The sequence below is a fragment of the Neodiprion virginianus genome, chromosome 5 (assembly GCF_021901495.1).
Source record: "Neodiprion virginianus isolate iyNeoVirg1 chromosome 5, iyNeoVirg1.1, whole genome shotgun sequence".
NCBI classification, from domain to species: domain Eukaryota; kingdom Metazoa; phylum Arthropoda; class Insecta; order Hymenoptera; family Diprionidae; genus Neodiprion; species Neodiprion virginianus.
The window spans coordinates 5018600-5157778 of NC_060881.1; the positions used below are offsets into that span (position 1 = coordinate 5018600).

Sequence of the window (139179 nt, forward strand, 5' to 3'; positions counted from 1 at the left end):
TAGAATACGCATCGGAAAGTCAGTGTCGACGTGGCTTTCTTCGCGGATAGTGCTCTCGGAGGATTAATTGTTACGGATCGAAATCGAGTCGACATCTTCGATCAGGACTACCTCGTTGCTCCTGACAGGATCGAAGCTGCATCCGAAGGTGGAAAAGGATCTAAAATAGAAAACGGACAGTTTCATCCTTGAATACGATAAGGTGAGTGAATCGTAGTACGCACTGTTTTATCTTTGTTGAGGACGGGGAGGGGGGAGGGGGGGGGGGGCGTTAATTCGGTGAATAATAGACACTTTTTCAAACATTTTTTTTTACGAGATACAGGTAATGTATTTTAAATTAACCGATTATATATTTTCTGAAAATTTCAGTGGAAAATATTAAAAACCAAACCGTTGCCAGAAAATCTCCGGAGACGTCTGGACAAAAGAGTTGTTTTGCGGTGACGGTTGTAACTCATCAGTGGATCATCTAAAATCAAAAAATCAAATTTTTCAAAACAACTTTTTTGTCGAGACGTCTCCGGAGATTTGCTTGCAACGGTTTGGTTTTTCATATTTTGCACTAAAATTTTCAGAAAATATTCTTGACATGTTACTCTACAATACTCTAATCGGTTAATTTAAAATACATTGGCTGTATCTTGTAAAAAAATTGTTTAAAAAAATGTCTTTTTTTCACCGAATTAGGGATACCTCCCCCCCCCCCCCTTACGATTAGTTCGTCAAAGTCAACAGCTGACATCGATTTCGTACTACAGACGCGTTTATCATACCATCCGACATTAGATATAACGTAATCGGTGGAGGAGATGCAGCGAATCGCGCACTGCACCCGATTATTAAACCGACCATGACCCAAATGATGGGTCACGTTCACGCTGCAATTTATTTACACGCCTGGAATATGAGAGGGGGAATAAATACTTGGGTAAGACTCTGGATCTGATTGCAACGAGTGAAAGTCCAGGCGTCTTGATGCAGTGCCGTTTCTACTCGATATACGCGCCGAGCTAGGCCAACATGTTGGATAGGCGAGCTAGACTCGCGTCCGCACTGAGAAGAATTCCATTTGTTACAGTAACTAGAAAAATTGAGTAAAACAGGTATCGTTGAAAAGACTGTTTGAATATTGTTGGAATTAGGAAAAACGAGGTACCCGTAACCATTTTGCACTATCGTCGATCCTTTTTTGCTAATTGCGACGCAAAATCAGTTTGTGAGGTTTACTCTACTTTTTTAGTTAAACAAGGCTTTAACGTCAATTTATCGTTGCACGAGCGTTAAATTTTTGCAACAGTTGCAGGAAAATCTAGCAACAGTGATCGTAATGAGAAAGAATAGTAACGGATACCAGACTTTCCGGTAACGGCTAGAAAACTGATTTTCATTTTCTACCCGGAACTATATTTTTCGATTGTGGTAAAAAATGAAAATAGTTATGGACTGAGCGATAACCGGAAATAACAATTTCTCTCAGTGTGTATTGGCTAAAGTTAACAAGATAGTCACGTCGCGGCCAGAAGACTCCTGGCTGTGGGTAATAACAGAGGCTGATCGAGACGCCGAGTTTTTCATTTTTTATTAACATTGTGCTGGACAAACCGCGCACTGCACGCAGATCCGTTAGTGAAACGCCCGTTTCGATTAACATTCGATTTCCATGACTCGGGTGGATTTAATTGGAGTGAAAATAAACCTCGGACGATGCGAAAAACGCCGGTTGAACCGATAACGTGTCATTTAGTCGTTTCTTACCAACGACGCGAGGTCTCTGAACCGTAATGAAAATAAAAAAACTAGTGAACTAGAACTAGTGTGTACGATGATGAAGAGAAAAAAGAACACACTTATCGTCTTAAATTACTTACAGACTTGAATTTTTGTGTTTTTGATTTTCTGATAGAAATTTCAAGGAGAAGAAAACGGTGCGTAGTGTATTTATGCTCCTTGTTGAAGTTCATTTTTTTTACACGCGTGAAAAGGTTGTGAAGAATTCTAACTCGGGGTAGCGCAAAAGTTATATGCAATTATAGATTGAAGAAGATAAAAATCTAGAATTAATCAAAAACCCTAAAAATTGATAAATTTTTTAATTCGTATAATTGTATGAAGTTACCGGTGAATAATGACCTTAAATTTTATTCAAACATCGCACTAATTCTCACAATGAGATCTAATGAGATAAGAGATGGCCGGTTAATTGATGTTATGAAGTTAAAGTTCACGCCTCGTTTACATCGCATAGTTATTATATCACTCAATTACGTTACGGCTAGAAAAAGAGTAAAATCTAACAGTTTGAATACCAAGATGATGCCGACAAGTATTGAATGTATACCTTAACATTACCTAGCAGAATACTAGAATTGCCGTAAACTTAAACTTTCCGTTTTCGATTCAATATCAAGAAATTTTCTTGATCGATCATTTTAGAAGTCGATGTAATTCAAGTTTGTCAACACTTTCATTGGTATTTCATTTACTTCTTTGATAAGAAACGTTTCGACTTTCCGATAAACAATCCATTGCAACATATATTTTTACCATTCAAATCATTCGTCAAGTTACGAAAAAATTACATGTCCGGTTAATTTGAGTTCAGCCCAATTCAACACCAATTCAGAAAAAAAGGCAATTTTTCCACCTCCACATCTTTTTCCCAAATGTACAGTTTCCGAGTCGCTGAAGATCAGATACAAAATACCTACTCCTAAGCGGCAGGTGAAAAAAATCTAGAAAAACTAGAAAATGTATATTAGTTGGAACAAAAGTAGGAAATAAATCGGCTACCAATTCGTTGGGAATCGGGGTCAAATCTTATTCAAATTAATTTGGACTACCTCACAAATAATGCGATAAGAATAACTTTGGCACAAGGTATAAAGATTATTTCAATTTTATATTTTCGGCTAAAACGTTTTAAGTTACGATTTTATTAGGTCTATAAATACGCGATGTGATAAGGTAAAATAATTGATTCAAAAAAAAAATAAAAGATATACCGATACTTGGCCCAACAACATAATTGCAACTGAATCGCAACGATTGAAACGAAACACGCACGTATTTCGATTCACGGAGTTTTACATAACGTTTTCAATAATGAAGTTGATGCCTGCAGCTCAACCTGCCAGTTGGTCAATGTCCCGCCAATTATTACCGCCGCGTAATTGCCTTTCTTGACTTTCAACAGCGTTGATACTCGTAACGAGGGTGTGAATCACGCCACGGTGAGCTTTACGCTAATTGTGCAACATGCGCTTACACGATAGCCAAAACCGTTTGCCAGGTTATTCCTGATGTTCATTGCCCAATTATCCACCCGCCGATTCGATCTGTAGAAATTGTTGTACTCCGTGATTTTTCGAAAGTGCATGTGAAAAATTGAAGGAAATTTTAATCTCGTCAATCGTAAAATTTTTTATTTTACCCCGAATTGCGGAAAAGCTATGAAAACGGGATGTCTTGATAAGTTTTGTCAAATTTTTATCGTAAAAGAAGATTTGGTTTAAAGAATAAATTCGAATGAAAAAAACAAATTTAACGAGAATCTTTATCTTCGTTGCAATTTTTAACGAATCTTCGTTAAACTCGGTATTCAACATTGTCTTCACCCGTTACATGATTATCCTTATAATTTCTTCAGTGTAATTTATTTTTTAGCACGTATTTTATTTTTCTTTAATCCCTGAGTGTTAGAAAATTATCAAAGAAGATTGAAGCAGGGTTAAATTATAATCACCACGAGTGAAATTATTCGAGAATTCGAATTTTCAACGACGACGAGATGACACACGTGCAATCAAACTATAAACCGTGAAATGTTTATTTGAAATGAATTCGAAGCGATTCTTTGGCCCGAGGTGTTCACACAATTCGTCGAATTTCTCGTCAAGCTTAGCGATGCGGTAACGAAGTCGATTCAGACTATTTGCAATTCTGCTTCGTTTTATTTGATACTATTTTCTTGTCGAAAGGACGTCAAAGCTTGCATCATAGGCGAGCGCGTACGTAACGCACATAACATGCTGTGCGTCGAAACCCCATCGCGTATATATAACAGTGTTTACATAAAAAAAAAAAGATATGTTAATAATCGGTGGGTAACTGACAGCGTGGCGAGCCGCCTGCTCCCAACCGATCACGATCAAAACTGGTTTTGTAATCAGCTTAGATTTTATTTAACCAGATGAATATACGCTGCAGCCGCGTGCGGCATGCACGGCAGTGTCAAAACGCTCCGCGTTGCATAACTCAGCTTGTGTTACTTGGATTGAACGAAAAGGATGGCGGTAAAAACTAGAGAAAAAACAAACGACCGATAAAAAAAAAAACAAATTCAATTTCAATTTCAACTACAATCTACCGTAAATCAATTCCATATAACGAGATTGCAAAAAGTATCCTCGATCGGTGTACACATGTATTATAAGTTTTAATTAACTCGGAACGTTTCGTCCATGCGACACTTTACAGAACGCGAGATACGCGATAGTGAAAAGATATTTCTGAGAGTAAAAATAAAATCTGCAGTTCGCACGAATTTTACACGGATTTAACATTATTACGAATTCGGGAAGTCGGTGTTTTACCGCTAATATGGGTGAAATTTATACCAGCGGGCAAATTTCTACGGGGTGCGCAAAACAGGCAGTTCTTGTACAACGGTGTTGAAAAATTTACAATTGTCCTTGGTATTATCCCCAGCTTTGGAAACAATGAATAATACGATAAGAATCGCTCGTAAAGCTCGTAAACTCGATTAAATTCAGCGCGTTGTCTGCCTTCGGCGTACGAATTGCCTATACATATACATATATGTAGAAAGTGGCAGGAGATTGGGAAAGTATATTAGAGGCATGGGAGTCCGAAGCTTATTAATAACTACGCCGCACGCTTTATGCAACATGTACCGATGTGTAGATAATCTGGAGTAGGAATATTTATCGGTATGCAATTCCTTAGGGATATTCTGTCAGGGGAATTTTGACCCTTTCCTCTGCGTGAGTCCAGGTATTTATTAACGTTATGGGTATAATTGTACTAAAATTCGCTAATGATCAAGGCTTGCAGAGTGTGTGAGTGCGTATAACTTGTACCTGGTTACACGCGTGTAATGTCGTAAATCAGTTAGGCTTCTGATTTCACTAGGTTAATTACCTACCTATCTCGCGGTTGTTTTGTTCAAAATTTCCTGCGGTGAATACAGGTACATTCACAACCGCTGCTGCTTGACCGAATTATACAGGTGCGTCGTTCTACAGGAGTTGAAAAAATTTTCACCTCACACGCGTCACTGACGCATTGACATCTGCAACTGGAATTTCCGTAGAGGTTTGGGCCCGAATGAAATTCTGCAAACTATGAAAATGAGGTATACATAATGGTGTTGCATTTTCAAAATTTTATACAAGTCATTAAAATTTATTCGGGTTTAATTTGTATCAATAATTGTGTGACTGAATGCTTGAAGGAAATTCAGAATTGGAATTTATGATCAAGCTCCAAATTTTTTTTTCACACGTCACATAGTCGTGAGTGTACTTAAAACCTTAGATATAATGATAACGTATACGGATGTACAGAGACCTGAAATTCATGAATCATCGCCGAATGTTCGATCCGGTTTTCCACGTACCAAAATACAGCTACTGTGAATTATCCAAAAATTGCAATCGCACAATAATCCGAATACACAAAGTGAGCAGCGGTAGCTTCTTTAGCCAGTCACGTCATCGTGTCGTAATCGCATCGTAACGTCAATTCCAATTTTAACCGATGACGAGGAAACAAAAAAAAAAAAAAAAAAAAAACCAAACCAATTCGTCGAACCGTTTTGTCACTTAGTATATAACGAGTACGATGTAAAAATTTCGAAGCTATAAAAGTTGCGCGATAATTCAACTGATCCACTTTCCTACGTAGATCCGAATTTTTGTTCTCCGCCTTTCATTTTCTTCCTACTCTATTTGATTCCTTTTTTTCTTTTCTTTTTTTTTTTCGGTTCTCTTTCCTTTACGCAACGGAATTTATTCATGCTAATTAATACTCCGTCAGTCACTTTCACGCGGCTTCATCTCGCGATAGATTCAACTGTAATAAAGCAACCGGTGACCCATAACCAGCAATGGGACCGCTTGTCTGTCAAACCTCTCAGTGACCACGCGCCCCGGCGAATCGACTACCAGTTCCATTCCTTGATTATACAAAAGAAAAAGGATCCTCTGTCCCGGCTGCCTAGTGTCTCGAGCCATTGTGTCGAGTTTTGAATGGCTCGCGATAACGATCCAAGAATTGTCATGGAACTGCAGGTTGCTGGCCGCGGATCGTCGAATCTGTTTCGCACTATTGGTGATCAAGGTTACTCAACGGATTATTATTGTCGTTGCGTAATATCAGCGACGCGTGACCGCGACTTCTGATCGTGAAATTCGAAAAAAGAAAGAAAACAAAAAAAAACATTCCAGAAGTAGAAAGAGGAAAAAATAATTCAATCCAGATAAATATTATCGAAACAAACCCCTCGATTCCGATCATACTTTTCCAAAGGATATGCAAGCACCGTTGCAAATGTGCAGTTACCATTTTTGAACCTTCACTCAGTCCACTGACCTCCAAAGCTTCATCTGGGTAGGTACGATATCCATGTGCGCTAAGACTGCAGGACAATGACTAGACGACCTTTACCGCAGAAATTCATCAGAGGTGCAGATCAGGTTCTCTGAAAACCAATACTGGAGAACGGTTAAAACGAAGCGTAATATATAGGCTCCCAGATGAATTGGCAAAATGGAATTGGGCCTGATGATATATCTCGAGTATAACGAACTGTTGGTTGATAAAACGATGAAACGGCGGCGAGGACAGTGTCACTTGAAATCTATGAAAACCCTGCGAATCATTCAAAATCTGATGGCTGTGTGAATAATGATTTGAAATATTTCGATCTCTCGAATATAAGCACTTTGTCCGAAAATTGCAGGATTGGTTTCATGACCCAATCATGCTGTAGGTACCTCCATTGTATACGAGTCTATTTCCCGTGGTCAGCAGTGATTCGTATCAGTCTGCGGGGGAAGGAGAAGTCGGGTCAATGAATCCGGGAGCTGATAGGAGATAAAAAACGTCCTCGAGAGCCGAGATCCGTGTACGAACAATGATTATACCTTTGGAGAACCGAAGTCCAGACGCGTCGCTTCGGCAGCGTCGTTTCGGTGTTCCGCATAATTCGGCCTTCCAATTCTTGGGGGTAGAGTGACTCGGCTGTGATACGTTGAGTAACGAGCTCTTCCGTCCGTCTCGAGCTGCTGACAAAACGCGAAGTTCTGGGCGACGTCTTTTAACGAGAGGGCGGGTCGAACGAACCTTGAGATTGTTATCGATCGCGAAACTGAACCGCGTCTTCCGCATTCAGCTTCTGCGAGGTGCTACCGATCGAGCGATCGGACACACTGCGCATCGACGACTTGAAACCGTTGCCGAAGTTTCCAGACATCCCTCGACGTTCCAGATTTTCGAACCACTTGAGGTCACAAGTTATCGTTTCCAAACGTTTGCGAAATCCGCTTAGGAATCGGTAACGAAATATCGGACCAACGCCGGCCAGCCCAAATAAGTTAGTCCAAGGTTCCTCGAGATAAATGACCAATTAAACTAGCCGTATCTACCTTTTTATCTTTCGTACAAGTAATTATTCTGCCCGGTATAAGCATTACCGACTCATTGCGCACCCGACGTAATCCGCTCACCGACACCGATCTTAATCGGAGGTATTGGTCACTTGGCGAAATACGATGTTGGTACAAGATATCACCGCCCAGGAAAGTCGCCCGTACGCCAAATCGGATTTGGACAGTCCTTGCAATTGGCGTGGTCTACATTCTTCCGCGATTATTATAGCCGTTATTAAATTTGTCCGACAGGAAATTTTCTGCCACGTTGTTGCGTCTTGATAATTTTTCAAGTCCCGTTCACCACCAGCTCGGAGAGAACCTTAGAGGATCTTTACTCTCTTGGATCCCGGTAGAAATTCCTGCACCTTTGTCTCCGGAGGTGAATTGTTTTTTGGTATTTGCAGCCGAGAAGAAGAAAGGAATCTTTTCGAATCTGATGCTGCACGACGATTGAAATCTCCCCTCGATTATCTCAACCCATTATTAACGAAGGAACGGCTCGTTAGGCTCTCGAAAAAAATGCCGTGCAGTTGATGAATGCACAATGGACGATATACCCACGTGCGTCTCTTTATCGAACAAAGCAGACAACCGTTCACGTAACGCAGCTGTATGCTTGCAGGTTGATTAACTGCCGTGATCAGAGTATTGTGAACTCTCTCGTAAGAGATATCCGAACCGCGCCTGCATTTCACTGCACCATTTGCAGCAAAAAATTGGCACGATATATCGACCGAACGCGGAAGCGCGTTGGTTTAAATTAAAACTAGCATAGGTAAAACCTGAGAGACAATTTCGCGATCAGGCGCGTAGGCGCACACCGGCATGTTGATGGTCCAAGAGAAAGAAGAAGAAGAAAAAAAGTCGCCATTTCGAGTACCTACTACGCTATGGTATCGATTCAGGAAAATTAGCAAGGCAGCGCGCGATCTCTTGGAAAGTAACGGATCAACCGACATATCCGTTCTGCCTCGATTTACATCGGTTTCGCTCGCTGCTCCAACAAATTCCCTTTCGATTTCTAACCGTGCAGGGGATTCCTCGAGCGTGGGTGCATGCCTCTCAACGATTGCATGCACTTAAGCTTCTCAAGCTGCACACGGACAGAGGCTGACTCCGAGATTAGAATGCGAGGCGTGGAGCTGGTCGCGTTTCTAAGTCGCAAGCGCACCTTGTATACACCTGGAAAGTCAATCACTGTGACAACGGACTGCTACAATTTCCCAGACATCGTTTCAAGCGCGGTTAACATCGACAAGGTCACGTTCCGATCCGGCGTGTCAAACACCATGGGACATTAGGCGCGGTAGGAGGAGTGGGCGAAAGCTTGTTGCATCTGGACGTTGAAGAGCGAGCGCGAAGACGTCGTGGAAATCGAAAGGAAAGGAAAATGGGTTCCCATTGTCAACGTCAAGGCGATAGTCGAAGGGTGTGGTCTTGGTAATCGCTGAAACGGGATCCCGTGGTTTTCCGCATCGCGTTACGGACGGCTGTTGCACGGCTCTAGGAAAAGGAAAGGTACCGTGCGATTGGTCGTGTAGCAAGTAGACTTTTAGTCCGGGTCTTGTCCCGGGGTCCGAGTCGCCGATGGCGCCCCACCTCCTGGTCTATCGTGGCCGAGCGGAGCTCCCTTCACCTTCGGAGGAAGTCCACCTCGGAATTCCTCATCGCGACTGCAACCTTAGCCCGAGCAAGAGACACGGGAGGCCCGGTCCTAGGCGAGCGTCCACCACCTCCACCGACTCCGCACCACCTTCGCAGGATAAACGGTACCACCACTTCCTCTTCTACCATCACCACCATACCGCCTCGAGAGCAACCACCACAAGCAAGGCTGCGGCATAGGCGAGTCAAAGCGCCAAACTCTCCTTGGGAACGGTTGCGGCCGTTCTTCTCCGTATCTCTCGAAAGGAGGTGAACGCGTGCGAATTTTACCATTGGCAGGGGGTATCGAGGGTAGGAGCCAATCTGGCGACAGCGGAGGTGGAGCGATAGGTATTAAATAGGCGAGCGACGGTTGGAGTTCGGGTAAACGCGCCGTACGTAATGGGTTGTTGGTATTTCGGATAGTGGTCCGTTTGTGGTGGCTCTTCGAGTTGTCGGTACCGTCGTAAATCGCGATAATTCCTCTCGTCGGCGAGGTTCGAAGGATCATCCGGTGCAGTGTCGCGGCTGCGAGTGACAACGAGTCCCGCGAATACCACCGAGAGCTAGTAAACTCAGTTACCGGTTTGCCAGTGCCGGAGTCAGTCACCAAGACGAAGTGCCCCAGGTATAAACCGAGAAAGCCATGCCGTCTACAAACGGCTGTCACCGCTTTGTCTGGGTCCTCGTCATCCTGGGATCCCTTTTCCTCGAGGATGTAGCGCCGGTTCGCATCAGGACGAACACCGTCAAACGGAAGAAGGGTGAGTGGTACCCCAGCATTCCCAAAACTCATCATCCGTCCCGTTCCTCGTTACAAAGTGCGCGCCGTGCCGTTCTTGCCACTTACAACAGAGAGAGAGAGCAAGAAACAAAAACCACAAAAAAAAAATAAATAAAAAAAACAACGAACCAACGAACGAAGCGTTCGGCGAACCCTTCCGAATCCGTATGCCTGTGCGTATATCCAGTATATACTCGATGATGCGAACGTGCATCGGACGCTTCTTAAGCGAGCTTGTTATAACGGGTCCAGGATGACGGAAGACTGTTACTACTAGAGTGTTGGTCAAGCTCGGCGTGAAATGCCGTAGCTACCAGAAACCTAGACACGGAACGGTCTGCCTACCTGCCTACCTTCCTGGTCAGTTGTTAACCTGCTCACCTACATGTCGCCTTCGTCGGTCATTGTCTCGTGCCATCTAGTCGAGGCATTCCGAAAACCAGTTTGTCCGATACGCGGACGCGTGTATTAACGGTTTCAGAGGGGCAGAAAACTTGTTTAATACAGTTTTGCAACCGCGCATGCAGCGTCAACGAACCCATCGCGTTGATTCCGTGCCTACTCGGGCGCCTGCGATTTGAATCGAAGAATTCGAACGAAGTTCAGTGTCAAAACTGTGCATTGGCCAACGCCAATGCGCTTCGAGTACGATTACCGGACCATTACTGGTCAAACAACACTCGCCGATGTGTTCCAATTCACGAGTAGTCGCTCTCGATGTGTTTTTTCAACAATTAAAAACCAGTCTGTGATGATACGTCACCGATTGCTGTAAAACACGCACTCGACGATCAGCGCAGGCCGAATGAACGTGAATGAACGATGAATCAGACTTCTTTTCATTTCTAATAATCATGACCACCGATCGGAGATCCCTTATCGATCATCAATTGACTTGTTTCATCGGCAGCGGTGCACGTCGTTATTGTCATTCTACATTACACCGTGTCCGATAGAATCTATTCGAATTAGAATTGACGTTGAAAACGTTTCGTGTTTCTTCTTGCTTTCTTCGATCCACGTTCCACACAGGATGAGAGAACGAATCCACAAGATTGTAGAAGGTTGACGAATAATTGGTCAGAGAATGTGACGAGATTCTGTGTCATTTTTTCAAGGTTGCCTAGCGGCCGTAAGAAAAGATGAGGAGCAAAAAGACTAGGAGATTAGAGAAAAAAAAACTATTGGATAATTCAAACCTACTACGTCGAGATATCTCGAAGGATAATTACCTAAGCAGTAGAATCGTGTTCACCGTTATATTGTGAAAGTTCGGATGATCGAACCGCGTTGAAAAGTTCCAAAATTCCAATATTTTTAGTTCGCTTCATCTTATCATCTTCCAGATCTTCTTTCTCCCCCTTCTATCTCCTCCTTCCCTCCTCCTCCCACTCTTTCTCTCTCTCTTTCTCTCTCTCTCTCTCTCTCTCCATGTCAGTTATTCGTATCTACGTCGCTTCTTCTTCGTTAAAATACCCGAGACGCTATCCGCACCGTGGCTGCAACGCGCGAGTAACGGTTTTGGGAGAAAGTCCTGATGATGGTGACTATAAGCGGATTCTGCGTGCTCTTCATTCGTTTCGGTTCGCTCAGCGTTGCTGCCGGTTTACAGTTTTACCATAATTCGTTGGTTTTCACGAACATTTTTCTCGTCTTCTCCGCTTCTTTTCTCTGGTATTCCCAACCTTGTAAAAATCACGCTTCATTCCAAGTTGGAAGAAAATCACTGATCGAAATTGATTGTAGTAATCAAGGTTATCAAATTCACTCGAAGCTTGCTGCAGGCGGATGAATTGAAAGGACGAAGCAATTCAAATCACTTTTTGCTCAAGAGGAACGGGAACGCGATCGATTATTGCAAGTCCGACAATTGAAAGATGAATTGGAAAGCGAGCTGCTTCCACCTAGGGCACTTCCAGATGACTACACGCTACTTTAAACCCGCCTAATTACTTCTAATCTTCTAATGCTCTCGTGCCCGGAGTATCTTTAGACCAAAGCCGATGTTCCAGGTAGGCTCAACACCTTGTCTGCGATTCGTTGGCACGATTTTATAACAGACATCTGTGTGTGGGTAGATCCTCTCCTTTCATTCATCCATTCCCCATGGCTTCGCTGCGGTAGACCCACGGTAATAAAGTGGCAGTGTTGAACGCGAAGAGTCAGCCGATTTCTGAAAAATTGAGGAAATTACCGCACACTAAGTCTCCAGGCTGTGGTTATTTGTTATGGATAATTGTACCGCTCTTAGGATACCGGCGTAAAATATTGGAAAAATTAGGTTGTGAATAAACTTCCAGAAAACAATTTTATTTATGTTTGTTTATAATTGCACAACTGTGTAATTATTTGTCATCCTGTTATTTAGCAATGTTTCCAAAACCTTCCGCGTAACGCTTTTTCGGTAATACGGCGAAAGTCGAACGCAATTTTAGATCCTTCGTTCCTCCGACCTGGATACAGTGCCCTGAAATTATTTATCCCACGTTGAGACAAATTTTGTTTTCCCGTTTTTTACTCCCAGATCGATTACCGCAAAATCCTGTATATCGTTAAAAATGCGTGACGTGTTACGCGTTTTTCAAAACAACGCGAGGCGAGAGGATTTACTTTGACTACGGTAACTCATCGTCAACAGAATGGTGAACATAGCGAAGAGGCTCCAACGAGTGTATAATGCCGCGATGTTTTTATTGAAACGAACACACGTATAATTGGGACGCATTGACCATTCAGCCCATCTTTATTCATTAAATTTTCTACCCAACGTGGCTACAGACTCGTATAATTAGAGGTGATATTTTATCGGACCAAATCGTCGACGCTATCGCTCTGCAGCCGCACTCTGTAAGTTACGAACTTGCTTCCTGCCATGCTGGATACGTCATGATTAGAGGTGTGAAAGGCTTTATTAACCGTATCATTTTCTGGGAATGAAAAATTCGTAGCACGCCTGTACCACTTAATTCGCCCATGACTCGGGGGAAATTAATTCGCTAGAGAGTCCAAAGCTGGAACCCAAGAACATCGTTCTAGGAGAAATACCGGTTTGTCGAAAGGACGCAATTTCCCTCCTGTCGAACAATGATAAAACAGCAACGCAACAACCATCCAACGAGGAACGTGGACATTATCTTATTCCTTCCTGCGTTACACTGTTTTGCAAACGTTCAAATCCCTCCCGAGTTTAATTAGCGGCATGTAATGAGCCATGGCAATCGAGGCTGGGAACGTTCGCGATTCTTGGCTAAAGTTACGTTACATGCCAGGGCATGGTACTTGCCTCATTTCCTGGCCTGAACGGGATATTGCTCGATGGTTGCAGCATTCGCATTTACTGCTCGGATTGTTGCGGTTTCTTTGGAACCGGCAAGAGGCGTCTGCATCCCAACGTCCGTCTTCCATTCACGCCGCGGCTCTTCCACCTGACCTTGTCTCGCTGCCTTAACAATCGGTCTGCACTCCGAGTACAGTTACCCTGCAAAACGGTTGGATTCTGACGAGGATGTAAACCAGGCTACCCGTACCAAACAAAAGTGAAATGGCACGTATCTTACATTCCGTCATTTCGCTTAACGTCGAGTGAAAAATTACCCGTCGTATCTCTCCTAGAGGGGTAATTTTGCCGATTTGAAACGGTACATGACGCGAGATCGAGCCGTTTCATTTTCGATTCCTCCACGGTGTAATTTAACTTGCGATGAAGTTATCAACGTGTGAATATACGCGCTTGGGTGCGTGATTTACAATGATAAAACCTCCTTTCATATGCATTTCTTCGCCGCATTAAAATCTTCAAGGGAACAACGACGGCTTTCACGTGTATAATGTTGCACATTGACTTTGTAGCCTATGATGATGGTTGGACGGTTGTTAACAATTCGTTTCCAATCGTTTCAAAGAAGAAAGTGATCCCGATGAAGCGATGTGATCAATTTTTGACGCTGACTACCCCCAATGATTGAGAAATGATTTATCGATAAAAGTTTTGGATCTGTCGACCTCGATCCAGCAGCTTGTGTGCGTATCACGTAAAAGAACCGACCAAGTCGAGAGGGCAGAAGGTCACTCTTCTGGCTATGCATAATCAGGCCCAAATCGGAGCGAGTCCTCGATTAGTTAGGTAATAACTGCGGATCGACGATCGTAATTCGTTGGGCTAAAGCGAAACGGGCTGCATTAAGGCACGATACGATCACGTGCACGACGTGACACGGCGCTCACTTTCCAACCAGCTACACCGTCGTTTCTCATTACACGTCCATTTCGCTGACCTAAGAAGAGTGGGCCTACCTCAACTGGTCAATGTTTGGCCACCGCGCATGATGCAGCACGCAGTAATTGAAAGAGGGCCGACTCGAGTTATTCAACTAGGAAATTATACGGACATGTGTCGCTGCTGCGTTACCATTTTTGGAAATATCCCGTCGTGTCTTAAGTCGACAGCGTCTTTCGTCCGGGCAGGACATTAAGACGACGAATTAATTACAGCGAGTACGGAATAATTTGCCAGACTGAGAAGGATTTCATTTGTTACAGTAACCAGAAAAATACCGTAAAACAGGTATCGTTGAAATAAACTGTTTGAATACTGTTTGGAATTAGGAAAAACGAGGTACGCCTAACCATTTTGCGCTATCGTCGATCCTTTTTCGGTGATCGCAACGCAAAATCAGTTTGTGAGGTTTAATCTACCTTTTTAGTTAAACAAGGCTTTAACCGATCGCAATGAGAAAGAATAGTAACGGATACTAGACTTTCCTAGATTTGCAAGGATACTAGACTAGATTTGCAAGGAATGTCTGGCGCAAAATGAACGGGATACGAAAAAGGTTGACCGAGCCTCGTGCGATTAACGTAAACTTCTTTGCGCGATCTTTATCAGGAATTAGCCGCAACGTTTATCGGTGCGATAGAATTTGTTTGGAAAGGAATTTAAATTATCACGTTCGAACGCGTGTATCTGGTGTGGAAAGTATCGGTGTCGGGTTTTCTTAACCTTATGAAGTTAGAGATCGACTGCAATAACGCGAACAAGTCCCATTAGAAAACGGCGCTGATAATCCGACGAGATTGAGGTATCCGGTTTCCCGCGATGTCCTACGTGCACCATTCCCGACTCTCGCTTGTACGATGCTCCCATGTTTAAGATTCGATCGCAGGATACATCGAAGGATCGGAAATGCGTCTCCGAATCGCTGGAATTTCTTCATCCGAGCCGTGATCTGGGATATCGTATAAATAGAAGGAAAGATGCAAGAAGCGATTTATTAGGTGTGCATGTATACATTATGCATGGATGCGGAGTTATTTGAAACGATATATATGAACAATTATATTTTTCGCTCGAGTATGAATTTCGTGGCTGTCACGGTCATGCCGCAAAGTTTGGCAAGCGAAACGGCGATTTTCCGGTCTCAATTGTTGTATCGTACTGCCTGTTGTTGTTATTATTATTATACCCATATTTGCGTGCTGCTCAACAGAGATAAAATCGATTCGCTGCACCGTGGATCAAGCTGTTGTGTGATCTAGTTTAGCCTAATTAAAGCAACGCGTGGTTATGTTTGTAATTTTTATCGTGCAATCGTTCTGCAGAAATTTGTCGGCTGATTTAAAATTCAACACCTTGATTTTCTAACCCGATATGGTACGATTCAATTTTTGCGTCGGATGTCATTGGAATTTATGTTAAGTCTATGTTTATTTACGGAGCCGGGTTGAAGTTCGGAATTTTAACAGTTCCGAAAGCGCCTAATTCTGAATTATTTAGTGGAGAAACTTGAAGTAAAAAAATCAAATTTTGGAGATACAACAAAGTATCGAATGGGAGGAAACTCGATGGATCAAAGTTCCGAAACGCAAGATTCCGAAAATTCAAGTTACGATTGAGCAAAGTTACGAAAAATAAATTTCGATTTTTCGGATTTTTTCGGAACTTTGAGCTTCGTGTTTCGGACCATTAGAAACATTGATGTTTCTTTAAATTTTTATTTCCTTACTTCAAGTTTCGCTACCAAAATATTCGGAATTTGGCTCTTTCGGAACTTTTCAAATTCGGAATATCAACCCTGTCCCAGATGTAACATGATATCGCGAACGCGGATGTTGCTGCAGCAACATTCGGCGATATCGCTGATTCGGTTCCGGCTCGTAGTCGCGTGTCGTAAACGCGAACGAATTAACCGTGAATAATGTTTATAAGCCGTAAAGAAAGGATGCTAGAAAGTGAACACGCCTAGACCGCCTACTATTCCGCACTATGAGTGGACTATATTTTACTACGTTTCGATCGAAATCACAACAACTTTTTTTCCAACGTCTTTTTTTTTATCACGCAAAATATCACACGGCGAATAATTTATTCTCATTCTACCGTCAGATTTTACAATTAGTAACGATTCATCCGACACCTTAGGTACAGTTGAAAAATCAATTTTTATTTTCCTTACCAATTATATATCACCCTCGAAAAACTGAACAAAATTTCAACATACATTCATCCCGCAAACGGAAAAAAAACACACACACACACACATGCATTCCGAAAGCGATTTCAGAGAATCAAGTGAGGCAGGAAATAAATTGAGATCGAGGAAAGGGAGGTGGCGATAAAAAGTAAAAATCGAAACGTAATAAAAAAAGAGTTTACCCGTCCGTGATACTGTAAAGTTATTATAAATACGCGGCGTAGCCTGGCTCGGTAAAATTTTCTCAAGACTTTCATCCGAATAATTATCACGCTTGAGATTTCTGTCGTTAAACCATTCGGTGGATTATCGTCTGATTTCCCAGGTGCAATTTTTCGAACCTTTTATTGTTAAATCCCAGCAAAGTGCACGTCGGCCGTCCGAACGAATTCTGCGAAGTTAATTAACGTCGTACTTTGGCAAGCGTTATTGCCTTCGTTAAATAATTACCTTCCGCGTCGCATAAATAATTTTACATTCTCGTGCGCATATATACGTGTGTTAACGGTCGTATCTCAGATTTTGGAGAAAGTTTCCCCCTCGATTATAATGCATACCTACGCATAATGGCTTATCTCTCTCTCTTGAAGGCAACGATGTCGATCAGCGCACACCGCGGTGAAGTTCCGCTAAATTAATGGCCACGACTGTCATCGCGTGATGAAAAAAAAACCGCCTGTCAACGCCGAGATTGGTCAATAAATGGAACCATTAGATGCTTACGCGCAGAGTTCGTACCCCGATAATCTCTAGTAGCCTGCGCCAGTTTCTAATACATTACCGCATAAACATTTGCATAAACAAAATACGGAGCAGGCGATACACGCGCAGGACCAGTCAGCTAATTCAGGAGTCAATCAACTGATCGCAGAATTGATTAGCCCGTAGGATTTGACCGCTCGTTGTAGGTTTCTACGCATTTCTACGCATACGACTTGGATCTTTTACTTTTTTTTTTTTTTGTTTTGTTTTCTTCCTTCATTATTATTATTTCGAACCCGTCCGATTACGCCGTCACGTCTCCGCACGCTAGGATGATCCGTGAGATAAATGGTGCGTGAACGGTGATGCTGTGGCCGTTATGAGTCCTACACTGAGAGAAATTGTTAATTCCGGTTACCGCTCGGTCCTTAACTATTTTCATTTTTTTACCACAATCGAAAAATATGGTTCCAGGTAAACGAAAATGGTTAGGCGTACCTCGTTTTTCGTAATACCAAAAATATTCAAACGGTTTTTTTAACGATACCTGTTTTACGGAATTTTTCTGGTTACTGTAACAAATGAAATTCTTCTCAATTCACGTAGAGGTATGTGAAAAATGAAAGCCATGTACGCGATTCGAACGTGTTAATAACAACATCACACGGTATACGATCGCAAAGAGAGACGGGATGTGAACGCGGCTCAAAAAACATCGTTCTCCACTTTTAAACAAACAACCTTATCTCGATGCTCGGACCGATTAGTAGTTTGTACGAAATTTGCAATAGAATATTGATATGTTAATCGGGCGTTATAACGATTTGAACGAAAAATTGTTTCTCGCCTTCGCTTCGTAGAGAGATGATAAAAAATAACAACAACAGCGACAACTCGTTTTTTCATGGGAATAGTTTTTTTTTTTTTTTTTTTTTTTTTTTTTTTTATCAAGATCAATAACGATATACCTGTAAACAAATTATTGGATACCAGTTTTCTACAAATATTTATCAATTCGAGAAAGAGTTTCTAATGACGGTTTCAATATTTTTCAAGTACCCACGTGATCCGCATCTTCAATTCGAATCTGCATATATCCAGCAGTTAAAGGCCTCTCGAGCTGACGCGAGGACCGATTCTTGAATTATGCTCAAACTTTTCGTGTCACTCAAAACGAGCCCAAGAATCTTGATGTCGATTTTATTCCGCGCCGCGTCTACGGAAAAAGTCGATTTCACCGGTCACACATCTTTATACGTACACAAGCACTCCGTCTGTATTATAATCTCGCACGTTTCTTCCGAGCTGGGACGGACGGATTCTGTAAAAGCGTACGAGGGCTTTGCAAGTGCGTGAATTGAGGCGCCGGGCAAAATGACGAGCAGCATTAGAAAACTTCGTTTCTCCTGATCGTGAGCATTTGAAATGTACACACAATGCGTAAATGTATATCCATCTTCTTCTCAGTTTCTCGCTCCATTTTGTTTCCCCTCAAATTGCACCGCTCGTGATTTTTTTTATCGCGTTACGCTGCCCCGCGTTATTTCCCTCCGTTCTAATCACGGTGAAATTTTTACAATGGGATTTACACTTTCGTGTATTCACGGATTCGAATATCGAAGAAGATCCGGTGTACGCGGTAGCAGCGATGATTAACATTGAAATTATAACGAACGCGATTTTATACGCACAATACGTTTTTAATATATATATGTACTCGTTTCTCAAGGCTGTATTATTGTTGTGACGTACGAGCAAAAATTCACACAGGATATCACAAGTCTGATCTGTTAAACGGATGTAAAACAATAAGAAAAAAGTTTAGGATAGAATGCAAATTAACGGAATTGGAAGGAATAAAAATAGAACAAAAAACAGAAAAGTATGAAACTAAATATCTCCTCGGTGTATTAATTTTCAGGACAGTGAAAAGAAAGAAAACAACGCCCTCGAGGTAATGGAAAAGAAAAAAAAAAAAAAAACTAATCAAACAAATTGATCATATTTGACATCGATAATGTTACAGAGCGCTTCAGACGTTCTCCAGTTTCTTTTTATTCTCTCATAGCTTTTATTTTATTTTTTTCTTATTCAACAATATTCTCAACTCTCGGGCAAATTTTCTCCTCCTTACGAATGTGGGTTAAAACGAGCCTCAGGCGTGTTCGTCCGGTACAAAAGCCAGCGATAAATTTTAAATCCGATTTAGCATCTCGCTAAAATAATTAATATAATTCAACTTCACCCGCACATGTAGATAAAAAAAAATTTTCAATCAGGTCCGCCGAAAGTCGCGTCCAGTATTTTTCATTTTTACTCTCCAATTTATTCCAACTTTTTTTCTAGCAACAAAGAGAAAAAATGTACAGATTGTCCCCTGGGATACAAGAAATCGAGTTTTGCCTTCTTTTTTTTTATGCTCATGTCTCGAGCGAAATACGACTACCGTACTTACTTTTCATCCGCATCTCGCATCTGATTATCGAGGTTCGGATACAGAATATTTACGAATTTGTATTCGGACCGTGTTCGTTGTCCGAACGGCAGGCACGCCACATGTTAGGCGGTAGCCGAAATTGTTGTCGATTAAAGTAAGTGACTAAACGCAACGCATATCAATCGTCGCGTCGGGACTTATGGGTAACAACCTTTTGAATTGAACTTAAATGTCTATAAAGCACCGAGTCACGTAAGGCTGCGGTTAATCTTCTTGTTAACTCGACTTTAACGAAACGTTGTTTCCTCTCTTTTTCTCATACGCATAATCATTGTGCCGGTGTAAAACGGGGTTTAAATTTAGTCGTGTCTTGTCCGATTATTATTATAATCACGTGTCGCACATTTGTGCGAATCAGTTCTCAAATCAATCACGGAAAAACGATTTTATACCCCAGACATTTTATACAGTAAATCTTGAGGGGTTATTCGTCCCCCGATAAAGTGACGAACGATTTAAATGTGGCTTGAAACTAATTTCAAAAACTTTTAACACTGATTCGAAACGGTTTCAAACTGACTTCAACGAGTTTCATGCGACTTCTCAGCGATCGTATCCAAAAGTGATTTGCGATTTTTATGAAAAAACTGCCAATCGCGAAATCAAATTTCTTATTCAGCTGCTGAGTATGCAACGATAATTTCAATGTACAGGATATTCGATACGGTTTAATATCTGTGCAACAATCGTATCCGCGACGTATTCATAAGTTTATGTTATATATTTGTAACGATTACAAATTTGATCGTCAATAGCTGAATCGATGATCGAAACGTCCGTTTCACTATTTTACAACGTGACAAATTGTTCTCGAAAATAAGCTCGAAACGTTAATTCAACGACTTTTACAAACGGCAGAGATTTGAAAACGCTAAATGAACGTTTGACGCGCTTCTGTTTCAGGCTCGTTGAAATTCTTTCCTCAATTTTAGGCCAAGCTTTTATTCCTACGGATACGCCCGCGTTCTTTGTTGGATCCACATGTGATCAGTATTCAGATAAACTAAGTGATTATAAGAGCGCGTTAGCATGAGAAACTGAGAATCGCGTGGACCTTTCACGTGGCCCCAATCGGAGTCGCGTTCTTCTTCCACAAAGTTTCTTATGTAGATTTTCATTCCTGATCACCGCAGAAATTCTTCGGAATAACAGTTTTCCTTTCCTTTTACTTCAATTTAATTAACAACGATTTCTTTCCACGGAATTTCATTTATTTCCGCTAGTATAAATACGGAGGAGCATCCTTTTGCACTTGTCGCGTATACTTGCAATAAAAATGTATCGCGCTGCAGTCTAGAAAGTTTCCACCGCGTTTATGCACTCGGACGCGTTTATAAGCGAGTTAGATTATAATAGGCAAGGAACTTTGACCCGCGGACAAATAGAGAGGAAAAAAAAAAACACTTTTACATCGATCAAACGCGTAACAGTGTAAATTCGGTGGAATTAGAAAAAATTCGACAAAAAGTCGTCGAGCGGTCGTCGTTTTTACGATAGAATATAGGAGCGTGAAATCGCAAGTTCCGTTGTATTATTGAAGAGGCACGTGGTCAAAACGAGTTTCGATTTGACCGGTAAATCGGTAATTACGATCAAGCTATCGATTTCATTTGCATTTAATAATATAACGGTCGCGATTCGGATTCGATTTTGCATGTGTGAGAGCATTGATGCTGATCGCGTTCTGTGACACAGATTTAATAGATTTTGCTTACGGGGATGCGGAATAGAGAGCGACCCGTCTGTCTTCTTCTTCTTCTTCTCTTCTTCTTCTCTTCTTCTTGTTCTTCTTTTTCTTCTCCTTCTTCTATTTCTACTTCATTCAACTCGTTCGACTGGTTGACGTTCGAGTAAAACGATGAGTTTTCTGCATTTACTCGCCGGCTCTCACTGCTCGACGACCAAAAAGAGAGAGCAAAAAGAGCAGAGTTCGAAGAAGCTGACTCAAAGTTGTCTGCTTAAGGACGAATATGACGGACCATCCGGATCAAGAACTGAAAAAAGAGGCAAGAACAGTAATTAATGACTGTATAACAGAAATGATTCGGAGAAAACTTGAACGACGAAAGCAAGAATATCGATTTGAGAAATGATTTTATAATAAGAACGTTCAAAATGATCGGACACTGGTTATTTTTGTACGTTATTAATTTTTTTTTCCATTCCGGGTATTATTTTCTTTATGATACAGATGCACAGAAATCTCGTCATCAAAATTTATCGAACAATTATCATTCTTGACGCTTGAGTGGTTGGAGTGTAGAAAATTTTCAAAACTCTCCGAACTTTTCGTTCTTCTACACCTAATCTTCTGCTTCTGTATTCTTCTTTCACCCCCAAAGTTCTCCACGCACCTTTTCCACCCTTATTCTATTTCAAGCTTCTATTATTATTACTACCCGAATATCATTGCTGTATTTTTTCCAAAGAGCCCCATGATCGATCTTATAAAACTTCTGATTCTGATTCCGATCACGCCTCTGTCCGTTTATATTTTTCAGCCGTCTAATTTTATCTGGAATATTTATTCCTCCACTGAGAAAAATTTATTTTGTTATGGTAATTAGAAAAATTATCGTTAAAAAAAACTGTTTTAATATCGTTGGAATTACGAAAAACGAGGTACACCTGACCATTTTGCGCTATCGTTGATCCTTTTTTTGTAATTGCAACTCAAAATCAGTTTGTTCGGTTGACTCGACTTTTTTAGTTAAACAAGGCTTTAACGTCAATTTATCGTTGCACGAGCATTAAATTTTCGCAAAAGTTGCAAGAAAATCTAGCAACAGTGATCGTAATGAGAAAGAATAGTAACGGATACCGGACTTTCCGGTAACAGCTATAAAACTAATTTTCATTTTCTACCTAGAACCATACTTTCCGATTGTGATAAAAAATGAAAATACTTAACGACCGAGCGGTAACCGGAATTAAAAATTTCTCTCAGTGTCGAGGATCGATGATTGATGTCAAATGTACAGGGATCACACCGTCATTTGTCTGTATATGTATCACGCATGATTGCAAACGAGTGGATCGAAGCTCCTCGTATTATCTGCCAGTGATCGGTTGGTGCACATGGTGGATGAGCTTATGCCGAGCTATAATATTCCGATCTTTCCATGAGTCACGGTATGTTATACGGTGTAAATAAATTATCCGCTTCTCCCGTCAACTCTCTCTCTCTCTCTCTCTCTCTCTCTCTCTCTCTCTCTCTCTCTCTCTCTCTCTCTCTCTCTCTCTCTCTCTCTCTCTCTCTCTCTCTCCTTCACGCTCGTGTCTGACATGCGTCCGTCCAGTTTCTCTGGATTCATTATTGGCTCGTCATACAGCGATATTGACGTCCAACGGCTTATCGAAAATTATCGGGATAATGATCAGGGTTTCCGTGTAGTTTCTTTATTTTTTCCTTTCCTATATTCTTTTCTCTTTTCTCCTCTCGTGTTTTTCACTTTGCCGTCAATTTGAACGAACTTACATTCGCTTTTTCACGCGCAGCTATCACGGCATCGTGCTAAACAGCTTTCAGCGGTAAACGACTGCAATTCGCGCCGCCTTGTTTAATCCCGATGCAAATAACCGGGTAACACGTCTTCGTAATTCTCTGTATCCTTATACATAAATGCCTGCGTGACGGATAAATACACGTCTCTAGAAACTCGTAATTAACGTATCCAGATAAATCATACGTTGTTAAATGATACGAGGGGAAAATTTTATTCATCTATTTTATATTATATTGATATACATTTTGTATACATTCATACATATGTATACGTATACACGCGCTTATATATGTAAAATTTGTGCACGATAACCGTTGAAGAAAATAACAAACGAGAGATTATATTTTACAATTCTCGCAAAGTCGGTATTTGTAGTATTTAAGTATTTCATTTCATTTCGGTTTCCAAGATAAAAGGACTGTGATTATTTCAAATCAATAACAAATTCAAAAACTTGAATGTAAAAATATGATTCTTTCATTCTTCATTCAAGTTGCATTTTTTCCTTACCTTACAATTCAGCGCGTTCAGGTTTCTTCGAGAAATCTTGATTGCAGTTTCGATTGAATTCCTTACCAATCCCCTCGCAGATGAATAAACTATGTTCTTTTCAAACGTAGAAATTGTTCACTCCGCAAGGTAGTCAAAGTTGTGGTGGACACGCGCTTCTACGATTCGATGGGTAATTCGTATGATAATCGAGAATTTCGAGTAATAGGGGAGAGAGGAAATATTAATAATGCAGAGGATAATTGGTTTGATTGGTAAATATATAATCTAATTATGAACAATTCTGTAAACATTAAAAGCTGACTGTAGTAAAGTGGCCAATGTCAAGAGCAGGTTCGGGTGAAATTGCGCCAGTATATTACCCAACTCGTGCCTACTGCATGCGATCTGTTATTTTAAGTTCACCTGCGTTATTATACAATGCTGAATAAATTCCGACGGACAAGTCGAGCGATTAAACCGCGCGATTATCGAATGCCAACAGCGTTTTTCCTCCCGAAACAAAAAAAATAAAAATAAACTAAAATAAAAGCGATAAAACAAGCGTACTTCTTACAGCCGTTTTAAAAAACGACGCAGCTTCGACGTCCTTCGAGAAATTTAATAATCGAACGCGTGCAACGACAATGCTGACTAGTTTTCTTTTATATCCAGTTCCATGAACGCTGTGGGTACGTAAAATCATGCTATCAAGGATTTATTTCACGTACAGAAATAAAAACTAACGGTTACCACAACGCGAAGGCGTGTTTTATATTAGATAAATTTCATAGACGTAATTATTATTATCATTGTCATATTGTCTACGTGGCAAATTATCCACGCATGCATACACGCATTGATCGATGGTGGAGAAAATATTTATTGTTAGAGAATAGACAGAGAGAGATGCCAATAAAAATAATAACTAATCTCGCTCACGTTATTACATCTATTAAGATTCTAAATTGTTACCTACCGACCTAGCGGCAAATGGAAATATAATTAATCTGGGCATGTGGTAATTAAGCATCTAATGCTTGGAGCCTCTCGACAAGTTGCTAAGTTCCACACTGAAATATACACGATGGGATGTTCTCGCAGTGTGATCAATTATAACTACAGTCTGTGTTTAACGATGAAGAAGACAAACAGCAATTAACGACAAATTATGATCGACGTAGTCTAATGATCCAGGGAAATATATATCAGAAAATAGGAATACAATTTTGAGTAATTTTATTGTCATCGTCAAAAGATAAAGGTCGAAATTTTATTCCGTTTATCGAATTTCACTCAATGATTCTGCAATTCCTATTTTTTCTTATTTTTTTATTTTTTTTTTTTGCTCCCTTTCGTAGCTGGAACGAAACTTCTTTCCCAACTCTACACGAGCATCGTGCGTTAATCGCGTTTACAAATAGCGCGTATCGCATTAAAAAATAAATTTATTATCACATTTGTTTGACTTGTGTTCACGAAACGGTTTATAAATCACGTCTCGCGTGCAGGTTGGCATGATTTTAAAAGAGCGCTTGTTTAGGCCGGTCTATGTAATTAATGTTACGCTGCTGAGAGCCGGCTTGGAGAAAGTGAGCCACAAAGTTCCAAGGTTAAGGGGAAGGGACCTACTCTGATCATTGGTTCAAAAATAGACGCCAGGGAAAATACGCCTATCGGTTAAACATTATTTAAGATCATATTATACCGGTCTCTACGGTGTAACGTATGCGTAATACAATAATTAGAGAGTGAAAAAAAAAAAGAAAAAAAAAACAACCCACCGCAAATTATACACCAAGAAACCTGCAACAGCTGGGAGCGGATGAACGTTATTTTCTTTCTTTTCCTATTTTGTAATTTCATTCCATATTTCACCAGAGTCGGTTCAATTATGTTCACACGCGGTTTCAGACTGCAGGTAGAGACGCTTTACAAAAAAGGACAATTATTCATTAATCTTATAGTGGACTATTTTTGTTCTTCGTTTATCTATTTCTATCGTCGATCTTTTCGTAGTAAAATGTAGAGGCGCGTTCTTTTAAAGTTCTCCCTGAGATTACATTACGTGTTGGCGATAATTATTCTATTGCGTTCGGAATAGTGCGAAGGCGTGAAAAATAAGAAACCGTGGCCGTCGCTGCGTTTCAATTTACACGTTTGCGAAATTTTCAACCTGTTACCGCGTCGCGACGCTCTCGAATATTTTTATCGCAAAAGCGCGTGTAATAATTGCTGCACAATGTTGATCTATACGTTTGTGTTATTTTTTATTTATTTTTTTTGTTTTTAATTTTTATGTCTATTACAGATGTATACGCACGATAATAACACGTTGATTATTGAAACGAAGCGTACAATTCAGAGAGGAGAGAAATTCATTTACCTACCTAGCAACGTCGAGTTCTTTTCTCAACTCCTTGCTTATTTTATATACATAGCTGCGAGATCTTAATTAAGAGTCTTAGGTATGCGATAATTGACACGCGAGGTGAAAATTGAAATCACGGTTATAAAATATTATGATAATTCCAAGCCCCGACGAAAGCACCTGTCTCTAATGAAATTTTAATCCCTAGTCCCGACTGCGGTGTAGTAATTTAATGCAAATCGAATAAATAACGGAACGGAAATTTCGTTCACACAAATTCATTATTGTGTATTTTTTTTTTTTTTTTTTTTTTACGAAGTACGGCACTCGAGTTACTATTAATTCTATTTACACCTCGGGCGGTAATAATATTTTATTTCTCACCTCCTCGTTGATTAATGCGAGATAGTGTAAAAAAAAAAACGTATTTCTATGTGTGTATATGTAACAGTAACGTACATTTTATACGAATAAAATTTCGCCGTGACTGAACGGACAATATGATGAACGTCGATTTATTATTTCAGTAAATCAAAACTCAGCGTTTCACTCCTTCTAGTCCCTGTGTATAAAAAAAAAAAAATTCATATGCATATGTATATATAATAACAATCGAAGTATTAAAAATCCCACGCAGTGAAATTGCACTCGAATATTCTCCAGCATCTTGAATTTTATACCGCACTATATTGTCCCGGAGAATGGAAGAAAGTAAAAAACTGACGCATCTCTGTAATAAGCGATTTATTGTGTGTCTGTGCGTGTAATATATTGCATCCGGGATAAATGAAACAAGTAACGTGAGTTTTTGACGTGAATCAGCGTCCGGCAGTGAAGAAAAAAAAAAAGTGTGATTTCTAAACTGACCAACACGCCCAGATGCAGTCACGCGTGTGGGCAACGTTAAATCAAGATTGAGAATTTTATCGGCTCGTTAAAATGGCAAAGTCACGGTCAGCCACCGGCTATGACCCAGTTAGCTTGAGTTTTGAGCAATAATTTAAGCCGCCGGCACGCGGGCCGAGTTAAATAAATGGGCGGGTGGAAATTAAATGGCACTTTGTCTTCGATACGATTTACGCATGCTGCAGGCACTGTTATAACGGAGGAATTGAGCGATTTCGTTTATATCGAGTTTAACAGTGTGAATATTTAGTTCCTTGTTTCAGCCTCGATCTTCGTCCCGGCTCGAAGACTGAGAATTATTTTTTTTTTTTCCACCCAGGTGGAATTTGGATTTGCTTTCTCTGCTTAGTTGTCACGTAAACAGCCGATTCGAAACTATGGAATACGCCATTTCATAGACCCGGAGACAATTCGTCATTGGTCCAATTTATGGGAAACTATCTCTTCAACGAAATTTACGCGAAGCTTTGTTTGTGGTCATAGATAAACCCCGTTACTAGACAAAGATTGCGAAGTGACGACAATGGCATTAAGCGACACACTGTTATAGTTATATGTTCTGTTCTGTGAGTACGCCTACTTTTCTCGGTGTTGCACATTCATACCCGTGGGAAAGCCTGCGGCCTCACGTTTTGCCTATCGCGATCACGGATTTGCCAACCGAGTAGATACGACCTACAGCTTTCAATTATAAATCCTTAGAACGGTCCTTGAGATGTCACTGGAAATGTCACGAAATTGTTAAGGGGTTATAACTGGTGCAGGATTTTTCTAAAATCGATTTTCTTTTCACTTTCGTAATGTGCGTATATTCAAGTATGTACACGGAAAATTTTATGTCGATCTGACAAATTTTCTCCGAGATCAGATAATACCTCGTATTAACTAAATCTTTTTTGTCTTTTCATTTCGGATGATCCAGTCCAGAGATATCTTGCTCACGACAAGACGCCTTTTTTTAAGATAGCAGATTTACAAATCATTATTTTTACAAAAATAAAAATATCAGAACGAAGTTCAATGTCACCCCAATATGTATATAAACTTCTATATTAATAAATTGAAACGTCTCTTCGTGACAAATTCTTGAAAAATCGCTTTTTCCAGTCTCCCGACCACGTCTAACCCCTTAAATTTAACGCAGGTGAAAATCGTTTCCATTTGAATTTTATGCTCTTATTAGTAGTCGTTCCTCCTACGATTGGTGCACTTCGAGTTTACTCAGCTGTGAATGATTTCAAGCTGGATGAGGATCCTTGAGCGTGCTGAAATATAGGGTAAAGACCAGGTACGCAATTTCCGCTACTCACTCTCAGACGGTCTAATGATCCGTGACGCGATGATAGCTGCGGAAGATATCGCCGATCGTCCACAGGGATGTAGTTATCACGTGGCGAGATCGGTTCACAGCGGATTCATTCTACCGGATCATCACACCCAGAGGATGCTGCGATTCGATATTCTCCTCCTGTTCCGACGGTAGGAGAACAAGGCGCGTCGGCACAGCGTGATAAATCACTTCTGCGCTTTTAAAGCTGGTCTAGAAACGCAGGAACAACGTTCCGACTGTCCGTTTTCCGCTTCACACAATGTCCGCTTGATGATCGGAGAGTGAACAGGCGTGTCAGGTGATCGTTGGAGATTCGATCGTTACCGTTAAGAGCAGATCGGGAAGTCTCTTTGACGTTTTCCAAGATCGGATGGACTGGGAAGGATTTATCCCAGTCTGCATAACACTGTTGATCTGTAAAACTCAGCATCGATGGAGTTTTACTCAATCGGGAAATTAAGAGCAGATCGGAAAGTCTATTTGACGTTTTCCAAGATCGGATGCACTGGAAACGATTTATCCCAGTCTGCATAACATTGTCGATCTATAAAACTCGATGTCGATGGAGTTCAACTGCGACAGGAATGCCGATTCCATTGAAACTACCAAAGTGGGAAAGTTCCAACTGTAACGCTGCATTTGCACGTTTGACAACAAAAAGCCAGAATCGCGTCCTGCGCATAACGAATACTTTTATAGGTACAGACTACAGATATTATAACGTTAAATTTACGGTAGTATGGCTGGTATGAAATTATGTCTCGAGGGCGAATTGAGTCATGGGCCGAAAATAATAGTGACGGTTTTTTTTTTTATCCCGAAGAAGTACGACAACGGTCGGTTATGGCGTGACGTGCACAGGATATACCTTACAGTCTTGCAACACGTTGTTCAACCGAATTCGATCAAGTCTCACTGATGGATTCGTAAATATTGCCAACTTTTAAATGCGGACCGAAGCGTTGAACTCGACGTTAGATATACTTACTGCGTCAAAAGCGAAACTAGCGAACGCCCATTGCCCTCGGGTTTTATGAGAAAGATTTCATTACCTCGGGCTGTCTTTAATTGGAGAACATGGAATCGTTATGTTCATCGTTAAATATAAGGTATACCGAAGGTTCGTCTCGGTGTATTTTGCCTCTTCAAACGAACGTTAGACCACCATGAGTGAGGAGTAGGAATGAAATTGGAACAAGGAAAGAGGGAGAAAAAGGACCGGAAGTGTGCAAGAAGGCGGACAACTGCAATGGATGAGCAAGCGGAAACCGCCTGGTCAAAAACGTCGGAATTTTGTTGTTGCGGCATTTGGAGTACCTGCTACAATTCGAAATGGTCGCTTCTAGACTGACTCCCGAGTAATGACGTAACTTGGCATTAAATTGATATTGCACGATGTCCTGCTGGGCGAAATGGGTTAATACACAGTATGAAGAAAAGCACTTTACGTTACGGAATGCGGATTGAAGAAGGTGACCAGCACGACTTCCGGTGGTTTAGTTTCGCGACCACCTACCGTGTCCACGCAACGACGTCGTGCCTAGTTGGTTTTTCTTCTTCTATTTCTTCTTCTTCTTCTTCTTCTTCTAGTAGTAGCGACGAAACTCTTCATTGTCCTGTCAAGGACTCGAGTCGTTTTTACTGGCGTCTAATAGCCGCACTGGCCGATGATGCGATTGTATGAAACTTGGTAAGGAACCGATGAATATCTTCTTTTTCTTTTTCTTTTTGCGCGTTTTGCAAGAATGCTGATCGACTCGGCTCACGCCCAGCGTGATGATGACTCGGCAAGATGCGACAAGGCCAAGGCTAATGCTCTCTTTAACTTGCGTATCGCAGCCAACACTTTCTATCGGCAATGGAGCGGAGAACCGTGGCGCATCGCACTGCGGAGGTTTTCGAGTTTAACGCTGAACGTCCGAGTGACATGTGGATTGGCAAAAAGTTACCCACCTACTTTACATATACACGATCCATCTAAGCTTGGACGTTTTTACGTGAAGAAATAGAATACAAACATATATAACAGTCCACCTAAATGTATACCTGTGCTATTCGTCAAGAATATGTTGGTGTTCCGCTCTTCCCAATCCTCGACACGTTTCTTATTTGACAACCTATTGTTGCTTTCTAAACAATCCTGACAGCACGTAGTGGAAATTCGTTGGTTATTTGTCACGTTTTTTACTCATTACTCCAAAGCTTGTTGGGATATGATAAGGAAGAAAAATGATAACTACACCATGGTCGATAGACCGTAACTTGGAATCTACTCGAACCTGATTTTCAGTATAAAACCTCTTTTGCCAATCTAGTCGAAATTACCGGAGGCGAAGGAAAATTGTGAGAAAAATTTTGTGTCGTTATCGAGAGGAGAAAACTTTCGTTACCATTTGTTCGAACTGTCCGATTCGCCCTCTCTGGGTTCCTCGCTAAACAACCGATCAGATATGTTCACTATCCGAGTATCTTTCTGCCCGGCTTGGCGTGTATATAATGTACAAGTACAGAGTTTGGTCGTTGACTCGTGTACAAGATGTTAATCGCACATCGCCAACAGTAGCCGTGTTTGAAACGGTGCAGTGCCGTTCACGTAACAGCGACGATGTATCTCCGGAGTGGTTAGACTATACATATGGGCGACATACGGCTTGTTGAATATGCGATTCTGAAAATGTTCCGCTTGTCTGATTCGGAGGTCTATTGTAGGTAGGTTGTTAGGTACTTTCTCCGTTTCTCCGCGTGCTTGTTACAACGAGATAAGTTCAAAGTACACACGCACGTCGTCTCGCAATTAGAGGTGCATCGTCTCGTGCACGATGCACGTAGGTACGTACAAGCCGCAGGCCGAAGACGTGCCTGAGGTTCGGAGCAGCTGAGTGAACGAAGATTGAATTTTCAAAAGCCGGTGACGTTGATTGATGCTGGTATAACGAATTCGTTACCGGGACAGAAGCCACGGCTGCTAGTACCAACATCGACGACGTACGAGCGAGGAAACCAGTTTGGTCTTGGAGTATCTCTGGCATCGCTCCTTCCGACTTCCAAGTTCCGAATTCCTCAAATTCTTGGGCTAATTTAACCACCGTCGTGATTCACTTTCCACCTCTCGAAACCCTTTCTACGACTCGACTCCGCCGCTTATGGAAGCTGACGTCCCTGGTATCCAGGAAACTCCGAATACGTTATGTCGTTTGCTCATTCCCCTTGCTTTGCGCATGCTGGATCTACGCGTATATGTGTACGCATCTCATCCAATAACGGATGTTTCCGGTCTCGGTTTTGTATCGTCCCAGATAAAACCAGTCGGAAACCAGCTCGTCTTCCACGACAGTCGACCGACTAGTTTGCTGACACAGTTTCGATCCTAGAACTGACATGCAGCTACACGGACGCTGTGCTCTTCTTCTTCCTTCTTTTTCTTCTTATTCATCTTGATAATTTTTTTTCTCCTCAACAAGGGGCATTGAGTTACCCACATTCACGTTTCGTTTACCTTACAAGATGAGGATACATGCATGCTACAATGCGCTCATTTAACGTGTTATTCTTAATCTTTTTCTCATGCTCAACACCAATTTGCTTAATCGGTCACGCGATGAAAGTCAGCGAGCAAGTCTTCCACACTACTCGCGGCACTTTGTTTTTAACAGCATACCATATCGTAATCACCATTCCGGCTGTTCAAAAATACCCTGAACAGAATCTTGTTCCAATTATTTCTCGGTAGAATTATTTTTGAAATAGGATTTGAAAAAACGCTAGATGTCCGCGTGCCTTTTCGCATTGTTTACATCTTGGCGATCGATGCAATGCAAAGTGTCTTTGGGACCTAATATCGGTTTCTGGTTTCAGTCATGCCGTTTGCGCTTTCTACCCAGTAAAAAGACCGCTGAACGACTCGCTCCGATGCAATTCGATGTTTTTCTACGTTGCGGACCTGTTCAGGGTTTGTGAAATAGACGCTTTAGAGTGCTGCGTTGCCACAGTTGAAACTGAAGCCTGGACAAAACCTCTCTGCACAATGATTCGGCACAGTTCTAGATATCCTCTTTCTACATTCGATGTATTTTCCACATTTGAGTACGAAGCCGATCGGGCTTTACCGCAGTTAGTAATTTTCACCGATTTCGATCGGTCCATGGCTGTTAAAACTTTTGCACAATGCGATAAGCGTTACACAAATTATCGAAGGTATATACATTTGCCGGAACAATTAATTGTGGCCGGTGACCGAGATCGATTTCCAAACGAGGCTTTTTTACGTTCGTATCACGCTGAAATTGTAGCCCAACCCGAATTCCTCTAAACCAATACAACAGGATATTACCTACCTGTAAAGAGTCGATGCGATTCGTTTTACGTCGTCGCGCGAGTTTTTCTTTTCTCTTGCACAGGTAAAATCGTGAAAGAGCGTTAATTATTGCGGGGACAAGATCAGCCCTGACCCAAAATACAGTTATACGGGAAAGCACACAGTGTACATACCATAAAAGTGATTCGAAAATTAAATTTCCTTGTGCAAATGTTTACACGATACGAGTTTGTCAACGTTTTACAATTGTCGTGAAAAATAAACATAGATTGTAACATTTCAACGCCTCTTATCATTTGACGGATAACCGTTACAGTGGAAGTACAAAAGTCTAATTAAACTCTTCCCGAAACCCGGTGTTTTTTCGACCAATGAAAGGGCTGTACAGTTATGTCAACGGATTGTCCAGCCAACCGCGGCGTTATGACCGACTGAATACGGGATAAACCAGCCCGAGACTATCATAATGGATCAATCGTAATAATAATGAGACGACTGAAAGCCGTAGTAGAAAGTAGACACGCGTTACGTTTTTCTGTACAAATATGTATACTTATATATATATATATATATATATATATATATATATATATATATAACCGTACAATTTGCAGCCACTAAAGAATCAGCCCAGTCATTCATTTGGAATTAATTTCTTGCCAGGTATTGTTAATAGGAATTTTACTTTTTTATGCATCATGGATGTAAGACGCACGGATTCGATAATGGCCGGCCAGTCGAAGCTGTTTAGCAATTATTTCGGAATTGAATTGAATTTAATGCAACCAGTGAAATCTATCCCATGGTTTTTATCGATATGTATATATCAGCCTAGCACGCGTTCCGTTTTGCCCCCGATATCATTGTTCCGCTGGCGACAAAAGAATCACCAACCGAATGGTCGAATGCTCCAATTCCCGCTCCCCCATTGTCACGAGTATGATGAATCACCGTGTTCACACTTTCCTTCAAATTTACCGGCAGGATATCAAGTGCCGTTAATATTGTATCGAATTCGACGGCGGACCGCGTGACGAAATTTAAATCGAGTGAAACCGCGGTGATTTCCAATTAGTCGGGGAGAAACACAACGACCTCATCGAAACTTCTTATTGGCACGAGAACGTCGCGATTTGTCCGGAAATTCCGGTTCGTTCATCCGGAACCTCTGATCCCTAGTTTCCGAGTCGCTGCAACCATGCCAAAAGGTTTGAGAATTTACGTAAGAACGTCGGTTGTTTTCAACGACCTTCAGGGTTGTTGAAGAATCGTGTCATCGGCACGTCAAGAGTCTGCGATCTAGTGAAATTAAACGTAATGATATACCAAGGGGAAAAAAATGGTGTGAAAAACGTTTGCGCCGATGTTGTTTGTGTCGTGCTGTTTTATTCGCGACGTGACTTTCGGACTCTCTCTCATTTCGTTGCTCAGCTGCACCTATAATTGCCCGAAATAACAAGAAGTTGCAAATCTCGCGAATATGCGTAATCGGCTTCCATTAATTGGTCTCCGATATACCTACTACCATACCGTTGCGAAGTGCCGATCATTAGGCTAGACGACCTTAACTGGTCCGAGAACCGCTGATCATCGGACAAACCAGAGCACTAATCTATCAATCAGCTTTTAACTGGGTTCGGCCAATTCACAGAGACTACAAAGTGGGCATGGCGGTGGGCCCAACGTCCAGATGTGGATCTCGTTTGTGCAACAGTCTCATGCTTGTTGTCCCCTTTATCAGCCTGTCACTCGTTAGCAGGATCCAGCTTCACGCTGGAGGCAAAGGAGACTTGAAAAGTTCGAAATCGCGTAAAGGCAAGTAAACGTGCGGCGCGAAATGAATGTTCCAGCGGAGGAATTTACGCACGTAGATTCAGTGACGCGAGACGAAAGCAGCGGAGCCAATCTTTAATGCATACGTACCACGGACAAATGCTTCAGCTGAGGGTTACAGACTCTAAGGTCGGTGGCGAAATCGTTCGCCTAGTTTAGCTGGTCCCAGTCGCGACTCGCACGCACCGAGTCCGTAATTGTATCCATAAATTTCGACGTGGTATTTGAAATTTACAGAAATACGCGAAACTTGCACAACGCGCGATACGGTTACTCAAGAGTTTTATCACCGTTGGTTTCTCATTGCCAATGCTACCTTCTGGTCCATGTTCACCTGGCGCTGTAACGAATATCTTTGATACACGGTGGAGTGGGAATAATTCTAGACCGTATAAACGGCCGACTAAAACACCTGTACAAACGTCCAGGTAATTATTATGAAACTATAACGCGTTATGAGAGCAGGTAACAGGTCAGGTTGAAACGAACACTCTAATTGCCTAGGCGTTATGCGGCGAAATGTATGTTACACAACGACTAGGCGGCCCAAAAAGATGACGACGCTTTTGGTCAACGTGCCTGCTCAGTTTGGTCCACTTTCTTCCGACGCTGACCCGCGGAAAGAAACTCGCCTACGTAGGTGAAGAATCTGGCTTATTAGGATCAGCAAGGGCGTTATTGGCTCCGGCTTTCCTTCATTGACTCATCCGATTAACCGGGTCTACGCTTTCTTCGAACAACTGTCGACAAGCTTTTACGCCAGTCAAAGATCACGGAGATAATTACAGGGAAGTTGCAGCAGCATCAACTATGGGTGTAATCATGTTGCGTTCGTGTTAAAAGGTGACGCAACGCGGACCGCGAAAAGATGATCGTTTCACTTCTTTCTACTCGATCGTCGATTCTCGGTCTCGTCTGCGGTTCGCTGAGATTAGTAATATCGCACGCATCGCATGTAGACTTTCATATAAGTAAGTAAAAATCCATTGGCGAACGCGACGTCGGTCAATAATTGACCTCACGATCGGTCTCGAACAACCTAGTAGCACTGCTACAACATTACGCGAGGTCAGGTTGTAGGGAGATCACGGAATGTAGCAATTCCGTGTGCTTAATTGACCGCTGGCAATTAATTTTACCATCTGTTGCCGTGATGCAAAAAGGAGCTTTTTCTTACCCCCGTTTATCCAATTACAACAACTACATACACTCGTGAAAATTTATACTCAACTGACAACCTCAAAGGCGGCGACGCGTTCACTCCTGGCCCTCGAGGCATCGAGAAAACACGAGACTACTGCGTGTTACCCGAGTGAAATAACTCCTCGTGTCCCATGCTATTTATCGAATGCCGCGTTAATACTCGGCTGACAATGCTAAGTGGTTAATTAATCGTTCGCTGCAATGATATTAACGAGCCTTCGAAGAAACATAATATTGAAGAAAGCACTTCCTTCACCTCAAGTTCCCCTCCTCGTCAATGGCACTTCGGCACATGCATTCCGTGCACGCTCTCTCAGTTCAGTAAATAACGTTCCATTGCTTGTTCAAATTTTCAGAAGCTCTCGGCGATGCCATTGACCAATCGACAGCATCGTCTTTCTGGAGTCCAGCCATCAAGACCGGAAATGTGTTCCAGACTCCGGACGATTCCTCCAACTTCTTCTCTTCGACCCACGGTATACTGCAAACTCACCCATTGGGCACCTCCTTCCAAAGCGGATTCGGAGGCATCGACAACCTTGGTAGCAGAGGTTCCACCGTGAGGCCACCCAGGACTCGACCACTCGACTACAGCGAGCGGGCCACCGCCGAACTGAGACGTAATCCATCCCTCTCGGCACCCGATGAGTGTGCTCGGGCATGTCGCGAGGGCGACCCTCCAAGGATTTGCTACTACCACTTCACGTTGGAATTCTACACGGTCCTTGGAGCGTGAGTCCTTTTCTCAATTGCCCCGAGTGATCACAGTGTGACCCGACCTGCGAACCGGATCTAACACTTAATCGATTCCATTTCGTCCAACAGGGCCTGCCAAGTCTGCACTCCGAACGCCACGAACACGGTGTGGAGTCATTGCCAGTGCGTTTTGGCAGACGGTGTGGAGAGAGGAATCCTCACTGCCAACCGAATGGTGCCTGGACCAAGCATCCAGGTCTGCGAAAATGACAAGGTCGTTATAGACGTCGAGAACCACTTGGAAGGAATGGAGGTTACGCTGCATTGGCACGGGATTTGGCAGAAGGGGTCGCAGTACTACGACGGTGTGCCTTTCGTAACTCAGTGCCCGATTCAGCAGGGAACTACATTCAGGTATGTCAGGATAACTTCTTGTCCCGCCCCAGTGACGGCAGCCTTTCTTTATTCTATTACGGATAATTTGTGTGAATTTGGCTCGTGCCACGCGTCAGGAACAGGAAGCACGCTTATGCTCAGGCTGAATCGAGAAACCTGTTTCTTCAGGGACGGTGCAGCGGCGCAATTGTTCCAAGAGAGCGTCGACACATTCGTTGAGCGTAATTGAACATAATTGAATCGAAGATGAAGGAGCTTCGCTCGATTCGGATCAACTGTAGGCGAATGAATTATTACTTTCCCCCTAATAGTCTCCACGTTTACGTAACCAGGCAACTTACGTGTCCGCAGTCACGTTTCCCAGACTCAAATTTCGATAGCCCGGTACAAATAGACTTAACGCTGCTGTTCTCTTCGTCATGACTGGACGTAATGGTTTTGTTTTCTTTTTTTTTTCTATATAATCTGTGAACGAGCGTACCGAACGAACTTCTGCTTGTATTCTTTTCACAACCGTATTTATAAACTGATGATCATTCCGAAGGTATCAATGGACCGCCGACAATGCCGGTACTCACTTCTGGCACGCTCATACCGGTTTGCAAAAAATGGACGGTCTTTACGGAAGCATAGTGGTCCGCCAGCCACCCAACAAAGAGCCTAACAGCAACCTGTACGATTTCGATCTGACAACGCACGTGATACTGATCAGCGACTGGATGCACGAAGATGCCGCTGAACGATTCCCGGGACGTTTGGCCGTCAACACTGGTCAGGATCCGGAAACTGCCCTGATCAACGGAAAAGGACAATTCCGGGTACTTTGATGCTTCGCTCGGTTGGACACGGCGATTGTACGTCTTGCCTCAATGGTATAACTTCATCTCGGTTTCTCTGATTCGCAGGACCCCAATACCGGTTTCATGACCAACACACCGCTCGAAGTATTCACCATCACGCCAGGCCGCAGATATAGGTTCAGGATGATAAACTCCTTCGGTTCCGTTTGCCCGGCTCAAATAACGTTCCAAGGACACACGCTGACCCTGATCGCTACAGACGGAGAACCAGTTCATCCCGTAAACGTCAATACGGTTATTTCATTCTCAGGTAAGGGGGTAAAGGCTCAATCAAGTATAATACGCTCTGCTGGATACCGTAGTATTTTACTCGATTGTGGTATTTTAACTTTCTCGGATGTTATATTGGTAGTTAATGTTGCGAGGTGTAGAGTTTATGACCACTCTGCAAAAATGAACCAGACGCTTCATCAAACTTCGAACGCTTCTTCGAGTGCCAGCGAATGGACAAATTAAGAGCTCTTACCAACCGATTTTACTACAGGTGAACGATATGACTACGTAATAAACGCTGACCAGCCTCCGGGCGCCTACTGGATACAGCTTCGTGGTCTTGGAGAGTGCGGAATAAAGCGAGTTCAGCAACTGGCTATCCTTCGTTACGCAAGAGGACCTCATCAGCCGAGTTCCGACCCACCGACCTACGATGTCGGGCTTCCCCAAGGAGTGGTAAGGGTCACGAGCTGAGCAGAGAAACCCTTGGAGAATCCTCCGATGGTTCTATCCGGTCGCAATCTTACGCCACGGTAATTTCAGGTCCTCAATCCGTTGGACGCCATTTGTAACAGACCGCGTGATGACGCAGTTTGCATAAACCAGCTGAAAAACGCCCGCCACATCGATGAGGGAATCCTGCAAGAAAGACCAGACGTCAAGATATTCTTACCGTTCCGTTTCCTTTTCTACAGACCCGAGGAGGTCTTCCAACCAAACACGTACAATCGATACTTGGGTAAGCCTGCGGTCGTTTTACCGTTGTCTTTGCAACCAGTTAGGAAATGGACTCTTCGTAATGGTGTTGTAAAAAAAACAAAAAATGTTTCTTCCAGTCGCGCCAACCGGCGATCACGTTATTTCACTGGTCGACGAGATATCGTTCACTTTCCCACCGTCGCCGCCGCTTTCCCAGATCGACGATATCCCGCCGGAACAATTCTGCAACGGTGACAATCGTCCGGCCGATTGCGGTGCGAATTGCATGTGCACTCACAAAGTTGACATCCCGCTTAACGCCGTAGTTGAAGTCGTCCTGGTCGACGAAGGTAGGAGACGCGTAACTTGACTCGTTTTACATACGACGCCAATCTCCGGATTACAATGATCCAAGAGTATCGGTTTACCGTACGTTTCTTTCTTTTTCCCCACTCGTCAGTCCAACAGCCGAATTTATCCCATCCGTTCCACTTGCACGGATACGCCTTCAACGTGATCGGCATGGGCAGATCCCCCGACAAGAATGTGAAGAAGATCAACTTGAAGCATGCCCTTGATCTCGACAGGCGAGGTCTTCTCAACAGACAGTTCAATCTTCCGCCGTCGAAGGATACAATTGCTGTGCCAAACAACGGTTACGTCGTATTCAGATTCCGGGCCGATAACCCTGGTCAGTACACAACAACCCCGTGAATGGCGCTTACGTCGCAGCTCGCCACTCTAGTATTCACTCCTTTGAAAATGTGTTTTCAACCTTTCCTAACAGGTTACTGGCTCTTCCACTGTCACTTCTTATTCCACATAGTGATCGGAATGAACCTCGTTCTCCACGTTGGAACTCACGGAGATCTTCCACCTGTACCGCCAAACTTCCCAACGTGCGGAGATCACCTACCACCAATAACGCCGCCGCTTTCGATCGGAAGCTCGATTTACCACTGACCCTAAATCACATAATACCACCACCACCAGTAGCACTACTCTCTACTACCACTCTCAATGAAGCTCAGACGCTGAGACACGCTGGTCCAAAGCACTTTATACTTGTGGTATGAATTACGAAGGCAAGGTGTACAAATGCATGCTGCTGATCTTTGCATCCACACTCAAGGTATATGCTTACTGGTAACTTTTGTCTCAGCGACGAATTACTTCGTCGCGTGCTTTCCTTAGACTGCCACGTCACCGTACCGAACGCACCTTCGTACCATTCTGAAGAAAGTATGAGAAAAAATCTTTTGTCACCGAGATAAAAGTCACCAATGAGCATCTACCTTTAAGGATACTTTTCTCTACACGGAGAGAAAAATCTGAGAAAAATTACCCTGCTGTTACTAATCGTGATGTAAAAGACACCTAATGCAGTTTTTATTGATGCATGTTACAAAAATTATGGGTTTTTATGAAAAAAATTACTACCTTGCTTAGAAACTATGTATTTCGGCAGCACAAGATTTAAAATGTGACTACGCATTTTTCTGATGCAGCACGGTAAAAACTGCATTAGGTGTCTTTTACATCACGATTATAGTAACAGCAGGGTAATTTTTCTCAGATTTTTCTCTCCGTGTAGAGTTGGACAAGGAATCGGGGCGTTTTTGCATCGCTTCTGTATCATTCTCTTATTCCTCATTTTCACCCTTACCCCACTCTCTTCGTCCTAACTGAACTGAAAAAACTGCTCCAAACCCATTGTACGAGCACAACTTTTGCACGATATCAAGTACTTAAAGTGCTTGCTATACCGGTCATCGACCGTGTCGATATTTTCTCCCTGTCCCTCCCTCACAAACTCCTTACTTCATCTTATTTTATTTCAATTCACCTTTTTAATGTTATACACAAGTCGGAAGATCCTGAGAGAGACCTTGACAATGACAATGGGATCGAAGATATTTATTTAAACTCGCGGTATTTCGCGCGATTTATTTATTTTTTACTACGTCATTTATTTTCAATTCTCTTTTCTTCTTCTTCTTTTTCTTCTCCGCTCTGGTGCTTCATCATATTCTCACGATTGATTATTCTTCGCAGAATATGTATACCGGTTTACGAATAGGTGTACGTATATCGAATCAGAGATGAGTAAAATGGGAGGAAAGGTATGCGAAGAATATCACGACGGCGCTATTTCCTTCTGTTTTTAATATATATATATATATAATATATTCATGTTGCAGCTCGTACTCATACGGTATATCCATGTGTGCATGCCGACGAATAGATCGTTAATGTACCCATGCATGTACGTGTACGTACGGAAGTATGTGTGTGTGTATGTGTGTATTTGCACGCGTGTGAATGATTTTATTTAAATGAAAAGTTACTTGAAAATACAGCGACGATCTACGAGAGAAAGAATACGAACGCAAGAAGGTAAGAAAGGAGAAAAGAATGAAAGAAAGAAGGATTAGAATAAATAAAATAAAGCAACAATGTGTGAATGTGTGAACTAACATAATTCTGTATATAATGTAGTGGTAGAAAAATAAAATTTAAATCTATATTAAATTTATTATAATATTATATTATTATATTATTAACGAGGGTGGAACTGGGATAATAGTCTGGAGACACGTCTTGAGGCGAATTCCGCGTGAATTGAAACAAATCGTCACGGAGTTCAGCTCATACGTTCTCACTTCGACGACTCTGGTCTGGTGTTACATTCGATATTTTCACCTTTGATATTTCAACCGGCACAAAACGCTAAGGATTTCGATATTTTGATACGCTTGCTTCGCTTCGTCTTTCCACAATTCACGCAATATTTCTCACCCCATTCGCGCTCTTTACGTATTTCATCATCCCTTTCTACGTCTTCGTTTGAATATTCAACCACCTGTCCCTTTCACCTTTATATACTATCCTCGACTCGACTCGACTCGACTCGACTTGACTCTCTTAATCTTTACACTCACGCATCACGCTCCCTCTTCTTCTCTATTTTTTATAGTAATCTCACCTCATGGACCAAAGCAATGCCAATATCGTGCCTATTGTCATATACTCGTATTGTGTAAAAAGCAGCTGTTACATATTTACTCAGGTAGATCGTGGAACGAGACCCGAGTCGACAACTGTTATTAGTTCGATATACACAATTAATCGCGCACCAAGTAGTCACGTGGTGCGATTGTCAGGGGACTTGTTTGCCATACCGTCTCCGTCTGTCCAAATCACGATTTCTATCTTTTTTTTTCTCTCTCTCTTTTGTAATTCTTCTCTCATCTTATTTTCAGTTTCGTTATTTATTATTATTACTATTATTACTATTATTACAATTATTACAATTATTATTATTTTTATTTTTATTATTATTATTATTATTATTATTATTATTATTATTATCATCATTATTATCATCATTATTATTATTATTGTTGTTGTATTACTATTATAGTCGAATTGAACGTTTGTTGTTTTTCTATCACGTTTCTTTTTTTTTTTTACTTATCTCTATGTCGGGGTCTAAAATTACCAGGCTACTTGGTACTCCACAATTTGTATTCAATTCCCCGGTCTTGATACGAATCGGGGTTGGATTTTTTTCCTACGCGTTTATGTACCGTAACTGCTGATTAGACCTGAGTGTTGACCTGCATCACCAATGCGACTTCGATGATTTCGAATATCAGATACGCGATGAACCTTTGCGGGCTTTTATATGGTTTTATGGGCGATTAATTATCGGAATCCCCGTAGCGTCCGAATAAGTATAAATACGGGACGGGGGGGTGATTGACCACCGGACAGAAAAACGGGCAGTCGATCAATCAGACCAATTTTTCACCGGAAGGATTAACAGGGCTATAATTGAAGTAACACGATGTATAACGTTATGTATATTGCGATACGTTTTTGTAATAAGAATATAATGATATTGTATAGAATTTGAAGAACGGGCGATATATCGCGAGCTGCTGGTCGGTCTGTCGACCAATGCGGTTCTATAACGCACGATCTGACAATTATTCGTTAGGATAAAAGAGATATGTATTTTTAGTAATAAAGTTGTTTTGAAAACTGTTATTGAGCATTTTCATATACGTGTATCAGCGTTTTACTTGGTAAAGAATATTGCCCGCTATTATTATATTTGCCAAAGATTTATACGTAGATAATTAGGAATACTTTATGTAGCTGAAATAGAAAAGTGATCCATGCTATAGATATCTTGAAGATTTGAGCAGTGTCCCAATGACGATAACTTTGGCTCTAATTTTATGCGATGTTTCTATTGCATAAGAATATGAATACTCGTTTGACTTTTTTTACGTTCCAGATGTCACGTCGTCGATGGAAACGGTAAAAATTTGGTATAATAACGAAATACAGTAAAAAGTATGAGAGACGTTTTAGTTATTCTACTTTAAAGCTTTGTAGCCGGCGAAGCTGGAGTGAAATGAAAGACAGAAATTTAGCATTTATACATTCATGTTGCACACTGCGTATGCTGTTAGTTGCTGAGCCATTTCGGCCGGGCCTCATATATCGGATCGTGAATTTTGTTTGCACACGGCACTTCGATCCACACCGAAACAACTAAACGCGTTTTTCCCCCGCCTTTACTGATTCCACTTCTCTTGAGCATCAAACGCTTCTAAAACTACAACTGTAATATCATTGTGGCAAACATCAAACGCTTGAAACTTGTGACAATATAACGTCATCATTGTTCCTAGGAAGAATAACGAGAGTGTTGTTGACATGGGAAGTTTATTCAGAAAATGAGAGCGAAAACTCTTCTCTGATAAACAGAATAAAATGAATCTGAAAATTCTATACGAAACTTGAGGCGAACGTTAGGGGAAAATGTCGAAATAAAGTAATCGTACATGCGTGTACTATTAAAGTACATATGTGTGTGTGTGTGTGTATATATGTATAATATATATATACATGTATACATAGTCACGTGAGTTTGCTATCCCTCGTATTCGTAATAAGTCAGTCCAACATAGCTTTCCGCCTTCGATACTTTTCCTAGACTTTGGCCTAGCTGACAGGCTTGAAAAAATATTATGAAAACGACGATAGGTGAAGCGATGAATGACTGGGATTGACGTACGATTGCACCTATTCGAACAACATGTTATCCCTGGAGAGCAACGAAAGACGTAAATTTTCAAAGACCTTTTGCTGTCGGTCATTCGTTATTGTTATACAACTCAGGATAATTGACCATTACCTGAGTGGAATCAAAATAAGCAACCCCCACCCCAGTTTTAGGATGGAACATTAACTAGAATTGAAAACTGTACTGCTACCGCAAACTACGAAATCGAAAATGTGAAAATAGCACCTATGCCTACAAGTTTATCTTGGGTTCTTAGGAACTTATGCCTTCGGTACGAAGGAATAAAATAATCTTAACATATAGGTGTCACGAAACGAAGAAAAATATTTTTGCTGGGTATCAGTTTACGTTGTAGTTCAATCAACATAAAGTCAGGTATCATGCGTATAGTGGATGTATCTGAAATATTTTGTTGACCTGTGTTAACTTTTTATGTTGACGACTATGTTTACTTCAGTTTCAAGTACATGCAGAATCCCCAGTATTTAAACGGTTCATCCGACAGTAGGAAACGTCGTGGATTATCATCCGGTACTTCGCAAACCCAAGTGCCCGGAGGCATTCTTTTCATTACAAAATTATTCAAAATTGTTGATCGACACCACGAATAGTGAGTGATGGCTTCGCCCGGACGGAACCATGCGGTAACTGATTTAAGTAGAATCAATCGACTCGTCATACTGATGACAACTTGCTGTTTCTTGAGTGATCTTGCAAGCGCGAAAATGCATCAAATCCTTCGCCATAAGTTAGGTATGTGTCTAATTTCGGGGATATTGCGATAAACGAGTTTTTTGTTTATTCTATTTTTTTCTCGTACTTCTCCGACTCATATCCGATGACCAGTGCGGTTTACATTATAACAAAGCGGATTGGAATGGTAAAATCTAGTTAAATTATTAAATTTTGATCCATTTCAGCTCCGATCGACTTCTCGAGAGGCGATGTCTCGTTATCAACGCCAATGGAGTGTCTGCGACCGTGTCGGGAGAACGAACCGCCTAAGATTTGCTATTATCACTTCACCCTGGAGATCTATAGTGCCCAAGGATTGTGAGTAGAAACTTGACCAAATGTTCTTTTCATAACTTCGAGTATTCTTCGGTCAAAACATGTGCTGATTTTGCTGGAGACTGGAACAGCATACTTGATTTCACAAATTATGTAAATCAACCAGGGCTTGCAGCCTGTGTACTCCCAACATGACCAATGACCTGGATGACACTTGTCAATGCGTCACTGCTGACGGCGTAGAAAGAACCCTTCTAGCCGTGAACAGAATGTTACCTGGACCCTCGATTCAGGTTTGTCAAGGTGACAAGATCGTCGTTGACGTTGAGAATTTAATGCAAGGCATGGAAACCACCATTCATTGGCATGGAATATATCAGACAGGAACACCTTACCAAGATGGGGTACCTTTCGTGACTCAATGCCCTATTGCGACCGGACTGACGCACAGGTGAAACATGAGTGATTATGAGCCTAACTGAGTCTGGGTGAATTTCACCCCAGACGTTTTTCAAACTCTTCGTAGAGTCCCTTAGTCGTGAAAATGGGCCTCATGGCGACATTCTTCATGCGAAATGAAGGTTATTTTTCAGTGACTTTTTAATATCACGAAATTTTGTATTTGCATCATCTTTCCTGCTCTTAGATATCAGTTTATGGCCACAAATCAAGGCACACACTTTTGGCACTCTCATGATGCTCTACAAAAAATGGATGGATTATACGGTTCCTTGATCGTTCGTGAACCACCCCAATCGGATCCCAACAGCCATCTCTACGACTACGATACACCGTCGACAGTCATGGTTATTAGCGACTGGTTGCACCAAGAGGCTACTGAACATTATCCAGGACTTCTGGATACCCCGGGTCAGATCGCGGAGGCAGTATTGATACATGGAAGAGGACAGTGGATGGTAAGTAAGAATGTTCGTTAGTCGACGAACGCTCGCTCGTGTCGTTAGTTTCACTTTCATCTAAATTTCTGGTCCTTGCAGAATCAGACTAGCAAGGTTACAACCACTTCGCCACTGGCGGTGTATACAGTGAAACAGGGTAAAAGATACCGATTTAGAATGATCAATGCTTTCTGCACGGTTTGTCCTGCTGAATTAAGTTTCCAGAATCATGACATGACCGTCATCGCATCAGACGGAGAACATTTGCAGCCCGTTAGTGCTTCCGTCCTAACATCGTACGCAGGTAAGAAAAAGTTGATCATCGGCTGAAAGTCTCTCACTTACTTGGCAAAGCTGCACTGCATCGTTTGAAAAAAAGTTTTTCTAATAGGTGTTTTCTTGCACAAACCGTACTTCAAATTATGAATTCTCCAGTTCCTTATTTTACGGTGAGTCATCGTGTTCGTTGACTTGACCAGTCCTTCCATTTTCCATCGTAGCAAACTTGTACGTAGGAGAAACTGCTATTTCTATAAGTCGTGCTTCCTATGATTCCAAAAAACGTCTCCAAACCGAAAACTGTTGGAACAGTTTCTCAAGTGTTTCACACAGAAGAATGTCCAGCAGATGAAAATAATTCCCTCCAACTACAAAAATCTAACAAACAAACGAATGTGCAGGCAATAAATTGGCAATTCTTTGAAATAATAAACCGTTACCATCGTTCCGTAGGAGAACGATACGATTTTATAATAGACGCCAGTCAATCGGTGGGTACCTATTGGATTCGAGTACGTGCTGTCGGGGAATGCAGTGGTCCAGCTGTTCAGCAATACGGTATTCTTCGCTACGAAGGTGGGCCTGATCTCCCCACTTCTGAACAACCACTGTACAGTCAAAGCTTTGTCCAGGGACTCGTAAGAAAATTTCCAATTGTGTTCACGAATTCGGATACATATTACAAAGCACCAACCTCACATAATTTAACATATTTCTCAATCAAAGATCCTCAATTCGGCGAACTCAAACGTCTGTTCCACCTCGACGCAACCAATTGACGGTAATTTGTGCGCAAGCGGATTTAGAAGTGCTCTTCCTGTGGACAAGGAGATTCTTAAATCGGTCCCAGACTTCAAATTCTACCTGCCATCAGGTTTCGTGACATTCCCAAATACGGAAATATTCACACCGAACACTTACCTACAATATTTCGGTAGGTTCTGTAACTCGACGTGATATTCGAAAGGGATTATTGCATTTGGCCACGTGGGGCGGGGTTGAAACTTCGAATTTGAAAAGTACCGAAAGTGGCAACTTCCGAATTTTTTTCATGCTGAAACTTGATACAAACTTGTTTCGTTAAAGTTTAATTTCTTAACATCAAGTTTTCTCACCGAATAATTTACAAATCGGCGTTTCCGTAACTTTGACCCCGCCTGGTCTCTCAATTAAATCACTTCGTGAAAATCCGAATACTCGAGAGCTCCCCTTACAAAACGTATTTTTCGCAGTTCCCCCATCACGTGCTGCCTTCGCATCAGTTATTAACAACATCTCGTTCGTTTCTCCGCCCGCACCACTGATTTCCCAGCGTAACGACATTCCCTTGGAATTAATCTGCAATGGAGAAAATCTCCCCAAAAATTGTGATGGGTCTTATTGCGCCTGCACACATGTCCTGAGCGTACCCTTGAATGCCGTTGTCGAAATCGTCTTCTGTGACGCAGGTATCGAATCGAATTCGATTTATTTTACCCTAAGGGTGCAACGACCAGCTAGTTTTCACTTATTATTTTCACGTTTGAACATTGCAGCTCCGCAGTCCGGTGTCTCCCATCCATTTCATTTACACGGGAACGCCTTCCGCATCATTGGCATGGGTGCATCCGCCGACCCAAGCGTCACGGTACTGAATGCGACAACCATTCGTGATCTCGACAGGAGGGGTCTTCTGGTTAGGAACTTTGATCAGCCTCCTGCCAAAGATACCGCCATAATACCTTCTAACGGATACTTGATTACGAGATTCCTTGCTAATAATCCTGGTAAGTTGTACAAAACGATTTGTCACGTTTGTCCTGGTAGTCAAAGTGGCGTTTGATCTCAGATGATCACCTACTAACTAACTACTAATTACCTACTAATTATCTTGTCTCCCATCAGGCTACTGGCTATACCACTGCCATTTCGTGTTCCACTCGATCGCCGGCATGGAGCTTGTCATACAAGTCGGTGATGTGATAGATATTCCACCAGTCCCACAAAACTTCCCCACTTGCGGGCACTACTTGCCGAAAATATCGCCTATCAGCAAATAACAACTTTGAACGTAGAATTTATTGCTTGACTATTGGATCCTAGGTTCCAATTATAATTTAGAAAAATGGACGTCAACCTCCTGGGAGGATCGTCGATGCTATTGGTCCGGGATAGAATTATGTGGACTCATGTTTGGCAGACATCGTATCATTCAGTATGGTTATCTTCGAACTACCACTGCACTTCTATTTCTACCTTCTTCGTAGTATTAGTTTTACCTGAGATCTTCCTTAAATCTGACATTCATTGAACGTCTATTTCTATCAAAGTTCAAACAAAGAAGAATTTGAATATGTAATTCGAGCTTTAATGCTCCAAAACGACATTTCAGCTTTTTAACCAAGAACGGAAGTGAAACGACACAATTAGACGCGTATATCCTCCAGCCGCAGTGTTTCATCTGATTGATTAATATTAGATCTCGTGATACAGCATTAAGATGAAGTCAAATAAACAAACTCATGTACAATTATTAACTCGTTTTGAATGTGGGATTTGATGGGTAAGTAGGGTAACACAAATATTCTGAAAAATCTCAAACCCTCCGTAAAAGAGGTACTTCGCATCGAAATAATGGTGAGTCTTGGAAGAGAAATAAAAAAATTTTTCGGACTCTTATTAGCCCACAAAAAGTTTCTCAATGATTTTCCAATTTCTTTAATCGAACAGTTTCGAGATACGATTTTTCTCCCAAATTGCGTTTTTTAGAAAAACTCATTTTTCGAGTGGATGTAGCGTAAACATTTGAGATCTGAAAATAAAATCTAATCGAAATAATATATCTACTCACTTTGGTTCGAAGTTTGATTTAAAAAATGACTCTCTCGACTCGACATGAAATCGTTTTCACTCGTCGCCGGAAACTCGAGGCATAATGTCTTGGGTCTCAAAATATTCTTATGATAAAGATTCGATACGTACGAAAGCCTAAACTTTCAATACAAACGAACGAGATGATCTGATCAGTAAACTATTACGAAACCAAGTTGAATATCTCGTTAAGAAAATCGCAATTTACTTCGAAATTGAACCATCAGAAAACAAGCTATTGCGCACGCAGTACATGAGATTTTTTTTCAACTTGCCTGTCACTGAAACGTGAACAAGAAGTATATGTCCGAGTACCTATAACCATCATACTACGGTGAAAAACTTTTTTCTAAGTCCAGTCTGTGAGATTTATTTTTTCAATCAATTGATAAGATATAAGGTCAATTGCGAGAAAGGTGGGAAAAGCACAAATTATACAACGAGATTGGATTTATTAGAATGTACTCATCAAGAACGTGGTAACCGAAAGAGAGAAATTTCAACGTATACGATTTCTAACGACAATTGTCCAATTTACATCAGTCATGTTTGATAGCGGGAGCCATATTAGCGCGTATAAAGAATGTGAGGAAATGGTACCATTTACAGTAAGTAGTATGATAAAGAGGCCTTTGTATAATCTGAAATGTGTATGAAAATCATAAATTGGACACCGACGTATTCATACCAAAGCAGTAACTTGTGTAAAGTCAAATCAGTATAACGATAATAATTTGTACGTAGAAAATTGCGTATCAGGAGGACAAACGGTATAAAGACAATTGGCACGAGCGCAAATGTGTATAAAGACAAAATTGTACAAACACAAAACGAGGATTACAGATCTAGAAATAAGCGAAATAACGGTACGATAAAGTGACTCACAGCTTTCAACGTTTCGATAAATTTAAATTCGAATTCACGCAAAACATTAAGGTGTTTCAATCATGAAATATAAACTATTCATAAACTCGCATTCGAGACTGACTGTTTTGTTAACTAACGGCGAAGATACGATATGAAAGGTCAGCTCAAATGCAGTGGCATCCGTTAAATTAAAATGCATGTGACTGGACGATCAATCGGTTACGAGGGCCTTGATTAATGACATAATAATATTGTATGATCAGTGATGAACAGATGAATATTTTCACCACAATTTTTCACGATCTTCTCGGAAAATCAAATTGTAGTAACTGTTGATCTCTTGATTTTACCAGAATTAAACCCTGAGTAACTGTTCTGATCACACGAGTTTTTTTTATTTTTTTCTTTTTCGGGTTACAGATGCCGTAACACAAAAACTAGACCTGATCGAATCAAAATAAATATAGTTCGATAATAAGGGTGGATAGGTATTTCAAAATTAGTGAAAACCTTCCCTGTTACAAAATTTTGCTGACCCGTGTACTGTAACGCTATATATGACCTTCGTTCTGTTTATGAATACTAAAAAAATCATATTATAATAAAATCATTCGTATATAAAATATTCTAACATCAATTCAATAATACTTCAACTTGTTCGTCTCATACTCAGTTGAAAGTTTTCATGCCAAACACAAAAAGAGAATCTATGTCGACCAGTGTAACCCTAGAAGGTTTCATATTTCAGAAACTTTCAAAATACTCATCACTGTATGTTTGCAGTCTGAAGCATCTCACCGACAGTAGATGATTCTTTGCTCAAGTTATTGGCTAATTCACATCGTCATGCATGTCGATGATGTTGCACTATTAAAAATCTGTGCACGATAATCAATTCACTGTGATTTCAGAGATTGCTGATTTTTTATTTCGTCAATACTCTGGAATCACTTCACACTGCTACGGATCGGTACCCGACGATTTATCGCGAAACGATTAGAGATTCGTTTGTTACTCACCCTGACTGTTCCTTCTTACGGGATCATAGTGCTTCCATGAAGTTTTGGTATTTCTATAGAAATAATTGAGTCAGTCGTATCCACGGTACTCTGGTCTTGTTGTTAGCGACGCACCCTTGACACCAGCTGGAGTGCTCTTCTACTTATAATTAGCTTATTCTTAGCTGGAATGAAAATGTTTTGACAGCTATTTTAATTTGATGGATGATGTTGTGGCGGTGCCTTTTGATGATACGACTAATATTTTAGTGGTTGAAATATCGCGTGGGGAGTTGTTGATGGAATCGTCCTTGCTGTGTTACCGGTTCTGTTATTTGCTTATGTTTATACTAGTAATAAGAATATTTTCTGAATAATCCAATTTGTCTTAGAAGCTTGAACTTATATCTCAAGAGATGTAATGTTAACACAAGAATGTTCAACAATTTATTGGTCTCCAAATTTATTTTGTAAGTACTTTTGATTGGAATATTCGAATGGAACAATGTCGTAATGGAGATCGCTGGAGGTGATGTGACTGACTTTTTTACCGTGAGACTCGCAATTTTGAATTCAATAATGCAAATAAATATCGTATCGAGATGAATTATCACATAATTTTATCGGCTTTCACGTTACATCGAATAGTTACGTTTACCACATTCCCGAGGCATTATAACAGGTTATCATTTTATCGAACGCAGAATGAGTTAGATTGTACGTGATCGTTATTTCGAGTTACTCTGACAAAACCGAGTTTTCCTCGTGGATAAATGCCCAAGTGATTGATGAAAATCACGTAATATTTTGTTCTATTCTCCTGCGAGATTTCTTCATCGTAACCAAAAAACCCTGTACAAGAAGTTACATGTCATTGTACGACCTTGGTTAATGCTCAATACGGAATGCGTTTCGTGTAATCGGATTGTTCGATTGAAAAAATAAGATACCATCATTTGAAGGTCATTATGCCTGTCAAGTGACAGTCAACCTCCTATTGTGTTGAATACAACAAGACCGAGAAACGCGCTTCCCCGATACCGTCTCTAATGATATGAAAAAATACTAGGCCGATATTGGATCTGAAGCATGCTGCCTCTTATTTATTTTTTCAATCGACTTCGTATTCTGAAGGTGCGTCAAAAATATTCCAACTTATTAAAAATAATAATCACCGGTCGATGAAAATACGCGTCAACCGAGACGTCATTGCGCCTGAGATGAAATTCAATGCCTATATAAGCGTGTGTACTTCACATTTGTCAAAGTAAATTTGTTACAATTTGAACAAAGTAGCCGTGTTGTTAGATTTGAAAGATCCATTATCTGCAAAATCTCTGCGCCGGATCAATTCTGCAGAAGTACGGGAAACCCTTGAGCAAAGGGGTTGTCTAAGGGAGAGGACTACACCATGATTTCGATGGCTGTAAATCGATTTGCCGTCTCATTGACGTTACTTATGATCCTGGCCAGTTTTGCAAATGCTGGTCACGGTAATCGTCGAATGCATAAAGGTGGGTGGCATTCTTTAAAGGACTCAAAATACACGTGCAAACCATAATCGTGCATTTCTCCTCTCATATTGGTGATTACAAATAGAGAAAAACAAAATCGGAACAGCAAAATGTTGTGTGATGTGAATATTGTCAAAAGTATCAAAATTATCCTCTACATATCTGGAGACCCAGAGCTGTATCAACACCTTGGTATTCTTATGAAACAAATGAAAACAAGGATGAGAGAAAACCTGGAAATGGACGAGTTGGACACTGAGTTGAAGGTCTCTGATCAGGCAAGACTCAGCAACATGTGAAATTGACATATTGCTCGGTCTCAGTGATCAGAATTGATATTGACAATCGTTGATTGGTCGCTCAAAACAGTTTCGGATGATTCATTAGTTATTGATTTCCATTCGAGCCTCAAAGGTTTTCCGCAAGTTCTAACGATGTACTCCATTTTTAACCTACCTATGATCTTTGCAAATAAGAAAAATACGTCATCCGATCGACGCCTCGTGAATGCATGCTCCCGTATTTCCGACATGAGAAGCCTAAGACCTGCTATTATCAGTTTGATAATTCACTGGCGTGGAATTTGTTAGTACGGCATCCATGACCACGACGGAGTACCCTTTGTAAACCAATGCCCCATTGCGGATGAGAACTCCGATTATTATCCGACGCTTTGCTAACCCGAGTACCCGGAGGCATCCTGTTCATCACAATATTAATCAAAATTGTTGATCAACACCTCGACCATGCGGTAACTGTTATGTGTCTAATTTCTCGCAGGATATCGCGGCAAACGGAGCTTCTATTTATTCTAATCTTCTCTGGAACTTTTCCGACTTATGTCGGATGACAAGTACGTTTTATATTACGATAAAATGAACCGAATGTAAAAATCTAGTTGATTCACCTGAATCTGCAGCGACGGCCGTTCATCAAACGATTATTTTGTTACATCCTTCGATCACCAACGTAGTCGAAGTTAGCATCATTTTTTCTCTACTTCAAGCCAATGAAATTCAAAACGGAACATTTTTCGGAAGTCTGATAACGCTTCGATAAATTTTGAACTATTTCAGCTCCAATCGACTGTTCGAGAGGCCATGTCCAGTTATCGACGCCAATGGAATGTCTGCGACCGTGTCGGGAGAACGAACCACCTAAGATTTGCTACTACCACTTCACCCTGGAGATCTATAGTGCCCAAGGATTGTGAGTAGAAACTTGACCGAATCTTCTTTTCATAACTTCGGGTATTCTTCGGTAAAAACATGTGCTGATTTTGCTGGAGACTGTAACAGCATACTTGATTTCACAAATTATGTGAATGAACCAGGGCTTGCAGCCTGTGTACTCCCAACATGACGAATGACCTGGATTACACTTGTCAATGCGTCACTGCTGACGGCGTAGAAAGAACCCTTCTAGCCGTGAACAGAATGTTACCTGGACCCTCGATTCAGGTTTGTCAGGGTGACAAGATCGTCGTTGACGTTGAGAATTTAATGCAAGGCATGGAAACCACCATTCATTGGCATGGAATATATCAGACAGGAACACCTTACCAAGATGGAGTACCTTTCGTGACTCAATGCCCTATTGCGACCGGACTGACGCACAGGTGAATCAAGAGTTATCATGAGCCAAACTGAGTCTGGGTGAATTTCACCCCAGACGTTTTTCAAACTCCTCGTAGAGTCCCTTAGTCGTGAAAATGAGCCTCATGGTGACATTCTTTATGCGAAATGAAGGTTATTTTTCAGTGACTTTTTAATATCACGAAATTTTGTATTTGCATCATCTTTCCTGCTCTTAGATATCAGTTTATGGCCACAAATCAAGGCACACACTTTTGGCACTCTCATGATGCTCTACAAAAAATGGATGGCATATACGGTTCCTTAGTCATTCGTGAACCACCCGAACCGGATCCCAACAGCCATCTCTACGACTACGATACACCGTCGACAGTCATGGTTATTAGCGACTGGTTGCACCGGGAGGCTACTGAACATTATCCAGGACTTCTGGATACCCCGGGTCAAGCCGCGGAGGCAGTACTGATACATGGAAGAGGACAGTGGATGGTAAGTAAGAATGTTTGTTAATCGACAAACGCTCGCTCGTGTCGTTAGTTTCACTTTCATCCAAATTTTCGGTCCTTGCAGAATCAGACTAGCAATGTTACAACCACTTCGCCACTGGCGGTGTATACAGTGAAACAGGGTAAAAGATACCGATTTAGAATGATCAATGCTTTCTGCACGGTTTGTCCTGCTGAATTAAGTTTCCAGAATCATGACATGACCGTCATCGCATCAGACGGAGAACATTTGCAGCCCGTTAGTGCTTCCGTCTTAACATCGTATTCAGGTAAGAAAAAGTTAATCAACGGCTGAAAGTCTCTCACTTACTTGGCAAAGCTGCACTGATTTGTTTGAAATAAAAGTTTTTCTCATAGGTGTTTTTTTGCACAAACCGTACTTCAAATTATAAATTCTCCAGTTTCTTATTTTACGGTGAGTCATCGTGTTCGTTGACTTGACCAGTCCTTCCATTTTCCATCGTAGCAAACTTGTACGTAGAAGAAACTGCTGTTTCTATAAGTCGTGCTTCCTTCAATTCCAAAAAACGTTTCCAAACCGAAAACTGTTGGAACAGTTTATGTAGAAGCTACAAAAAATGAAATAAGCCTGTTTCTCAAGTGTTTCACACAAAAGAATGTCCAGCAGATAAAAATAATTTTCTCCAACTACAAAAATCAAACGAACAAACAAATGTTAAAGCAATGAATTGGAAATTCTTCGAAATAATAAACCGTTACCATCGTTCCGTAGGAGAACGATACGATTTTATAATAGACGCTGGTCAATCGGTGGGCACCTATTGGATTCGAGTACGTGCTCTCGGGGAATGCAGTGGTCCAGCTGTTCAGCAATACGGTATTCTTCGCTACGAAGGTGGGCCTGATGTCCCCACTTCTGAACAACCACTGTACAGTCAAAGCTTTGCCCAGGGACTCGTAAGTGAATTTCCAATTGTTTTCACGAATTCGGATACATATTACAAAGCACCAACCTCACATAATTTAACATATTTCTCAATCAAAGATCCTCAATTCGGCGAACTCAAACGTCTGTTCCACCTCGACGCAACCGATTGACGGTAATTTGTGCGCGAGCGGATTTAGAAGTGCTCTTCCTGTGGACAAGGAGATTCTTAAATCGGTCCCAGACTTCAAATTTTACCTGCCATCAGGTTTCGTGACATTCCCAAATACGGAAATATTCACACCGAATACTTACCTACAATATTTCGGTAGGTTCTATAACTCAACGTGATATTCGAAAGAAAGTATTGCATTTCGCCTCTTGGGGCGGGGTTGAAACTTCTGATTTCAAAAGTACCGAAAGCGGCAAATTCCGAATTTTTTTTCTGCCGAAACCTAATACAAACTTGTTTCGTCAAAGTTTGATTTCTTTACATCAAGCTTCCTCACCGAATAATTCAGAAATCGGCGCTTCCGCAACTCTAACCCCACCTGGTCTCTTAATTGAATCACTTCGTGAAAATCCGAATACTCGAGAGCTCCCCTTACAAAACGTATTTTTCGCAGTTCCCCCAACACTCGCTGCCGTGGCATCAGTTATTAACAACATCTCGTTCGTTTCTCCACCCGCACCACTGATTTCCCAGCGTAACGACATTCCCTTGGAATTAATCTGCAATGGAGAAAATCTTCCCAAAAATTGTAATGGGTCTTATTGCGCCTGCACGCATGTCCTGAGCGTACCCTTGAATGCCGTTGTCGAAATCGTCTTCTGTGACGCAGGTATCGAATCGAATTCGTTTTATTTTACCCTAAGGTGCAACGACCAGCTAGTTTTCACTTATTATTCTCCCGTTTGAACATTGTAGCTCCGCAAGTCAATCTCTCCCATCCATTTCATTTACACGGGAACGCCTTCCGCATCATTGGCATGGGTGCATCCGCCGACCCAAGCGTCACGGTACTGAATGCGACAACCATTCGTGATCTCGACAGGAGGGGTCTTCTGGTTAGGAACTTTGATCAGCCTCCTGCCAAAGATACCGCCATAATACCTTCTAACGGATACTTGATTACGAGATTCCTTGCTAATAATCCTGGTAAGTTATACTAAACGATATTCCAAGTTTGTCCTGGTAGTCAAAGTGACGTTTGATCTCAGATGATCACCTACCAACTAAGCGATTATTCTGTCTTTCATCAGGCTACTGGCTATACCACTGCCATTTCGTGTTCCACTCGACCACCGGCATGGAGGTTGTCATACAAGTCGGTGATGTGATGGATATTCCACCAGTCCCACAAAACTTCCCCACTTGCGGGGACTACTTGCCGAAAATATCGCCTATCAGCAAATAACAACTTTGAACGTAGAATTTATTGCTTGACTATTGGATCCTAGGTTCCAATTATAATTTAGAAAAATGGACGTCAACCTCCTGGGAGGATCGTCGATGCTATTGGTCCGGGATAGAATTATGTGGACTCATGTTTGGCAGATATCGTATCATTCAGTATGGTTATCTTCAAACTACTACTGCACTTCTATTTCTACATTCTTTAAGATAAAGTCAGATAAACAAACTTATTTACGATTATTAACTCATTTCGAATGTCGAATTCAATGGATAAATAGGGTAACACAAATATTCTGAAGAATCTTAAACCCTCCGTAAAAGAAGTACTCCGCATCGAAATAATAGTGAGTCTTGAAAGAGAAATAAAAAAATTGTTCGGACTCTTATTGGCCCACAAAAAGTTTCTAAATGATTTTCAAATTTCTTCAATCGAACGGTTTCGAGATACGATTTTTCTCCCAAATTCCGTTTCTTAGAAAAACACTTTTTTCGAGTGGATGTAGCGTGAACATTTGAGATCTGAAAATAAAATCTAATCGAAATAATATATCTCCTCACTTTGGTTCGAAGTTTGATTAAAAAAATAACTCTCTCGACTCGACATGAAATCGTTTCCACACTTCGCCGAAAACTCGGGGCATAATGTCTTGATTCTCAAAATATTCGCAACGAATGCACCTTCTTATGACAAAAATTCGATAAATACGGAAGTCTAAACTTTCAATACAAACAAACGAGATGATCTGATCAGTAAACTATTACGAAACCAAGTTGAATAACTCATCAGGAAAATCGCGATTTACTTTGAAATTGAACCATCAGAAAACAAGCCATTGCGCACGCAGTATACAAGATATTTTTTCAACTAGCTTGTCACTGAAACGTGAACAAGAAGTATGTTTCCGAGTACCTATAACCATCATACTACGGTGAAAAACTTTTTTCTAAACATAGTCTATGAGATTTATTTCTTCAATCAATTGATAAGATATAAGGTCGATTGCGAGAAAGGTGGGAAAAGCACAAATTTCAGAAAGAGATAGGATTTATTAGAATGGACTCAGCAAGAACGTGGTAACCAAAAGAGAGAAATTTCAACGAATAAGATTTATAACAACAATTGTGAAATTTACATTTGTCATGTTTAACCCTTTCGGCCCGATCGGTGACCGTAGTCACCCAACGTCCGACGCTCGCTCTGTACGAGCGGTGACCATCGTAACCCAACATTTGACACTCGTTATGTACGAACGGTGACCATGGTAACCCAACATTATGTTATAATTTTTTAAGCATGTTTTTTACGAGCGACTGCACTCGCTCTGCGTAAGATAGCGTGGTATTGTGCGTCTGACGGGCGCTTGCAGTTGTTCCGCAAGTACGGACGCTTGCCGCAACTGCTCGGTCAGCGGGGACGGCGCGACGTGGAATGCGTCCGTACCGAAAGGGTTAATAGCGGGAGCCATATTAGCGCGTATAAAAAATGTGAAGAAATGGTATCATTTACAGTAAGTAGTTTGATAGAGAGGCCTTTGTATAATCTGAAATGTGTATGAAAATCATAAATTGGACACCGACGTATTCATACCAAAGCAGTAACTTGTGTAAAGTCAAATGAGTATAACAATAATAATTTGTATAAAGAAAACTGCGTATCAGGAGGACAAACGGTATAAAGACAATTGGCACGAGCGCAAATGTGTATAAAGACAAAATTGTACAAACACAAAACGAGGATTACAGATCTAGAAATAAGCGAAATAACGGTACGATAAAGTGGCTCACAGCTTCCAACGTTTCAATAAACTTAAATTCGAATTCACGCAAAACATTAAGGTGTTTCATTCATGAAATATAAACTATTCATAAACTCGCATTCAAGACTGTCTGTTTTGTTAAATTAAGGCAAAGATACGATATGGAACGTCAGCTCAAATGCAGTGGCATCCGTCATATTGAAATGCATGTGACTGGACGATCAATCGGTTACAAGGGCCTTGATTAATGACATAATAATATTATATGATCAGTGATAAACAGATGAATATTTTCACCACAATTTTTTACGATCTTCAAGGAAAATCAAATTGTAGTAGCTGTTGATCTCTTGATTTTACCAGAATCAAACCCTGAGTAACTGTTCTGATCACACGAGTTTTCTTTTCGGGTTACAGATGCCATAACACAAAAACTAGACCTGATCGAATCAAAATAAATATAGTTCCATAAAAAAGGTAGATAGGTATTTCAAAATTAGTGAAAACCTTCCTTCTTACAAAATTTTGCTGACCGCTGTACTGTAATGCTATATATGACCTTCTTTCTATTTATGAAGACTAAAAAAATCATATTACAATAAAATCATTCGTATATGAAATATTTTAACATCAATTCCAATATACTTAAACTTGTTCGTCTCATACTCAGTTGAAAGTTTTCATGCCAAACACAAAAAGTGAATTTTTGTCGACCAGTGTAACCTTAGAAAGTTTCATATTCCAGAAACTTTCAAAACTCTCATCACTGTATGTTTGCAGTCCAAAGCATCTCACCGACAGTAGATAATTCTTTGCTCAAGTTATTGGCTAATTCACATCGTCATACATGTCGATGATGTTCCACTTTTGAAAATCGGTGCACAATGATTAATTCACTGTGATTTGAGGGATTGTTGATTTTTTATTTCGTCAATACTCTGGAATCACTTCACACTGCTACGGGTCGGTACCCGACGATTTATCGCGAAACGATTAGAGATTCGTTTGTTATTCACCCCGACTGTTCCTTCTTACGGGATCATAGTGCTTCCTTGAAGTTTTGGTATTTCTATAGAAAAAATTGAGTCAGTCGTATCCACGGTACTCTGGTCTCGTTGTTAGCGACGCACCCTTGACACTAGCTGGAGTGCTTTTCCACTTATAATTAGCTTATTCTTAGCTGGAATGAAAATGTGTCGATAGCCATTTTAATTCGATTGATGATGTTGTGGCGGCGCGTTTTGATGATACGACTAATATTTTAGTGGTTGAAATATAGCGTGACGAGTTGTTGATGGAATTGTCCTTGCTGTGTTACCGGTTCTGTCATTTGCTTATGTTTATACTAGTAATAAAAATATTTTCTAAATAATCCAGTTTGTCTTAGAAGCTTGAACTTATATCTCAAGAGATGTAATCTTAACACAAGAATGTTAAACAATTTATTGGTCTCTAAAATTATTTTGTAAGTACTTTTGATTGAAATATTTGAATGGAACAATGTCGTAATGAAGATCGCTGAAGGTCATGTGACTGACTTTTCCTACCGTGAGACTCGCAATTTTGAATTCAATAATACAAATAAATATCGTATCGAGATAAATTATCCGATAATTTTATCGGTGTTCACGTTACATCGAATAGTTACGTTCACCAAATTGCCGAGGCATTAAAACAGGTTATAATTTTATCGAACGCAGATTAAGTGAGATTGTACGTGATCGTTATTTCGAGTAATTATGACAAAACCGACTTTTCCTCGTGGATGATTGCCCGAATAATTGATAAAAATCACGTAATATTTTGTTCTATTGTCCTGCGAGATTTCTTCACCGTAACCAAAAAACCCTGTACAAGAAGCTACATGTCATTGTACGACATTAGTTGATGCTCAATGCGAAATACGTTTTGTGTAATCGGAATGTTCGATTGGAAAAATAAGATACTATCATTCGAAGGTTATTATGCCTGTCAAGTGACAGTCAACCTCCTATTGTGTTGAATACAACAAGACCGAGAAACGCGCTTTCCCGATACCGTCTGTAATGACATGAAAAAATACTAGGCCGATATTGGATCTGAAGCATGCTGCCTCTTATTTATTTTTTCAATTGACTTCGCATTCTGAAGGTGCGTCAAAAATATTTCAACTTATTGAGATAAATAACCACCCGTCGATGACAATACGCGTCAACCGAGACGTCATTGCGCCTGGGATGGATTTCAATGTCTATATAAGCGTGTGTACTTCACATTTGTCAAAGTCAATTTGTTACAATTCGAACAAAGTAGCCGTGTCGTTAGATTTGAAAGATCCATTATCTGCAAAATCTCTGCACCGGATCAATTCTGCAGAAGTACGGAGAACCCTAGAGCAAAGGGGTTGTCTAAGGGAGAGGACTACACCATGATTTCGATGGCTGTAAATCGATTTGCCGTCTCATTGACGTTACTTATGATCCTGGCCAGTTTTGCAAATGCTGGTCACGGTAATCGTGGATTGCATAAAGGTGGGTGGCATTCTTCAAAGGACTCAAAATACACGCGCAAACCATAATCATGCATTTCTCCTCTCATATTGGTAATTACAAATAGAGAAAAACAAAATCGGAATAGCAAAATGTTCTGTGATGTGAATATTGTCAAAAGTATCGAAATTATTTTCTGCAAGTCTGGAGACACAGAGCTGTATCAACACCTTGGTATTCTTATAAAACAAATCAAAACAAGGATGAGAGAAAACCTGGAAATGGACGAGTTGGACACTGAGTTGAAGGTCTCTGATCAGGCAAGACTCAGCAACATGTGAAATTGACATATTGCTCGGTCTCAGTGATCAGAATTGATATTGGCAATCGTTGATTGGTCGCTCGAAACAGTTTCGGATGATTCATTAGTTATTGATTTCCATTCGAGCCTCAAAGGTTTTCCGCAAGTTCTAACGATGTACTCCATTTTTAACCTACCTATGATCTTTGCAAATAAGAAAAAGATGTCATTCGATCGACGCTTCGTGAATGTACGCTCCCGTATCCCCGACATGAGAAGCCTAAGACTGCTATTATCAGTTCGAGAATTCACTGGCGCGGGATTTGTTGGTACGGCATCCACGACCACGACGGAGTACCCTATGTAAACCAATGCCCCATTGCGGTTGAGAACTCCGATCATTATCCGACGCTTTGCCAACCCGAGTACCCGGGGGCACCCTTTTTATCACAATATTAATCGAAATTGTTGATCAACACCTCGACCATGCGGTAACTGTTGTGTGTCTGATTTCTCGCAGGATATCGCGGTAAACGAAGCTTCTATTTATTCTACTTTTTTCTGAAACTTCTCCGACTTACGTCGGATGAAAAGCACGTTTTATATTATGATAAAATAAACCGAATGTAAAAATCTAGTTGATTCACCTGAATCTGCAGCGACGACCGTCCATCAAACGATGATTTTGTTACATCCTTCGATCACCAACGTAGTCGGAATGAGCATCATTTTTTCTCTCCTTCAAGCCAATGAAATTCAAAACGACACATTTCTCGGAAGTCTGATAACGCTTCGATAAATTTTGAACTATTTCAGCTTCAATCGACTATTCGAGAGGCCATGTCCAGTTATCAACGCCAATGGAATGTCTGCGACCGTGTCGGGAGAATGAACCACCTAAGATTTGCTATTATCACTTCACCCTGGAGATCTATAGTGCCCAAGGATTGTGAGTAGAAACTTGACCGAATGTTCTTTTCATAACTTCGGGTATTCTATGGTCAAAATATGTGCTGATTCTGCTGGAGACTGAAACAGCATACTTGATTTCACAAATTATGTAAATCAACCAGGGCTTGCAGCCTGTGTACTCCCAACATGACCAATGACCTGGATGACACTTGTCAATGCGTCACTGCTGACGGCGTAGAAAGAACCCTTCTAGCCGTGAACAGAATGTTACCTGGACCCTCGATTCAGGTTTGTCAGGGTGACAAGATCGTCGTTGACGTTGAGAATTTAATGCAAGGCATGGAAACCACCATTCATTGGCATGGAATATATCAGACAGGAACACCTTACCAAGATGGAGTACCTTTCGTGACTCAATGCCCTATTGCGACCGGACTGACGCACAGGTGAATCAAGAGTTATTATGAGCCAAACTGAGTCTTGGTGAATTTCACCCCAGACGTTTTTCAAACTCCTCGTAGAGTCCCTTAGTCGTAAAAATGGGCCTCATGGCAACATTCTTCATGCGAAATGAAGGTTATTTTTCAGTGACTTTTCAATATCACGAAATTTTGTATTCGCATCATCTTTCCTGCTCTTAGATATCAGTTTATGGCTACAAATCAAGGCACACACTTTTGGCACTCTCATGATGCTCTACAAAAAATGGATGGCTTATACGGTTCCTTGATCGTTCGTGAACCACCCAAATCGGATCCCAACAGCCATCTCTACGACTACGATACACCGTCGACAGTCATGGTTATTAGCGACTGGTTGCACCAAGAGGCTACTGAACATTATCCAGGACTTCTGGATACCCCGGGTCAGATCGCGGAGGCAGTATTGATACATGGAAGAGGACAGTGGATGGTAAGTAAGAATGTTCGTTAGTCGACGAACGCTCGCTCGTGTCGTTAGTTTCACTTTCATCTAAATTTCTGGTCCTTGCAGAATCAGACTAGCAAGGTTACAACCACTTCGCCACTGGCGGTGTATACAGTGAAACAGGGTAAAAGATACCGATTTAGAATGATCAATGCTTTCTGCACGGTTTGTCCTGCTGAATTAAGTTTCCAGAATCATGACATGACCGTCATCGCATCAGACGGAGAACATTTGCAGCCCGTTAGTGCTTCCGTCTTAACATCGTATGCAGGTAAGAAAAAGTTAATCAACGGCTGAAAGTCTCTCACTTAATTGGCAAAGCTGCACTGCTTCGTTTGAAATAAAAGTTTTTCTAATAGGTGTTTTCTTGCACAAACAGTACTTCAAATTATGAATTGTCTAGTTCCTTATTTTACGGTGAGTCATCGTGTTCGTTGACTTGACCAGTCCTTCCATTTTCCATCGTAGCAAACTTGTACGTAGGAGAAACTGCTATTTCTATAAGTCGTGCTTCCTTTCATTCCAAAAAACGTCTCCAAACCGAAAACTGTTGGAACAGTTTCTCAAGTGTTTCACACAGAAGAATGTCCAGCAGATGAAAATAATTCCCTCCAACTACAAAAATCTAACAAACAAACGAATGTTGAAGCAATGAATTGGAAATTCTTTGAATTAATAAGCCGTTACCATCGTTCCGTAGGAGAACGATACGATTTTATAATAGACGCCAGTCAATCAGTGGGCACCTATTGGATTCGAGTACGTGCTGTCGGGGAATGCAGTGGTCCAGCTGTTCAGCAATACGGTATTCTTCGCTACGAAGGTGGGCCTGATCTCCCCACTTCTGAACAACCACTGTACAGTCAAAGCTTTGCCCAGGGACTCGTAAGAAAATTTCCAGTTGTGTTCACGAATTCGGATACATATTACAAAGCACCAACCTCACATAATTCAACATATTTCTCAATCAAAGATCCTCAATTCGGCGAACTCAAACGTCTGTTCCACCTCGACGCAACCAATTGACGGTAATTTATGCGCGAGCGCATTTAGAAGTGCTCTTCCCGTGGACAAGGAGATTCTTAAATCGGTCCCAGACTTCAAATTCTACCTGCCATCAGGGTTCGTGATATTCCCAAATACGGAAATATTCACACCGAACACTTACCTACAATATTACGGTAGGTTCTATAACTCAACGTGATATTCGAAAGAGATTATTGCATTTCGCCTCTTGGGGCGGGCTTGAAACTACGAATTTGAAAAGTACCGAAAGCGGCAAATTCCAAATTTTTTTTCTGCCGAAACCTAATACAAACTTGTTTCGTCAAAGTTTGATTTCTTAACATCAAGTTTTCTCACCGAATAATTTACAAATCGGCGTTTCCGTAACTTTGACCCCGCCTGGTCTCTCAATTAAATCACTTCGTGAAAATCCGAATACTCGAGAGCTCCCCTTACAAAACGTATTTTTCGCAGTTCCCCCATCACGTGCTGCCTTCGCATCAGTTATTAACAACATCTCGTTCGTTTCTCCGCCCGCACCACTGATTTCCCAGCGTAACGACATTCCCTTGGAATTAATCTGCAATGGAGAAAATCTCCCCAAAAATTGTGATGGGTCTCATTGCGCCTGCACACATGTCCTGAGCGTACCCTTGAATGCCGTTGTCGAAATCGTCTTCTGTGACGCAGGTATCGAATCGAATTCGATTTATTTTACCCTAAGGGTGCAACGACCAGCTAGTTTTCACTTATTATTTTCACGTTTGAACATTGCAGCTCCGCAGTCCGGTGTCTCCCATCCATTTCATTTACACGGGAACGCCTTCCGCATCATTGGCATGGGTGCATCCGCCGACCCAAGCGTCACGGTACTGAATGCGACAACCATTCGTGATCTCGACAGGAGGGGTCTTCTGGTTAGGAACTTTGATCAGCCTCCTGCCAAAGATACCGCCATAATACCTTCTAACGGATACTTGATTACGAGATTCCTTGCTAATAATCCTGGTAAGTTATACTAAACGATATTCCACGTTTGTCCTGGTAGTCAAAGTGGCGTTTGATCTCAGATGATCACCTACTAACTAACTACTAATTACCTACTAATTATCTTGTCTCTCATCAGGCTACTGGCTATACCACTGCCATTTCGTCGATTACTAAACGATTTGTCACGTTTGTCCTGGTAGTCAAAGTGACGTTTGATCTCAGATGATCACCTACCAACTAAGCGATTATTCTGTCTTTCATCAGGCTACTGGCTATACCACTGCCATTTCGTGTTCCACTCGACCACCGGCATGGAGGTTGTCATACAAGTCGGTGATGTGATGGATATTCCACCAGTCCCACAAAACTTCCCCACTTGCGGGGACTACTTGCCGAAAATATCGCCTATCAGCAAATAACAACTTTGAACGTAGAATTTATTGCTTGACTATTGGATCCTAGGTTCCAATTATAATTTAGAAAAATGGACGTCAACCTCCTGGGAGGATCGTCGATGCTATTGGTCCGGGATAGAATTATGTGGACTCATGTTTGGCAGATATCGTATCATTCAGTATGGTTATCTTCAAACTACTACTGCACTTCTATTTCTACCTTCTTTCAGATAAAGTCAGATAAACAAACTTATTTACGATTATAAACTCGTTTTGAATGTCGAATTCAATGGATAAATAGGGTAACACAAATATTCTGAAGAATCCTAAACCCTCCGTAAAAGAAGTACTCCGCATCGAAATAATAGTGAGTCTTGAAAGAGAAATAAAAAAATTGTTCGGACTCTTATTAGCCCACAAAAAGTTTCTGAATGATTTCCAAATTTCTTCAATCGAACGGTTTCGAGATACGATTTTTCTCCCAAATTACGTTTTTTAGAAAAACACATTTTTGAGTGGATGTAGCGTAAACATTTGAGATCTGAAAATAAAATCTAATCGAAATAATATATCTACTCACTTTGGTTCGAAGTTTGATTAAAAAAATGACTCTCTCGACTCGACATGAAATCGTTTTCACTCTTCTCCGAAAACTCGGGGCATATTGTCTTGGGTCTCAAACTATTCGTAACGAATGCACCTTCTTATGATAAAAATTTGATTCGTACGGAAGCCTAGACTTTCAATACAAACAAATGAGATGATCTGATCAGTAAACTATCACGAAACCAAGTTGAATATCTCGTTGAGAAAATCGCAATTTACTTTGAAATTGAACCATCAGAAAACAAGCTATTGCGCACGCAGTACATGAGATATTTTTTCATCTAGCTTGTCACTGAAACGTGAACAAGAAGTATATTCAAGAGTACCTATAACCATCATACTACGGTGAAAAACTTTTTTATAAGTCCAGTCTATGAGATTCATTTTTTCAATCTATTGATAAGATATAAGGTCAATTGCGAGAAAGGTGGGAAAAGCACAAATTATAGAACGAGATTGGAATTATCAGAATGGACTCATCAAGAACGTCGAAACCAGAAGAGAGAAATTTTAACGAATAAGATTTCTAACTACAATTGTACAATTTATATTAGTCATGCTTGATAGCGGGAGCCATATTAGCGCGTATGAAAAATGTGAACAAATGGTATCATTTACAGTAAGTAGTTTGATAGAGAGGCCTTTGTTTAATCTGAAATGTGTATGAAAATCATAAATTGGACACCGACGTATTCATACCAAAGCAGTAACTTGTGTAAAGTCAAATGAGTATAACAATAATAATTTGTATAAAGAAAACTGCGTATCAGGAGGACAAACGGTATAAAGACAATTGGCACGAGCGCAAATGTGTATAAAGACAAAATTGTACAAACACAAAACGAGGATTACAGATCTAGAAATAAGCGAAATAACGGTACGATAAAGTGGCTCACAGCTTCCAACGTTTCAATAAACTTAAATTCGAATTCACGCAAAACATTAAGGTGTTTCAATCATGAAATATAAACTATTCATAAACTCGCATTCAAGACTGACTGTTTTGTTAAATTAAGGCAAAGATACGATATGGAACGTCAGCTCAAATGCAGTGGCATCCGTCATATTGAAATGCATGTGACTGGACGATCAATCGGTTACAAGGGCCTTGATTAATGACATAATAATATTATATGATCAGTGATAAACAGATGAATATTTTCACCACAATTTTTTACGATCTTCAAGGAAAATCAAATTGTAGTAGCTGTTGATCTCTTGATTTTACCAGAATCAAACCCTGAGTAACTGTTCTGATCACACGAGTTTTCTTTTCGGATTACAGATGCCATAACACAAAAACTAGACCTGATCGAATCAAAATAAATATAGTTCCATAAAAAAGGTAGATAGGTATTTCAAAATTAGTGAAAACCTTCCTTCTTACAAAATTTTGCTGACCGCTGTACTGTAATGCTATATATGACCTTCTTTCTATTTATGAAGACTAAAAAAATCATATTACAATAAAATCATTCGTATATGAAATATTTTAACATCAATTCCAATATACTTAAACTTGTTCGTCTCATACTCAGTTGAAAGTTTTCATGCCAAACACAAAAAGTGAATTTTTGTCGACCAGTGTAACCTTAGAAAGTTTCATATTCCAGAAACTTTCAAAACTCTCATCACTGTATGTTTGCAGTCCAAAGCATCTCACCGACAGTAGATAATTCTTTGCTCAAGTTATTGGCTAATTCACATCGTCATACATGTCGATGATGTTCCACTTTTGAAAATCGGTGCACAATGATTAATTCACTGTGATTTGAGAGATTGTTGATTTTTTATTTCGTCAATACTCTGGAATCACTTCACACTGCTACGGGTCGGTACCCGACGATTTATCGCGAAACGATTAGAGATTCGTTTGTTATTCACCCCGACTGTTCCTTCTTACGGGATCATAGTGCTTCCTTGAAGTTTTGGTATTTCTATAGAAAAAATTGAGTCAGTCGTATCCACGGTACTCTGGTCTCGTTGTTAGCGACGCACCCTTGACACTAGCTGGAGTGCTTTTCCACTTATAATTAGCTTATTCTTAGCTGGAATGAAAATGTGTCGATAGCCATTTTAATTCGATTGATGATGTTGTGGCGGCGCGTTTTGATGATACGACTAATATTTTAGTGGTTGAAATATAGCGTGACGAGTTGTTGATGGAATTGTCCTTGCTGTGTTACCGGTTCTGTCATTTGCTTATGTTTATACTAGTAATAAAAATATTTTCTAAATAATCCAGTTTGTCTTAGAAGCTTGAACTTATATCTCAAGAGATGTAATCTTAACACAAGAATGTTAAACAATTTATTGGTCTCTAAAATTATTTTGTAAGTACTTTTGATTGAAATATTTGAATGGAACAATGTCGTAATGAAGATCGCTGAAGGTCATGTGACTGACTTTTCCTACCGTGAGACTCGCAATTTTGAATTCAATAATACAAATAAATATCGTATCGAGATAAATTATCAGATAATTTTATCGGTGTTCACGTTACATCGAATAGTTACGTTTACCACATTCCCGAGGCATTAAAACAGGTTAAAATTTTATCGATCGCAGACAAGGTGAGATTGTACGTGATCGTTATTTCGAGCAACTCTGACAAAACCGACTTTTCCTCGTGGATGAATGCCTGAATTATTGATAAAAATCACGTAATATTTTGTTCTATTGTCCTGCGAGATCTCTTCATCGTAACCAAATAACTCTGTACAAGAAGTTTCATGTCATTGTACGACCTTAGTCAACGCTCAATACGAAATGAGTTTCGTGTAATCGAATTGTTCGATTGGAAAAATAAGATACTATTATTCGAAGGTTATTATGCCTGTCAAGTGACAGTCAACCTCCTATTATGATGACTACAACAAAACCGAGAAAGGCGCCTTCCCGACACCGTCTGTAATGATATGAAAAAATACCAGGCCGATATTGGATCTGAAGCATGCTGCCCCTTATTTATTTTTTCAATTGACTTCGTATTCTGAAGGTGCGTCAAAAATATTTCGACTTATTAACAATAATAATCACCCGTCGATGACAATACGCGTCAATCGAGACGTCGTTGCGCCTGGGATAAAATTGAATGCCTATATAAGCGTGTGTACTTCACATTTGTCAAAGTAAATTTGTTACAATTCGGACAAAGTAGCAGTGTTGTTAAATTTGGAAGATCCATTATCTGCAAAATCTCTGCGCCGGATCAATTCTGCAGAACTACGGAGAACCCTTGAGCAAAGGGGTTGTCTGAAGGAGAGGACAACACCATGATTTCGATGGCTGTAAATCGATTTGCCGTCTTATTGACGTTACTTATAATCCTGGCCAGTTTTGCAAATGCTCGTCACGGTCATCGTCGAATGTATAAAGGTGGGTGGCATTCTTTAAAGGACTCAAAATACACCCGCAAACCATAATCATGCATTACTCCTCTCATATTGGTAATTACAAATAGAGAAAAACAAAATCGGAATAGCAAAATGTTGTTTGATGTGAATGTTGTCAAAAGTATCAAAATTATTCTCTACAAGTCTGGAGACACAGAGCTGTATCAACACCTTGGTATTTTTATGAAACAAATCAAAACAAGGATGAGAGAAAACCTGGAAATGGACGAGTTGGACACTGAGTTGAAGGTCTCTGATCAGGCAAGACTCAGCAACATGTGAAATTGACATATTGCTCGGTCTCAGTGATCAGAATTGATATTGGCAATCGTTGATTGGTCGCTCGAAACAGTTTCGGATGATTCATTAGTTATTGATTTCCATTCGAGCCACAAAGGTTTTCCGTAAGTTCTAACGATGTACTCCATTTTTAACCTACCTATGATCTTTGCAAATAAGAAAAAGATGTCATTCGATCGACGCTTCGTGAATGTACGCTCCCGTATCCCCGACATGAGAAGCCTAAGACCTGCTATTATCAGTTCGAGAATTCACTGGCGCGGGATTTGTTGGTACGGCATCCACGACCACGACGGAGTACCCTATGTAAACCAATGCCCCATTGCGGTTGAGAACTCCGATCATTATCCGACGCTTTGCCAACCCGAGTACCCGGGGGCACCCTTTTTATCACAATATTAATCAAAATTGTTGATCAACACCTCGACCATGCGGTAACTGTTGTGTGTCTGATTTCTCGCAGGATATCGCGGTAAACGAGACTTCTATTTATTCTACTTTTTTCTGAAACTTCTCCGACTTACGTCGGATGACAAGCACGTTTTATATTATGATAAAATGAACCGAATGTAAAAATCTAGTTGATTCACCTGAATCTGCAGCGACGACCGTTCATCAAACGATTATTTTGTTACATCCTTCGATCACCAACGTAGTCGAAGTTAGCATCATTTTTTCTCTACTTCAAGCCAATGAAATTCAAAACGGAATATTTTTCGGAAGTCTGATAACGCTTCGATAAATTTTGAACTATTTCAGCTCCAATCGACTGTTCGAGAGGCCATGTCCAGTTATCAACGCCAATGGAATGTCTGCGACCGTGTCGGGAGAACGAACCACCTAAGATTTGCTACTACCACTTCACTCTGGAGATCTATAGTGCCCAAGGATTGTGAGTAGAAACTTGACCGAATCTTTTTTTCATAACTTCGGGTATTCTTCGGTCAAAACATGTGCTGATTTTGCTGGAGACTGGAACAGCATACTTGATTTCACAAATTATGTAAATCAACCAGGGCTTGCAGCCTGTGTACTCCCAACATGACGAATGACCTGGATTACACTTGTCAATGCGTCACTGCTGACGGCATGGAAAGAACCATTCTAGCCGTGAACAGAATGTTACCTGGACCCTCGATTCAGGTTTGTCAGGGTGACAAGATCGTCGTTGACGTTGTGAATTCAATGCGAGGCGTGGAAACCACCATTCATTGGCATGGAATATATCAGACTGGAACACCTTACCAAGATGGAGTACCTTTCGTGACTCAATGCCCTATTGCGACCGGACTGACGCACAGGTGAATCAAGAGTTATCATGAGCCAAACTGAGTCTGGGTGAATTTCACCCCAGACGTTTTTCAAACTCCTCGTAGAGTCCCTTAGTCGTAAAAATGGGCCTCATGGCAACATTCTTCATGCGAAATGAAGGTTATTTTTCAGTGACTTTTTAATATCACGAAATTTTGTATTCGCATCATCTTTCCTGCTCTTAGATATCAGTTTATGGCTACAAATCAAGGCACACACTTTTGGCACTCTCATGATGCTCTACAAAAAATGGATGGCTTATACGGTTCCTTGATCGTTCGTGAACCACCCAAATCGGATCCCAACAGCCATCTCTACGACTACGATACACCGTCGACAGTCATGGTTATTAGCGACTGGTTGCACCAAGAGGCTACTGAACATTATCCAGGACTTCTGGATACCCCGGGTCAGATGGCGGAGGCAGTATTGATACATGGAAGAGGACAGTGGATGGTAAGTAAGAATGTTCGTTAGTCGACGAACGCTCGCTCGTGTCGTTAGTTTCACTTTCATCTAAATTTCTGGTCCTTGTAGAATCAGACTAGCAAGGTTACAACCACTTCGCCACTGGCGGTGTATACAGTGAAACAGGGTAAAAGATACCGATTTAGAATGATCAATGCTTTCTGCACGGTTTGTCCTGCTGAATTAAGTTTCCAGAATCATGACATGACCGTCATCGCATCAGACGGAGAACATTTGCAGCCCGTTAGTGCTTCCGTCTTAACATCGTATGCAGGTAAGAAAAAGTTAATCAACGGCTGAAAGTCTCTCACTTAATTGGCAAAGCTGCACTGCTTCGTTTGAAATAAAAGTTTTTCTAATAGGTGTTTTCTTGCACAAACAGTACTTCAAATTATGAATTGTCTAGTTCCTTATTTTACGGTGAGTCATCGTGTTCGTTGACTTGACCAGTCCTTCCATTTTCCATCGTAGCAAACTTGTACGTAGGAGAAACTGCTATTTCTATAAGTCGTGCTTCCTTTCATTCCAAAAAACGTCTCCAAACCGAAAACTGTTGGAACAGTTTCTCAAGTGTTTCACACAGAAGAATGTCCAGCAGATGAAAATAATTCCCTCCAACTACAAAAATCTAACAAACAAACGAATGTTGAAGCAATGAATTGGAAATTCTTTGAATTAATAAGCCGTTACCATCGTTCCGTAGGAGAACGATACGATTTTATAATAGACGCCAGTCAATCAGTGGGCACCTATTGGATTCGAGTACGTGCTGTCGGGGAATGCAGTGGTCCAGCTGTTCAGCAATACGGTATTCTTCGCTACGAAGGTGGGCCTGATCTCCCCACTTCTGAACAACCACTGTACAGTCAAAGCTTTGCCCAGGGACTCGTAAGAAAATTTCCAGTTGTGTTCACGAATTCGGATACATATTACAAAGCACCAACCTCACATAATTCAACATATTTCTCAATCAAAGATCCTCAATTCGGCGAACTCAAACGTCTGTTCCACCTCGACGCAACCAATTGACGGTAATTTATGCGCGAGCGCATTTAGAAGTGCTCTTCCCGTGGACAAGGAGATTCTTAAATCGGTCCCAGACTTCAAATTCTACCTGCCATCAGGGTTCGTGATATTCCCAAATACGGAAATATTCACACCGAACACTTACCTACAATATTACGGTAGGTTCTATAACTCAACGTGATATTCGAAAGAGATTATTGCATTTCGCCTCTTGGGGCGGGCTTGAAACTACGAATTTGAAAAGTACCGAAAGCGGCAAATTCCAAATTTTTTTTCTGCCGAAACCTAATACAAACTTGTTTCGTCAAAGTTTGATTTCTTAACATCAAGTTTTCTCACCGAATAATTTACAAATCGGCGTTTCCGTAACTTTGACCCCGCCTGGTCTCTCAATTAAATCACTTCGTGAAAATCCGAATACTCGAGAGCTCCCCTTACAAAACGTATTTTTCGCAGTTCCCCCATCACGTGCTGCCTTCGCATCAGTTATTAACAACATCTCGTTCGTTTCTCCGCCCGCACCACTGATTTCCCAGCGTAACGACATTCCCTTGGAATTAATCTGCAATGGAGAAAATCTCCCCAAAAATTGTGATGGGTCTCATTGCGCCTGCACACATGTCCTGAGCGTACCCTTGAATGCCGTTGTCGAAATCGTCTTCTGTGACGCAGGTATCGAATCGAATTCGATTTATTTTACCCTAAGGGTGCAACGACCAGCTAGTTTTCACTTATTATTTTCACGTTTGAACATTGCAGCTCCGCAGTCCGGTGTCTCCCATCCATTTCATTTACACGGAAACGCCTTCCGCATCATTGGCATGGGTGCATCCGCCGACCCAAGCGTCACGGTACTGAATGCGACAACCATTCGTGATCTCGACAGGAGGGGTCTTCTGGTTAGGAACTTTGATCAGCCTCCTGCCAAAGATACCGCCATAATACCTTCTAACGGATACTTGATTACGAGATTCCTTGCTAATAATCCTGGTAAGTTATACTAAACGATATTCCACGTTTGTCCTGGTAGTCAAAGTGGCGTTTGATCTCAGATGATCACCTACTAACTAACTACTAATTACCTACTAATTATCTTGTCTCTCATCAGGCTACTGGCTATACCACTGCCATTTCGTCTTCCACTCGATCACCGGCATGGAGGTTGTCATACAAGTCGGTGATGTGATAGATATTCCACCAGTCCCACAAAACTTCCCCACTTGCGGGGACTACTTGCCGAAAATATCGCCTATCAGAAAATAACAACTTTGAACGTAGAATTTATTGTTTGACTATTGGATCGTAGGTTCCAATTATAATTTAGCAAAATGGACGTCAACCTCCTCGGAGGATCGTCAATGCTATTGGTCCTGGGTAGAATTATGTGGACTCATGTTTGGCAGACATCGTATCATTCAGTATGGTTATCTTCGTACTACTACTGCACTCCTTTTTCTGCCTTCTTCGTAGTATTAGTTTTACCTGAGATCTTTCTTAAATCTAACATTCATTGAACGTCTATTTCTATTAAAGTTTAAACAAAGAAGAATTTGAATATGTAATTCGAGCTTTAATGCTCCAAAACGGTATTTCAGCTTTTTAACCAAGAACGGAAGTAAATCGACACAATTAAACGCGTATATCCTCCAGCCACAGGGTTTCATCTGATTGATTAATATTACATCTCGTGATACAGCATTAAGATGAAATCAAATAAACAAACTCATGTACAATTATTAACTCCTTTTGAATGTCGAATTTAATGGGTAAATAGGGTAACACAAATATTCTGAAAAATTTCAAACCCTTAGGCAAAGAAGTACTTCGCATCGAAATAATGGTAAGTCTTGAAGGAGAATCAAAAAAATTTTTCGGACTCTCATTAGCCCACAAAAAGTCTCTGAATGATTTCCAAATTTCTTTAATCGAACGGTTTCGAGATACGATTTTTCTCCCAAATTACGTTTTTTAGAAAAACACATTTTTTGAGTGGATGTAGCGTGAACATTTGAGATCTGTAAATAAAATCTAATCGAAAGAATATATCTCCTCACTTTGGTTCGAAGTTTGATTAAAAAAATGACTCTCTCGACTCGACATGAAATCGTTTTCACACTTCGCCGAAAAACTCGGGGCATAATGTCTTGGGTCTTAAAATATTCGCAACGAATGCACCTTCTTATGATAAAAATTCGATACGTACGGAAACCTAATCTTTCAATACAAACGAACGAGATGATCTGATCAGTAAACTATTACGAAACCAAGTTGAATATCTCGTTAAGAAAATTGCAATTCACTTTGAAATTGAACCATCAGTACACAAGCTATTGCGCACGCAGTACATGAGATATTTTTTCAACTTGCTTGTCACTGAAACGTGAACAAGAAGTATATTTCCGAGTACTTATAACCATCATACTGCGGTGAAAACTTTTTTCTAAATCCAGTCAATGAGATAAGGCCTAATATTTTCAAGGGCCTTGGTACAACAATTTTGAGTATAACACATGTACTGATAATCAATTAGACTATATATATTTCTAACTTGTTGTCCATGGTATTTCATACCGCCGTATAACTTTCATGCAGAAGTATCCATTTGTCGTAAAGTTTTTTTGCAAAAAAGTATATAAACTACCGAGTAAGCACAGATGAATTTAATCGAACGTACGTTTTTGAGTACGTCAAAAAAACGAAATCAATGTGAATTGAAGCAAATTATAAATATAATTGAAATAAATTAGGTATGTGCCGATTCTTTCACGGCTATTACTCTGCAACGACAACCAACTTATGCGGCAACCGTATGGCAGCGAGCTGGCGAATTTTCTCAGTTACTTCATGGTTTCGACATGGCATCCAGGTGGCTAAACTAGCCAGCACCTACTTGATTTAGATATAGCCGTATGGGAGCTTGGCCTTGTGAGAGCTTGGTTAAAACCAGATTGAAGCTGACTATTTTGGCCATATAGCCACCACCTCGAAACCATCAAGAAGCCATAAAAATATGCCATATCAAAACCTCTTGTTTGCCACATGTGTTGGTTGTCGTTGCCATGTATATGCCGGGATAAAACCACGAACTGGCTACATTGCGACCACATAGTTGGGTTGGTTCGGCCATGTAGCCGCCATATAGTTGCCACCTGAGATTGTTACCCGGGCTGCTATTATAAGTTCCACATGGAGTCCTACATGACCATGGGAAAGTGAGTATTATCAACGATTCTGCATTTACGAAATTTATTTCAGTAGAGTGCACTGCAGTTTCACGAATTATTTGTCGACCAACAGAGCCTGTCATCACTGTTTGCCCAACATTACCAATCAGCTGCACGCATCCTGTCAATGCGTAACCGGAAACGGTGTCGAGCGAGCCGTACTGACTCTGAACAGAATGATTCCTGGACCTAGCATCCAGGTCTGCAAGGGAGATCATGTCATCATTGATGTTGATAACCAAATGGACGCTAAAGCAACGAGCATTCACTGGCACAGGATTTATCAGACCGGCACCCAGTACTACGACGGAGTACCCTTTGTAACCCAATGCCCCATTGCGGATGGGAACTCATTGAGGTACGCCAATATGTGTACCTGTTTAAAAATGTCGAAAGAACCGAAAAAGATATCAAATGCGTAATCGATCTTAAGAAGCAGAAAGATGATAAAAGGGTCGATTTTTCAAAATCATTACTCTCATTTTAAGATATCATTGGTATGCTGAGAACGAAGGTACGCAGTTCTGGCACTCGCATCACGGATCTCAAAGAATAGACGGTCTTTACGGGAGCATAGTTATTCGTACGCCAAAACCTTTCCATCGCAATCTGTACGATTACGACAGAACGAAAATGTGATAGTGTTAAGTGATTGGCTTCACGTAAGTGGTTCCGAAGTTTGGCCAGGAAGACTCCGTTACCACCCCGGTAAAGGCGCGGTGTCGTTACTCATACAAGGATTAGAACAATACACGGTAGGAAAAGTCTTCGATGTTTCTTTTCTGTTCACTCCACTCATTTCAGTGTCATCTTAATTACTCTTTGCTTTAGAATCCAGCCAACGGCAGTATAACCAATTCATCGCTGGCAATCTTCAAAGTCCAACCAGGAAAAAGATATAGGTTCAGAAGTATCAATGCTCTACGGTGTGTCCAGCCGAGTTCAGCATCGAAGGGCATAAGCTGAAGTTAATCGCTTCAGACGGAGCGGACATCGATCCGACTGACGTAGACAGCATCCTGTCGACTGCAGGTACGAAAAACAATCAAGGACAAACAAGGACCTTTGTCACTATTTTCCCAAATCCACGTCAGTTATTTATTGAATTTAATTATCATTTTAATGCTACTGTTGAACACCTTGACGATGGGCTTGGAAATATCCATGAGCCTGGTGGTGATCAACTACTTTGGAATTGTTCGTTTTCAATTTTTTCGGATCATGGCTGTTAGTACTAATTCGTCTCACGTGTTAATTATTGAAAAAGTACGCAACAATAATTTTTACCGAGGCAAACCTTGAATCAATGTTGAAAAATTGATGGTATGAAATTTTAAAACAGTCATTATTTGCAGTATTTTTTTTTTTTCATTTTTGTAAAACTTATTTGTTAATTTCAACCTTCCCAAAAATCTGTCTTGGATCCGCGCCTGTTAAGTACTAATCCAGTACTAGTGTAAAAAGAAAGATGTTGCATTCTAGGTGAGAGGTACGATTTCGTGCTTCAAACTTACGAGAGTATTGAAAAGTCATGGTGGATTCGTATGCGAGCGTTAGGGGACTGCACAAACACGTCCGTTCAGCAATTTGCAATTATGCAATACGAAGGAGCCCCGCCTATTCCCAGTACTCCAAGACCCTCATACGACGAAGGTTTCCTTGGAGCAGAGGTCCTGGACTATTTCAACACTCTGCAGGAAACAAACAAACCAAAACGAGTTGTAGGAGGAATAGTAAGGATCTCCATGATACCGTTAACAATTGACATTACATGATGAATGAAGCTTGTGACGCAAGTGATGCTTACTTATGGAATTCGTTTTGTTCTAGATTGCATCCGCTTTGAAAGCAAGGACTTCCATTGACAGAGAAACTTACAGTGACTTCAACAATACAGAAATAAAAAATGCACTTCCAGTCAACGAAGATATACGTGGCAAACCAGACATCCAAGTCGTAGTACCGTTCAGCCTCATGGCATTGGATGATGACAAATTCTGGACGTCCAATAATTACGACCGTTTTGGAATTAGATAATCATCAATTCATTCAAATTTCCACATAAATAAGTATCCTTTAGAAGATAAATTTTTTGTTGCCAAGGCTTCATCGCATCGATAGATATGACATGTTTTACATGAAAATCTGAAGTTCTGGATGAATGTTCTCACCGTAACGATCTTTCCTCTTTCCCAGTCACGCCAGAGCGCTATACGATTGCGGCAGGCATCGGTAATATCTCACACGTTAGTCCGACATCACCGCTATTATCGCAAATCGAAGATATTCAACCAGCAACATTCTGCAATCAAAGCAATCTTCCTACTGCAACTTATGAAGTCAACAGGTGCACGCACGTGCTGAATATTGCATTGGGTTCCCTCGTTGAGATTGTCGCCGTCGACCTAACACGTACGCGGTCAAATGTCATCAGTTTTGTCTCACGATGCCAGGATTACCTTTAAAGCATCTTACCAATAACCAACAATTTTATTACAGTGGGTGGAGCACTGTACCATCCTCTGCATCTCCATGCAAACCAATATTACTTCATCGGTATGGGGTCGAATCCGGATCCGGTCACATATCCGGACTTCAATGCAACAGTGTTTCAAATTTTGGACAAGAAGGGTTTAATCCCCAGAAATTATTTCAATCCGCCATTGAAAGATTCAAGTACACTAACCAGCCGCAGTTACCTGATTTTAAGACTGCGCGCATCTAATCTTGGTGAGTTCGGGTGATATATCATTAATTCCTTCACTGTGTATAACGCCTACAATACGCGCGGCAAAAAGTTGCGTCATTACCATAAAGCGCGTGCACATGCTATTCTCAACCAAATCTATTCACACACCAGTCATTTCCTCAGAAAATATTCTCTCTCAGTGTTTTTTGAGATGAGAAAATATCTCATTTTCAAACGGAAATCTCATTTTTGCCATTATGGCGGAGGGGTCGATTCTTGAAATGAATTGTTACAAGTAGGATTTTACTGTCAGGCTACTGGCTACTTCACTGTCACTTCGATTACCACATGATCAACGGCATGCAGATGATTTTGCACGTTGGTGAACGAAAAGATCTTCCGCCAATTCCTCCAAAATTTCCTAAATGCGGAAATTACAAACCCCTCATCAAACATATGCATTAAATGAAATACTTGTAAAAACAAGATGGGAACCAAGTAATATAAATATACGCCAATTTCGTGGAGTTGCACAGTTACCACCGGCGTTGTTATTCATTCCTTAAACTTATCGTTAAGACTTCGTGAAGGGTATGTGATGCATTGACAGTAGGGCATCATTTGAACTGTCCGACATAAATTTCATGGACTCTCACAGTACAACGCCTTGCTGGTATCTGTTAACATTCTTCTGACATTATCAAATTTAGCACGCGTTGGATGCAATTTGATCCACGAACATATCCTGAAATAGGTACTTTACCGTCAGAGGACACGAACTCAGTCTTCGATCATCGATAGAAGGTTTTCATTTCAACTGTCATATAGATATAGATATGGGGCATTCCACGCCACCTCAACCTACTGTGAAAATTTACTTTTTTGATTTGGCTGAAACTTGACTATCTTTTTACATTCTGAGAAAAAAGTTTCCTTGATTACTTTCAAATCTGTTTGTCAAATCGTTCATGAATTTCATTACTTTTTTTGTAGGTCACCCATGATGGGAATACCCTTCAAATTTTTTTACGAATGATCAATAATTTTATCAAAGCCTTGTATAAGGACGCTAAAATGTCCATAACTCTTCTGAAGGAGCGCCACAAGAAGGTAAAAGCTAAGAAAATTTTTGAATGAATGCCCAATGGTGTTTCGGTACGAGCTATCATGGTAAAGGGTCTTGCTGTGGCGTTGAGGGTACGATTGAAAGAGCAACAGCTGGAGTAAGTATTCGATTTCCATTTAATCAACAACTTCCAACACCTTAAGCGTTACACGAATATGCTAAAAAACCAACCAGCTTAACGAACATCGAAGTAAAGTTCTCGACAATTCAAGATTAGAGTACCTACTCTTCTGCTTAGATGATAACTGGAATGTGTAACTCACTAATATCACTAGAGTGATGATGTTGTGACGACAAATTTTGATGAAGCAAATAATATTTTGTAAAATAAAAACACAGGTGATCAGTTGTTGATGATATCGTCGCTGCACTTTTTTCTGTTCTGTTATTTGCTTACATTCACACTGTTTATTGAAATGTACTTTCATTCGTCAAATTCTTTTGGTAGTCTGGAATGTCTCAAGAACATGCAGTGTTAACTCGCACTATATTGAGCCACTGAATTCCGGCAAAAGTACATTTTACATACATCTAGCCGAGATTCATAATTAAAGAAATGTTGTCAGTACGATCTTTACAAGCGTTGATTACTTCTCTTTCTTGTCGACAAACCTACAGTCCTGGGTTCTAGAATACCAAATAAATGTTGTTTCGAAAGTAGTTATCAGACAATTCGATTCGTTCTCAAAACTAATGTCTCACCGAATAGTTGCGTTTGCAATATTCTCCAGGCAATAAAACAATCTATAATTCGACATTTCCAATAACCACGAGAACTACAATTCTTATCATATATAAACGCACTAAAATTTTATGCAGATGTAACGGATTGCGTGCTCGCACGAAATCCAGGAGCTAGGAATTAGACGGGAAACGGGATTCGAAAGAGAAGCGAGAGTCTTAGGAGGCAAAACTTGTTGCGCACACTGTAAGGAAAGACTTGAAGCTAATTAACAATACCGTGGATACCGCGTAACGGTCGGACACGCCTCATCCGACAGCGTCAATTTTAAATCTAATCACTCTAGGTGTGTAGATATGTGTGTAAGAGTGTGTGCGAAGGCGGGGAATAGGCAGAACTGCAGTGTGGCCGATGAAGTAATAACACTGGTACGCAAAAAAAAAAAAAAACTTTTTTTTCTCTTTCTTATCATTCCGTGTAATTATAATAGACTTAATTCTCTTGAATAGAAATATAGTAATGAAAAATATGTACCACATATACTTTTCGTGTAATGTTTCTTTTTTACCAAACGCTATTTTTGCTAACTAATTATAATCAAACTCTATTAGCAGCAACTATGTTTATAAAAGAAAGTTATAAGGTTGAAAAAGTTTTAACTTTAAAATTATCAGAAAATTTATCTACTATTATAACTCTGGTCATTCCGTAGTTTTCTTCCTTTTCGTATCATTGATTGGAAATTCACGGCGAATATCTTCTCTTTCTAATTCCTGCTTCAAATTCTCTTTCCATAAGTTAAAACTGGTTTTTTATGCATTAGAGATACTATTTAAATGGATTAAAGTAGTGTTAATGCAAAAGCAATGTATATATAGTGGTGCAGTTATCCCCACTCTTAGACTGATCACGACGGTGATCCTACAGAGTGCTGTCGAAATGAATTTGTAGGGGGCGCATGGAGGGGGTAACGCACCGAGAGGGATTATCTTCCCCTACAGTCCCAAGCACGGCCCTATTGACAGCGCCGACTGTATGTACTGTATATTTTTACAAGATGTATGGTCATGTAAGATCTTGATCGAATGCAGAATACAAGTTGCTTTTCATCGTAAGCGTATCCACTTGTGTAAATAGAATACTATAATCATTGGAAAATTTTCACGACTGCTCGGTCGTGGCTCACTTTTTATTATGACCAATACAATACGTTACACCACAAAAGGTACCTCTATTATCATCGCTCCATTGAACCACAATACCAAATGCCATGATAACAGCGTAAAGTAATTAGACCTGGTATACTTTATATTTTCTGTGTTTATTGTTTTTTGTTGTATCTTTTATTTTGTCCTGGTCTTTTTATGTAGCAAAAGTTTTGAAAATATTTGAACTTCTTAGTGTTAACAATACTGAGGCGTCTACAGCTGGCCATTGTCATGATCTGGTAGAGAGATGTTTCTAAACCGAAGTCCGTACTTATATAAGCGCGGAAAGCGTACAAGGTAGTAAATTTATAACGAATTAAACAATCTGTCGTCCAATTTTCTTTAATAAATCCGACAACTCCAGAATCTCTCTGCGTGGATTAATTAAGAAGACTCGGGGCAAAACCATAAGCAATGGGTTTGTCTAAGGGAAACGACTACATCATGATTTCAAACGTCCTGTATCGGTTTGCCCTCTTTGTGACACCCCTTCTCATCATGTCCAGCTTTGCGGATGCTAATCACGGTAAGTGTGGAGACTATGAAGGTGGGTGGCATCCTTTAAAATACTCAAGATGCTTGTGCATACCATAATTATTCTTCGTCTCCTCCCGCGTTGGAGATTATAAACATAGACAAACAAATTCGGAATACCAACTTTTTGTGTGATGTAAATTTTATAGAAGGTATAAAAATTATTGTTCACAAATTTGAAGGCCCAAGGTTCTGTCAACACCCTGGTATTCTTATAAAATAAATTAAAACACGATCCATGGATCCTTTTGAAAGGTTTTTATGAGCTTAACACTGAGTTCAATATCTCTGTTCAGTTAAGACTGAGCAACATGTCAAATCAACGTATTGCTCAGTTTTAGTGGTCGGAGTCAAAATGCATAATTGAAAATTGGTCGCTTAAAATAGTTTCGGAAGATTCATTAGTCATTGATTTTCATTCAACCGTCAGCATTTTTCGTAAGTTCTCAAGATGTGCTCAATTTCTAATCAGTCCTTGATCGTTGCGATTCCGAAAAAAATGAAGTTCTATCGACGCCTCACGAATGTGCCCGCCCGTGTATCGATGGTGAGAAACCCAAGACCTGCTACTATCAATTCTACCTGGAGTCCTACGTGACCATGGGGCAGTAAGTATAAGCCAAACACTATTCACGAAAATTACTTAAATTGAATTCAGAGTTTCACAAACTATCCATTCATCAACAGAGCCTGTGAATACTGTTTGCCCAACATTACCAATCAACTGAACGCTACCTGCCAATGCGTAACCGCAGATGGTGTGGAGCGAGCCATACTGACTGTGAACAGAATGATTCCTGGACCTAGCATCCAGGTCTGCAAGGGAGATTACGTCGTCATTGATACCATGAACCTAATGAACGGTCTAGCAATGAGCATTCACTGGCATGGAATTCTTCAAGAGGGCAGCCAGTACTACGACGGAGTACCCTTTGTAACCCAATGCCCCATTGCGGATGGGAACTCATTCAGGTATGCTGATGTATGTAAATGTCTAAAACAAAATCGAGACAACCGAAAAATAGATCAAATTAATAATCGATCGTGAAGCGGGGAAATGTGATGAACGGGTCAATTTTCAATACCGTCTCTCTGATTTTAAGATATCAATGGCTTGCTGCTTACGAAGGTACGCATTTTTGGCACGCGCATCACGGATCTCAAAGAATAGACGGCATTTACGGGAGCATAGTTGTTCGTACAGAAAAATCTTTCCATCGCAATATGTACGATTACGACAGACCGCAAGATGTGTTAATGTTCAGTGACTGGTTCCATCTAAGTGCCTCCGAACATTGGCCAGGAACTCAAGTTGTCAACGTGGGTCAAAATCCGGATTCGTTACTCATACAGGGATTAGGACAATACACGGTAAGAAAGAGTCTTGATTGACTTGTTCTTTTCTAAGCTCTGATTCCATTCTCATCCTAATCCCTCATTTCTTTAGGATCCAGCCACCGGCAACACAACCACTACACCACTAGCAGTCTATAAAGTGAAACCAGGAAAAAGATATAGGATGAGATGTATCATGGCCACCAGTATGCACTGTCCATATGAGTTCAGTATCGAAGGGCATAGATTATTGTTAATCGCTACCGACGGAGTGAACATTGAGCCTACCTGGGTCGATAGCATCATGTCTACTGGAGGTACGAAAAACAATTTATGAAAAATACCTTTGTTACTGTTTTCCCAAATACGCGTTAGTCAATTGTATTAGATTGTCATTTCGATTCTACTGTTATACACCTTAGAGATCTGGTTGAAAATATCCAGGAGCCTGATGGCGATTGATCAGTTTTAAATTGCCCGTTACCATAAGCGACAATTTGATAACTCCGTTGGTGATAATATTGGATGGTTGAGAAAAACTCACACAATTAACTTATACTTACTCTAACTAAGTACTGATCCAGTGTGAGTGTAAAAAGGAATATGTTGCGTTCCAGGTGAGAGGTACGATTTCGTGTTATTTCCTAAAAAAAACTATTCTCAAAAGTCGTATTGGATTCGATTACGTACTTTGGATCCATGCGCTGGAATTCAGCAATTTGCTGTTCTTCAACACAAAGGAGGCCCAGACCTTCCCAGTTCTCCGAGACCCGTATACAACGAAAGCTTCGTTACGAATGGAGTAGTAAGGATCTCGACGATAGCGTCGACAGTTGACATCACATGACGAAACCATTCTTGTACGCAAGTGGTACTTAAATATGAACATCTTTTTATTTTAGGTTGCAAACGCCCTGAATGTCAACTGTTCTGATAATAATCGCACTGAATTGTGCGTCAGCGATTTTCGGACTGCCATTTCGTACGATAACAACATAGGTGATGAACCGGACTTCAAACACGCGGTAGCGTTCAACTTCACGACTTGGCTACCCGCTGATCTCTATAAACCCAATTCTTATCGGCGTTTTTTAAGTAAGTCATCATCATCTCATTGAAATTTTTACACACATAAATATCCGTCGGAAGATAATATTTTTTTCGCGAATAATTCGTTAAAACATTCAATACATTTTATGTTGAAACTTAATGCTCTCATAACCATAAGGATGTCTCTTTCTCTCTCTCAGTGGTGGCAAAAGATGCTCCACTTTCGGCGAACCTCGGTCACCTATCATACGTCGGACCGCCATCACCGGTGCTATCGCAATTCGAAGATGTTCCACCGGAAGTATTCTGCAATGAGACCCATCGTCCAGTTCCAGTTGGTGGAATAAGCATGTGCACGAACATGATGAACATTCCACTAGGTGCCCTCTGTGAGTTCATAGTCTACGACCCATCAGGTACGCAAACAAATCTTATCAGTCTTGTCCTATAATGCCGGGATCGCCTCTAGAGTATCTTACCATCTAACTACGGTTCCATTTTAGCAACTACGGGTCTGAACCATCCAATGCATCTCCATGGATACCATTTCCACGTCGTCGGTATGGGGCTAAATCCGGGAAAGTATCCGGTACTCAACAATACAGTAATACATATTTACGACAAACAGAACCTGCTCCCCAGAAATTTTATCAACCCGGTGCTGAAAGATACAGTTACAATACCCTCTCGTGGTTATGTGATTATTCGATTTCCCGCTAATAATCCGGGTAAGTATGGTTATGATACATCGTAAACTCCTTCACTGTGTACAGTGCTTATAATACATGCGGAAAAACGTTATGCCACTAACGTATAACGCATATACTTGCGATTAAAAAAAAAAAAAAGTCGAATCACGCGATCGCTGTATTTACAAAAAATAGTACTTCGGTCTTCTTGAAGTAATAAAATTTGATATTCAAACGTAAATCTCATATTCGTCATGCAGTGAAGGCATCAATGTCTGAAACAGGTTGCTGCTACAAGTGATGATTTTGCTTTCAGGCTTCTGGCTATTTCACTGTCATTTCGATTTCCACATGCTCGCTGGCATGCAAATGATACTCCACGTTGGTGAACAAAAGGATCTCCCACCAGTTCCTCCAGGCTTTCCTAAATGCAGCGATTACAAACCCCCCATCAAATCTGTGCATGAAATGAAATACTTGTGAAAACCAGACGCGAATGAAGTGGTATTTCCGCCACCTCTCACACAATCACACAGTTTACACCAGTGCAGTGGTATGTTTTATACCGTGAACTTGTTATTAACACTCCGTGAAGGGTATGTGATGCATTGACGGTAAGATATAATTCGAATTGTCCAGCGTATAAATTTCTTGGACTTTCACAGTATAACGCCTTGTTGGTATCTGTTACCATTCTCCTAACACTGTCAGACTCGGAGAATTTTAAACCCAAAAATATGTCACCCTAAGAGGACACGAACTCATTGTGAGTCTTTGATCATCGATGGCAAGTTTTTGTTGCAAATCACCATACATATTACATAACTGCAAAAATACACATTTTCCAGTCAACAGTCAGTATTAGCTTGAGAACACAGTCCGAATTATTATTTACCAATTTAAACAGTAATACCTAGTGTAGTTACTAAGTCATGCAGTATTACGATGTCGAGGCTCCAAACTGTCGCTAACGGCAAACTAACTTCTCCATCCACTACTGTTATCCACAATCAGCATATTTTCCCTGTAGACTGTAATGTAAATATGCTTGTAAATAGATTACTATTGTTACAGTGAATTTACAAAACGTCAATATAGTCTGGAATAAAGGAAAAAGTACAGAAAATGAAGTTACGGTGAAGTTGAAGAATATATATTGTATCCTATGGGTAAAGATGAATTGCATCTATGAAAATGACGAGAGAAATCCGTCAGTGACGTAATTGTTTATAAATGAAAACTACGGCTCTGGTTTTTCAAGCTGTAGTTACAACAGCTTGTTTCAACCTAATGCAAACAAGTTTTGTAGTGTTAAAAAGAGCTTGACGCTACAGCAAACAGCTTGTGGAATTTTTCCTCCCAGCTATTCGGTGTGAATAATCTCGTTCTTCGAAAACGGTGGTCACCACGAATGGAATCACGTAAAAATACACGCGTCTATTATCACTTTTCCACCTCGTGCAAGATAGCGTGAAGGGTGAAGGATGAACCTATCCTAAGCAGCGTATAAGAATCAATTCGTTCCCCGAGATCTGTGACGCTGAGAACACCTGAATAAAGTGTTTTGCTTTCCTATCTTTCTGTTGGATGTAAATTATTTTGTATCCCAACAGATTTCGTCAATTTTTTGTTTCACAATTTATTATTACCAGTTCACTTGCGCGTATGCTATGACATGGGAAACGATGACATTTCTTATTATTATTTATTATTGTTATAGATTTATTATTTCTGGTCGGTAATTGTTGTTGAATTGCAATTTCTTTCCCCGTCATTCGATGTAATTGAGCAAGATGTTATCTTCTCTCATCACTCGATCAAATGGAAGTAAAGTATTATTGTCAATTTCTGAGTTCCTATCAAAAGGTTTCATTGCTTCGCTAACATCCACAGTAGAGAGTTGACCGTAGTATGAGATTCATTCGGGGCAGAATACAAGTACGTATTTATTTGATAGTAATATTTTATCGTGTAATTAATGAAATTAAATTTTCAATCAGTACGGTCCAGACCGTCTGGCATGCAAATTTATCAATGAGCATTAAACGAACTACACGAAAATGAGCTGTAGCATCTTATTCATGCCTGAAGCTTCTTTGACTTCGAACCCGTGCCGTCAAAGAGTGTTACGAATTCAATCAAAACGTGAACATTTAGATTAATGAAGTTTTTTCGCAAATCACTACAAAGTTGATTTAAATAAATCATGAATTAAAGATAACCTGTACATTGAATTAACAGATAATTCCGAATCAACCATTTAGGGTGACAATTCAGTCAATCCCGCAAGCTAAAAAATGTGTTGAAAATGGACTACTAGTGTTTGTACCTGTAACTGTATAAATTTAAATTACACAGTGACAGATGACGAATTTCGTTGTCGAATTAGATATATTTGCCTTTTACATATATCTTCTTATAGATATAATATATCTATATAGATATGAAAATTTTTTTTTTCAAATAAGAGTCACACAGTTTTGGAATATATAAAGGCAAATTTAAATTTCATTAACTGTAGCCTATTGCCTGTTACAGCCACGTTAAATAATTATGTTGCATCTATTGCAACGTTACATTTCTAAGTACTATGAATTTGTAACATAAAACGCGTTGAGATCATGACCGTATCCAGAAACTTCAATTTCTTCGTTTTTTCAAAGCTAGTGCACCAAGTTGACAAAAACAATTATATTTGTATCGTACTGTGGTAATCATAGTCATTAACTGCCATTGAGTGCACGTCTTATTACTGTAAAATACGAGGGTCGTCAATCCAGTAACTCCTGCTAGTCCTCGCATTAACTCATTAACCGATCATTCAATACTTTTACCTGAAGCAGTCGAACCGTTCGAAGATGGTATCAACGAATCGAAAAAGTTTTGTAAAACACCCAAGTTACGTTCAGCAATACCGCTTCTTCGCCCACACATTACTGATATTCGGAATGATCAACGTCGATCTTCCACAAGTTCAATCTGCCCGACCATTTAATGGTAAGTGATTTTATATCAGAATTTGTTGTATGAAAATATGTTACTACGAACATTTTCTCCAGCTTGGCCGGAATCTTAAAAAATATCGGTCTTTGCGCGTCATCTGACTGAGAGAAGGCATTCTATGATTGTGAGAACTGATAAAAGAAGGTTACATCGGCTGCCAGAATTTTTGAAAATGAAATTATTTACGGTCTCATTCTCTGTCCCATATCATAGCAGCGTGTGACATTGTAATTTTAATTGACACACTTCTCGGTGTAGGGTCGATGGAAATGGATAACTCTCGATATTTGTCAACACCGCAGGAATGCGCACGTCAATGCACAGAAGGGGAATCGCCAAAAACCTGCTACTATTATTTTACGGTAGAAATATACAACATTCTTGGCACGTGAGTAAAACCTCTTTCAAAAGTTTTTTTTCTCGCAAGGCTCGACCAAAGCAGATTCACGTCACAAATAGCGATGAGATGGTTACCAAACAACCTAGTGCTAATAGTTCGAAACACCAAATAGATTTACAGTGACAAAATAAATTTTTCTAATCAACCAGAGCCTGCGAACTCTGTACACCTGGCCCAAACAACTCACTGACGAATGAGTGTCAATGCGTGACTTCCGATGGCGTGGCGACGACCGTTCTAACCGTGAACAGAATGGTACCTGGACCCAGTATCCAGGTGTGCTTGGGTGACAAGGTCATCGTCGATGTCCTGAACAAGATGGAAGGCATGGAACTCACGATTCACTGGCACGGGGTTCATCAGGAAAAATCGCCGTACTACGACGGTGTACCTTTCGTAACTCAATGCCCGATTTTTCAAGGAAATACCTTCAGGTTCGTCGAAACATTAAAATAACATGAGGCTGTCTACGTTTCGTCCAAAAATCAAGAGTGATACTTGACAAACGGTACGTTAAATTTAAATATCACAATTCAAGGTATCAATGGATTGCCGGAAACGCCGGTACACACTTTTGGCATTCCCATACCGGTCTTCAAGATATGGATGGCGTTTACGGGAATCTAATTATTCGGCAGCCACCCAAGCAAGACCCTAACAGCCACCTTTACGACTACGATTTATCGGAGCACATTGTGCTTATTAATGATATATTTCACGAAATGCCTACTAACCGATTCCCAGGGCTGGTGAACAGAAGTGGACTCGACGCGCCAGTGTCAGCTTTAATTAATGGAAAAGGACAGTACACGGTAAGAAGAAAACTTGCGTCATAAATTCATAAATTGCATTCTGTTTGTTATCGAATATTCCTTAAAAATCGTGTCACTCTTCAGAATTCAACTACTGGTAACACAACCAAAACGCCGTTGGAATTCTTTCACGTTTCGGCGGGGAAAAAATACAGATTCAGATTGATCACTGCTTTCACGAATCCATGTCCTGCTCAACTCACAGTCGAAGGACACAAGCTGACCGTGATAGCCACGGATGGTCAATCGGTCGAACCTAGGGTCGTCGATAGTATTGTTTCTTTGGCAGGTAACGGAAGCTTATCCCTCTTTGTCCTTGCAAAAATCGAAGTATCATTCAATGTTGAAAGTTTCTCGCGTATCGCAATTTATTATTCCGAATTCATTTCAGGTGAGCGATACGATTTTATCATTTTCGCCAACCAAATACCTCGTGCCTACTGGATTCAATTGCGTGTCATCGGCGGATGCAGGGACTCTGAAATTCAGCAAGTAGCAATTCTCAGCTACCATATAAATGGAAACTACAGCACACCTCGTTCCAAGCCGCCGACATACAATCCGGGACTTCCAACGGGACTGGTGAGGTGTTTTGTGATCAACTTTGACTCATCGTTCGCTGATCTTAGCCGGGAACTGACATGCCCAAATATCTAAAATTATATGTACACTTTGTTCCAGGCCCTCAATCAACTGGGTTCCAACTGCAATAAGACGCAAACAAACATGCTGTGCGTTGGGGATCTTCGGAAAGCAGGATTCGTCGACGAAAGTATCCTGAAGCCAAACCCCGATGTCAAAGTCTGGTTGCCGGTTCGTTTTATGGCATACACGACGGAGCAACTCTTTCAGCCCCACACCTTTAAGTCGTTTTTGCGTACGTCAACGTTCCGTAAAAATTTTTTTTACGTTGAAATAAATCGCAAAAATGACGAACAATCGATTACATAATTGATTCATTCGCAGTTCCACCGCCCTACGTTGAAAGCACATCGTTAGTCAACAACAGGTCATTCTCTTATCCGACGTCACCACTTTTGTCCCAAAGGAAGGATATACCAGCGTCAGATATTTGTGACCATGAAACAACTCCAGCTAATTGTGGTTCGCCCTGCTTTTGCACATACTTGATTAATTGTCCACTGGATTCCGTGGTTGAAGTGATCATCTTTGATGAAGGTACAGTACGAAATCGATGCAAGTACCTTTCAACTTGACGATGTATTTTTAGCTCTTCTCTATATTTCCAGGTGCGGTGACCGATCTGTCTCATCCGTTTCATCTACATGGGTACGCCTTCAGCGTGATTGGCCAAGGTGAATCGCCGGAACCTAATGCAACCTACCTCACCTTAGATCAGATTCAAGAATTGGACAGAAAGGGACTACTTCATAGGCAGTTCGACAGACCGCCTTCCAAGGACGCCATCGCTGTGGGACCGGCTACCTACGTCATCTTAAGATTCCGTGCTAATAACCCAGGCAAGTTACGGGAACTCGGGACATCGTAGATGCAATCACCCTATATTACAATTCAAAATGTCCAACCTCTCACAACTCTTCTCCCTCTCTCAGGCTACTGGCTATTCCACTGTCATTACACGTTCCACTTAGCGATCGGCATGTCTGTTGTCTTCAACGTTGGTGAACCCTCAGATCTGCCGCCGATTCCACGAGGTTTTCCGGTTTGCGCTGATCATCTACCTCCCATGAAGTTTGCCGGAGACAATTCGGTCTACTGATCCTGAATCATCGAAACGGCAAATGGTCGTTGACGTCTAGTTGACATAAATTGATCAGCATTAAGATGTAAACCTTAGTTGAATTCTGCGCCTTACGGCTAAACTGCCTGTTGATGCAAACGTAGAAAATATGTCTCAATAATCTACAAAATCTATATCTGAAACATGTTGTTATAGCATGGATTCACTCATTGTAACAACGTAGAACAATATAACTACAAAAAATCCCAGCTCGATCCAGTCAGACCTCAATTAGGTGACCATAAAAATCACTGGGATACGGAATAATTGAAGTTCTTCAGATTACGCCATGGATATCGTTCGTATCGTAAAACTTCTAATAACATATTCTCTCGTGTACGCGGAGGTCCATGTGATATTTTAAAATCTTTTACCTCTGTCTCTCAATTCATGGTGAAATAGTGTGTTCTAAAATCTGTGGTGTGGAAAGCCTTCATTTATTTATTTACAAATTTTGTACAGTATCTTGATGCCTGAACGAATCGGATGAAGAAATTACGGACCGGTTTCGAGTTCAAATCTTTCAAAGACTAGAAAACTTTCATTTTCAAGTTTGGCTGGAAACTTAAAATTCTCATTTGCAGTGACGAAACAATGCGCTATATACCTGGCAATTTATCTTAAAACAGTCGCAACTTCACTTCTGATGTATTATTACTATTTCACATTGTAAAACGAAATATCAGATGAGCAATTGTTGCTGATATCGTCGCTGCTCTTTCTTCTGTTCTGTTATTTGCTTACATTCGCACTGTTTATTGAAATGTACTTTCATTCATCAAATTCTTTTGGTAGTCTGGAATGTCTCAAGAACATGCAGTGTCAACTCGCACTACATTGAGCCATTGAATTGAGGCAAAAATACATTTAACATACTTCTAGCTGAGATTCATAACTAAAAAAATTTCGCCAGTACGATCATTACAAGCGTTGATTACTTCTCTTTCTTGTCGACGAACCTACAGTCCTGGGTTCTAGAATATCAAACGAGTGTCGTATCGCGAGCAGTTATCATACAAGTTGATTGGTTTTCAAAACTAATGTTACACCGAATAATTGTGTTTATCATATTCCCTAGGCAATACAAAAGACTGTAATCCCACATTTTCAGCATCTGCAAAAAACACAATTTCTACATTATGCAAGCACACTAACGATCAACACAGATCTTGGAATTTATCTCTTTGCAAGATGACCCAGTATGTGTAAGAAGTATGGTCATGTAAGACCTTGACTGCTCAATAGAAATTGCTTTTACTATCAGACGTATACGTACGCGCTTTTCAAACTCGATTATATAGTTTAACGCGCGTATTAGCGCATCTAACGGTTCTCACAAAACTTTCTACCCTGGGATTATTAAGGTCAAAAATCGTCTCATGTAACACAACCAAGTCTAAGGAGTCTGTTCGTACTTAATTAAGGTCCGGTCTGTAATAACCGCTTTTACGACAGTACCAAAAGAACATTGCAACATCATAGTACCCTCAGGTGTTTAAATTTTTAATCCAGGCATGCGCCTATGCGAGTCATACGATGGTAAAATTCTCGTATATGTTGCCTCAGCTGCCTTTTGTAAACGTGTTTTCCACCAGAAAGTGACCACCTATAAGCGAATTGTCAGCTGTAGAATAAATATACCGCCTCATTTCTTCGATGGCATCGCGTACATTAAAATACTTGAAAGTACAAACTTTGTTACCTTTACGCTGGAATAGCATTTGTTAACGATAATGCATGCAGATTTCTTCAGACTCCGATACGTCAGGTACCTCGAATGCAAAAACAACTGGCCAACTTTACCAGCCTCGTTTATCCGGTATCACCACTGCAACAAATTGATCAACAAATCATCATTATTGTTCCTATAAATTTACAAAACGTCGAAAAAAAATAACCATCGATCAAATCTAATAGTGATGAACATAAACAAGACGGTAAATGATTCCAGTAGGTATGAATGAGGTTATGATCTTAAATATGGGAAGTTTCATGTGACGAAGAAGTATAATTGATCTAACTATCAACACGTGTCAAAACAACGGATGAAAAACAAGAATTGAAACAATATGTAGGTTCGTAAGCTTAGATCAACTGCACGTGTGTCATAGATTCAAAAGTAATCAACATCGGTGATGATGGTATTAATGGTTGATTAAGAAATTAGCATCTTCGATGATATTGATGTTATCCTGTAATGTGAAGAATGTGGTAATCATATTTGTATGATGAAATGCTTTGGATGGAAAATAGATCACGCCTCAAAGATCTACGGCGCTGATAATACTTGAATGAAGTAAAAATCTCCCTCAGATCGATGACGTGTCACCGAAATAAGTCCGAAGCTGAAACTCTATAACAATCATCTCGCAGGTTGCACGTCAGGCCACAAAATTAACATCCCTGTGAATTTAGTAACTTGAATTTTGTCGACTTTCGTGAAAGTATGAGTTTGCAATCGACTGATCGTTCGGTAAAACTATTTAACGACATCTTACTCACCTTCGTCTTTCTGGTTCCCATAGTGGTAGCCAGACGTAAAAATTTAAACCAGCCACTCTACTTACACGGACACTCCTTCATCGTAATGGACACACAGAGGATCTCGACCAATTATTCACGTAAGATCAACAGTGCTGAAATTTTTCAGCTGTAGAGAAAAGACATCCTTCAGGGATGTCCAGCCGCTCTTTGTAAATATCATTCCGGTACCGCAAAACGATTTCGTCGCCTTCGGGAACCGCATGACTAAAACCTCTCGTACGACATCCGTATGCGTATAATGTACAACCTTCATCTTCACCGCCATATCTTATGAGTCTGACACATGTTAAAGCACGTAAAATTTATGAGTAAGTTTACTTGCGGAACATTCCATGACTGGGCTTGTTACCGTTTGAAACTTACACATTTTCGCAGAATTTTAGTGACTACAAGAACAGCTAACCAGAGCACTATACGTATACTGGGTTACACAAATATGCGACTAAACTGGGTCGTTGATCATCGGAATTATTCTAACTTGTCGTGTTCACCTGAATAAATGAATAAAACCATTATATGGAAAATGATACCACCGTCCTATTGGCAGGCTTTAGTGTTTGCAATTTGATGTTGACACATAAGGCATAATATTAACAAGATCTGGCTAATTTGGGTGTAAAGACGGTATTAATTTGGGTTGCAGTATAGTAAATAAAATTACAACGGCACATGCTAGTTCGTGGAGCATGACGCATCGATATACGTGGGGTATACAAAAAGTTTTTGTCACCTTCATGTCTTCCAAATTATCGTAGGTTACAATAGATCATATGTCTATTCTATTAGAGTAACTATAGTCATCGCTCGGGATTATTTGCACATTTTATCACTGTAAGAATAGCCGAACGCTGATGTAACTAATCTTTGATGATCCCCACAATGACCCAGTGGTGCAATATTCTGTTTGGTACCGCCGAATCGGAGAATTTTTTTGAAAAGCCCACGTGACGTTCAACTGCTCTTCGCCTTCACGAATGCATTACTAGTATTCAGCATCGTCTTTATCAATCTTTACTACTTCTCGAAGTACTTTCGTAAAACTTCAACTGTGATTGAAATCGTTGCAGCAGTAAGCTACAATGGTGTGCTGAAAATGTTTGATTATTCGGTCACTGATCAGCACAAGTCCTAGAATATGATACTCACCTGAGCAAATAACAGATATTTTAATATAACATATGCCATATACGTAGTATCACGCTCCAGTGTGTACGGTCTGAATGTAAACTTGAACTAAATTTAAGTGTTAAGTCCCCTTTTTTTGTACATCTCAGTTGACTATATAACAACAGCGCGGGCGCATATACTAATTTATTACATATAACGCGTGGAGATCATTACCATACCCAGAAATTTTGATATCTTCGTGTTTTCAGAGCTACGACAAAGAGTTCAAAAGAGATTATACTCTTATCATTATGTAGTAATCATAGTCATTAGCTGCCATTGAGTGCACGTCTTATCAAGGTAAAATGAGTGGGTCGTCAATCCAGTAACTCTGGCTAGTCCTTGGGTTAACTCATTAACATATCATTCAATACCCTTACCTGAAACAGTCGAACCGTTCGAAGATGGTATCACCGAATCGAGGAAGTTCTGTAAAACACCCAAGCTACGTCCAGCGATACCGCTTCTTCGCCCACACGTTATTAATACTCGGAATGATCTGCGTCGATCTTTCAGATGCTCAATCTGCCCGACCATGTGATCGTAAGTGATTTGTTATTGAAATATGCTGTAAAAAAACATTTTATTACGTCCACTTTCTCCCGCTTGGCTGGATCGTCGAAAAATATCGCTTTTTTGAAGTCATCTGACTTAGTGAACGCGTTCTTTGATTGTGAAAGTTGATAAAAGAAAGTTACATCAGTTGCCAGCATTTTTGGTACTAAAATTATTCCCGGTCTCATTTTCGTGCAGTCTGTTCCATATCATAGTAGCGTGTGACATTGTAATTTTTATTTACGAACGTCTCGGTGCAGGACCGATGAAAATGGATAACTCTCGATCTCTGTCAACACCGCAGGAATGCGCACGTCAATGCACAGAAGGAGAATCGCCAAAAACCTGCTACTATCATTTCACGGTGGAACTATACAACGTTCTTGGCTCGTGAGTAAAACCTCTTTCGGTGGTTTTGATACTCTCAAACCTTGGCTGAAGCAGATTCACGTCACAAATAGCGATAATATGGTTACCAAACAAACTAATGCTGATAATTCGATACACCAAATAGATTTGCAGTGACGGAATAAATTTTTCTAATTAACCAGCGCCTGCAAACTCTGCACACCTGGCCCAAACAACTCACTGACAAATGAGTGTCAATGCGTGACTTCCGATGGCGTGCCGACGACCGTCTTGGCCGTAAACAGAATGATACCTGGACCCAGTATCCAGGTGTGCTTGGGTGACAAGGTCGTCGTCGACGTCCAGAACAAAATGAAAGGCATGGAACTCACGCTTCACTGGCACGGGATTCATCACGAAGAATCGCCTTACTACGACGGTGTACCTTTCGTAACTCAATGCCCGATTTTTCAAGGAAATACCTTCAGGTTTGTCGAATTATTAATATAACATGAGACTGTCTACACTTTGTCCACAAGTCAGGAGTGATACTTGACAAATGGCACGATAAAATCAAATATCACAATTTGAGGTATCAATGGATCGCCGGAAACGCCGGTACACACTTTTGGCATTCCCATACCGGTCTTCAAGAAATGGATGGCGTTTACGGGAATCTAATTATTCGGCAGCCTTGCAAGCAAGACCCTAACAGCCACCTTTACGACTACGATTTATCGGAGCACATCGTGCTGATTAGTGATAGATTTCACGAAGAGGCTACCGAACGAATCCCAGGGGTGCTAAAAGGACGTGTCGGACAGGACCCAGTGTCACTATTGATTAACGGAAAAGGGCGGTACACGGTACGAGAGAAGCTGGCCAGAAGAGTATCTGACCTTCGTATCATGGATTCTGCTGAAACTTCTAAAGGCTTTTCTTCCGCCCAAAATATAGGGCTTCTGATGCGAGGATCTATCCACCGGGTCTTTTTTCGCACAACTTACAGAACATCAAATAATCTAAAATTCGAAATTTATACTTTGCTACAGCACCGGAATAATATGATACACGTTTGCACTCGAATCCGTAAGATGCTTGCATCTTAACTTGAACGCACAACGACAAGAATTGATATCTAAGGTGAAAATACACAACAGGTTCCATTTGTTATAGCATTTCACTTGCCAAATTTCTGATACCATCAATTTTACCCAGAGTGAAGAGATACCTCTGAGATTAAACTACGTGTCACAGGCTTCCGATTTCCGGCCTAGGAAACAATCCTAGAAGTTTAAGCAGAATCCACGATTCAGAGATCTTACACTCTGCTTGTTCTACCTAAGCAATCATTAAATTGTTCCATCCGACTAATATGTTTCTCACACATCGTTTCACTATCTAGGACCCAAGTTCTGGTAATACGACTAACACGCCGTTGGAAGTGTTCAACGTTTTGGCAGGCAAAAAATACAGATTCAGACTCATCACTGCTTTCTCGACTGTGTGTCCTGCTCAACTCACGGTCGAAGGACACAAGCTGACCGTAATAGCCACGGATGGTCAACCGGTTGAACCTAGAGTCGTCGATAGTATAGTTTCTTTGGCAGGTAACGAAAGCTCATCCCGCTTTGTCTCTGCGAAAATTGAAGTATCATTCAATGAAGAAAGTTTCTCGCGTGCCGTAATTTATTATCTTGAATTCATTTCAGGTGAGCGTTACGATTTTATCATTTCCGCCAATCAAACACCGCGAGCCTACTGGATCCAGCTACGTGGTATCGGGGAATGTGGTATCACCAGAATTCAGCAGCTCGCAATTCTTCGCTACCAAGGCCATGGAAGATATAACAGACCGTGTTCCGAATCACCAACGTACGATCAGGGGCTTTCCGCGGGAGTGGTGAGCCATTACTGCGATTAACATAACGTTCCACCTATTTTGGTCTTCAACTACATAGCCCCGAAACAATAGTTTTTAATTTTACTTCATTCAAGGTTCTTAACCAACTGGGAGTAACTTGCGACTCTTCGGATCAAAACGTGGTGTGCGTTGGCGATCTACGAAAAGCCGGATATGTCGACGAAAGCATCCTTGGGCCAGAGCCAGACGTCAAAGTCTGGTTGCCATTTCATTTCAACGATTACAAACCGGAGGATCTCTTCCAGCCAAATACTTATCTTCCATTCTTGAGTAGAATACAGTTTGCGGATTTTTGTTTCACTAGAATACACCGCAAAATTCGTAAACAATTAACAGCATGTATTCGTTCACAGTTCCACCGCCTGGTGTTGAAACAATTGCACTAGTTGGCAACAGGTCATTCTCTTTTCCAACGGCACCACTTTTGTCACAAAGGAAGGATATACCAGCGTCAGAAATTTGTGACCATGAAACAACTCCAGCTAATTGCAGTACACCCTGCATATGCACGCACGTGGTTAAGTGTCGACGAAACTCCTCGATTGAATTAGTCGTCATTGATGCAGGTACAGTACGATATTGATACAATTACGTTTCGACGTAACAAAGTGTTTTTTGCTTCTCTCTATCTTGCCAGAACCGTATACGAATATGTCCCATCCTTTTCATCTGCATGGGTACGCCTTCAGCGTAATTGGCCAGGGTCCATCGCCGGCTCCTAATGCAACCCGCCTCACCTTAGATCAGATTAAAGAATTCGACAGAAAGGGACTGCTTCGTAGGCAGTTCGACAGACCGCCTTCCAAGGACGCCATCGCTGTGGGACCAGCTACCTACGTCATCTTAAGATTCCGTGCTGATAATCCAGGCAAGTTACGAGGACTCGGGACATCGTAGATGCAATCACCCTATATTACAATTTAAAATATCCAACCTCTGACAATTTTTCTCCCTCTCTCAGGCTACTGGCTATTCCACTGTCATTTCACGTACCACTCAGCGATCGGCATGTCTGTTGTCTTAAACGTTGGTGAACCCTCAGATCTACCGCCGATTCCACGAGACTTTCCGGTTTGCGGTAATCATCTACCTCCCATGAAATTTGCCGGAGACAATTCGGTCTACTGATCCTGAATCATCGAAACGACAAATGGTCGTTGACGTCTAGTTGACATAAATCAGTCAGGATTGAGGTGTAAGCTTTTGTTGAATTCTGCGAGTTGCGGCTTAACTGCCTGTTAATGCAAACGTAGAAAATATGTCTCAATAATCTACAAAATCTCTATCTGAAACATGTTGTTATAGCATGGTTTCACTCATAGTAACAACGTAGAACAATGTAACTACAAAAAACCCCAGCTCGATCCAGTCAGACCTCGATTAGATGACCATGAAAATCACTTGGATATTTGATAATTGAAGTTCTTCAGATTACGCCATGGATATCATTCGTATCGTAAAATTTCCAATAACGTATTCTCTCGTGTACGCGGAGGTTCTTTTACCTGTTTCTCTGGAATCTTCTTGAAATGATATGTTCCAAAATCCGTGGTGAGGAAAGCCTTCATTCATTTATTTACATATCTTGTACGGGATCTTGATGCCTAAACGAATCAGATGAAGAAGTTGCGGATCGGTTTCGTGTTCGCGTCTTTTAAAGACTAAAAAATTTTCAATCTAAATTTTGGCTGCAATTGTAATACGCATTCGCTTTCTCTTTTGAAACTGCTCACAATGTAGATTCACCATTGACACACTGTGCTCAAGATGTGATCCATTTTGACTTGATACCATGATGGTTACGTTGCAGCTCTGCTAATAGATATCAAGCAATTTATCTTAAAACAGTTACAACTTTGTTTGTGATGTACTATTACTATTTCTTCTCGTAAAACCTGAGTACTTTCGTGAGATTTTGGTGTTTATATAGATGAAACCTGACAGCTGTCCGTATAGATTAATTAAGGAAGTCGCCAAAATCTGGATCCCAATATATTGAGCTACTGCTTACTAGCTACCCTTCTATTTAACTCATAAATAAAACGTGCGAAGAACTCATATTACTAGACTGTCGATGTTGTGACAACAGCATGTTTTGATCATACAGACAATATTCCGTAGAATGATATATCAGATGAGCAATTGTTGCTGATATCGTCGCTGCTCCGTCTTCTATTCTGTTATTAGCTCACATTCGCAGTATCTGTTAGAATGTAGTTTTATTAATAAAATTCTTTTCGGAGTTTACAATGTCTCAAGGCACGCAATGTTAACTCGCACTAGATTGGACCATTGAATTACGGCAAGAATACATTTTGTGTACTTCTAGCCGAGATTCATAACTGGAAAAATTTCGTCGGTATGATCATTACAAGCGTTGAATACTTTTGTTTCTTGTCGACAAACGTACGGTCCTTGGTTCTGGAATGCCAAACAAATGTCGTATCGTAAGCAGTTATCATACACTTCTTCATTGTAATGGACACAGAGAGGATCTCGGCCAATTATTCACGTAAGATCAACAGTGCTGAAATTTTTCAGCTGTAGAGAAACGACATCCTTCAGGGATGTCCAGCCGCTCTTTGTAAATATCATTCCGGTACCGTAAAACGATTTCGTCACCTTCGGGAACCGTATGACTAAAACCTCTCGTACGACATCCGTATGCGTATAATGTACAACCTTCATCTTCACCGCCATATCACATGAGTCTGACACATGTTAAAGCACATAGAATTTATAAGTGAGTTTACTTTCGGAACATCCCATGACTGGGCTTGTTACCGTTTGAAACTTACGCATTTTCGCAGAATTTTAGTTACTACAAAAACTGCTAACCAGAACACTATATGTATACTAGGTTACACAAATATGCGACTAAACTGGGTCGTTGATCATCGGAATTATTCTAACTTGTCTTGTTCACCTGAATAAATGAACAAAACCATTATATGGAAAATGATACCACCGCCCTAGCGGCAGGCTTTAGTGTTTGCAATTTGATGCTGACACATAAGGTGTAATATTCAACAAGTTCTGGCTAATTTGGATGTGAAGACGGTTTTAATTTCGATCGCAGTATAGTAAATAAAATGAAACTACAACGACTCATGCTAGTTCGTGGAGTATGACGCGTCGATATACTTGACGTATGCAAATAGTTTGTAACCGTCATTTCTTCGAAATTATCATGAGTTATATAATAAACTGTATTTATATTGTATTGTAGTAACCACAGTGATCGCTCGGAATTATTTGCACATTTTATCACTGTAAGAATAGACGAACGTTGTAGCAACTAATCTTGGATGATCCGCACAATGATCCAGTGATGCAATAATCTGTTTGGTACCGCACTTTTCGTAGAACTTTTTTGAAAAGCCCAAGTGTCGTTCAACTGCTCTTCGCCTTCAGGAATGCATTACTATTATTCAGAATCGTCTTTATCGATCTTTACTACTTCCCGCAGTACTTTCGTGAAACTTCAATTGTGACTAAAATCGGCGTAGCAGTATGCTGCAATGGTCTGCTAAAAATATTTAATCATTCGATCACTCATCAGCACAAGTCTTGAATGTGATACTCACTGGATCAAATAACAGACATTTTAATATGAAATATGCCATATACGTAGTATCACGCTCCATTGTGTACGGTCTAAATGTAAACCTAAATTAAATTTTAGTGTCAAGACGCCTTTTTTTGTTGATTTCAGTTGACTTTATAACAGCGCGGGCGCTTATACTAATGTGTTACATATAACGCGTGGGGATCATAACCATACCCGGAAATTTTGTTATCTTCGTGTTTTCGAAATTGCCATGAACAATTCAAGAAAAATTATACTTTTATCGTGATGTGGTAATCATAGTCATTAGCTGCCATTGAGTGCACGTCTTATCAAGGTAAAATGAGTGGGTCGTCAATTCATTAACGCTGGCTAGTCCTTGGATTAACTCATTCACATATCATTCAATACCCTTACCTGAAGCAGTCGAACCGTTCGAAGATGGTATCGACGAATCGAGGAAGTTCTGTAAAACACCCAAGCTACGTCCAGCGATACCGCTTCTTCGCCCACACGTTACTAATACTCGGAATGATCTGCGTCGATCTTTCAGATGCTCAATCTGCCCGATCATGTGGTAGTAAGTGATTCGTTAATGAAATATGCTGTGAAGAAACATTTTATTACGGCCACTTTCTCCCGCTCAGCTGGATCTTCAAAAATATCGCTTTTTTCAAGTCATCTGACTTAGTGATCGCATTCTTTGATTGTAAAAGTTGATAAAAGAAAGTTACATCAGTTGCCAGCATTTTTGATAATAAAATTATTCCCGGTCTCATTTTCGTGCAGTTTGTTCCATATCATAGTAGCGTGTGACATTGTAATTTTGATTTACAAATGTCTCGGTGCAGGTTCGATGAAATTGGATAACTCTCGACCTCTGTCAACACCGCAGGAATGCGCACGTCAATGCACAGAAGGAGAATCGCCGAAAACCTGCTACTATCATTTCACGGTAGAACTATACAACGTTCTTGGCTCGTGAGTAAAACCTCTTTCAAAAGTTTTTTTTCTCGCAAGACTCGACCGAAGCAGATTCATGTCACAAATAGCGATGAGATGGTTACCAAACAAACTAGTGCTGATAGTTCGATACACCAAATAGATTTGCAGTGACGGAATAAATTTTTCTAATCAACCAGCGTCTGCGAACTCTGTACACCTGGCCCAAACAACTCACTGACAAATGAGTGTCAATGCGTGACTTCCGATGGCGTGCCGACGACCGTCTTGACCGTGAACAGAATGATACCTGGACCCAGTATCCAGGTGTGCTTGGGTGACAAGGTCGTCGTCGACGTCCAGAACAAAATGAAAGGCATGGAACTCTCGATTCACTGGCACGGGATTCATCAGGAAAAATCGCCTTACTACGACGGTATACCTTTTGTAACTCAATGCCCGATTTTTCAAGGAAATACCTTCAGGTTTGTCGAAACAGTAAAATAACATACGGCTGTCTACACTTCGTCCGAAAGTCAAGAGTGATACCTGACAAATGGTGCGATAAATTCAAATATCACAATTTAAGGTATCAATGGATTGCCGGAAACGCCGGTACACACTTTTGGCATTCCCATACCGGTCTTCAAGAAGTGGATGGTATTTACGGGAATCTAATTATTCGGCAGCCTCCCAACCAAGACCCTAACAGCCACCTTTACGACTACGATTTATCGAAGCACATCGTGCTGATTAGTGACAGATTTCACGAAGAGGGTACCGAACGATTCCCAGGACTGCTGAAAGGACGTGTAGGACAGGACCCAGAGTCACTATTGATCAACGGAAAAGGGCGGTACACGGTACGAGAGAAAATAACCAGGAGAGTATCCGACCTTCGGATCATGGATTCTGCTGAAACTTCTAAAGGCTTTTCTTCCACCCAAAATATGGGGCTTCTGATGCGAGGATCTATCCACCGGGCCTTTTTTCGCACAACTTATAGAACATCAAATAATCTAAAATTCGAAATGTATACTTCACTACAGCACCGGAATAATATGATACACGTTTACACTCGAATCCGTAAGATGCTTGCATCTTAACTTGAACGCACAACGACAAGAATTGATATCTAAGGTGAAAATACACAACAGGTTCCATTTATCATAGCATTTCACTCGCCAAATTTCTGATACTATTAATTTTACTTAGAGTAAAGAGATACCTCTGAGATTAAACTACGTGTCACAGGCTTCCAATTTCCGGCCTAGGAAACAATCCTAGAAATTTAAGCAGAATCCACGATTCAGAGATCTTACACTCTGCTTGTTCTACCTAAGCAATCATTAAATTGTTCCATCCGACTAATATGTTTCTCACACATCGTTTCACTATCTAGGACCCAAGTTCTGGTAATACGACTAACACGCCGTTGGAAGTGTTCAACGTTTTGGCAGGCAAAAAATACAGATTCAGACTCATCACTGCTTTCTCGACTGTGTGTCCTGCTCAACTCACGGTCGAAGGACACAAGCTGACCGTAATAGCCACGGATGGTCAACCGGTTGAACCTAGAGTCGTCGATAGTATAGTTTCTTTGGCAGGTAACGAAAGCTCATCCCGCTTTGTCTCTGCGAAAATTGAAGTATCATTCAATGAAGAAAGTTTCTCGCGTGCCGTAATTTATTATCTTGAATTCATATCAGGTGAGCGTTACGATTTTATCATTTCCGCCAACCAAACACCGCGAGCCTACTGGATCCAGCTACGTGCTATCGGGGTATGCGGTATCACCAGAGTTCAGCAGCTCGCAGTTCTCCGCTACCAAGGCCATGGAAGATATAACAGACCGTGTTCCGAATCACCAACGTACGATCAGGGGCTTTCCACGGGAGTGGTGAGCCATTACTGCGATTAACGTAACATTCCGCCTATTTTGGTCTTAAACTAGTTAATTCCGATACATTAGTCTCTAATTTTACTTCATTCAAGGTTCTTAACCAACTGGGTGTAATTTGCGACCCTTCGGATCAAAACGTGGTGTGCGTTGGCGATCTACGAAAAGCCGGATATGTCGACGAAAGCATCCTTGGGCCAGAGCCAGACGTCAAAGTCTGGTTGCCATTTCATTTCAACGATTACAAACCGGAGGATCTCTTCCAGCCAAATACTTATCTTCCATTCTTGAGTAGAATATAGTTTGCGGATTTTTGTTTCACTAGAATACACTGCATAATTCGTAAACAATTAACCGCATGTAATCGTTCACAGTTTCACCAGTTGGTATTAATACCATTACAGTAGTTGGCAACAGGTCGTTCTCTTTTCCAACGGCACCACTTTTGTCACAAAGGAAGGATATACCAGCGTCAGAACTTTGTGACCATGACACAACTCCAGCTAATTGCAGTACACCCTGCATATGCACGCATTTGGTTAATGTTCGACGAAACTCCGTGATTGAAATAGTCCTGTTTCAGCAAGGTACAGTACGAAATTGATACAAGTACGTTTCGACGTGACAAAGTGTTTCTTGCTTTTCTCTATCTTGCCAGAACCGTTTACGAATGTGTCCCATCCGTTTCATCTGCATGGGTACGCCTTCAGCGTGATTGGCCAGGGTTCATCATTGAATGCTAATGGAACGCTCTTCACCTTGGATCAAATTAAAGAATTCGACAGAATGGGACTACTTCGTAGGCAGTTCGATAGACCTCCTTCCAAGGACGCCATCGCTGTGGGACCAGCTACCTACGTCATCTTAAGATTCCGTGCTTATAACCCAGGCAAGTTACGGGAACTCGGGACATCGTAGATGCAATCACCCTATATTACAATTTAAAATATCCAACCTCTGACAATTTTTCTCCCTCTCTCAGGCTACTGGCTATTCCACTGTCATTACACGTTTCACTTAGCGATCGGCATGTCTGTTGTCTTCAACGTTGGTGATCCCTCAGATCTGCCGCCGATTCCACGAGATTTTCCGGTTTGCGGTAATTACCTACCTCCCATCGAGTTTGCCGGTGATAATTCGGGAAACTGATCCTGTATCTTAAAAAAAAAACAATCCATCTACCCCAATGTACGAAAAATCCGGTCGACATAAATTATAGAATTGAGAATAAGTTCTAAACATTTGTATATTAGGATATTTATTATTATACATAGAAAGTAATATTTGACCCTTTCTGTGTCTACACACATTCTGAGTGGGTAAATATTTAATTTGCATCACGTTATTCCTTCGTACAAGTACTGCACACTAATAATTAGTCAACAATATTACTATGTTAACATTGACACATTTCACCTCAGAAATGCTACGCGAAATTTTCGTAGCGCAAATCATTAACCCAGCAAATCTGCAATCTAATTATTAGTATATTAGTTAATATAAGTTACTTTTTGATTTGAATTTCTTCACACTAACGCTGTGTCTTCGAAGTACACTTTTCAGTTTTTTCGCTACGCCCTGTACGCACGAGTATTCACCTGTACGATACTTAATCAAAATAAAATATGGCTTGGAATTTATTTGCTAAAATATAGAAGCAGTCTGATAGCCGTTCGAGCGTCAGCTATGGTATTAGACAAAAAAATTCGAGTATCACGGTAGTTATTAAAAATTAATACCTTACGTAAAGACTCGGCCCATGGTGTTCAGTCAAGTGTGATACCTAGCCATGCGTTATCGGAATTTTTCCCCTTTTACCCACCCAAGTTGTCTTTCACTTTCTACTAGATTTTCGCCACGCCCAACTCACGCGAACTTACACGCTTTCAGTGATACCCGACATACAACAATATCCGATATAACCAGTTTCATTTTCAACGCATTCGCAAAGTAGAACTTCCGACGTTTTACGCTTTACATCGCGTGTTGCGGCTTTGACGAGACTATACGTGTAAATCCAAGTTCCGTGCGGACTGTGCGAGCCAATCTTCGCCCTCGATCTCCACTCTAGATTGAAACGGGCTTTTATCAATATTGCGCATACTCACCGCAAATGGGTGAAGACAGTTTTAGCACTTCCGGGACTCTTGTACGTACTTGATCGCTAATTACAGTAGCAACGACCGTCTGCGGCTAGCACATTGCGAATGAGTTACCACCGTGTCAGTTGAAATTCACTACTCACCGAAGCGTATGCATGGAGCTATCAGCTCGCCACGCTTATACAACGATCTTTACATGCGCATTTTACGTTTCTATTCCGCAGTCGGCTGTGCATCGTTGTCAGCCAACCGTTACGTCGAATCCCGGAGAATTTATTTTTATCCAATTTATTCAGAGTTAACAACTCCGACGAAACTTGAAGCGTCAAAATCCATAGTCCAAGTTCGTTTTCAAACAACAGCCACAGAGAATTTCTATAAGAATTTCAAATTCAACTATGCAGTCATGATAAGCGGCACGTTATCGATACACAATTGTAACGCACACTGAGAGAAGTTCTTAGTTCCGGTTACCGCTCAGTCCTTGACTATTTTCATTTTTTACCACAATCGAAAAATATAGTTCTAGGTGGAAAATGAAAATTAGTTTTCTAGCTGTTGCCGGAAAGTCTAGTATCCGTTACTATTCTTTTTCATTACGATCACTCTTACTAGATTTTCTTGTAACTGTTGCGAAAATTTAATAATTGTGCAACAATAAATTGACGTTAAAGCCTCATTTAACTAAAAAAGTAGAGTTAACCGAGCAAACTGATTTTGCGTAAAATGGGCAAAATGGTTACACATACCTCGTTTACCGAAATCCCAACAATTATCAAACAGTTTTTTTAACGATACTTGTTTTACTGAATTTTTCTAGTTACTGTAACAAATGAAATTTTTCTCGGTGCCGAACTTGACGAATTAATCGATCGATAAATAATCTTGAATCATTTGACGTGATCTACATGTATCTGTATTTTTCATTAAAGGTATCGTTAACAGAGAAATGATTGTGTCACAAAATAACTGGTTTACCCCGATGATCGAAATGTTCACATGAGAATTCGTTGAAGCGTGATATCGACTAAACGCGTAGGTGTAACCCGCCAGTATTTATGCTCCTGGATTGAAAATAAATGAGACAGTAGTCAGAAAGCAACATGACACGACACGATAAAATCAGCGAACTTTATGCCTGACAAGGGCAGAGTTTATATCGAATTATAATTAAAGCGATCAGCAAAGGCACGAATTACATGTGCGAAATGTATCACTGATTCGTGAACATATTATAATTTGTTCACCACCTATTCGACGTTTTTATAAGCAGCTATTTAGCTACGAAAATGAGCTTCACCTATGAAGCTATCGCTGTATAAAGTTTTCAATAAAATTGCAAAGCGCAGTTCCGTCTCATCATCAATCACACGATGCACCAACCGTTCATTGCGTGACAAAAATCATACGGATACGCTATTTACTCAGCGATATTACAGGGTATTAAGTCCTTTGTACGGTGAAACTTTGCTCTATCGATGTGCCACCGCTCGATAACGAGCTCTTCCCACACCTTGCACCTTCTAGAAAACACGTGAGCTAAGTTAGCAAGCCAAGTTCGTAAAGCGGAGTTAGCTGAATAAGCTCAGATCAGATCCAACGGCTCGACATGCTCCTTCATGGCGCGTTCCTGGTGCATTTGGCCCTCACCTGCAACTTAGCAAGTGCTCGATATCACCACGGACACAGCGGGAATCACGGTTAGTGTAGATTATGGTCTAATTTACCCCTGAACGTAGGGTAAGTGTATCAGTTATTGAGACGTTCAGACCCAATTATCGACCCTTTTATTTTCCAAATAAAACCAAAAAGGTCAATAATTGGAAGAGGGTCAGTAACTGGTAAACTTACCTTATTCGCACTCGTGTATTGAATGACAAAATGTTGTACCACTGGTGTGTATTTTTTCATTTCCTCATTAGAGAACAAAATAGATTTCAACGGACCTGATAATGATTATGGAAAATATCTTGAGCCCAATTTTTCTACACCGGAGGAATGTGCCAGAGCCTGTAGAGACGACGAAATGCCGCGCTACTGTTACTACCAATTTATTTTGGAATATTATGCGACAATGAGCAGGTATGTGAAAAGGTGTTCGTGTATGTTCATGACGTATACTTATATGAAAATAAGCAGCGTGAACTTACGAAACATATTGGCACATGCAGGGCTTAGAAAGGCGTTGAAATTATTCTGTGCAAATAATTGTAAGTGCACATATAAACTCGAACGCGATAAATGACACGCGATGAATAATTTAACCATGAATATTTAATTTTCCGTTGAGAAAGTGACGATTCATCTACAACGGAAGAACGTTACTTCACAGGGCGTGCGAGTTGTGCAAACCCAACAACACCAATCAAATATCTAACGTTCCGCAATGCCAGTGCATCGAAGCCGATGGATTCGAGCGTGGAATGCTGTCGATCAACAGGATGCTGCCTGGACCAAGCATTCAGGTCTGTCAGGATGACATTATCGTCGTAGACGTTCGGAACAATATCGAAGGGATGGAAGTCGCCCTCCACTGGCACGGTATTTGGCAGCAGGACTATCAATACTACGACGGAGTCCCGTTTCTTACCCAGTGTCCCATTACTTCGGGAACCACGTTCAGGTGGATAATACTTTGGAGATTGATTTTTCTACCGCTAAGAGACTCTCGAGAAAAGTACCTCAGACGTACCTCACCGTTTTATTCATTCTGCGATACGTTGTGGTACATGGAGAACGATTAGACTGGTATTTTTAAACGCTGATTCGGCCGTTCGACAGGTTCAAACAGCCCCAAAGAATAAGGAATGCCAGTTTTGAGGACATGTATGTATATCGTCTGCTGATATTTAATGCTGAAAATAAAATGATTTTTGATGGTAAGCTTTCCGAACGGTTCTTACCCCTTGAACGGTTCCATGAACAGGCATAAAAATACGCATCTGATGTTTTTTGATGTGCTACAACGTATCACAGAAGGAAGAGAATCGGTAAACTTCACCTCGGCCGATTTGCTTACTAGAATATCAACTGACTCTGATCCGTTTGCCAGGTACCAATTCACCGCAAGCAATCCAGGCACTCATTTTTACCACTCGCACGCTGGCTTGCAAAAAATTGATGGTCAGTATGGTAGCCTGATAGTTCGTCAACCGCCGAGCGCCGATCCACACACTTTGCTCTACGAGATGGATCTTCTCACTCACGTGATCCTGCTGAGCGATTGGATGCACGAAATGTCAAGCGAGCGGTTTCCGGGACGGGTTAAAAACAACCCTGGACAAGTACCGGAAAACGTTCTGATCAACGGAAAGGGACGCTGGAAGGTGATGACCTGATTTTCCAGAAATTGCCATCGAAATTGCAGCAAAGCTTTAATGCAGATCTTCCGTACTTCCAGGATCCGACGACGAACAAGACGACCTCCGTTCAACTGGAAACGTTCGTAGTCCAAGCCGGAAAGAAACACCGTTTCAGGATGATAAACGCTTTCAGTTCAGTTTGTCCGGCGCAGATGACCATCGAAGGACATTCGCTGACTCTGATTGCCCAGGACGGCGAATCGGTGGAGCCCGTCTCTGTGGACACGATAGTTTCTTCATCCGGTAAGCGGTGACATTAATTATGAGTCATGTATTTGGTTTGTACCAAATCGTGATAGCATTAGTGACGAACGACTGTTCATCCTTGTTAAGGTGAACGCGTGGACTTCGTCTTGGACGCAAATCAGGCCGTTGGAACTTATTGGATTCAAGTGCGAGCCATTGGGGAGTGCATTAGATTTAGTCCCAGCCAGGTTGCCATCCTGAAGTACACCGGTGGTCCGGGAAGTCCAAAAACTCTTCGACCCAGTTACTTAGTCGGATTGAAGCAAGGAGTTGTGAGTTGAGAGGCTATCAGCATTCGGTGAAAAATATGGAATACAAAGACGTTGACTTTTTTCCTCGCTTTTTGCAGGTTTACAACCCTCTGGATGCCAAGTGTGATCTGCCCAGGCCTAACGCAGTGTGTCCCAATCAGTTGAAATCTCTCGCACCAGTAGCACCGGAAGTCCTGAAAGCCCAACCTGATCATCGGATCATCCTACCTTATCGGTTCCATTCGTATAATAACTCGGTTCACAACCTCTTCAAGCCTGGATCCTACCCTCGATTCCTAGGCAAGCTCGTATTTTTATCCGTAATTTTTGAGAAATGCGTAACTTTTTTTTCGTCATCCACAGTGGCGGCAGACGCGGATCATCTAACCAGTCTGGTCGATGGAATATCGTTTGTGTTCCCGCAAGTGCCGCCGCTCTCTCAGTCAATAACCCAATCCGACACTTGCAATCGAATAAACTTACCGCGAAACTGCGGAATCCCCTGCGAATGCCCTCATACTCATCACATCAAAAAAGGCGCCGTTGTAGAAGTCGTCATATACGACGAAGGTAAGCGACGCAAAATGCACTACCCTCGCAGAAGATACTTCGATGTTTTTCAAAACTCGTTATTGCAGTGTCCCAGCCCATGCTAGGCCATCCGTTTCACCTCCACGGGTATTCTTTTAAAATTTTGAAAATCGGACGGTTCGCGGACGGGAGAAACATATCGCAAAGTGACATAGCGGGAGTTATTCACAAGCATCAAATGATGCTGGATTCGGCTCAATACCCAAGGCCGGCTGGAAAAGACACGGTTACCGTTCCTCAGGCCGGATACGTCATCTTTCGCTTTAAGGCTGACAACCCCGGTACGCAGTTTGTTGGAGCTTAATAATATTATTATTAGTCAATTAGAATTTATAGGTGTTTACGCCTATCGATCAAAGTCACCAGAGTGGCTATAATATACTTTTCTTGAATTCTTACAGGATGGTGGCTGCTGCATTGCCATTTTCTTTACCACATATCCATCGGAATGAACGCCATTTTTCATGTTGGTGAAAAAAGTGATCTGCCTCCTGTGCCTCCGATGTTTCCCACCTGCCATAGCTACACACCCGAAGTACGACCGACTTTTCCGTACTTATACAGGGGTAACAACTCCATGCGGTGATCAAAGACAAGATGTAAAAAAATGATATACTTACAATAATAATTGGATGATTCTTCAGGATTATGATATAACGTTAGTGATATTCTAGTCTTTGATGAGAAAAAAAAAAATATATATATATATATATATATATTGTTATCGCTCGAATTTAATTACAAAACATAAAAACAAACAGAAATTACGAGCAAATGAGGAATTGAATTTACCAAAATTACATCTAAATTTAATGTCCATAAATCGAGATCTCCGTGAAGGGCAAGAATATGTATATTCTTATATTATCATCAGCTTGTGTTAATCAATTAAATTGCCAGTCGTCAACGACTTTTCTAGAAGTCAACCATGAATCAACCCACCAAGCTTCTCTGTCAAAAGTTCTAAAATCAATTTAGAATTGGCATCCACTGATTATCTAAACCGAATGATTTACGAAAGGAAAAAAAATCCATCCGGCGCCTAAGATTATGCATTCTCCTTACACCCCTGAAGAAGATTCGTTATGTTGCCAGACGACAGGCGCAAGCCTCAAAGGTGTGTTTAGCCCCTGATGAACGTAGACCGTGCTTACACCATTCAGCAACACAGCGATGCTCGATGCAAATCACCGAAGAAACAAGTCGGTACGCACACGTGTTGATTGTCAACAGCAGATAGTGCTAATAGTTAATCCTAAATAAAGTACGTAATGTATAATGTGACCGCGAGTAATTTTGGAGAATTGAGCCCGAAGATACGCGAATCTCTGACTAGAGCGAAGTTCGTATCGTTCGACTGTGAGTTCAGCGGTATAAATACGTTCGAAGAGACGAAAGTGAGGTTAGTTTCGACGATATTTCATCGCTATTTTAATTGGTGAAAATAAACAAAGCCATTGGTGTTATTCGCGATACACAAATCCGCCTAGTTTTCGTCGTTCATTCATTCATTTATTCATTCATTCATTCAATCGCACAGCAAATACCTGTGAAAGAAATTGATCCAGAAAATGTTTTTGTCGCAGCCTTTTCGATACTGTCGAAGACCGATATCAGATACTTAAAAGCAGTATTAAGCGATGCGTCGCGATTCAGGTTGGCCTGACAACTTACAACTGCGACCGAAATGCGAACAAGTATAAAGCCGAGGTCTTCAATTTTCATCTATTTCCAAAAGTAGCGCCGGGTAGAGATACCGTATTTGAGTGGCGCGCCTCAGCGGTTGAATTTTTGTGCTCGCACAAATTTGATTTCAACAAGGTATTTTTTTCTTTCACTTTTACCCTTTTCTCTTCATCTTATTTCAATAATTTCTCATGCTCTCCTATCCGCAGCTCGTCTACGATGGGATTTCCTACCTCAACGAGGAAGAAGAGCAGGATCTGCGTCGCAGGGTCGCTGACAACGTCCTCCTGCGGAACATCGAACGATCTATATCTTACACGGAAGAAGACAAACTCAAGGAAAGTTACAGCCGTGTTGCAGAATGGCTGAAGACTTCTAATGTCGGGGAATCAATGAGCTTCGACGCCGCATCTCCCATGCTAGAATATTTGATGCAGAAAGAGCTGAGGACCAGGTACTCGCAGATTTGGACGGAACCACGAAACGGAAAGGTTCGAGTGCTTTCTCAACTCTTTTTGATCCTTGTTTATTTTTATGAGAACTAAAAAGACTTGGCATCTCTCATCTGCTTTGCTTTCTGCCTTCCTTTTTCTTTTTTTCTCTGTTTTCACCGCTTTCAGATCATCTTACAAAGAGTTGACAAAGAACTGCGCAAAATACTCGAAGAAAAAGAGGAGAATAAACTAGAGAAAAAATTGGTCGACTTTTACCTAGGATTCTCGGACCTGTTTAAACTCATGGTCAGTTTGAAAAAACCAATCGTCGGACACAACCTACTCCTCGATCTTATGTTCATGCATCAACAGTTTTACAAACCTCTACCAGGTGAATTTTCTGCTGTCTAAATGTGTCGTATTGTCCTAACTTTGAATCCATTTTCAATCTTAAGCAAACTCTACCTTCTCGCTTTAATTTTCAGACAAATATAGCATCTTCAAGAACAATATCCACAGGTTATTTCCCACGATTTATGACACAAAACATCTCAGCTTTGAGCTGCACCGACTAGTACAGAAAAAAAGTAACTCTTCAACTTCCCTTTGCTTTTACCCACATCCTTATTTCTATACTATAAACATTTCGATGTATTTACAGAATTGTGGGAATCCAACGGTCTGGCAACTTTGTACAATTACTTCAAAGTGAACAAGGGCCAAATTTTGGCTCTCAACTCGCCTCAAATCTCACTGGGCGATGAAAAATCATCAGGTAATTCAAATACGTTCTGCTATCAAATGTTGACACTGTCAATTTTTTCCTAATATCTTCCAATCGATTTATTTTCAGAAACAGACAGGTTTCATGAAGCTGGCTGGGACTCGTACTGCGCAGGCTACTGTTTCATAAAGTTGGCTCACGTTTTTGCAGTCTTACACTACGGAGGGTAAGCCTGAAACATTCCGGTTCGTTTTGTGAGTCGAATTTCTTAATTTACACCTTCATTCCGTATTGTCGATCTTTTTGTCATTACAGCGATACCGAATTGAGGCCTCTAACCAATGCTGAAATACTCTCAGGTCCGAAAGAGCATGCGAACTGTATAAACTTGATACGTGCCAGCATAAGCCACTTAGTAAGCCGCACTCTTTTTTATTTGTTACGCCTCGTTCCGAACAAATTCGAAGAAAAATAAAATAAAATAGATCCAACGATAAACCAGTACTTAAATTATTGCGATACCTATTTCAGAACTTGGCTGGTCCTGATCCAGTCTGTGCGAGGCCACAATGGCTTCACGTCAAATGTCTCGGAGCAAACAAGATGAATGTTTCTCAGGTAAGATGATTTCTACAACATTGGAATTAAAAATTACGATTAATCGGCAGATATCCGCGAAAACCGGTTCGTGAAAGATTCTTGGATCTCTCAGTTAGATTGCGAACTCAATATTCTTCAACTGAAAAAGATGGTCATAATTAGGCGACTCTACGTCAGTTTTACTCTGCATTTTTTGGATATGTGGTATTGAATCCAAACTCGTGTAGCACGTAGTTGCGTAGACGAAAAAATCCTTGCTCTATATATTTTCTCACCGTCTGTTCGAATGAAATGCGCAGATCGCTGAGATGTTCTCACCGTATGGAGCAGTGGACGTGAAAATACTGAAGCGTCATCAAGCTCTCGTCGCTGTTGGAAATCATGGAATGTGAGTAATGATCCATATCTCATGAAATTCCGCAAGCTAATTTAGGGTTTTTGTTTCTTATTCGGAGACAATCGTTGGTATAAATTAAAGTTTGCGATCTGCAGTACAGTTGAATAAACTCCGGGCCATTTTTTTCACCTGCGAAACAATCTAATTTTCGCAATACGTATCGCCTTTTTACATTACCGTCAATGCTTCAGGCCGAAATACCTCCGCAATTAGTCAGCTTCCGTTTCCGTTTCTCCTGATTCGCGATCCTAAGTAACGAGTGGTCGTAAATCAGGCTTTTTATACGGGCCGCACGTCTAGTTTTAACCAGACTAGATAAGAGCACTCAGAATTATCGGATCTTCAAAGCGGTAATATCGCCCCATGAGCATTCTTCCCCGTGCTCGCTACGCCGTAATGTGTATTTTACATTTGTGCTCGCGTCTATTACGAAGCCGATAAATATACGCGTAATATGAAACTTCAAACCGCGTTATCTGTATCGAAGACTTTCCAGTTCGACATACGATTCACGAGGCACACGCTGTTATGAAAAAAGCGGATTTTTAGGTAAAAACTATCAAGTAAGAAATAGAAATAGAATTCAAAGTTTTCAATATTTCGTGATAGCTATTTTCTCGATCAGCAAATAAATGAATCGTCCTTCGACTCTAGTCTTCGCTCAGAGAATAAAATATGCAATAAAAGAAATGTGAGACAACGCTTAGGTTTATAACGCTGAAAAACGATTTGATCTTAATTCTATGAACAATTCTGAGCTATCGGTTTGATTCTATACTGTATGTTCATGATACGCAAAAAAAAAGGACTTGTAATTTTTAACAGTCGTCAGCAGAATCTAATTAACCAAAATTTGCCTCTCGGAAAAATTAAGTACCAGAAGCAACGAAATTTCATATCAATACAGCTTTTTTAATCATCAGAAAATTGTCAAAATTTAACGACTCACTTGTCTTCATTTACTGAATTAAATCTGTTCGCTGTCGGTGAAAAGCTTTAGTTGGTTCATATACAACTCGAAAATGTAATTTCCTAAAAATTGACAAAATCCAAAATGATTATTGCCATTATATATACAGAAAGTGAAGAAAACAAGAAACTCGACGTGATCATTGCACAGATTCGTCAATCGTATCGATGGATAGACTGTAGTATTGAAATTTAAATATAGATTTTAAGCGTTAAATCACTTTGGTATATTATACGTATACCTAGCACAGCTATCACATTTGACCGCAGGCTTTATATGGCCCTGCTGCCAGAAATCCGGCTGCATTGCGCGCGTCTCCTGACTAGTAGTCTTGACTAGCTCTTGATGAGTGACGTTGGCTCCTGCAGCCCGAAAATCTCTAGGAGGTCTCGAAAATGTACCAATGCCTGATTTATAGCCGATCCCATTTGCCCAGCAAATTACCGACTCAGCTATGTCGTACTTAAGGTCTTGGCAAATCCCCGGCGAATCTTCTTTGACACGTTGCAAATCAACGCGGGTTTAAATTTGCGATTCGAATTATTCTTCTCCGGTCCCGGTCATTCTCGCACAAAAATATTCCCATTCTCTCTTCGTTCCTCCATTTTCGGAGTGGCGACAAATCGAGAAGAGTCAAAGAATCGTGACGGAGTATAGAGAAAAATGTACTTTTTTTTTTATAAATTGCTTTGAAACTTCAGCTATGCTTCGTAAATACAGTTAAGCTAACTTTCGGAAACGGTATTTGTTCAATTTCTAATCATTTACGTGACACGAAGCAATACCATGTGTTTTTTTAGATCCAAATTTATATTTTCACGTTTCACGACTTCTGGAGCTTTTTATCATAAAAACTTCCCTAAGTCTTTGATAATGAGTCGTAGGTAATTTTATTCCCGATTTGCACTGAGAAAAATTTCATTTGTCAGAGTAACTAGAAAAATTCAGTAAAACAGGTATGGTTAAAAAAACTGTTTGAATATTGTTGGATTTACGAAAAACGAGGTACGCGTAACCATTTTGCGCTATCGTCGATACTTTTTTGGTAATTGCAACGCAAAATCAGTTTCCGAGGTTTACTCTACTTTTTTAGCTAAACAAGGCTTTAACGTCAATTTATCGTTGCACGAGCATTAAATTTTCGCAACAGTTGCAAGAAAATATAGAAACAGTGATCGTAATGCGAAAGAATAGTAACGGATACTAGACTTTCCGGTAACGGGTAGAAAACTAAAGTTCATTTTCTACCTGGAACTATATTTTTCGATTGTGGTAAAAAATAAAAATAGTTAAGGACTGAGCGGTGACCGGAACTAAAAATTTCTCTCGGTGCGAGCTTTCGCGATCTCTTACGTGTTTAGGTATATCCGCGCACTTGTTGAAAACTCTTATTTCCTCGAGTTGAAAAAGTTATTACAAGCTTGTCACGACGAACAAACATCGCCTACTCCAGCTTTACTTCACTGCCAGAGTGACAGCAGACACGCTAAGATCTTCCTGCACACGCCTTTCCCATCAACGTATTTGGGTTAAGACAATACATTTTGCAAAGTACATCCGTCTCCTGCATCGCTAACGGTGTATAATAACACGAATATGCACGAAGTGCGTGTAAAATGTACTCTTGAATTTTGGAGTAATATTCGTAAGATAGAAATTGGAAGAACAGAAATGTCGATTCATTTGCAAATAATAATTCTGATACTCTCGGATTGTACGTTTTTATATCAGTTTTATTTTCAGTTTTGACTTCGAAGGATCTTTTGCGTGATTAATTTTTATAGTACAAGCGGCGAAAACCCCACGTCTGACATTCTCGAATCCCCAATTCGTTGTGTAATTAATACAATTATAAATTATACGTATACCTATATACGAGAAATATACGCGGATGGTATATTTTAGTCCGCTTCTCGCAACCTCGCCGGTATAAAGCAAGGTAAAGAAAACCATTTTGGATGCTATCCAAGGACAGCAGGAATGTACCTACTAACTGTCGTATTTATGAATTAACATTAGCGTTACTGTTCGCAAGAATTTTGCAAAAATAAATTGAAGAAAAAGAAGAAAAAGAAGACGGAGAGCGAGAGAGAGAGAGAGAGAGAGAGAGAAAATAAAAAATACCGACGAAGAAGCGAGAGAAAATGAAGTAAATAACAAATATATTTAAAACTAAAAAAAGAAAAGAAAAGAGAAGGGGGGATGAAAGTAAGGTAGACGGTTTAAAAAAAAATTTTGTTAAAAGTTAAAATAATAATTCGCTACTGATGAAATAAGTTGCGAGATCCAGCTACAGTTGATACGTCAGGTATTATGGTTCTCCCATACATATTACACGTACCTGAAATCTCCTAAAATATGCCACGTAACTCGGTATTCGAAAATTTGTAACGCTTATTAATCGTGGAAAAGTACATGAATCGAGCAGCAAAAATCTTTTAGTTTTAGTTGAAATTTGGATAATTTTCTTTCTTCATTTTGCCCGTAGACTTGATAATAATCTCGAGGAAAAATTTATTTACAATTTGAAACGATTCTTTCGTTCTTCCTTTTTTTTTTTTTTCCAACAATGGTATAGAAAAATGGTATATTTGGTATTGTTGAATAAAAACACTCGATACATGCGGTGGGAAATTAAATATCAGCGTGTAAAAATGGGCAGGATTTAAAACGAAAACGGTACTTGGCATGATGCGATGACTGGATGAGAAATCGCTTACGCGCGGTTTATTCCGCAATTGCCAATTTCTCGAGGACGTAACTCGACGCGTTTCGTGCTCCCGGCACGATAAGCGATGCCCGTGATGCATCTGCGCATCCGAATCCTGCGTAATTGTTCGTATTCTCTTTGCCGAAGCGACGATCAAACCGCGGTAGCTCGAAATAATAATTGGTTTACCTAGGTGACCTCGATGTTGCTGCTCGTGCTTCTGTCGTCCACCTGTACCCACCTGGATCAACCAGTAATTTACATTTAGAAAGCTCAGAGCAAACCGCTCGTTCCCTATAATTAAACGACAACCCTTTCGCTGATCCGGTATAATATATATATAGTAACGTGGGACGAATTAATTCATCCCCAAAGCATTCGTCGCAGGGAACGATCTTTAATCATCGGCAGTTATTTCACCGATAATCATTCGTCGGAACGAATTACGATTTTGACGAGTAAGCGCGGCTTACGTACCTTATAATCACACGAATTAGACGCATTCAGAATGGCCCGGAATTGTCAGGGGATTTTTAATTTGGTTCGTAACAAAAAAAAAAAAATATATCAGTTTTCCATCATGCGAATTAGAAATTATTATTTCTGGTAAAAAGTTTACTTTTTTCCTTATATCCGTTTTTTTCCATCGAGTATGTAGCAACTGCTTGTACGAGTTCCTTTTGTTGGTGAGAGATGTCGCTAATAATCCTCCAGCTGCGAAAATAGCGCGATACCGGCTAAGAAACGCGTTGAAAAATATCGCTGCATTTGTTCTGTTCTTTTTTTTTTTTTTTCTTTTTTTCTACCATCGGGAGAGAAATAAAGCACTCCGCAAGTGTTTTCGAATTTGGTAATTGGTTGTGAAAATTTTTATTCCGTACAAAAAGTAACCATGGATATCGGGATTGTGTTCGTTCGAGTGTAGACATAATAACAATGGCTTTCAACAATTTTTAAACTCGTCTCTATAGACATTCGTATAACGTAGTTTACATAATTTATGTTTATATATGTACGCGCATATCGTACACCTGTCAGTTCGTGATTCGCGTATAGATTCGCAAATTTTTAATACGGCAAATTCTTGCGAAAAGATATTTAGTTTCGTAAGCACATAACAAGGCGAAGAAAATATATATATATATATATATATATATATATATATATATATATTTCACACAATGGTGTAGAATCGATGTACCGTATTAATCTTTCTCCGTGACGTCAACAATATATAATATACATACTATAATGTATAAATAGTTAGCCGTAACCGCTTCGGAGACTAGCGGCAGTTTTTCAAAACTTGGCAGAGGGTTGAAATTTTTCAATAACAGGTAATCGCGGAGGCTCCGCAAGTTTCGCGACTCGACTTGTGATTCGAAATAATTTTGCTTGTTGCAAAATTTGAAACAAGAAAAAAAAAAAAAACGAATCCCATCAAAACGTGGAGACCTGGTAAAGAAATCCAGATTATTTATATGCGTAATAAATTCTCGATCGTTGTCTCTTTTCTCTCGAAACAGAGGGACGGAAAAGTTGATAAATAAAACTTGACGAAGATTCGTTGAAAATCCCACAGGACCTATGTATATAAGAATTCGTTTAGCGTAATTGATCAATGAAACAAAGAACAAGTACACTTTTGGTAGATCTTTCTCTTTCTTTTTTCTCTCGACCGTGGAAAAAAGTTTCGCTGATTTAAGGCGGTAAATTTGATACTAACGGTAACAAATCCGCTTGCGAGAAGAATTTTAATATCTGAGAAAAAGAAATCAAATAACGTAAGAGAATTTGAATAAAAATGTGTTGTTTTTTAATCGTTTCTTCTTCTCGTCTTTTTGTTTTCTTCGCCGTTTTACAACCGTAACCTCGATTTCGCGCAACGACTGTAGTGATATAATAGCGCGGAGGATATACAACCGCGATTGTGATATAATAGCGCTATATGCCAAACCTGCGCGGTGCTCGAACCGACTCTAAAGCATGTATAATAGAAAGAGCCGGGAACCAATGACAACGAGAACGACATTCTGAGCGTATTGCTGGGAATATTGCTCCTCTCCTCTCTTAAGTGAGCTCTAATAATAGCTGGAACATCGGTATAGCCGTATACATACGCCACTTCACCCCGGAGTCTCAGGCCGGCAGGCAACAGCTGTATAATATAGACTCATAGACTCATAGACTCGTGAACGAGCATGCAGAGAAGGTCCTCTCGACGACCATCGCGGACACTGTGAAATATTGGGGGAATGGAAGAAAGAAAGAAAAACTAAAAGAAATCAAGATAAAAATCGAGAAAAGAATAACAAGTTCATTTCGTTCTCTGAAACTGGTTGAAAAATTCTTTGCAAATGTTTACATTTGCTTAATATGCAATGTGGCAAAATTTTTGTTTCTCTTTCTTCTTTTTTTTCGCACGTGAAAAACTTGTTCTACACAGCAAAGAGGTAATCGTCGCGTAGGAACTTTCTTCCAAATTCACAGTTTTCGAGTTACGGAAAACGAGATATAAAATATCTACGCCTAAATAGTCACCAAATACATTCGACGATGAATTTTTACATAAAATTGTCTCTCAAGCCAAGACTTGTAACTTTTCGACCCGTTCGAGGTACAAATTTTTACAAAAGACTCGATTCTGATTAGTACAAATTAAAAAAAAAAAAAAAAACTTGTAATTTCTAGGAGGTGCTTTTAAAATTGGATTAAACAGATATTCTTCGGCGAGAAATTGATTCTTGTTCTTTTTCTTTTCACCGCGTACAGAGAACCTGTTTTTTAGGTGGAAGAAGGGAAAAAAATTTATTCATATCGCATAGAATATTTACATTGTTTTCGAACAAAAAATTTTTATATTTATGCAAAATTTTTTACGATTCACTTATCATTACATGATTTATTTTCATCCTCTTTTTCTTCTTCTTCGTCTTCGTCGTCGTGGTCGTTTTGTGCTTCTGACGTTGGTTGAATAATCCTTCCTGTTCTTGGTAGCCATTACAGTTGCATGTATACAACACCGATTGCATGTTTTTCTACGATCGCTTTATTCTATAATCGTGCTGCAGGCTTCCTTATCACACACGGGCACCGTTAAACAAGCCAAAAATACGTGCCTCGGGTGAACGGCCGAGGCTCGATCTTCCCTGACTGCAACGGCAACGACGGTATCCAAACGGGCCTTGACTCACCCAGGAGAATTTTAGTGCCCCAAAGCTTTACCTCCTAATTCTGGTACTTCTTGGACGTCGCCACAGCGCGATCGAAACCCTCCCCGACACCGGCCAATCGCGCGATTTAAGAATTGATCGATTTTAGATTAAACCGATTATTTTTCTTCGCGAATGGTTGCGCTTTTTTTTTTTTTTTTTTGAAATATAAACGAATATTTTCGCTTGAAATTGAAAAATAATTTTAATGAAACTATAAATTATCAAGAAACTTTTCCGCTATTAAAACTACCCAATGAAATTTACCAAGTTTTTGTTTCATATGCAGCGTTTCAAAGAAATACGAAACAATCGATTATTATATTTAAACTAACAGTAAGATAAGTGGATATTCAAATTATAATATTTCCAAATTTTACGAGAGCAATTCTCGTCGCCTGCAGTTGTAACAGGTTTTTCATTAATTCTTGTTTTACTTTTATTTGAACTTGATTTTGAAAAATATAAATAGTAAATTATAGAAATAATATATAGAAATATATATTTGTCTGTTTTCTTATTCTTGTTTATCTTAAATTGAGTCGATGACACGCTGCACCTTCAACCTAAAATAAATAGCGGCCTTGATAAAGGCCGAGCAAAGAAGTTGTTGTGGCGGATAGTTTTCGCGGTTATAAAAATTCTCTAGTCATCGTACAATAACTCAAAATCCTTGTGTTCCTTGTATTTTTGTCGTTTTTTCTTTTTTTTTTTTTTTTTTTTCAATTCTTCGTTTCTCTACTGTTTGCGCTTATTTTTGTTTCATTATTTTTATTTATTTTTTTTTATTTTTTATTCACTTGTATTTTTTTCTTACCTTTTTTTTTTACACTTATTTATTCTCGTACGCAAGAGACAGAACAGTGTTTTCGAGTGAAAACCAAGATCCAGAATTATAAGCTCTTTGCGTTGGACGATGATCACGTTCTCGGCACGTTTCGCGATCATTCGCAAATAACACGCCCCGCTTATTATATAAATACAGTGCAATTCGGAATCAAATTCTTATATATATATATATATATATATAATATATATAATATATATATAAGGTGCAGAAACATTAACTGCGAATCTGCCCGAACAGCGATTCTATTAAATAAAAATTCTTACAGATTATCGAGTTACTTTATCATCTTTCTATTTTTTTTTTTTTTTTTTTTTTTTTTTTTTACCCCTTTACGTACAAGTTTACCGATTCTGCACAGAAGACAAAGTTAATTAAGGAAAAATTTGGGAAAATTTGTCCAAAGCGTAAATTCTTCCATATCGTACGAACGACTTATCGGCACGTGTAAAAGTTTTCGGAACCACGGGGTGTGTGTAAATTTTTTTTTTGTTGCAGAAAATGGCGCGGAGGGGCTGGGGGGGGGGAGGTGGGTGTAAATTTTTGGAAATTCGAGAATTTTAATAACTGTTGTAAATGCGTTAAAACTCAGGTTTCAACGCGAGGCGGTATAAATTCTAATGCAAACAAATTAGCCACAAACAGCGCACACGCGACCAGCGAGTTTCGTTCGGTTGTCACGATCTCAGTTGGTGACGAACATCATCGGCGGGGTTGGTGAGGGGGCGGCGGGGGTGGCGGTTTAAAGATAGTCACGCGGGAAAAACGGACACCGCGCGAGTTTCAAGTTTGTGGGGTGGGGGGGTGAAGGAGAAAATGTTTGCGCTTTTGCGTGTAAGTGCTGTTGATCCTTCCAAGGCGGAGCTTGCAAGCTAGAAGCTATGACGCCGCAAGCTCACGCAGGCGATGACGTTCGTTCGTTCGGCGACTTGAATCACACATCGCGTTGCAGCAGAACTTCTGGATATTATCTGGAACTCGTAAACTCTGACGAGTATATGATACATTCGCGCGTATATAGACGCGTGTCCGTATGTACTCACAGAGAGAGAGAGAGAGAGGGAGGGAGAGAAACAGAGAGAAAGATATCTGCGAAACCGCACGGTTAGAGCTTGCAAATAACGTTTGGAATTTAGAACCGAAGTATACGTAGTTTTATGCCAACGCGGTTTCTTCTCATCTTCCTCTAATTCTTGTACACGTACGATCTACAGCGTCTTTCCGTTTCGCTCTTTACAGTCTCTTGTATTAAACAGAAGTAAATTATATCAATTTCACTGTATTATTAACTTCTTAACTTTAACTGTATGTGCCTACTTTTCGTTATATACATACATAGATATATATATAACTTCGATCCTGCGGTCGATTTTACAGTCGTTTCACACGTCGTCGCGGGTATATAATAAACGTATATGTATGTGTACATACATAGTCGACGAATTCGCGTAAATACCTATTAAGCGAATGAATTTATTATATACCGCTATGCTTTTTCTGTTTTTACGAAATGTTTTTTTTTTTCTCTCGTCGCTACTTTCTTCAATTTGTAACCAATTTTCCTCATTTTTCGTTTTTCTCTCTAGACTTTCCGTTTACTTTCATCCTCATTTATCTCTCTGTACTTGTTCGTTTGATTTTTGAATCGCGTTATACAATTACAGATCATACGTTATAAATCCGCCTCCTCGACACCCAATTTTACGTTATACATACCTACCCATATAATATATATGTATAATATGCGCATGCTGCATTTTGGCGATAAAACAAAATTTTACGCCGAAATTATAATATTTATGTATATTCTACAATGCGACATCGTAGCTCTCCGTTGTAATTCCTGCCTTTAGAATTTTAATAGATTTGCATTTTTTTTTCATCCTTTCTTCACCGTATTCTTAATTTTCTTCTTTTATTTTTTTTTGTTTTTTTTTTTGTTTTTCTTATCCCACTTTCTCGCACAATTTTTTCTGTTCCCGATCGACAAGTAATTTAAAAATTGAAAACACGTGCAGGCTTGCATCGAAAATTGTATAAATTTTTCACATGCTTTGATTGAATTTCAAAGATTTTTCGTTCGCCTGCATTCTGCTGAATAATTACGACATTGTATTTCATGAGCTTCGTTTTTATCAATACCCAACGTGTTAAAATTGAATTTGAAGCTTTTTCCGATTTCTCGTCGTTATCCTTCTTTTTCGAATACATGAATCAGTGCGTAAAACTGTAGAAAATAAATTCAGATATCTATCGATACTTAAAATTTTCACCTCTCATTTGTAAATTTTTCAAACTGCGTGTATCGTATAATCCTTAATAGCATGTCGATCGTTGTACAGATGACGATGATCGTGTTTGTGTTTACAGCGCTCGAGATATATTAACGCGTTTCCGGAGTAGCAGAGACATTCAAGTGGCGCCCTACAGTCTGTTCCGACATTCTCCGGCTCTGCAGATTCTCTTATGGTGGGTAAATTTTTATTTATTTATTTATTTATTTATTTTTATTTTTCTTCGTCTCTGAAAAAGACCGAGATAATCGGTTTACGGTAAAGTCGCAAAAAAAAAAAAAAAAAAACAATAAAAAAAATAAAAATTATTTCAAAAAATAGAAAAATTACATCGCTTAACGCAGTTTTGATTTCTTTTTATTTATATTTTTTTTCCTTCTTCTTTTTATTGTTTTAAATACTCTTCGGAAATTGCGCTGCAACCGCGGCGTTATATTATATTCTTAGTCTTCGTTAAATAAGAAAAAAAAAAAAAAAGAACCGAGGAAAGTTTTCACAACTGCAAACACGTAGAATATCACATGTATGTAATGTCTTAAATATTTCAAGAGCAGAGAAAGAAAAATTTTCTCTCATCCTTTCTTTCCTTCCTTCCTTAATTCTCATACTAATCCGGCGATTGATTTCACCCACAGATTCGAAGTATATGTATATATATATAAAATACCCCAACGAACTTTGAATGTAAACTATTTATTTTTTTTTTTCGCTGTAATAAGCAGCGATAAGGGATCAGCGCGTATATATAATATATATACATGTATATATATATATACATATATTGTATATAAGTCGGTATAATGTTTATTTAAAATGCCAACTTTAATTGGACGTCGGGTAACGAGAAAAGACTGTCTCGCGCGATTCGTCAAATGAATTGATGGCCCCTCGAAAACTGGCACGTTACGACACTCGTAAAATCTCTAATTAGATCGGAAATTACAACTTGAACGTACGTTTTCCCCGTTCCTCCCCCCCCCCCCCCCTCCTCCTCTCCTCCTCCATCCGATACCAGTAGGTAGGGTATGTGCGCGAATTCGTATTATTAGCGAGGTATCCATCCGCCCCGGACCGCCGCGCTCACCGCAAAATAAACCACGATCCATCCATCCATCCATCCATCTATCCGATGAACCGCGTCTCCGCAGAGACAAGCCGGTATCACGTCAATTACCGTAGGGATTTTGACTATTTTTCTTCCCACGCCATTTTTCAAATCTTGCCAATTTTCTTACAGGGGAGGGATCCTCGTCTCGGGCGGAGCCTTGGCATGGGTGATGCATAGGAATCTGCAAAAGAGTTCGGTGTAGTAAAAATATTGAAACTTATTTGATTTCGTCGAGATTTGTCGCGGAACAGAAGAAAAAAAAAAATCAAATCAAACGCACGCTTACTAACAGAGTGACGTCCGATTTGTCCGATACGATTTAACGATTATCAGTATCTTAGCTTTTTTTATTTATCGATCGCGATGAGAATTAAATTAGTTACGGTATTTAGTATTGTTTTAATTATGCAGCTTCGACGTGTTTGACAATTTGATGAGAGAATCGCAAGACGAATAAAAAGAATATGATACACGTAAGCTTGTTGTATCCGCGAATCTGTATCTCTTTTTTTTTTTTTTTTTTTTTCTTTCCCTTCTAATTTTGTTTTCGTCCGAACAAATCGTGACCGTGAAACAACAGTGCTCTTGCGGCTTGTCGCGTTGAGGAGGGATTCTTCACGCGTGAAGAGACAATCTTGAGAAACTGGCAAAGGAATCGGAAAATAAGAGTGAAAGAAAGAGGGAAATAGAGAGCTAGAAGGTGAGCTCAGCCACCTCGAGGACGCGCGAATTTGCTACTGTGCCAGTATATTTCCGTTGTTGCGAAAACGTCGTGCATAATATTCGGTCTATTGGTAAATTTTTATTTTTAACGAGACCCGCCTCGTCACGCGAATCAAGTTCTGGCGCGGGATGTTGAATTCATTTATTTTTTATTTTTTCTAATTTTTTTTATTTGTTATTTCATTTTTCTTCATACATACGTACCTGACACTGATGCAACATACCATACGTAAACTTTTCACCTCTAACCGTAATTATTGCCTCGTTGCGTTGACGCGATTTTATCCTGATTTTTGTTTTTTTATTCATTTATTTTTTTTTCTTCAATTTTTACATTTTTCACCATCCTGGTTTTTTTTATTTTATTTATTTAATTTTTTTTTTTCTTCTTTCTTCTTTTTACCTCAAAAGAACATGTCGGAGATATCGTTTACTCTGTTTGCCTTACGACTTACTGTAAATTTATTTTGTTTTTTCCCTTTTTCTCACTTCTCACGCTTGAAACTCAAGACCCGCGGCAGTTTCAACGGTGTTTAATACACGTTTCCGTCGGAAAAAAAAACGATCCGAGTAAACGAAATTTTTTTTTTTTTTTTTTTTTTTTTTGTTCCGATTTCGCGAAACGCCATTTTAAATGATATTCAAACAGACAAAATGATACGGTCAAAGAAACGAACAGGGAGATTAGCGATTCTTCGAAAAAAGATTTTCATACTTCCTACTGGTCGTACGTTACTCGCGTAATTTTCCGAGAAAAATGACGACATGGAGGAAAAGAAAAAAAAAAGTAAAAAACAGAAAAAGAAACCGGCAAACACGCGATTGAGAAAAAAATTGAGCGATGATATGAATGAATGTTGGTGAGAATAAAGAAAAAAAATAAAATAGAAACGTCGTAATAACGAAGGACGAATTGAACCGGTCTTCTCAGGTCGGTGGAAGCAACCTTCCTGTTTAGCACTAGGAAACCTTGTTCTTATTTTTCGGTTTCCCAGTTTTACTGCAATCTTTGGCAACGGTTATTATACACGGTCGTGAATAAAACGCTGCAGCCGAGCATTAACGAAGAACCGGAACGGGGGCTGAGTTTAAACCTGATAACTATTTTATTTATATATACGTATAATATGTTTTCGAGCGATCGATGTTTAATTTTTAGATTGAACGCCCACGCCGCGTCGTATCGATTAATTGACGATCGTCTACGTTCTCTTGATTTCGCAGTAAATCTGCGGCCTGGTACGATGTAGAGTTATTTAAAGAATAGAGAGAGAGGAAAAAAAAACTTCCATCTAATAATACGGAAACGGAATCAAATCAATCAATTCGACAATAATGATGTCGTACAGGGTTTAAAAGGCGAGACTTAAACTAAGCGGGGGAGAGAGAGAGAGAGAGAGAGAGAGAGAGTGTAAAAATTTACTGAGAAAATGTGTTACATATTGACATATCCGAAATTTAAATTGAAAATTGAAATGACAAAATCGATTCCTTATTCTTTTAATATCAAATTCGTAACACGTTTTGTCCAATTTTTATAGATCAGAGCTCATTTTGTTCGCGAATCCCAATGATCAGATATAAATCGTTAAAGTTGAGACTGAAGCAAGTCCTTTGCTGTAGAAAAAAAAACTGGTACAACAATACAGTTAACTGAATAACATTTACCCAGTCTTGTTAGTCGAAATTCGTGGACTTCGAGAATTCTTTCTTTCTTCTACCGAGTATAAAGAGTTATTGTACAATTCATTTCAATCCAAGTTGTAAACTTGATTGACTTCGGTCACAACGCTCAGACTATTATCTCGTAATTTCACGTCTTCGTAGAAATCAAAATCGAAAGTTAGACGGTGAGAAGAAAATCGTAAAAAAAAAAAAATCTCTACGGATTAGACAACATTCGTGCTACGTGATAGAAATGAATCTATGCAAATTCAAATCATATAAGTTAAGATGTCAAGACTTTGAACTCCGGCGTTTTTCATTCGATTTTAATGCTCTTGCCGCTTATTTTCTCACGCATTTACTAAACCTCATGTTGTAGTATAGTTGTAACACGCAAATGTGATTGTTGACGAAAATTTGTTGCATTGTTCTTGCGTGAATCTATTTTTATCCAGTACGGAGAGGACTATTAGTAAAAAAGAAATAGAGGAAAAAACAAAACAAATCTCGGGTGATCGAAAACACTAGAATTGGATGAAAAACAGCAGCGTTCGATAATTTCGATCATCGTGACTACAAGACCTTTTCCGAAATTTTTGGTACATATATATATAGATATATATAATACTTGGAATATTGTTCGCGTGGTTCGAATTTACTCCGATTCGTTTCCATCGTGCCATCATCGGCGATAAAAAAATTGCCGACGGTGTTTTCTCTAACCGACATTTCTGTTCCTTTTATTTTTATTCGTAGAGTCCGCGATCGGTCGATCCTTAAAACGCGTCGATGCGAAGGAGAGTGAGTCAACGTATCGTCGGAACTCGGAGTTGCATCGTTGCAGGGGCAAAGGCTGCGTCCCGGGCACCTGAAATGCCTCCCTTAAGGGGCGCCGGGTACGAAGCTGTACCTGGGCAGCCGGCGTCGTTAGCCAGGGTAGGAAAGACACAAGTTGGCCAAAATAACCTAGAAGCAGGGTCGCGACACGGTTACGCGGGGATTCGGCCGGGTCGGCGACGCCTGGCGGCCCGGCTGGCAGGGCAGCGCCTCCTCGAGGACGAAGCGAGTACCTCCACCTCCGCCTCCACCTTCGCCTCCGGGACTAAGTAAGAGGAGAAACGCGGCGCGCAGACCCGATACGATATTTCAAAAGTTTTATCTGGCCGCAGCTCAAGGCCAAAATACCAAAAATAACGAAGCAATTTGTGTAGGCGTGTCCGTCGGCGACGAAGCTGCGTGGCCGTCTTAGAAAACGACAGGTGGCGCCGCCCGGCGATGAGCAGAAATGACCGGAGCTTTGGGACTTCCCGGGCTTGGCGTTTCGTTATTTATTTTATTTTCGTACCTTTTCACGCGAGTTCCGGTCCTCCTCTTACGCCGGTTCCGGCGACGCCGGCAACCCGCCACACGTGGATCAACCGAGGCCTGCAGCAGCCCGACGCCGGCGTTCGCGGCGTCGCGACGCCCGCGGATTATGGGAATTACTGCGGATATCGCACCGTGTCATCGCGCCTATCATGCGACTCGGACGAGCGTCTCTCTCATCTCGGCTTGTCGACCCCTAAAGGCCCTCGGTCGACTATTTTTGTCCATAAGCTGAACACCGGAAATAGACTAGCCTAGCCCCTGGCCTAGAGGCGCGTTTGACCGGCCGTAATAGCTCAACCACCTCAAGGATTCGCCCTCCTGGGACTCACTGACCAGCAATCCTTACCCGAATCGAAGATTGATAGACGAGTAGTTGGACTGATGTACAGGTAGATAGATTAAGGTATAGTTAGACATGCGGAGATCCATAGATAGACGTTATTTACCGTGTCCTTGACGCTGTTGGACAATATTGTACTGGAGAGACAGAATGACGCGAAAAATAGAGACAAGACGAAAACGATAAAGAGTAAGGAGATTAAAGAAAAGGAACCTACCGAGAGAAAGGATCACGTGCATTTATCCCAAAGTCAATATTCCTGCGAGTTAATTATCGGCGTGATTTTTCATCTCGTTGAAATCGAAGAGTGTTATCTTACATGTACAAGTTTTTTTTTTCGGACCTCGGGGTAGTAAATTTTTGTTACAATCACTGTCCGAAGTCTGGATTACGCTTTGTGTTCAACCGTACCTCGGTATATATACACAGACGCATGACGAACGGTCTCTTCGTTGCTAGCCGAACTTCTCCTCAATAATCGCATACATTATTTCGAGCGTTTGAGGCCATCGGCTCGAATGTGTGTGGGAATATATGTAAATAAAAAAAAAAAAAACGGACAAGGTACAGGTGAGCTAGAGAAACAATAAATCTAGCTGCCGAGGACAGTAGAAAATCTCGTGGCTGCGAGCTGTTGGAAAGGGGAATTTTTTTTATCGCTTCTAATTTATTCGCAGGATCGCGACTGAGATGCAGGAAAAAAATCAAAAGCGTCGCGGAGAGAGATACGGATTCGACTCGATAGATAACATAAATATGTCGAATGAAGAGAAGAGATCGTCTGTTGCATAAAAATATATTTCGCGGGTAGCGGGAAAAGAAAAGTTGAAAAAAGAAACCACATTTTTTTTTTTTTTTGCGCGAATGATTTTTGATTCTGTACTTTCAAGGTCACGGAATATTTGGCGAGATGAAGGTATATTTGATGAAAATAACAAAATACTTACCTCGGTAAATCCGCAATGGCATATATTTTTTTTTTTTTGTTGAAACGGATTCCTTTTTCATTTCGTTTTTTTTTTTTTTTTATTCCGTTCGCGGTAGACGAAAATAAAAATAATCTGTCAAACGAGCTTGCTGCAGAATAAAAAGAAACAATAAGGTATAACAATTTTTGTCACACGCTTAAAGTGTCGGGGTTGTTTTTGTCGTAAATCTTTGTCAAGAAATCTTGCAGACTCGGAGCTTTCATCGAAACGAAGATCATCGTGCGAGATCGAAGAAGCATCTGGGTGTGAAAGTTTATTTTTCTTGACAATTTCTCTCGCTCGATGCTATAATTGTAATCATAGATGCTTACCGGAGATGAAGGATAATTCTAAACGCCGCGTTAATTAAATTACAAACAACGGCAATCACCGCAACAAAAGCGCAGGAAACCGACGCGCAGGTGTGCTTTGAACCGCGATTTATACAAATATATAAACTGTTGACAGAAATTTACTATCCGTGGGATACAATGGCGATAGTAGTCTAAACATTTGGACATTCGACGGTTCGAAAAGAGTCTAACTTTTTGCTAATCTCGGCAGCTGTCCGTCGTTTATTCTAATCTTGTGTATAAATTTTTTTTTCCCTCAAGTTCGAACAACCGACGGTAAATAAATTTCAACCAGCGATTGATTCTTGGCTCTTAGATTCTTGGTACAAGCAAAATTATCATTATTCCGAAACAGTGCGAAAATGCGGAATTTCCCGTCATAATTATGTGCTTGAAGTTTCATATTCTCGAAAGTTTTTTCGAAACAGATAATTTCAACGATTTCTTCTATAACGAGTAGCAGACTATGCGATGTGATTATATCGAGATCAAATTCTGTGATGTAAAGTTTACAAAAACTGAGCGATTTTGGTAAAAAAAATTATCGATAACACAGTCGTGCAAAATATTTTATTTTCCGATTGTGGTAAAAAATGAAAATAGTCAAAGGCTGAGCGGTAACCGGAACGAAAAATTTCTCTCGGTGTAGCGAAATCACTACCGAGTATTGTCAGGGTGAAACCATCGTAGGCCCGTGTAATTGATGCGGTAAGAAAATGCCGACGAGTCGATGGCGGATGAAGATAATATCTAAAACCGCCATCGGCGGAACAATGTCTCTATTTTAGTTGTAAGTCGTCTCAGGAGCGAGAATGAGACGAGGTTCGACGTGGATCCACAGCCGCCACGAGCGATCCACGTGAAGCCGCGAACCGCCTATTAAAACACACCAGTTATATAATTTACGAGTCTCTTATGCCTCCGGATCGCGACCGGTCTAGTTGAGTAATGATGCGAGGTCTCCTCTTACTCGGGAGATTTAAAAAAACTAAAACCCTGGACCCCCGTCATCCCCGATTTATCTCTATCTGGATACAGACGACGCCGTTGGTTTGACGTGAAACTGACAGGCAATACCGAATCGCCTGCAACTCCCTATAGCCGTCTGGTCGTCGACCGTTGTATCTTTCTTTAGTTAACTTTAAACTGACGCACGATATTTCTATTTTTATTTACTTACATATAGCCTCGTCACGCGTGTACCTAGTCTATTACACATTATTATCTATATGTGCCCGATACTCCTGCTATATATATATTCATAAATCAGGGTGTTTCGGAATAATTTTTTCCTTTTTTTTTTAAATTTTCTTCTTCTTTCAAACAGGTTCGAAAGTTCCGTTTAGGTATTAAAATACGCCTGTTAAAATTCGAGCTCTTGATGTTAACGTTAAGAATGACACTTTTCTATTTTTCATTAGGAATGACGTTGGAAAAATGGTTTTTGCTTCGTCTGATTTTTATAACCAGCCAATGATGCGTAGTGCGGAAAATTCGCAGATATTTTTTTTTGTCGAGAATTGAACGCTATTCAAAAAAGGTCTGTTAATATTTTATGATAAATCTAATCGTTCCAAAGTTGTTTGAGAGATTTTAGATTTATCGTAAAATGAGAACAGACATTTTTTGAAAGCCGTTCAATTCTCTACAAAATTGTGTCTGTTAATTTTCATTACGACGTTAACTAGTTATAAAAATTAAAAGGAGCAGAAACCATTCTTCTCGTGTCATTCTTACAGAAAACAGAAAAGTGCGATGCGCAGTCTGTTAATGTTAATATTACGAGCTGAAATTTTAACAGGCATATTTTTATACTTGAATGTAACTTTAGAACATGTTGGGGAAAAAAATATTCTTTTCCAGGATATAAACTTCGATTTCGTTGCAATTTATACGATACAGTACAATTTACAGTTTACTCTGGTGTATGAAAATTCTCAACTTTTCCACGTTAATAAATTTTATCACGATTGCGGATTGAAACTAATTGTACCTAGTCGTTGAATTTTTAGCACTTCCTACTGACGGAAAAAACGTGACCCAATATGTTACTTTGTATAAAAAAAATCTGTCGTTTTCAAATAAAATGTCGATTTCAAGGCAAATATTTTTGAATTGTTAAAGACGATGCTTTTATTGAGACATTTTTAATCTGGTGTACGCGAAGGTTCAAAAAAAAAAAAAAAAAAATAGTCGTGATTCTGAAATCGGAATAGATATGATTATTTTTAGGGCCTTCATATGATATTTTCGTCTAGAGAATGTAAAAAAAGAAAACGTGCATTAAACAAATCTTAAGGATTCACATTTTCGCATTCCGAAAGATGAGAGATTTTTTTACGTTAAAAAAACATCAGGTCGTGTTTTTTTCCGACGACACGATGCGGTAAAAATTTCGAAGACAAAGGTTCGATTCGAAAGCAAAATCAATCGACGTGTTTCTCGTAAACGATCCAGCAAAAACTCCTCAAAATTTGACAATTTTCATTTTATCATTAGCGTGTATCGAAAAGTTTGCCCTTAAAAAACTGGCCGGAAGTTGAGGGAATAGACGTTAGGTAATAAAAATTACGCCACTATGTGATAAACGATCGATTTCCCATCCCTCTGGATCTGTGTGCCCGTTCTAAACTGCAAGAGTATCGCAAAATGCGATGATAACACCGTCACATAATACCGAAGCTGCCAAAGCTTACCGCGCATCGTTAATTAGAATACAGAATGGACGCAGGTGCGGGATGCCTTGGAATTATAATGCGTAATTGGCCGATTAGACGTAGCTCTAGCCAGCGAGCTAGCTAGCTTTGCTCACGTCCGCGAAACCCAGAAACCTTAACTTAAATGCGGCTCGCATTCGCAGCGAAGGCGGAAGGTCGCGAAAAGCAGCTTGCAGGATATTAATACGAGATCGCGATGCAGCGCGGCTAATTTATTCCGGGAATATTTTTCATAATTAACAAATTCCCCGGTGAAAATTGGGACATCGTCGTGCAATCTTGTACGAAAACGATTTTTAAATATTCATAGATTTTCATAAAAACTTGTAGATTTTAATGAAAATTTTAAGCTGTTACAATTAAAAGAAAAGTTGACGATTCTTTTGCCAAAAAACTGCGCATACGTACAATATTTTTACTAAATAATACGAAACGTTCCAAATTCCCTGAAACTTCGTAGTTACACTGAGAAAAGTTTCATTTGTTACAGTAACTAGAAAAATTCAGTAAAACGGGTATCGTTAAAAAAAAAACTGTTTCAATATCGTTGGGATTACGAAAAACGAGGTACGCCTAACCATTTTGCGCTATCGTCGATCCTTTTTTGGTAATTGCAACGCAAAATCAGTTTCCGAGGTTTACTCTACTTTTTTAGTTGAACAAGGCTTTTAACGTCAATTTATCGTTGCACGAGCATTAAATTTTCGTAACGGTTGCAAGAAAATCTAGAAACAGTGATCGTAATGAGAAAGAATACTAACGGATACCAGACTTTTCGGTAACAGCTGTAAATCTAATTTTCATTTTCTACCTAGAACTATATTTTTCGATTGTGGTAAAAAATGAAAATAGTTAAGGACCGAGCGGTAACCGGAACTATAAATTTCTCTCAGTGTGATAGAAATTTTTACCGGAATAGGTATACAAATTATCGAAGCTGAAAGTGGAAGAAGACAATTACATTGAGATGATTTTTGGGAAAATTATTGTACGCAAGATACGTGCTTCGTCCGGTTTTAATTATTCCACGCGCAGCTGTCGTGCGACGACGATTTTAATGCCTGCAGTCACAACGCCGACGTAGGTAATATATTTTATAACGTAGATTCGCGGCGACGACGACTACTTAAACTACTCTACCCATCCCGCATCATCCGTCCAAGGTGGAACAGAATTAGAGCCAGCAAAATCGCTAGACTCGTTCTGGTATGTCTATTCAGCCTTTCGGGGCTTAGGGTGCTGACAGACGCCTACCTTTATGATTTCGACCCGATGCCAATTCCCATCGTCGGTTATACCTACACATGTACATGGACTAAGTTACGCAGATACACCAGCTAGACTGTATTTGGGACGTTGAGAGACGCGGTGCAAGCTGCCGAAAGCTACACTGTCGCATTTTATTTAAATGATTATTTAACTGGCCCAGTTGGCCCGCAGAATTTGGACCCATGGAACGAAGTATGCGCGTATTTTTAGTCAGGCAAAATAGCAAAACCGTTTACGATTTTTTTTCGTTATTTATTCACATGTGAGGACAAAAACTACGTCATATCTTTGTCAAGAGTCGGAGGTGGATGAGAGACGGAAGCTTATTTCTGTTGAACGACTTTTATACGCTGTATACAAGTATAAACTTGCAAAGAGACAGAGACAGCTTATTGCAGACGCGTGAACACTTTGTAATATATAATCCCAGGCCTGATTGATACGAGAAAAACAAAAAGATAGTACCAAGAGACAAACGCGGCGCAGATATGTTATAACATGTGTGCCGAGCACCAAGTGCAACATGTTAACTTACGCAGCTTCTGACGATTTGCCAAAGGCGCATAATTTTTATCTTTCAAAAAAAGAACTTTTCCCCAGGCAATCGATGGGTCCAATTTCTTTTTAACGTAAGAAAAGACAAAATCCATGTCTATAAATTTTCTCTACCGAGTGAATCGCGTCTCTCGTTGCGCGTCGAGCGCAGCGGCGTTGTTTTTTGGTCAAATCGATTATAAACGATTATGACCGTAAGGCATTCCAGAGATGGCGAATCAAGTCGAGCCAGGGGATTGCAGCTTAAAGCGTAGACGCATGAAGAGTTAATCGAATCTGTTGTTTCTGGCCATGGTCCACGAATGCAACGCCTGCACCTTTATGTATTACGCATCTCGTAGCTCGCGATTATGGTCACGGGAGGAAAATACCGGGCTAAGAGAAGAAATAGAAAAAAAAAAGAAAAAATTAACGTCTACAATAATAAGGAAAATAAAAAACCCACAGAGCTTATCAAATTCATAACCAACCGTTGAACCGTAGCTCTGCAACGTTTACTCGAGCGTCGGTACACAGGCTTAAAACATACTTTCAAATCCACAGTTTGTAGAAGACCGGACAATCAGCACTTTGCCTAAACCACAATTTGTGGTATTCAATTCGTCGTGATAATATACTCATAACGGGTCGTTATGAGAAATGTTCGTCTGAAACGCCGACGAAACGTTAAAAATTAAAAACGGATTGCTGTAAGAAAATATCAAGCCTTACAGTTATTGTATGTATAATAAAAAATTTTCAATAAAAATCCCTGTAAGGCCGACGTAAATTTCACCCCTTTTCAGAGCTTTGATCCCGCAGTCCGGCGGCACGGGCCTCAAAAGATATCAATCACCCTTGATGATTTCCCTGCAGTTTGAGGCTGTTCAATTCGGGGTGAATATAGCCTGAGAGTGAAAATAAAAAACAGAATAAATAATAATAAAATTAGAAAAAAAAAAAAAAAATAGGGTAAAACCCAACTCTTGTACCGTCACAAGGGTGACCGGTACATGGTATACATGTATGTCTATAGTTGTTTCTGCAATGTCCCTTTGTGACGTCATTGCGGCGTTGGGGTCAAGAGAGAGAAAGAGAGAGACGGTAAATGCGACGGCCGGTGGCGGCAGGAGGGCGGAGGGGGGAGGGTTGTAACGTTCAAATAAACCGGGAATCCTGAAGACCGCGAAGCCCGTCTATTCTTGACGTTGGCAACAATAACGCCTCCCAGGGACACCGTGCGGCGGATCACAACGTGGTCTTTCCGAATAACTAATGGCGCTTCTTACAAAGGCCGAGCGTTCTAATTCCGTATTATCTTTCCCGAGGCCTAAAAATACGGGAGGGTGACAAGGGGGGGCCCGTTTCTCCTTTCCCCTTATATTTCGAACCGCGGCAGGAAAAAAAGTTGCAGGGAACAAATCGCAAATCTCGATCTTAAGGCCTGGTTATAATTACGCGTACGTCGGTATGCGAATTATTGTTATGAGGAAATATTTGGGGATTTGTTTTTTTTTTTTACAAATTTATATCCTACACGTAAGGATGTTAATTTGCATATTAGAGAAATTGATAATTTAAACCGTATTCTTATGTCGTTTGTGCATAACATTTTTATTTAATAATAAATGAAAAATTTACAGACGAGTTAAAGCTTGGCCAGCGCATGTACAAAATTTGCGACCTTGCTTTACACGCGTAAATCAGCGACGATGGGCTGCAGCAACGTTTCAATTTACGTTTGCCAATTTTACTATTCTTTGTATATATTATCATAATATTATATTAATATTGTATCTGTGAGTTGAAATTTTTGACGAAATTTAGATGTCTACTTGTAAGTTGTAATTCATTCATTTTTTCATTACCGTTAAAAACGGTAATAACAAAAGCTAGATTCACTCAAATTATTCTTCTCTGAACTACTGAAATGTGGAATTAAAAAAAAAAACCATGAATCTTTACCGTCCGATTCGATTCAAAACTCCAAAGTACTAAATTGAGCAATGACACATGCAGTCAGATGATTTCAAAACATGTTCGATAGTGGTTTCAAACGTATTTCAAACTTTTGACATTATCTTTCAATTCTTATTCGTAAAAATCAATCGGCCATCTTGTGATGTCCTTATCTAATAAGATGATATTTTGTACGTCGACTTACATCTTGGAAATTCCTGTCGAAAATGTAAAATTCACACGAGTACTTAGGTAAAATCGTTATCTATATGTATTATTTTTTCTCATATTCAGATCCCTCGGAAAATTTTTACAGTGAAAATTATGATGATAACAGGTGTTTTTCATATAAGAGCTGTGCAAAAACCGCGGCTTTCTTTCAATTCCAGGTAAAAATTTCCGCATCGCGGCTTCGCAGTACGAAGGCGGAAGCGCCGATATAACAAGTCTACGTCATTATTGCAAGCGGGCGTAAAAATGGCAACTTATATCAGCCCGTTATACAGCTGTACAATATACGTCAAATATTCTCTGTAGCGTCGGAAGCGCTTGAACGACTTGAGTAAAACCGCAGCTACCGACATGATGTACACTTGGCCCCAGTGATTCCGAGGCAGCTAAATTTTTCGACGATTCGGTTAGGTTGGCAATGCAGAATCAGCCCGCAGCGCCATCACCAGCCGGAAAAAATTAGGCGTCTCAGGGTGCATTAGGCTCCCATGTAGAGTCGGATCGCCGGAATCCGCAATGACGGAATGGAAGGAAAATTCACTAGAATTCGTGTTCCGCTAATTTTATTCCGTCGTATTTTTACTGAATGGTGGTTCGGTCCGGTATCCGCATATTATATCATTCTGTTTAAGGCGTCTGCAGGAGTAGCATATGCGTATAAATACGAAAAAAGAGGTTATACACAGTGCTATTACTAATCATGAGTGCTAACGAATGCCATCCCGTAAGTATTTTTACGGTTATACTTGTTGTGTACAAAACGGTCCATGTTCCGTTCCGTCTATTTGCATCGCCCAGGGTCCCATGTACCCAAATTCCGTAACGTAGTGTCCGAGGGTTGACTTTTATTCTATCAAATAATTTAATTATAGTTACAAAATTCAACCTATCATAAAAGCGAATTAGATATAATCCTACAAAAGCTCTATCTAAACAATGTGACAAATGAAACCAAATAGCAGAAATATGAATCCACTCCGTTCTGTCGTTCCGTGCAATTTTCGTACATGGAACGACAGGGTTTTTCAAGATTTGGAACGAAGGCTGAAATTCGCTAGATTTCGTCAGCGTTCCGTTCCGTTGTTCCGGATTCCAACGATCCCGCTCTACATGAGAAGAGATCGTCAGAATCACTGCGCCCGAGTGTACGTACACTAAAAGCTGGTACCGCTCTTAAAAGTTAATCTCCGAGCGATCCGAATTACCCTGGATTCGTTTAAAAGGAGTCGCGTGCATGATCGCATCCCTTCCCTTCATCCGATGGCAATGCGGTAGCTTTATCGCCTGGTGATTGGCGGGCGCGACATTCGCTGAACAGGCGCTAAACGCCTGTAGGCAATAAAACCGTCGTTTTGACTAAATGTTTGTATTAGGTATCTGCATACGGCTACGAGGCTCCGGTTGCGTCAACGCCACCGATTTTCACCCCCGGCTTCTCGCAGTTAAACCTACATTGCATAGACTTGTAGGTGTAGTCAAACCGACTGCAGCACCGACCCAAAACGCTTGTGTGTGGATGCCCTGCCCACGCCTTCGTCCCTGCCAAAAAATCGTCTTATTTTATCAAGGCCGCAAGGTACGACACGCAAACTGCACCCAGCCAGGCTGTAATACAATTGCCAAATTTCTGCAATGCAACTGTTCGACGGGAAGCGCGTGCTCCGAATCAGATTCTAACATTT

The 139179-nt window shown here is 40.3% G+C and overlaps 11 protein-coding genes and 3 long non-coding RNA genes across 16 annotated transcripts; 11 read left to right on the top strand and 3 right to left on the bottom strand.

Annotated features, from left to right (window-relative positions):
* Positions 1 to 6568: 6568 nt before the first annotated feature.
* LOC124306016 (uncharacterized) lies at positions 6569 to 7388 on the bottom strand. The gene is made up of 3 exons (XR_006908491.1): positions 7369 to 7388; positions 7170 to 7307; positions 6569 to 6724 (listed from the first exon to the last, which is right to left on the bottom strand). It is a non-coding gene; the product is annotated as an uncharacterized LOC124306016 (long non-coding RNA).
* A 2206-nt stretch (positions 7389 to 9594) lies between these two features.
* Positions 9595 to 42643, top strand: LOC124306003 (laccase-5-like). The gene is made up of 10 exons (XM_046766095.1): positions 9595 to 10084; positions 36083 to 36458; positions 36552 to 36836; positions 37363 to 37636; positions 37724 to 37928; positions 38163 to 38347; positions 38435 to 38630; positions 38728 to 38940; positions 39051 to 39281; positions 39378 to 42643. Exons 1-10 carry the CDS (start codon positions 9967 to 9969, stop codon positions 39551 to 39553), a joined length of 2259 nt encoding a protein of 752 aa, XP_046622051.1. The 5' UTR covers positions 9595 to 9966; the 3' UTR covers positions 39554 to 42643.
* Positions 42644 to 44200: 1557 nt separating this feature from the next.
* Positions 44201 to 48389, top strand: LOC124306008 (laccase-like). Its single transcript, XM_046766101.1, has 10 exons — positions 44201 to 44444; positions 44612 to 44744; positions 44869 to 45153; positions 45349 to 45619; positions 45701 to 45905; positions 46334 to 46518; positions 46607 to 46814; positions 47113 to 47328; positions 47416 to 47646; positions 47765 to 48389. The coding sequence occupies exons 1-10, from the start codon at positions 44309 to 44311 to the stop codon at positions 47917 to 47919; spliced, it is 2025 nt and encodes a 674-aa protein (XP_046622057.1). The 5' UTR covers positions 44201 to 44308; the 3' UTR covers positions 47920 to 48389.
* LOC124306014 (uncharacterized) lies at positions 48029 to 56847 on the bottom strand. Its single transcript, XR_006908489.1, has 2 exons — positions 56711 to 56847; positions 48029 to 48115 (listed from the first exon to the last, which is right to left on the bottom strand). It is a non-coding gene; the product is annotated as an uncharacterized LOC124306014 (long non-coding RNA).
* Positions 51856 to 56753, top strand: LOC124306011 (laccase-like). Its single transcript, XM_046766106.1, has 10 exons — positions 51856 to 52109; positions 53186 to 53318; positions 53443 to 53727; positions 53923 to 54193; positions 54275 to 54479; positions 54944 to 55128; positions 55217 to 55424; positions 55723 to 55938; positions 56025 to 56255; positions 56360 to 56753. Exons 1-10 carry the CDS (start codon positions 52007 to 52009, stop codon positions 56512 to 56514), a joined length of 1992 nt encoding a protein of 663 aa, XP_046622062.1. The 5' UTR covers positions 51856 to 52006; the 3' UTR covers positions 56515 to 56753.
* A 3779-nt stretch (positions 56848 to 60626) lies between the features above and the next one.
* On the top strand, positions 60627 to 65790 carry LOC124306010 (laccase-like). Its single transcript, XM_046766104.1, has 10 exons — positions 60627 to 60780; positions 61856 to 61988; positions 62113 to 62397; positions 62593 to 62863; positions 62945 to 63149; positions 63579 to 63763; positions 63852 to 64059; positions 64358 to 64573; positions 64661 to 64891; positions 65138 to 65790. Exons 1-10 carry the CDS (start codon positions 60678 to 60680, stop codon positions 65290 to 65292), a joined length of 1992 nt encoding a protein of 663 aa, XP_046622060.1. The 5' UTR covers positions 60627 to 60677; the 3' UTR covers positions 65293 to 65790.
* Positions 63940 to 73698, top strand: LOC124306012 (laccase-like). Its single transcript, XM_046766107.1, has 10 exons — positions 63940 to 63944; positions 70442 to 70461; positions 70586 to 70870; positions 71066 to 71336; positions 71418 to 71622; positions 72052 to 72236; positions 72325 to 72532; positions 72831 to 73046; positions 73134 to 73364; positions 73483 to 73698. Exons 3-10 carry the CDS (start codon positions 70611 to 70613, stop codon positions 73635 to 73637), a joined length of 1731 nt encoding a protein of 576 aa, XP_046622063.1. The 5' UTR covers positions 63940 to 63944; positions 70442 to 70461; positions 70586 to 70610; the 3' UTR covers positions 73638 to 73698.
* A 1862-nt stretch (positions 73699 to 75560) lies between these two features.
* On the top strand, positions 75561 to 77688 carry LOC124304756 (oxidoreductase OpS5-like). The gene is made up of 6 exons (XM_046763371.1): positions 75561 to 75586; positions 75672 to 75956; positions 76087 to 76181; positions 76535 to 76630; positions 77081 to 77331; positions 77429 to 77688. Exons 1-6 carry the CDS (start codon positions 75561 to 75563, stop codon positions 77633 to 77635), a joined length of 960 nt encoding a protein of 319 aa, XP_046619327.1. The 3' UTR covers positions 77636 to 77688.
* Positions 77689 to 81604: 3916 nt separating this feature from the next.
* LOC124306009 (laccase-4-like) lies at positions 81605 to 86041 on the top strand. Of its 2 annotated transcripts, none has more exons than XM_046766102.1 (10): positions 81605 to 81829; positions 82310 to 82445; positions 82525 to 82809; positions 82941 to 83208; positions 83285 to 83489; positions 83790 to 83977; positions 84075 to 84267; positions 84423 to 84638; positions 84726 to 84950; positions 85228 to 86041. In XM_046766102.1, exons 1-10 carry the CDS (start codon positions 81718 to 81720, stop codon positions 85392 to 85394), a joined length of 1995 nt encoding a protein of 664 aa, XP_046622058.1. In that variant the 5' UTR covers positions 81605 to 81717; the 3' UTR covers positions 85395 to 86041. The 2 variants fall into 2 exon arrangements, with proteins under 2 accessions (XP_046622058.1, XP_046622059.1); XM_046766103.1 differs by having other exon boundaries at positions 82343 to 82445.
* Positions 86042 to 86180: 139 nt separating this feature from the next.
* LOC124306004 (laccase-2-like) lies at positions 86181 to 107510 on the top strand. 2 transcript variants are annotated; one of them, XM_046766097.1, is made up of 13 exons: positions 86181 to 86849; positions 87752 to 87908; positions 88173 to 88302; positions 88464 to 88748; positions 88853 to 89126; positions 89211 to 89415; positions 89518 to 89708; positions 89808 to 90003; positions 90093 to 90305; positions 90377 to 90607; positions 90701 to 90802; positions 98490 to 98504; positions 107378 to 107510. In XM_046766097.1, exons 1-13 carry the CDS (start codon positions 86823 to 86825, stop codon positions 107383 to 107385), a joined length of 2034 nt encoding a protein of 677 aa, XP_046622053.1. In that variant the 5' UTR covers positions 86181 to 86822; the 3' UTR covers positions 107386 to 107510. The 2 variants fall into 2 exon arrangements, with proteins under 2 accessions (XP_046622053.1, XP_046622052.1); XM_046766096.1 differs by lacking the exons at positions 98490 to 98504; positions 107378 to 107510 and having other exon boundaries at positions 90701 to 91856.
* On the bottom strand, positions 92232 to 93460 carry LOC124306015 (uncharacterized). The gene is made up of 3 exons (XR_006908490.1): positions 93391 to 93460; positions 92591 to 92716; positions 92232 to 92494 (listed from the first exon to the last, which is right to left on the bottom strand). It is a non-coding gene; the product is annotated as an uncharacterized LOC124306015 (long non-coding RNA).
* LOC124306006 (laccase-1-like) lies at positions 101361 to 105476 on the top strand. The gene is made up of 10 exons (XM_046766099.1): positions 101361 to 101574; positions 101846 to 101975; positions 102137 to 102421; positions 102526 to 102799; positions 103339 to 103543; positions 103646 to 103836; positions 103932 to 104127; positions 104211 to 104423; positions 104495 to 104725; positions 104819 to 105476. The coding sequence occupies exons 1-10, from the start codon at positions 101436 to 101438 to the stop codon at positions 104983 to 104985; spliced, it is 2031 nt and encodes a 676-aa protein (XP_046622055.1). The 5' UTR covers positions 101361 to 101435; the 3' UTR covers positions 104986 to 105476.
* On the top strand, positions 107505 to 111072 carry LOC124306005 (laccase-like). Its single transcript, XM_046766098.1, has 10 exons — positions 107505 to 107638; positions 107861 to 108020; positions 108271 to 108561; positions 108991 to 109264; positions 109339 to 109543; positions 109634 to 109818; positions 109896 to 110097; positions 110161 to 110367; positions 110436 to 110669; positions 110790 to 111072. Exons 1-10 carry the CDS (start codon positions 107548 to 107550, stop codon positions 110972 to 110974), a joined length of 2034 nt encoding a protein of 677 aa, XP_046622054.1. The 5' UTR covers positions 107505 to 107547; the 3' UTR covers positions 110975 to 111072.
* LOC124306013 (pre-piRNA 3'-exonuclease trimmer-like) lies at positions 111005 to 125847 on the top strand. Its single transcript, XM_046766108.1, has 13 exons — positions 111005 to 111046; positions 111308 to 111790; positions 111975 to 112209; positions 112284 to 112565; positions 112695 to 112899; positions 112994 to 113095; positions 113170 to 113283; positions 113362 to 113458; positions 113548 to 113647; positions 113764 to 113850; positions 114132 to 114220; positions 124339 to 124437; positions 125500 to 125847. The coding sequence occupies exons 2-13, from the start codon at positions 111660 to 111662 to the stop codon at positions 125570 to 125572; spliced, it is 1614 nt and encodes a 537-aa protein (XP_046622064.1). The 5' UTR covers positions 111005 to 111046; positions 111308 to 111659; the 3' UTR covers positions 125573 to 125847.
* The last annotated feature ends 13332 nt before the right edge of the window (positions 125848 to 139179 follow it).

Coding starts and splice junctions, on each gene's coding strand:
- LOC124306003 (XM_046766095.1), top strand. CDS start 9,967: ATGCCGTCTACAAACGGCTGTCACCGCTTTGTCTGGGTCCTCGTCATC. Junction 36,837..37,362: donor CAGCAGGGAACTACATTCAG/GTATGTCAGGAT, acceptor ATCATTCCGAAG/GTATCAATGGACCGCCGACA. Junction 37,637..37,723: donor ACGGAAAAGGACAATTCCGG/GTACTTTGATGC, acceptor TCTGATTCGCAG/GACCCCAATACCGGTTTCAT.
- LOC124306008 (XM_046766101.1), top strand. CDS start 44,309: ATGGCTTCGCCCGGACGGAACCATGCGGTAACTGATTTAAGTAGAATC. Junction 45,906..46,333: donor CGTCCTAACATCGTACGCAG/GTAAGAAAAAGT, acceptor ATCGTTCCGTAG/GAGAACGATACGATTTTATA. Junction 47,647..47,764: donor ATTCCTTGCTAATAATCCTG/GTAAGTTGTACA, acceptor GTCTCCCATCAG/GCTACTGGCTATACCACTGC.
- LOC124306011 (XM_046766106.1), top strand. CDS start 52,007: ATGATTTCGATGGCTGTAAATCGATTTGCCGTCTCATTGACGTTACTT. Junction 54,194..54,274: donor ATGGAAGAGGACAGTGGATG/GTAAGTAAGAAT, acceptor CGGTCCTTGCAG/AATCAGACTAGCAATGTTAC. Junction 55,425..55,722: donor TACTTACCTACAATATTTCG/GTAGGTTCTATA, acceptor TATTTTTCGCAG/TTCCCCCAACACTCGCTGCC.
- LOC124306010 (XM_046766104.1), top strand. CDS start 60,678: ATGATTTCGATGGCTGTAAATCGATTTGCCGTCTCATTGACGTTACTT. Junction 62,864..62,944: donor ATGGAAGAGGACAGTGGATG/GTAAGTAAGAAT, acceptor TGGTCCTTGCAG/AATCAGACTAGCAAGGTTAC. Junction 64,574..64,660: donor AATCGTCTTCTGTGACGCAG/GTATCGAATCGA, acceptor TGAACATTGCAG/CTCCGCAGTCCGGTGTCTCC.
- LOC124306012 (XM_046766107.1), top strand. CDS start 70,611: ATGACGAATGACCTGGATTACACTTGTCAATGCGTCACTGCTGACGGC. Junction 70,871..71,065: donor GCGACCGGACTGACGCACAG/GTGAATCAAGAG, acceptor TCCTGCTCTTAG/ATATCAGTTTATGGCTACAA. Junction 72,237..72,324: donor AAAGCTTTGCCCAGGGACTC/GTAAGAAAATTT, acceptor TCTCAATCAAAG/ATCCTCAATTCGGCGAACTC.
- LOC124304756 (XM_046763371.1), top strand. CDS start 75,561: ATGGAGTCCTACATGACCATGGGAAA. Junction 75,957..76,086: donor GCGGATGGGAACTCATTGAG/GTACGCCAATAT, acceptor TCTCATTTTAAG/ATATCATTGGTATGCTGAGA. Junction 76,631..77,080: donor CAGCATCCTGTCGACTGCAG/GTACGAAAAACA, acceptor GTTGCATTCTAG/GTGAGAGGTACGATTTCGTG.
- LOC124306009 (XM_046766102.1), top strand. CDS start 81,718: ATGGGTTTGTCTAAGGGAAACGACTACATCATGATTTCAAACGTCCTG. Junction 83,978..84,074: donor GCTTCGTTACGAATGGAGTA/GTAAGGATCTCG, acceptor TTTTTATTTTAG/GTTGCAAACGCCCTGAATGT. Junction 84,639..84,725: donor CATAGTCTACGACCCATCAG/GTACGCAAACAA, acceptor GTTCCATTTTAG/CAACTACGGGTCTGAACCAT.
- LOC124306004 (XM_046766096.1), top strand. CDS start 86,823: ATGAGATTCATTCGGGGCAGAATACAA. Junction 88,303..88,463: donor ATATACAACATTCTTGGCAC/GTGAGTAAAACC, acceptor CTAATCAACCAG/AGCCTGCGAACTCTGTACAC. Junction 90,608..90,700: donor ATTCCGTGCTAATAACCCAG/GCAAGTTACGGG, acceptor TCCCTCTCTCAG/GCTACTGGCTATTCCACTGT.
- LOC124306006 (XM_046766099.1), top strand. CDS start 101,436: ATGGTATCGACGAATCGAGGAAGTTCTGTAAAACACCCAAGCTACGTC. Junction 101,575..101,845: donor ATCTGCCCGATCATGTGGTA/GTAAGTGATTCG, acceptor GTCTCGGTGCAG/GTTCGATGAAATTGGATAAC. Junction 102,422..102,525: donor TTTCAAGGAAATACCTTCAG/GTTTGTCGAAAC, acceptor TCACAATTTAAG/GTATCAATGGATTGCCGGAA.
- LOC124306005 (XM_046766098.1), top strand. CDS start 107,548: ATGCTCCTTCATGGCGCGTTCCTGGTGCATTTGGCCCTCACCTGCAAC. Junction 107,639..107,860: donor CGGACACAGCGGGAATCACG/GTTAGTGTAGAT, acceptor TTTCCTCATTAG/AGAACAAAATAGATTTCAAC. Junction 110,368..110,435: donor AGTCGTCATATACGACGAAG/GTAAGCGACGCA, acceptor TCGTTATTGCAG/TGTCCCAGCCCATGCTAGGC.
- LOC124306013 (XM_046766108.1), top strand. CDS start 111,660: ATGTATAATGTGACCGCGAGTAATTTTGGAGAATTGAGCCCGAAGATA. Junction 112,210..112,283: donor ACAAATTTGATTTCAACAAG/GTATTTTTTTCT, acceptor TCCTATCCGCAG/CTCGTCTACGATGGGATTTC. Junction 124,438..125,499: donor GCTCTGCAGATTCTCTTATG/GTGGGTAAATTT, acceptor ATTTTCTTACAG/GGGAGGGATCCTCGTCTCGG.